Genomic DNA, 144,179 nt, shown 5'->3' with positions numbered 1-144,179 from the left:
CATTGTAGGAGTATGTAAAAATGTTACTGTTTTATATAACCTGTCCTATGTTCATTGTTTTAGCACTATGGTAGAAATGTATCTACTGTTTACTATATTGGTGCTTGCGATCACTTTTGTATGGTAAACAACCTTTACAACGCAACTTTAACAACGCACTACCATTACAACTGAACTTTTACAACGCAACTGGATTTACAGCGCATGCTTTTACAACGCCTGCTTTTACAACGCAAGTACATTTACAACACAAATACCTTTACAACGTAAGTATTATGTTTTCTATTTAATTGTTATTAAAAATATTATATATATTATTAAATTATATTTCTGAATTATTATAATTATTGTATTAAATTTGTTTTTAATTTACTGAAGTTGTTTTATAAATATTTAAAATTATTAAATGGTAAAAAAACTTCAGTATTGAGAAATAATACTTTAGTATTAATAATTAAAAAAATAGTATTAATATTTTTAATATTAATATTGACAAGTCAATTTAAAGTGTTATTAATGAAAAAATAGTATTAAAAGTGAGGAAATATATAAAAAATAATGTTTTAGAAAAAAAGGAAATAAATATCATTATATAGATTTTTTTTGAAAAAATTCTTGAACAAACTAAAAAATTTGGGAATTAATATTCTAGTATTTTTTTAAAATGATATATAGAGTACATTTTGAAATTTATTTTAAATGTGAGAATAATTATTTAATATATTTTAAGAGAAAAAAAGTAGTGTAAATGTAATATTTTAATACTTAGGAATTAAAATAAATATTTAAAAAAAAGGAAGAAAAAAATGTAAAATAATTGTTAAAATGTATTAAAAGAGAAATGTTAAATATATATATTTTTTTCATGAAATAATTAGTTGTAAAATTATTTGAAACTATGAATAAAGAAAAGGTCCCACGCTTTTGCATTGTTTTCAATGGGAAAAATTGTCCTTCATTTATTTCCATATATGAAGTTGTTTCTCGCGCGGAACTGAAAAGGAAGGTGTGAAAACCAAGAAAGGGTATCTTTGGAAAGGAAATGGAATAAGCATCCAGGTAAGGATAACATTACTATATTTTACAATTAATAACATATAAATAAGATGTATAGATTAAATAAATAGATTAATAAAAATAACGTTCACATAGTTTCGTAAATTTTTTTTTTATTTAAAAAATATAGAAAGAAAGCATTTTTTCTATTTTAATTTTCACATATTTTCACATATTTTTAAAAGTAATATATTATTTAATTAAATTAAAAAAGTAATTCCAAAAATTATATAAATAAATAGTCCGTTAACAATCTTTGCAGCTTAAGATGACGTAAGCACGTAAACGTGAACGTAAGCGGGCATTTTGAAGAGCATCGATGGAGGAAGCAGCCGGGAGCTGATCTACGTTCAGGTAGGAAACAATTTAAACTTTATTTATACAAGTAAAGTTAAAAAAGGATACATATATTGAAAAGAAAGGATAAGGAGAGGTTGCGGTTTAAGAATGTAATGTTAAACTGTTAAAAAAGCATGTCGCCGATCGTGTTAATAGAGTATGCCTATGTCGGGTCTCAAAAAGTTAAAGTTAAAGGTTATTTGTGTGTCGAATTTGTTGCCAAAAAAAAAAAATAGTTGTTATATAAATGTTTTCAACAACGTATTTGTTTATGAAAAGCTGAGTTTAAAAATGTTTAACTTTTTTTGCGTTGTTTTGTAAAAGTATTATGGTAGACATAGTGAGAGTATGGTTTGGTAGGAGGAAGTAATTGTTTAATTTTGAATTGGTTGGTCAGAAGAAATACGAAAGTTTGTCATGTGTAAAAAAGGAAAATAGCAGAGGTAGACATAGGGAGAATATGTTTTATTAGGAGGTAGATTTGGATATATTTTTAAATAATGGAAGCACATTTATGCATCAAATTGGTAAATAGCAAGGGTGACATAGTGAGAAAATGTTTTGCTAGGAGTTAGTAATTTTAAAAGGATGTTATTATAGTACTGTCATATTTTTGCAATTTGTTTTTAAAAAAAGAAGAAGATGGATCTACATATTCAATCAACAAGGAGTGGAAAAGATTTAGATTTTTCGTTATCTTGGACTTCACTTGGATGCTTATGGACAATGATTTTTTTGGATTTTACAAAAAAAGATATATGGAAATTTTGGATTTTTAAAAAGAATATTTTTTGGAAATAAAATACTAATTAGGAAAATATTTCCAATTAGAAAATGTATTTAACAACTCCGTAAGGAGAAGAAAACGTTTAAGGAGTGAGTCAAAAAAGGATAGAAAAAAGATATGGTATATTTGATTTTAACAAATATACCAATAATCTTTTTAGAAAATATCTGTTTAGATATTTTAGCAATTAAAAGAAGTTTACCTTTTGAAAGATTTTTGGGCCTTATAACCAAAAATCGTAAGAAATATACATGGATATTTAAAGAAGTTTTTTTAAGATTAATTTTAATAACAAAGACTAGAATATAATATTGTAAAAATAAAAAGGCATTTAAAGGAAAAATAATATGCTTTCTCATGGTAGCAAGATTGGAATGGATATTCACTTTTAGAAAAATAGAAACAATTTTTATCTCCTTTATACTTTGGAATGATTGGGGTTTTTGCATGTTGCAAAAATTGGATTTATTATGGTGGAAAAAGGAGAAGAAAAAGAAAGAAGGCAACAAAAGGTAGGCAGACCCGACGTCTATTTTGGAAAAATGTTTTGCAAAAATGTTATTGCCAATTGTAATTAGTGTTTGATTAAATTTAGGGCAAAGCAGGAAAGTAAGGTGAAAAAGTGATTTAGAAGTTTAGAATGTTAGCAAGATTTTCAAGGTAGTCTAGAGCCACACACAACGGAAACTGTTGTATAATACCCAATAGTCTCTGAGACATTTCCTTGGTTTTTTGGTTAACTCGTGGGTTTAGACTACCAGTTAATGTTTGTGAAAGTCTCATTTCCTGAAAACTTTGCTCCTTCTTCAAAGTATCCAAAAAAGAGTAGAAATTAGGGTGTGGTTTGCCAATTGTATGGTTGAAGGAGTTATGCCATCCCTCAATGGCATTATTTGTTTTTGCTTCTCCCTCTAAACAGCTCGTGTAACAGTTCCACCACTCCACATGGAAACGTGGCTTCCTCCTGCGACCCGATCTGCTTAGATACCCAATCCATGTGTCTTCAAAATAATTTAGGATGGGTGCCAATTTGTCTTCATTAGCATTGTAATAATCTGATTCTGTAATGGCAGTGTAGTACTCGTCTACATTTACGGGAGGAACAAAACAAATTGTAGTTTGCTATCTGTTGAGTATTCTGCAACCAGGGATGTTTTTTGTAACTTACGCCAGAATGCCTGGGAAAAATGGAAAAAACAGCCCTGAATTTGGGTATCTGTGTACGTTTTACTGATAACATTGATCATGCTCAATTCAAAATCGACAATTATTTTCCTAGGACTTTTGGATGTTTTATTTTTAATAACTGATGAAAGTTCAGTGTAGGTTGCAGAAGTTTTATCAGGCAGCAAACTATATACTAAGGGGATCACATTATGGTTAATTTTAGCGTGTATAGTGTAAATTTGAGTGAAAGGATGGGGTGTACTTTTAAACGTACCATCCATCATCCAAATTTTACTATTTTCTAACTTAACAAGGTTGCAGGGTGTACTAAAAATTAGAATACGTTTTTGAGGGTTTTTGTTGTCAAGGAGAAGGAAGGGTTCATTAGCAAAAGAAATAGTAAGTTCTTGTGGAATAACAATGTCAGAAAAGGTATGAGGTGTTGTGGTTTGTGTGTTACTTGCCTGCTTTTGTCTTTGTATAATTCGTCTCAAATTAGGAATTATAGGCATATTACTAGCAACATGACTGGGGAGATGCTGTGCAACCGCTCTTAAAATGGATCCAGTAGAATCATTGGAGGTGCTTGCAAGTTGTTTCATTTCATTTAAGGTTTCCCTTACATCAATCTCCATTGCAGAGGCAGAGTGGTTATGATCTGTTGTTTTAATAAAGATATCATCATGTGTAACCGCTCTTCCGCTGCAATGGGATGAGTAGTATTGCACACACCTCCAATGATTTCTTGGAAAACTTATCCTTTCTTTACAATATATGTATCCAGCATGCTTAAGTAATCGGTTTCCTTTTCTGGATTTTATGTAGGAAGCGGTTTCTTGAGTAGACATTATCTGTGAAGAAAAAATGTTTAATTTTACTATGTGGAATAAAAAGACAAATAAGAGAGAACAATATCATACATTCTCACTAATGCTACACTTTCCTTGAGTTAGAATAGTAAATAATGCCCTTACACTATACTCCACTTTCCATATTGTTCCATATCCTTTGAGCTAGAATAGTAAATCCTGCACATACACTATCCCACACTTTTTCTATTGCTTTACCTTCCTGGAGTTTGAATAGTAATTGTTATCCCTACACTATCCCACACTTTCCTTACTGCTGCATCTTACTGGAGTTACAATAGTAATTGGTTCCCTCTACACCATCTCACACTTTCCCTGCTGTTGCACCTTTCTGGAGTTAGAATAGTAATTGATACCTCTTTACCATCCTACACTTTTCCTACTGCTGCACCTACCTGGAGTTAGAAGAATAATTTTAACCCCTACACTATCCCACACTTTCTGTATTGTTTCAGCTTTCTTGAATATTTTTTTTCCAGTTTTGCCAATTGAATGGTTTTCTAGTTTGGAGTGTTCATTTAAAATACCTTTTGATTTAGGTGTTTTCTTTTTGATCGGGTTTCTGGTTTGGTTTCTCGTTTCTTGCTGGTTTTTCTTGTTGTCTCGTCTTGTGGGATTCAACTTTTGATTTGGTGTTGAGAAGATTTATGTGAGTGTCTGAGAAAATGAGAAAGCAATGGAAATTTATTTTTTTAATGCAATGTTTGTGATACAGTCAAAAATGTAAACTTTTCTGGGCATAAGTGACATTTTACTTTATTGTACATACATACTATACTACACTTTTCCTACTGCTGCACCAATCTGGACTTAGAATAGTAATTGTTACCCCAACACTATCCCACACTTTACTTACTGCTGCACCTTCCAGGAGTTAGAATAGAAATTGTTACCCCTACAGTATCCCATACATTCCCTACTGCTGCACCTTCCTGGAGTTCGAATAGTATTTAGTACCCCTACACTATCCAATACTTTCCCTACTGCTACACCTTCCTGGAGTTGGAATAGTAATTGTTACCCCTACACTATCCCACACTTTTCTTACTGCTGCACCTTACTGGAGTTACAATAGTAATTGGTTCCCTCTACACCATCCCACACTTTCTCTGCTGTTGCACCTTTCTGGAGTTAGATTAGTAATTGATACCTCTTTACCATCCTACACTTTTTCTACTGCTGCACCTACCTGGAGTTAGAATAATAATTGTAACCCCTACACTATCCCACACTATTTGTATTGTTGCAGCTTTCTTGAACATGTTTTTTCAGTTTTGCCAATTGAATGGTTTTCTAGTTTGGAGTGTTCATTTAAAATACCTTTTGATTTAGGTGTTATCTTCTTGTTCGGGTTTCTGGTTTGGTTTTTCGTTTCTTGGGTGGGTTTTTTTGTTGTCTGGTCTTGTGGGATTCAACTTTTGATTTGGTCTTGAGAAGATTTATGTGAGTATCTGAGAAAATGAGAAAGCAATGTAAATTTATTTTTTGAATGCAATGTTTGTGATACAGTCAAAAAGGTAAACATTTCTGTGCATAAGTGACATATTACTTTATTGTACATACATACTATACTACACTTTTCCTACTGCTGCACCAATCTGGACTTAGAATAGTAATTGTTACCCCAACACTATCCCACACTTTACTTACTGCTGCACCTTCCAGGAGTTAGAATAGAAATTGTTACCCCTACAGTATCCCATACATTCCCTACTGCTGCACCTTCCTGGAGTTCGAATAGTATTTAGTACCCCTACACTATCCAATACTTTCCCTACTGCTACACCTTCCTGGAGTTGGAATAGTAATTGTTACCCCTACACTATCCCACACTTTTCTTACTGCTGCACCTTACTGGAGTTACAATAGTAATTGGTTCCCTCTACACCATCCCACACTTTCTCTGCTGTTGCACCTTTCTGGAGTTAGATTAGTAATTGATACCTCTTTACCATCCTACACTTTTTCTACTGCTGCACCTACCTGGAGTTAGAATAATAATTGTAACCCCTACACTATCCCACACTATTTGTATTGTTGCAGCTTTCTTGAACATGTTTTTTCAGTTTTGCCAATTGAATGGTTTTCTAGTTTGGAGTGTTCATTTAAAATACCTTTTGATTTAGGTGTTATCTTCTTGTTCGGGTTTCTGGTTTGGTTTTTCGTTTCTTGGGTGGGTTTTTTTGTTGTCTGGTCTTGTGGGATTCAACTTTTGATTTGGTCTTGAGAAGATTTATGTGAGTATCTGAGAAAATGAGAAAGCAATGTAAATTTATTTTTTGAATGCAATGTTTGTGATACAGTCAAAAATGTAAACATTTCTGTGCATAAGTGACATATTACTTTATTGTACCTACATACTATACTAGACTTTTCCTACTGCTGCACCAATCTGGAGTTAGCATAGTAATTGTTACCCCAACACTATCCCACACTTTACTTACTGCTGCACCTTCCAGGAGTTAGAATAGAAATTGTTACCCCTACAGTATCCCACACATTCCCTACTGCTGCACCTTCCTGGAGTTAGAATAGTATTAGGTACCCCTACACTATCTAATACTTTCCCTAGTGCTACACCTTCCTGGAGTTAGAATAGTAATTGTTACCTCTACAGTATGCCACACTTTCCCTGCTGTTGCAGCTTCCTGGAGTTAGAATAGTAATTGATACCCCTACACCATCCCACACTTTCTCTACTGCTGCAACTTTCTGGAGTTAGAATAGTAATTGTTACCCCTAGAGTATCCTACACTTTCAATGCTGCTGCACCTTCCTGGAGTAAGAATAGTAATTGTTACCCTTACATCATGTAACAATTTCTCTACTGCTGCACCTTCCTGGAGTTACCTGAATTATTTTAACCTCTACACTCTCTTACAGTTTCACAATCTTTTTTTTATTAATGAAGACAGAAAAAAGCAGTTATTTTATGTTTAAAAAATATTTACCTTATTTAAAACTCGACGTTTGAATTTTCAAAGATGAAAGTATTTAATTATTTTTCGTTATTGAATTTCTGTGTGAAAAACAGATTAAATATGTGTGGATTAGAAATTTTTTTTCCGTTTTACTAATTTAGAATTGTGTTTATAAAAATTTAGAAAAATGCCTTCTAATTATTCTTGATGAGGAGTGTGGCTCCTTTTGCAAAACGCTATTTTTTTAAAGTTGTATTTTTCGTCACACTTTATAGAAGTTTTATATTATAAAAAAAAGACTCATTTTGTGATGTTTGAAAAATAATATATATTTTCATTTATTTGACAATCCTTTTCTTAAATAAACAATTTACTTTATATTTTAGTCAGCTTAAAATAATTTGTGTTTTTTTTTAATGAAATATGTTTCCATCACTATAGTAATAGATTGGTGTTATTTTTTTAATTAAAAATGCAACCTCAAACTTATTAGGTGCAGCGTTTTAAAAAGTTTAAAGTAAACATTTCTGAGATTCGTTATAGAAACTTACTTGTATTTCGACAAATAATGCTTCTTTCATGGATTCGTGTCTTATCTCGGTGAAGAGGTCAGAGGGTCAGCCTTTGGCGTGTGGTCACTCTGGGAGTTGATATTCAACTGAGTTTAAAATGGTGTGTTGCTCCTATTTATAAGTTTTAGGTAGTGGCATTGTTAAATTTAAGAAATACATCGTTGGTTATATTTTTTAAAAATCTTTTAATTACTGTGGAAACTTATCATTTTAAAAAGCATGTTAAGATGTGTTATTTTCACTTTTTAGTTCCGTTTTGGCATCCATTTTGAAAGGAGTGTTGTGGTATTACTTTCATGGAAAGTGTTGTAGGACAATTTTTGGAACTACAATGTTGATAATGGCGACTATGTGTATGTTAAATGTTTATTTTTACGAATACTTATTTAGTGAAATAGTAATATATTGTAAGTTTTTTATATTTAATAAATTGTTGGCTGTGTAAAAGTTTCAAAAACGAAAAAAATGAGTATTTTTTAATACTCGAGTACTAATTTTAATACTTGAGTATTAATTTTAATAAATGCTTTGCATTTAATTAAATAAATGTTCTGTTTTTCACGACATTTTAAAACACTTCCCCACCCTAAAACCCCGAATTTCCCAGCATCCCGTGCCAGGTTTTATTTTACAAAAAATATGTGCGTTGTAAAGGTATGCATTATATTTGAAGTCGTTGTAATAGCACTTTTCAACTAATAACACTATATCGCGTTGTAACAGTATTCGTTGTAAAAACATGCGTTGTAACGGTATTTGCGTTGTTAAAAATGCGTTGTAAAGGCATGCGTTGTAATAGTATGCGTTGTAACATCATACATCCCTTTTGTATGCTCCTGTCTTCTGATTGTCGCAGCAAACATGTTTTACACGAGACTGATTCTTGACCAATAAATACTTATTGAAAATGTCCCAATCGTCATTCTGTGCGTCTTCTGAGAAAAAGTAAGCATGAGTGACGGAGCGAAAAGTACTGTACTGTTTTCCACGATCCCTGAGGAATCAGGGTTGTCATGTTCAGTGGTTACCAGAAACTACCTACACTACTGTAGGATACAGGGGGGGTGGTAGTGGCACTGTAGAGCTAGCTGGTCTAAAGGCTGACATATCCTGTGGGAGTGTCCAGAGCCTGTTTGCACACCAAGCCCTAAGTTTAGTTTATCCAAAACGTGCAGGTCCTGGGGAATCCTAGGAACTACACAACATCACCAGTATGGTTTCTCTGATGCTTCAACAGCGTACCCTTCACAGTAAAGCTTTTCTCGCTTTCTGTACACTGATAGGGTTTCTCACCATTATGGATTCTCTGATGGCTCAACAGCGTACCCTTAACAGTAAAGCTTTTCTAGCTTTCTGTACACTGATAGGGTTTCTCACCGGTATGGATTCTCTGATCGTTCAACAGCGTACTCGTGTCACTGAAGCTTTTCCCGCATTGTATACACTGATAGGGTTTCTCACCAGTGTGAATTCTGTGATGTTCCAACAAATTGCTTTTCACAGTAAAGCTTTTTTTCTTTCTGTACACTGATAGGATTTAATTACAAGACCTGAGGCTACATTATGCAATAACTTTTATTGCTGCCCAAGACATGCAGCCCTTTAAAGTGTAACAAAAACATCATAGATAAAACATTCCAAATAACAATAACAATGCGCCATGGCAACCAACTATCTTCCTCTTTTATTCGCTGCTGCAGGACAGTTAAGTACAACTTCTTCCTTTCTCCTATGCTTGATATCTTTTAATGTAATTATATAAACTAAACTACGTTTTCTTCACAGATTCTTTAGGAATGGTAAGTAAGCCTATCGACGTAGGCTACACTTTTAGATATTATCTTTATCTGGTAAGTTTAACTTCCTGTTTCTCTGACACCCTTCCAATTTATGGTTGGGTTCCTTTCTTTTTTCCTTTATTTTTGCCAATACTTATTCACCCTTCGAACACTTCCTTTTAGCCCTTTTTGCTTAAACCAATGCGTCCACACTGAGGACAGCTTTCGCGCAACATTAGCGGACGGTAGACATGCTTTAACATAACCGTGTCTGCCTCCGCTTTGAGTCATCAAACAGAGACTACCTCCGAACACCTAGCTATTTCCCCAAGCGGCTTAATTTAAAAGACTCAAGTTACCTTGTCGCGTCGACACGGGCTGCTCCCTTTCCCGAGTGCGGCTTTTGAGAAAGTGACCCGTACTTCCGGGCTTTTCCGGCTTCCCCAGAGACCCACTTGTAAAAATTGAGTTTCTCCTTGAAAATTGTGACCCGAAAGGCACAAATTAGGGGATTTCAATCCCACTTGTGACTCACGCTGTGCGTCTCTATGGAGACGCACGGCGCTAGGCCAATGGATGAAAAACAGCTGATCTTTCTACCGGCACGATCGCTAGTTTGCCCAATAAGATTCTTTTTGAGAAAACTATTTTAAAGGTGAAAAGGAGACCTTATTGAAACAACATCTGGACTTCTATTATAAAAAATAAAAAAGAGGGGGATTAAAAGACATTATGTCTCAAGGCGATTCTCAACCGACTAATGAGACTCCACTCACTGAGAACTCATTGATGAACCTCTTTGAGAGGCAACTAAAGTCATCCCTAATGGAAGCTGTAGAGGTAGCACTTGCATAAAGAAAAAGGATTACTCCTAGCAAAGAGCCAGCACTGCTCTTCTGAAGAAAAGCTGGACTCTCTCTCCCCAAAAAGCGGGAAGGTCCTAAAAAAATCTAAGCACATTGAGCCTCATGGTAACCCATGTACTACCAACGACAGGGTTTTATCTATTGGTAGCCTGTGGGCTACAAAGGAACTAGGTTCTGTTGTGTGCAGATTTAGATTCCGTATATAGATTTCCCGATTTCTGCCCTTATATAGGTACAATTCACATTGCCCTTATTTGGACATAGAAATTCGGCCCTTATTTAGACATTGTCCATACAAACCAAATATAGGCATGGCCACCTACATCCGTCCATCCACGTCACAACGAATTCTTGGAAAACCAGACCCATAAGCCTTTAGGAATTTACCTCAGCTTGATTATTGATTTCTCCAAGAACTCATTAAGTATGCATGAACTTCTATTCCTTAGGGAAACAAATATACAGAAAGGTAGTAGTGTTCCCAAAATGGGGATGGACCGCACCTCAAACAAATGTCAAAAGGACCAAGTAAAAGGCGTATATTATGATAGATATTTATATGTCTAAAGGGGTGCTTTACTGTTGGCACCGACTTGGAGACATGGTTTAATTTATCTATTTTTCTAGTCTACAGTGAGAGATCCAATCTTTCTGAAGTGTGGCGCCTAACTGGATTTGGGGCGTTTTGCGTGTTTTTTTTTTATCCTTTAGACTCAGTCACCTCGTGTTGTGCCTTTTCTTCTTTACGTGATCTCCTGCTGATTTGGCTCCAGGGGGTGAGTCGCTGTGCTCCATCTATATTTTGTCATTTATTGGCAGAGTTGCGTCATAATATTAGTGGAACGCATTCAGGCACTTTCAATGATTCAATTTAAATGCTATATATTTTTTTATTTTCAGATTTAGAGCAAGCTATATGCATCATTTTTTATCGTTCTTGCTCATCAACCTTTATTAGTCACGCTTTGGCAATTCATTATAATGAACGGATTCAATTTACACACGGTTAGTGCCACTATCTTCTTATTTTTATACTATAGTTACATATAGTTTATGGCACCTATTCCATGTAATCATTATGTATAGATACATGTTTTTTTCGTTTTTTATTATACTAGTGTGACAAGCTTCTTTTTCTCTTTCCATCTTGGGGCATACGGTGCCTCTATTTAAGAGCCCTTCTATCCTTGCAACTTTCTAGTTAGGAGGGCTGTTTTCAAGTGTTTATGGCCAACAGCTCTATACATGTGCAGGATCGCCATTTACATTGCTTTGCAGTCATTTACATGTAAATCTCTAGACTGATGTATATAATAGTTTGTTGAGCCTTTATACTTTCTTAATATCTTAGGACCTATAGTTACACTACATTTGGGTGCACTATTTGATATATATTTGCCTTATATTTATATTCTAGATTAGAATTGCTCATACGGATGATTTTTTATCAATTGGATACGCTTTCGTGGATTTTGAACTGAGCTACGTTACTGACTGAAAAACTTTTTCTCAAAGCATCCTGTATGCTTATTGGTATGTCATACATGTGTTTCTCTTTTTTATTTAAAGCATCTATCTATTTAGTTTCCTTTTCAACGAGTGATCTCGAGTACTTCTCTGGCAAGGGACATATTCTTCTATGTCCTTACATTTCACTATCCTGTTACGTGTCACTTCGATATTAACATTATGGGTTTGTCTTCTTTTTCTATTTCTTCTCTTAATTGAGCTGTTTCACCTGCTTCTTTGACTCCTTTCTACTTCATGGATCGGGTTGTATTCTTGGTTTTAAATTTCTTAATTACATCTTATCATTTATCATATTCTAACACATATCGCTATTTTTCTGTTGTGCTGAAGTTCTTCTCTTTTTATTTATTTTCTTTGTATCTTTTCCTTCTTGGTACTCGGGATCACACATGTTCCTATTTCTTCTTTCTTCTTTCTTGGAATTTGGTTACATTTCTTGCTACAGCGATAAATCTTTATATGTGACATCATTTTGTAGAAATATAATCATGCAACCATTTTGGGATATGTCATTATCATTGGACTGTACATACCATTTGTCTTATGTGATCTCATTATTCTTTAAAGTCTGTATTCCAATTGTTTTTTTCTTTCATATTTCACTCCATCACAGCCTTGAAAAAGTAATTGTACTGAACATGTACAGACGAAACACGTGTTGGCTGTAATCCTTATGCAACATGTACTGAAGAACATTAAAATCTACAGCATACTCAGGAGCTTGGTGGATTCTCATTTCATCATTTGAAAACTGTTTGGATATCCTGACAATAATTCAAAAACTTTATCGACAATAGTTACTATACTATTATTGGTCTATGATATTTGCCTAGTACCTATGACTTAATTCTACACTTATGGGATGTGCTGTTCAAGCCAATCTTCTTTCAATCTTTCTTTCATTGCTTAAAAACCGTCTAAACTTTCATGCCATCACGGGTATGTTCCGGAGGGGTTCCTGACCTCCCCCAATTGTCAATGTTTCCGGTCTTCTGCTCGGGGCCGATTCTTTCAGCTGCTGTTTCAAGGCCTAAATTCGACACTAAGGTGAGGAGCAATAAGGGTTTTCTTTTAAACGCAAGGTCCTTAATTAAAAACAATCTCGCCTTTAAGGATTTTGTACTGACTAGAGTCCCGGACTGGGTTTTTATAACTGAAACCTGGGCAAAGGATTCCTCAGGTCCGGATCTTGTGGAGGCAGTCCCGGAAGGCTACACCTTAGTGAGGATGGATAGAGTGGGTCGGATGGGGGGAGGGATTGGCATTCTTCATAGGGACCATCTGTCCTGCCATATTATTCCCTTAGAGGATCTCCAGGAGTCATTTCAGGCTCTCCAATTCTCCATTAATGGAGCATACGGAGTGCCGTTCAAGGGCCTTCTTATTTACAGACCCCCGGGACCAAAACTGACTTTGGCCGGCAGGTGCTTAAGATCTTAGAGTCACATTTTGGTTGCGACCACTTCACTGTTCTGGGGGATGTAAACTTTCATCTGGAGAATTTGGATTTAACTGAAACTCAATCTCTTCTAGATATCTTCTCTGGGTGTGGGTTGATACAGCTAGTTAAAGGCCCCACCCACACGGCTGGCCATACGCTTGATGGGGTATTCTCCAACGACACTCGGTTGGCCACTGAAATGCCTTTTCCTCTCTCATGGTCCGACCACTATGCGATCCCTCTGGTTTTAACGACCACCTTGGCTAGCAATAAGTCTAGCAAGTTGGAACTGAGACGCAATTTAAAAAATCTAACGAACAACATGCTCGCCCCTAGACTTACAGGGTTATTGATCTCCCCTGGGGAGGATGTAACCTCGGCAGTGGAGAGGTTGGAGAACGGTTTCAAAATAGCTCTTGATGAACTGGCACCGGCCACTCTGTGCTATTCTGCTAGAAGAACCCCCTCGGCTCCCTGGTTCTCTGAATCATTAAGACTGCTCAGGCAGGGATTACGGAGACAGGAACGTCTTTGGAGGTCTAGCTGGGACTTGCGCGAGAGGGACGGACAAAGTCCTTCTGAAGAAATATAAGAAGGAGGTAATAAGAATTAAACAAGAATATTTCACCTCTCTCACCTCCTCTCTTTCTTCACCGAAAGACCTTTTTAAAATCGTAGACACGCTCATCTCACTAAAGATGCCAGACCCGGTGGTCAGCTCACAACAGCTCTGTAACGATATTGCACTATTCTTTAATTCTAAGATTGTGGATATTCACTCAGCGTTAGAGCTACAAAAGGTGATTCTATCTACCTCCACATGTTCTCCTGTTACCCCGTTACCATTACCCGAGGAGGTGTCCCCGGGATGTTTGTCCAGTTTTCCATCCCTTTCCTTATCGGAACTTGAAGTCCTCCTGTCTAAGATTAGGTCGGGGTCCCCTTTAGACCCCTGCCCTCTGAAACTTCTTAAACAGTGTAAGGACTGTCTTCTGCCTCCCTTATTGGGTATTATGAACGAGGCAATGAAGGAAGGGACCTTTCCCCCTCAATGGAAGAAAGCGGTGGTCAAACCTCTTTTAAAAAAATCCACACTTGATCCGGGCGTGCTTAAAAACTTTCGCCCCATCTCGCTGCTCCCAGCTCCCGCCAAGATGCTGGAAATTCACCTAAATCAGCATCTTGTCGACTTTCTGGAAACTTTTGATCGGTTAGATCATTCGCAGCACGGATTTAGGAGAGAACATAGTACCGAATCTGCCCTCACCATTGTGCTTGACACCATCCGCACCAGTGTAGATAAGGGACAGACTACTCTACTTATCCTGTTGGATCTTTCGGCTGCGTTTGATACCCTGTCTCCCTCAGTCCTAACATCGAGGCTGAGAGAGATAGGGGTGGAAGGGCCGGCACTTAGTTTGCTGGCATTTTTCCTGAATCAGAGGGAACAGAGAGTAAAGCTGGGGGAGTTTTTGTCTCCATCCCTTCCTGTGCATTGTGGGGTTCCTCAAGAGTCGGCATTAAGTCCGACCCTTTTTAACATCTATGTGACCCCACTTGCCAGGCTCATTAGATCTTTTGGGATGGAGGTAATCTCATATGCCGATGATACACAGATACTGCTGTCTTTTGCCCAACCTGTCATCTCTGCTGCCTCCAATTTTAAAAACTGTATGAAGGCAGTCGCTCAATGGATGGTCTGTAATTCATTGAAGCTTAATGGGGAAAAGACAGAGATTCTGGTGTTTGGTGGAAAGGAGGATTTTTGGTCGGCTGACTGGTGGCCTTCCACTATGGGCGTGTGCCCGACACCGACGACCCTGGCCAAAAACTTAGGAGTCTTGATTGACCCCCTCTTGAGGATGGACCAACAGGTAAAGAGGACCATTTCCACCTGTTGGGGCCTTATAAGCATCCTACGGAAGATCAGGCACTATTTGTCCTTTCAGGCCAGGAAACAAATTGTCTTGGCACTGATAGGTTCCAGACTCGACTATTGTAATGCTCTTTATTTAGGCATTAACAAGGGCCTGTTAACCCGTCTCCAAATGGTGCAGAATGCTGCTGCCAAACTGGTTTTGGACCTGCCCAAACGGGCCTCTGCCCACACTGCTAGAAGGACCTTACACTGGCTTCCAATCGAGGCCAGGATATCCTTTAAGTCCCTGTCTTTGATCTACAGGGCTCTGGCCACTAATAGGTCCGGAGGCTTGAGGGACCTGCTGGTCCCTTATACACCTTCTAGAACCCTCCGGTCGGCCAATAAATCCTTGCTATTAGTTCCCCGGATCCGTAAAGCCAAGTGGGGTGGCAGAGCTTTCTCAACTCTGGCCCCTAAGCTGTGGAACACTCTGCCTTTGGAGATCAAATCTCTTCCCTCCGTGCATGCGTTTAGGAAGGCCCTTAAGACGTGGCTATTTGCCAATGCCTACACTTAGACTTGATTTTTGCCTTTCTTTTGAATTGCTTTTGATTAGGCGCCTTGATGCCTTCGGGCTAAGTAGCGCGTTTACAAATTTCCTTTCGTTCATTCATAACTTTCTGGCATTTTGTGGTTTCAATTTGCTTATGGCACTTTTGGGTAGTAAATGTCTCGGCTTATCAAGCACCCCTTTAGACATATAAATAGCTATCATAATAAACGCCTGTTACTTGATCCTTTTGGCATTTGTTTGAGGTGCGGTCCATCCCCATTTTGGGAACACTACTACCTTTCTGTATATTTGTTTATTTAGTGGGTACCGGCACTCAATTTTTCTGGAGGCGTGATCAGACTAATAAATTATTCTGATCTGACTATTTCATTATATAAAGTACTACATCATGGCAGGATTTGATGATGAAAGAGATAACATTTTCAATGACATCTTCTCAGGACATGGTGTACAGTCCACTAGTACTGCTTCAAAGGAAGCCAAACCTCAAGGACTTAAACAACTTTTTATCAAATTGGAGAGCCTACGTAAGTCCGAACTCTCCAGATGGTGGGACCTTACCACCCTGAAAAAATACATAGAAATTAAACAGGTACCTAGAGGATTACGTGTTATTATTTTCCCAACATTTGAAGATTTAGATCCTGACCTACTACAGGAATGGGAAAATGTGATTTCATCCTCATCATTTGGTATGATGGACCTTCTCATCCGCCATGCAGAGAGGAAGAGATCTAAACTATTGGCAGAAATCGAACTTGTAGAAGAAGAAATCAAAAAGCTTGATCTAAAAGAAACTACTGAAAAAAAAGTCAAAATTTTAAGAGAAGTATTGAGTGCACATCAGAACTATAATCGTGACAAAAAAAATTGCAAACTAAAAAGGGATGAGAATGACTATAAAAATGGTCGCATCTTTACGTTTGCGAAGAAGTTTGATGAGTTTAGACCAAGAGCTGGTGTCAGGGACCTTGAAACTACAAGAAGAGATGTTGAAGCTACTATCAGCGAATCTGACCTCTCTAGTATCAGCAGCGATATTAGTGAAACCAGAAGTGACATGACACCTACCACAACAACAAGCAATGCTGCCCCAGGTACCTCTTCTTCTTCTTTTTTATCCGAACTGGAAAAATACAGGAAAGGTACCAGATTGGGATTCAACAATCAGAAACCAAAGGGAAAAAAAGAACTAGACGGGGGGGAGGGAACAACAGAGCTAGAAGAAAGCAAAAGGATAACAAGATCAGTATCGCGGATACAGAAACATTGAGTGCCGGTATGGTCTTCTTCGATGATGCTGTTTCAATTTGTGACAACTCAATTGCTTTAAATAATGATGATGATGTTCCAACTGAAACAACGGCGGGCCCTTCTTGCCGCACCTCACACCAGTTCTTGAGATAAATGTAATGATTGTCGTGCAATCCACCCCAAACGCCAGCCGCTGAATGGCGCTACTGTGCTCCAGATCAAACGTCAATAGAAAATGAGAAATGGGGGTGCACGAATGAGAAAGTCCAATGAGTCAAAAATTCTTTAAACTAAGTGTCCACTTTAATTTTCATTTAAATTTTGTAGGTAACAAGATTGGTCAGCCAACGCGTTTCATTCCCTCAAGGGGAACTTCATCAGGGCTTAAATCAGTATGTATTTTCCTGTGAAAGGACAAGTCTTATCATTTCCACGAAGTCAAGTACTTCAAGTTTCGGCAATAGCCTGGACAGAGTAATAGATACGACGGCGTGTTCGGAACAGAGCTACTTGACGGACAAGGAACCACAGCAGAATCCCGAACCTTAACCACTCTATTGAGGTTCCACCAATGTCCCCCGTCAACCATAACGGCATTACCAAGAATTTTGATGACTTTAACAGGACGACTAAATTTGCTGTCACCCTTCTTAGCATGAATACCGCTTTTGATTTTAACAGTATCTCCTACTTCTAGAGAAGTCACTTTAACACCCTTGCGGGAATCAAACCAAACTTTTTGTTTGGATTGTGAAGCAGACAAATTCTCACTCACCATAGATAGTAAATGAGCAACATCTGATTCAGACCTAACCCATTTATTCATCCAAGCAGGTCTGAAACTGGAGTTGGGTTTACGTCCTCTTAACACCTCAAAGGGTGATATTTTTGTAGCAGAATGGGGCGTGGTTCTGTAAAACCAAACCATGGCATTAAGTGCTTTGCAAACATCATGTCCACCAGCTCTAGCCCATTTAACACATTCTCCTACTACTCGATTCATCCTCTCCACCAAACCATTGCTCTGTGGGTGATAGAGTGAGCTTTTATGATGTTTTATCCCACAGTCTTTTAGAAAAGACTCAAATTCAGTACTGATAAATTGCTTCCCGTTGTCTGAAATTAATATTTCTGGAAACCCCTCTCTCAACCACACATCCTTAAGAAAATCTATGACCGCCATTGAGTTGGCATCTTTCACCAATTTAATCTCAGGCCATTTGGAAGTGTAATCCATAAGGACAAGTATAAAACGAGAACCTCCCGGGAGGACCTCATAAGGACCCATCACATCAATTCCCAATTTGGACCACGGGTTTTTTGGGCATTCAATGGGCATTAACGGAGGAACAGCCACTTTCAAACTCTTGTCAGCAGAGCCACAAACACAACAGTTGGCCACCATAGAATCGATTTCAGAATCCATCCCTGGCCACCAATACACATCCCGGAAGCGCCGCTTTGTAAGCGTTGAACCCAGATGGCCCTCATGAGCTCTTTCAATAACAGTTTTGCGAAAGCAAGTAGGAGGAACAAATTTGTCATTCCTAAGTAATAAACCATCTTCGATGGAAAGTTCATCCTCAACCTTCCAGAAAGGTTGCAGGGCAGGAGAGAGTGCCTTTTCTCTTGGCCACCCATTCTTGACAAAATGAGTTACTTCAGATAATACATTATCAGACCCCATTGCTTGTTTCCAAGAATCCTCTGAACCAAGATTTAAATCAGGTAAATCAAGTACAGCAACCAAACAATCATCACAATCCTCATTAACAAATTCCTCCAGACTCACATCGTCCATCTCACTGTGCTTGATGGGAAAACGGGATAGGAAATCCGCCCTCCCATTCTTCCCACCAGGAATATGCTGTACTGAAAACTGATACTGAAGAAGTTTAGTGACCATGCGCATAATTCTGGGAGAACAGCACTTGCTCATACTTCCACCCAAGATATTTACCAATGGCTTGTGATCTGTCAAAAGCATAAACCTTTTCCCCCAAACATACGGTCTAAACTTTTCAATGGCCCATGTACAGGCAAGTAACTCCTTTTCAATAACCGAATACTGAAGTTCAGGAGTCCTCAGGACCCTTGACGCAAAACAAATAGTGTGTTCAACATTATTTCCCATTTGAGTCAATGTCGCACCCAAACCCACCTGACTTGCATCAACAGTGACGCAGCATGGCAAACTCGGGTCAAACGGTTTGAGTACCGGACCCTCACTCAAAGTAGTTTTCACAAACTTAATAGCCACAGAACAATCATGACACCAATCAAACTTGACCCCTTTTTTTAAGAGATTGCTTATAGGCCGGACAATAGTGGCAAAATTTGGAATAAATTGAGAGTAATACTCACACAGACCCAATAGTGACTTAACTCCTGCTTTATCTATTGGATCCGGCGCCTCCACAATAGCTTGGAGTAGACCCGGTCGTGGACTGACTCCTTCATGGGAAATAACATGTCCCAAATACTCTACTTTAGAACACAGGAATTTACACTTGGATTCTTTAACAATCACACCACGTTTTTTGAAGAGGGTCAACACTTTATCTAAAGCAAGATCGTGAGACGAAATATCTTTACCAAAAATCAGAACATCATCCTGAAATACAAGGACACCATCAAGATCTCTAAGCATGTTCCCCATTATCCTCTGAAAGACGGACGCTGCAGACGCTAGTCCAAAAGGCATGCGACAGTAGCGAAACGTACCTAAAGGCGAAACAAACGCAGTTAGATGTCGTGATTCAGGATCCAGTTCTACCTGATGGTATGCACTGGCCAAGTCTAATTTAGAAAAATACCGTGCACCTTTTGTTGAAGCAAATAAATCACTGATTTTGGGTAAGGGGTGGGAATCTACCCAAATCTCTTTATTTAGGGACCTCAAGTCAACACAGACACGAAGATCCCCCCCCCCCCTTTTTCTCGCGACGACTAATGGAGAAAGCCATAACGAAGAGTCTGTAGGCTCGATAATTCCTTTGGCACACAAATCTTTTAACTCCTTTTCCAAATCGTCCCTAACACTAAAAGGAACACCTCTTAGTTTGTGTTTAATGGGGAGAGCACCTTCTTTTACAATAATTTTGTGTCTAAAACCCTTAATCTTCCCCAATCTACTACTGAAAACCTCAGGATACTTTTCTTTCCATTGAGAACTAGTGTCTTCACAACCCACAACTAACACTTGTTCTTTTTCACCTGGTCTCAATATTATTCGAAAAAGGCCTTGGTGAAACCACCCTAGTATATTGAGGCCTTTTACAGCAACGTAAATTTTCCCTTGAATCCTCCTGCCTCTGAACTGCAATTCGTCTTCAAAATATCCCAAAAGATCTATTTTACGTCCTTCATAGGAGACAGGAGAACGATCAGGAGGACATAACGGTTGAGAACCCTGCCATGTTTCTTCAAACAATTTTTGAGTGATCATAGTGATCTTTGCCCCAGAATCAACCAACAACTTCACAGTGCGTTCTCCAATCATGATATCAACAATGGGGTCAATGCATGAAGAAGGATCGCCAGTGACAACATTTGGGGAGCATTTGGATTTGACTGAATCAGACTCATTCTCACTCCACACAACAGAGACAACTTCCAAATCTGACTCTCCGTCAGACTCCACACTACAAACAGCAGGTTTACTTGTATTTTTCTTTTTTAAACAAACTTTCGCAAAATGCCCCATCCTTTTGCAGTAATTGCACATAACATTGTTTGCAGGACACCGCGAGCCTTTACTATGTGGAGGATTCCCACATCTGATGCACATATTTTTAAAAGAAGTTTTGGTTGAATTTTTAAGATCTGGGTTAGACTTTGAAGATTGCTGAACTAGTTGTGCAGGTTTGCCACGATGTTTGGAATTACTATTAGTGCTAACAGCATTAATGGTATCTTGTGGTTTGTCATCAAGCTCTTTAATAGAAACCATAGAGATTTCTATGCTTTTGGCAATTTTTATGATTTCATCTAGAGATGGATCCCCCAAGGTTAACAATTTTTGACGAATGTTTTTATCTTTGCATTGGCACACAAACTGATCCCTAATTAATTGATCAGTGAAATTTTCAAATTTGCACTCAGCTGCCAATCTGCGTAAAACCGAAATGTAACCATCAACATCCTCCCCTTCCATTTGTTTTCTTTTGAAAAACTTATGCCGCAATACCATAAGGCTAGGCTGCTTATCAAATCTTGTTTTTAATTTGATAACCGCCTCTTGATACTCATCAATACCATTTAATTCTTCCTCAGAAAGAGATGGTAAATGTTTATGAATTGACCTTCCTTCAAACCCTAAGGAGTGCAGGAGAAGACATTTTCTCCTCTCTGCACTAAAACGTAGCGCACCAATGGCTCCTAGATATGTTTGGAAGGCGTCATGCCAGATTTCCCATCTGACAGGAGGATCGCCTGGTGATTCGAGAAATGACGGCGGAGGGTTAACAGATTGCATGGTGCACAATTCTACTAAGGATGGAACACTTGGGAGAGAAATGGTGTCTAATTAAAAAAAATGTAAAATCAAATCGGGTATCAGAAGTTTGCATTAATACATTAGTAACCCTGAAAAACTGAACAATTTTACTAAGTATTGTCACCGATAAAACGACACACATGTAGTGGCAAAAAGTATGGTGTGCGTGTCACCGAATGTCAGTAACACGCAAAAGTATGGTGTGCGTGTCACCGAATGTCAGTAACACGCAAATGTTTCTCCCTTATTGTTCTCCTCTGCAACGAACAGTTCGTTCTGAAATGGTGTGCGTATCACCGAAAATTAAAATTGAAATCCGATGTTGTGAACAAGGAAGGTGTGCGTGTCACCGCAAAGCTGAGACACGCGTTGCCAAGGAGACAACAAACAACTTGTGAACAAGGAAGGTGTGCGTGTCACCGCAAAGCCAAGACACGCGTTGCCAAGGAGACAACAAACAACACTTTCCTCCAATCACCGGGTTCGTCAGTGATGACGTTACACGTTCAGCACGTTGACCAGGAAGAAGAATAATGCTGGCATGGATCTTCGAAACTGGAACACGGTGAGCGCGTTGCTGTAAAGCGCGAGGGCTCAGAATGGCGTTTATTAAAAAGTAGACAAAGTTGAGCGCGAGCAAGTAAAGAAAGCAGCTGACGTTGGTTAAGCTGTTTCTTTAAAGAAATAAACGCAGAAACTTGCAAGCAGTATACAAAGTAGACACAATAAAGCTGCTGACTCCCATGAAAGCGCAACACCCAGCATCAATAACAGGGAAAGCAAACTGTCATCCAAGCTCCCCGTAACAGTCAGCATTGACTACGAGGAAACTCGCTCTGTGTTCCTTTAAAATGTCTTAGTATTCCTTTAACTGTCTCTCCAAGAAAATAACAAGGCAGCGCAGCTTAAGAGAAAAGGTACCTTTAGTCAGCAAGCGTTCTTCTTCAATTGAAACAGATTCTTGATAGTTGAAAGAGATTCTTGATAATTTCTGAATAAAAGGTTCTCAAATGACTGCATGGGTTCTTGTATGTAGCTAAGATCGTCGCCAATATTTTGTAGTAATGAAGCCAATCCAAGTAGTGTTGAGTTGGTAGTTTATTAGCTACATACAGAGCAGAGAGACAGGACCCACTCTGCCAACAGCTCCAGCCTGAATGTAATCACACATTCCCTGGTAACCATGTAAACATTCTAGAATACTAATACATCAGAGTGCAGGTAAGATGCAGTATTAACAAATTACACATGTTACAATACAACAGCTTTATACATTGCCTCCGGGATAAGCCTGACTGCTCGTGCCAAGTTACCAAGGGGGTGAGCAGGGGTTATCTTTGGTGTGTAACTTCCTTGCCCTAACTAGAGTGGTGGTTTCTGCCTGGCTTTGGCGCACGCCTTAGCCAGCCAGAAATCCCATTTCTAACACCCAAATAACAGTTCGTCCTGACACACCTGTCTACAACGAAGTAACAAGTGATCACCTGGTTCGAGCAATTTCATCAAATGCGGATGCAATTCCAACCATTGACAGAACTGCTTTTGGCTATTTCATGAACTTTGATACGTTTTCTGAGGATCCCAGCGAGCCTGAAACAACGCCAGTACAAAGAACTTTCAAAGAACAAGCAACAGACTTTTTTCATCTACTGGAAAAAACTTATCTGGTTTCACCATGGATTGAACTATGGATTGTTTTGGGAATATTCTTCTTTTTACTTTGGTTAGCTCTGGTAATAACTCCGGGTATGCTGATTAATGGAAGATATATTCATATGGACACAGCAAGTAAAAGAGTGAACATACTTCTCCATCCACACAAATCATCCCATCGTGAAGCAAGAGACTTGTCAGCAGTGAACATCACAGCGATTCCTATACCAGATGGTATAGTTTGGGACAAAACCGAATATGACATTTTTGGTCCGTCGGAGATTTTGAAAATTCCACATTCATTTAAAATTTCATTAAGTGACTTTATTGCCTCCAGTACCTTTTCTGATGATTGGGACTTCGAGACTGTTAATAATATGATGTCTGATCTAGAGATGTCATCTGCATTTACTAATAATGAATATTTACAAGGTTCATCAGACTATGAACAACTGTATTGTTATAACCACTATGGTCATCATTTCATGCATAAGAAATGTATTAATGTATAACCAATGGGAACATTGTCCTATGCCACCAAAGGGTAGCTTGAAAACTTTTGCAATGAAATTTCCATATTGTTCAGGGTTTAATAACTCTAATGCAGAGACATTTTACTTTAAGAATGTCAATAAGACAGGAATGAAAACTATGTTAACGAATGCCAAACAGATTTATTTTACAGCCTTTATTGCCCAACTGTCGAGACAGGGTTATGACTTTTGGAAAGACAACATTGAGACAAAAACTGTCTGGGGTACTAAAGATTGTCAAGTACAAGCAATAGAAGCTTTGTTTAGAGCCTGTGTCATCTCTGAGCAAATTATGTTTTTGAACGACACTGTCCAACAGACATCATGCCTTGGAATAGCTAAGATAAGACATGAACTCTCCGTCTATACCTGCACCTACAAGTGAAAGCACTACACAGGGGGAGGTCGCCGTACATAATATTTTGCATCACAACAGATCAGATCCTGAATGGAAAAAATGGTTGCTCTGGCCCTTAGACACAAACAACTGTCAAGATAGATTTCTGAACAAGACACAAGGTTTTACCTTTCATAGGCCAGACCCACGTTATGTTCAAAGACAGCATCCGGGGTAGTAACAAGTTACAGTGTAGGGAAACTTTGCCTTGATTGGCTACAGAAAGCTACACTAGAGGATGTAAAACAACACGCAGACTTTAAGGAATTCTTCCTAGGACCAAAATAAAGGCATCAAAAACATTTCATATATGCCGGTATCTACGCTGCTTATAATGAAGCATGGAAGGTCACCCAAGCAGAGACTGCAGAACGAATATGAGAAATTGATCGTATTAATTTAGAGAAATCTCTCTCTGTAGTAGACAATGGGTTAACGACTCTTTCGTCCAGGATATATTCTTTGGACAGCATTGTATCCTTTGTCATAGACATCATGGAACAAGACTTGGTCATGTTGCAACATGGTCAGTCACAGCTACGTTCTATCATGCTATTAGGCTGGACACTTCAAAACCTGCGTTCTGGCTATGTGCCTTAGCGTTTAATCAATACTACGTCACTGTTTGCAGAGTTCAATCTCCCTGATAGACAGATCAAACTGGCACAAAGGGGAGCAGACTATACGGTGCTGAGCATTGAAAAACTGGAGAAATTACCATTACCAGTGGCAGAAAAAACAGCTACTGAGTGGATCATACATGGTAAGATTACTCTGCCTGTTCCGACTTTCCATTTTCAGTATTGCCTAAAAAATATACCAGGAGGCAAATATGAAAGGTTGGGTAAAGAATACATCAAGACATCCTGGGATTTACCTTACACACACAGAAGTTGGAGTGGGGGACGTGAAGTGTTTCTTAGCGGTGAAAACTGTGAACACGCACTAAGCGGTTCTCTCCTTTGTCAGGGTATTAACTTACACGGGGCCTGTGACGGTTCCACTACAAACTTATCCTGCCACCTGCACGGTTCACCGGCAGCAGTGCTTAATCAAATCTTTGGTCAACTTTCAAATGGGAGTTACATTATGTTGAATGATCACGGCTGCTGTGGCATGCTGCCAGGTATCCCATATCTAGTAACGGTTACATCCAGGGTCACTTGCTGTATGCAAGTCTTGTTTCCCCAAATATATATAGTCAGGGAGTCGCCTTTATGGCCTTCACTGAATATCTCTTCTATACGAATTGATACTCTAAGCAAAATGAAAGCCATTCTTTTACAAAAAACTGTGCCTTTGACCTCTGCCAAAGAAACCTATGATCTCCAAGTCGCAAGGACTTCTGCGGAGATACATACCCTTTTGTATACAAACTGCCCTGTGCATTTCTCAGAAATGTTAGGTCGTATCTTAAACATGTCTGATACGAGCGGTATTGTACATGTATTTAAGAACATGTGTGCAGGACTGTTAGCACCTTTTCAAGCAGTCCTCGGAATTTTTCCAAACTTCGTGCACTCTGTGTTTGGCGGACTGCCGCTCCTTTTAGTACTCGTTGCAGGGATACTATTTTTGCTCCTACTGCTACGATATGGCAAGTCAAATCACCAGCGACACCCAGTTCACCATGTAAAGAACTCTATTGGAGATGAAGTGTTGGTTCAGACCAATTTGTCAAGATTGCATCTTACCTGTTCTACGCTACCTGCTATGCGGTGAAGAATGCGTGCTGGACATTTGTCTGACACTCCCATCAGTCCTGCCTACGGATATCAATACTCTGCTGGACCCTATAACGACCCATGCTATGTGTTGTCCCCAGCGGCTACCAATCCTGATGGCGTCATTCATTGAGATCTCACAGACGCAACATGCTACTGCTGAGGTACAGAAGGAAACACCAGGCGCGCAGGTAACATCCAATCCGGACATTGCTAATGCTTTCAATGCTGAAGGCGATAGTTCGCATCTATGTTCTGTTGATCTTCTACATGAGGTATTTCAACTCTCACCCACAACAGTAGACGACTTGTCTACAGGATTAGAACATGTTATGTTTTCTCCATCCCAACACACTGACTTTTGATTCAGGCACACAGTGTTCCGGAGAGACTCTGAATTTGGCCTTCATTCTTATTCAAACGTAATACTGACTTTGGAACGTTTTTTAATGATTATATATATTTTTTTTTCATCCCAAAATTGTATTTGTTCATTTTTTTGGCACAGTAATCTGCTTATAGTAGAACTATTCATAGAGAACAGAATTCTTTGATAACACTTCCAGGGACAGTATGCCCCCTTGTCATGAATAACAATTTGACTTATGTAACCTGATATGAAATGGTTTTGGCCCCTTTTTTGTTCTGTATTTATGAGCCATTTCATCACATGTATATATTTTGGTTCATTCATTTAGCGTTCCAATGTGATCCTATGCTTAGAATGAAACATTGCCTTTAATATGTACAACACTTTATGCATGGCAACGGTTTTGTAATGTATTTTTAGAACATATGTTTTAGATATGTTTTTAGCTTATTTTAGCAAACCCATGCGATACTCTGTTTTAAGATATGTTTAGAACGCTTAGGATTTAGTAACGTTGTTCATACAAAACTGGAGTTGGTGCTGTGTGCAGATTTAGATTCCGTATATAGGTTTCCCGATTAAGCTATTCCTTAGGGGTTCATTCATGACATTCCTCTGCCCAACTTTACGTCTATACTGGCATTCCTAGACACCTTCAAGGTATAAATATACCAGCACTTGCCCTGGCAAATTGCGGTTCCCGGAGGATTTGATCCAACCCAGACTACGCGGTTCGCCACGGCAAGTTCGGAAGGAGATCGAGTTCCAGCCTGATGCACTGACCTGATGCTGCCATCCTCCTCGCAGAGAATCCAGCTCCAGTGCTCTCTGACTTCCCTTGCGGGGGTTAGACTATCGAGTCCAGAAAAGAGATTCCAACCTCTCTCATTCTCAGGTATGGAGCTGACTAGAACTTAGAGAAACTTTTGTCAACTCTTGGCTAAACTAAAATATAGCTAGCTATACTTTAGAAATGGCACCTACTTCAAAACTCGTACTGCACTTAGGTTAGGTACACTGGGGTAGAACAATTTTGAAGCATCAGCTGAGTATCACATTTTAGCTTATGTTATTTATGTATGTATTTTGATTAATATATGTCATAGCTACAAACCATGATATTGCAGTATTATTTTATCTTACTGCTAACCTCATACATATTGTACTTTGCAGTCTGTCTTACGATTGTAGCAATTCATATCTCTTGCATGAGAAATAAGACTGTTCAATAAACCCTTTTATTGAAACGCCCGTCTCTCTATTTCTGTGCAACTCTGTAGAAACGAAGCATGCACGATTGACTGAGTGAAACTGTTATCTATTGTTTCCACGATTCTGAGACTGTTCCGATTCTAAAGGGAAACAAATTTGTCATGTTTATGCGGTTGTCAGAGACTAGTCCCTTCTTGTATATTCGAGAAGTTTCTAGTGACCGCTGAGTTAGCTGGCACACACAAGTAATTAAGCTTAATATACTCTATAGAGACATACTGACCTTAGTCCTATGTCAAATCTATAGTGTATGTTATTCCAATGCGCAGAGCCTATCTGGGATATAGGAACTACACTACAGTGACCCGAGCAGCACAAAAAGAATGAGCAACCTTGATGGCGCAAAAAGCACAGGTGCCCTTCGTGGAGCACAGAGACCAGGTGCCCATTGCGACACAATAGACTTCATCGAAGATGGCGATGATTACCTGTCCCCACTCAATATTGATGATGAGGCCGACGAATATGTTTTTGATCACCAGAAAAGTTTGATTATGACCTCCTTGATGAGGATCTGGGGCAATCTAACAACAACTCTGACTCTATTAAAGACCCATCAGGGTCTGAGATGTTTAACCCCTCAAAGATCACCCACCGTAGAGGTTCCGAGTGTTGGCCCTTAGATCATATATCCAAATTTATCAGGGCATGGATAAGGAAACCCCTTGAAAAAAATTCACGCAACCTCATGAAGTCCGAGTGTCCAAGACCATTTTTGGACAACAAGGCAGGCATGACTCCCAACCTTGACCCTGAACTTCTGACTTTTCTTTTCAAAACCGGTAGAGATCCTCGTAAGGGACTGGAACGCTGCCTTTAGCAGTGCCAGGATAAGCTACTAGACACGCTTGGCCCTCTTGCGGGGATCCTGGATCTAGCTGAGGAGTCCTCAATAAATGGCATCCCTGTTGACACCGAACCCCTACGGGGGTGGAGTGAACGTGCCCTTTGCCTTCTTGGAAATGCCAACGTCAATCTAACCTCCGAAAGATGAAGGGCCATACTAATGCGTATGAACCCCAAGTTGGGGGACCTTGCTAACAAAGATGTTCAAGGAGACCCAAACGGTCTACTCTTTGGGGAGACCTTCATTAAGACTCTTGCAAAATACGTGTCCACATTCTCTGCCTTTAACAAAGCCCAAACAAACATGAGACGTATGTTTAGAGGCAGAGTTTTTGGAAGGGCTGACAGGGCAGGACCGCTGTCAGCTGGGGATACAACAGGTCCTTTTACCAACAGAACCAACACGGTTATTCAGGATACTACCGGGGGAATAATAACTTCTTTCCTCAGAGGGGTCGCAACAGTCGAACACAAGGCGGAAACAATCGAGGAAGATTCCATGGTCGAGGACAACAAGGTAAGCTACCCTCCTCCTGCTTCTTCCCCCCCAAAGGTAGGGGGAAGGCTCTCCCTTTTCAGTCACAATTGGTCGCCCATAACAAACGATTCCTGGGTCTTGGAGACTGTAAAAGGTTTCAAAATAGACTTTATTTCTACTCCTTAACAAACCAAACAGCCCAGAGGACTTTTCCTAGACCAGGAACAATCCAGTCTAGTAGATACGGAAGTGAGTCAGATGCTAGGCAAAGGGGCGAATTGCATTGTTTCAAACATTGGTCCGGGTTTTGTGAGCACAATCTTTCTCGTGAAGAAGAAAGAAAAGGGCTGGCGCCCTGTAATAAATCTAAAGGACTTAAACACCTTCCTTGTGTACAGACACTTCCAAATGGAGGGTATACATCTTCTAAGATATATTCTCCAAGTGGGAGATTGGCTCATAAAACTAGACCTCAAGGACGCATATTTTACAATCCCTATGGATCCAAACTCTCAGAAATACCTAAGGTTTGTATGGAGAGATATAACCTACCAATTTCGCTGTCTCCCCTTCGGCCTATCCTCAGCTCCGTGGTGTTTCACCAAGGTCCTGAGACCAGTGGTCGCCTCCCTAAGGAGAAGAGGAGTTTGTTTGATTATCTACCTAGACGACATCTTACTGATGTCTCAAAGCCAGGAGGAACTTCTGACTCACATGGAATGGACTGTGGATCTCTTAGAAAGTAAAAATAAAGAAAGAAGTTTTATATGTTTTTTCCAAAGACACAGTGAGCCTGAGGGAACTAGCGAGGGTAGTAGGGCTCTTATCTTCATCCATTCAAGCAATTTCCCCAGGCCCCCTTCACTACAGGGCCTTGCAGAGACTAAAATCTTCAGGACTAAAGAAAGGTCTTTGGTACTCGGACATCATTACCCTGTCTCTGGAAGTTCAAGAGGATATCCTATGGTGGCGCAACAACTTAGACGGTTGGAATGGGAAAGCAATATTCGGGTATGGAGAGATATAACCTACCAATTTTGCGGTCTCTTCTTCGGCCTATCCTCAGTTCCGTGGTATTTCACCAAGGTTCTGAGACCAGTGGTCGCCTCCCTAAGGAGAAGAGGAGTTGGTTTGATTATCTACCTAGACGACATCTTACTGATGTCTCAAAGCCAGGAGGAACTTCTGACTCACATGGAATGGACTGTGGATCTCTTAGAAAGTCTAGGCTTCATCATCAATGTAGAGAAATCCATTATGATCCCTTCATGAAACCTAGAGTTTCTAGGTTTTCAGGTGAACACACCTCTAGCTCAATTACAACTTCCCACGAAGAAATTATCAAAAATAAAGAAAGAAGTTTCTTATGTTTTATACAAAGACACAGTGAGCCTGAGGGAACTAGCAAGGGTAGAAGGGCTCTTATCTTCATCCATTCAAGCAATTTCCCCAGGACCCCTTCACTACAGGGCCTTACAGAGACTAAAATCTTCAGGTCTGAAGAAAGGTCTTTGGTACTCGGACCTCGTTCCCCTATCTCCGGAAGCTCGAGAGGATCTTCTATGGTGGCGCAACAATCAAGACAGTTGGAATGGGAAAGCAATATTCTGGAATACTCCGGATCACACATTGGAATCCGATGCGAGCAACCTAGGCTGGGGTGCCAGACTAGGAAAGATAGAAACGGGGGGGAAATGGTCCCCAGAGTAACTCACCCTACACATAAATTGCCTGGAGATGTTAGCCAGCCTGAACGCACTAATGAACTTCAAGTCTACCCTGAAAAACAGTGTAGTTCTAATCAAATTAGACAGCTTCACAGCAGTTTCCTACATCAATCGATTGGGGGGGCAAGGTCAAAGATTCTAGCAGATCTAGCTAAGAAGATTTGGTATTTCTGTTGGAATTCATCCCAGTCCATCTAATCACAAGAGCAGATTGGAACTCAAGGTTCCTAAGAGACTCCAGCGACTGGAAATGGATTCCTTCGGTTTTCCAGAGAGATCAGGATCTATGGGAGCCCTTTGAGATAGATCTCTTTGCCAGCAGGCTGACCTTTCAGATAAATAATTTCTATAGTTGTAGACCAGATCCACTGGCAACTGCAGTGGACACCTCTCCAACCTTGGGACATACTAAATTGTTATGCCTTCCCTCACTTCGCACTAATCCAGAGAGTTCTCTTCAAAGTTCGAAGGGAGCGTTGCCGCATTGTTCTAATTACTCTTTTTTGGAATTCTCAAATATGGTTCCAAGGCTTGATGGAATTGGCAGTAGAAATTCCACGCCTTACCCCAGGGAGTTTGGACCTCCTTCAGGGCCCATATGGAGAGGTACATCCTCTTCTCTTAGAAGATGTGATGAACCTTCTTGCCTGGAAGATTTCAGGGGTTCAAGAAGATACTCGGGCCTTTCAGGAGAGGCTAAAATCCTATTGGATGAGTCATGGTCTCCGGGAAGAAGGAGAAGATACATCGGTACATGGAAAAAATGGTGTAGTTGGTGCCTGGAACGGGATATGGATCCCGTGGACGCACCTGTTGTAGAAGTAGCAAACTACTTAGCAGACCTTTTTAAATCAGAACTTTCCTATAGAACAGTAAATTGTTACAGATCAGCAATTTCTGCAGGGCATTCCTTGGTAAATGACTTCTCTATCGGTACTGACCCCCTAGTTCATAGAGTGATGAAAGGAATAAGACAAACATCCTCCTAAAGCCAAATATGATTAATTATGGAATGTTAATCTTATCTTTGACCTTTTTACATCCTGGCCTGATAACCTTTTCCTTGCAAGGAAACAACTTTCCATTAAGTTGGCTACACTACTTTGTTTAATATCTTTTAGACGAGTTTCTGACGTTAAAGCATTAGAAATTTCTAATAGGTTTTATTCCTCTGATGGTGTGTTATTTGAAAAATGGAAAAGGACCAAAACAATGTCAGAAAACATTTTCTACCCTTTCTTTTTTGACTGTCCCAAACTTTGTGTGGTAAGTGGCATTAAAGTGTATGAACAGAAAATGAGTTTTTAGACCTATGAATGAAAATCAACTACGGATTTCTTTTGTTAAACCCTACAAGGCAATCTCTTCTGCTACTATCTCTAGATGGGTTAGAACGGTGATGTTGGAAGCAGGTATTGACTTATCCAAATTTGGCACTCATTCTTCCTGAAGGGTTGTGGCCAGTAAGGTTTTCTGGAGCGGAGGTTCAATTTCAGATATCTTCAAAGCAGCAGATTGGTCAAATGCTACCACTTTTGTTAAATTTTATCTTAAACCTGTAGAACATGTAAGCAACGTAGCATTGCAAAGCTTTACACTTCGGTCTTGTAATGAAATGACGATTCTCCAATTATCATACAGAGAGAATCTTGATTTCATTAAAGACTACAGAGGCTGAAATTATCCCTCCCGCCACTCCCTGGCGGATGTTTTACAATGTTATTTACACAAAATTATTTAGCTGTTGCCATAATATTCCTTTTATTTTTACGTCGGAATAGTTTTCTGCCAATTTTCCTTTTCTATTTCAGACACTACTTCTTTATAAAGAAGTCATTTTTTTTTTCTTTTCCTTTAAGTCCTCATTTCACCATCTGCAACAGCAAAATTAACAGTAAGACCCCATTTCAACCTAGGCGCCCTGGGCTCATGTTATTGCCTATGCATTAGGCCGACCAGGCCTGCATCTTTTGTTCGAGGCTTGGTGTAATCATTGGACCTATGAAGCTTTAAATCAGCCTCATTTCCTTGCCCCAAAGGATCAATGGTGACCAGATGTTATTATCCTCATTGTCCAACATGCCCTGATCCAATCTTGCTGTGCCCAGTGCTACCCCCAACCAGCTCTCATAAGACGGAGGTCTAGGATCCTTCCACAGCCTACAGATCTCTCTACGCGCTATCAAAATCAAACAAAAACATAAACCCACCTGCATCGTAGAGAGCTGCCTTATAAGGTCATTATCTAATCCAAAGATTACTCGAACCAAGTTAATATGGAGCTTAAATTTAAAAACACCTTCCATAGCGGACTCCAAATTACGCCAAAAATCTCCCATGTGTATACAATCATAGAAGATATGCATATTATCATCCTCAACCAGGTTGCATCTGGGACACCTAGGAGATGGACAAGAAACAAATTTTGCAATCTTCTTAGGTGTATAATATAGTCTGGTAATCACGTAGAAATGTTTTTTTTAAGAGAGGCTGGCTTTACAAACGTATATAAAATTTGGAGAGACAAAGTATATAAACCAGCTGATGCATCTCCCACTATAGTGGGTCTCCAAACCAAATGAGAGGGGGGAAGCTCTTCATCCGCAGCATCTAATAGGCTCCTATCCCAAAATCCGACCTCCTTTTTTCTTGAGTTTACATTCTGAAGTATAGTCTCTATCTCCCAATTTCCACCTATGAGCTCCTTCTCTGCTGAAAACCAGGAACATAATTGCAGATATTTGAATCTAGAAAAGGAGTCACCTATTCTTGATCTTAACACCTCCCAGGGAAGAACTCCATCGGACGAAATGAGGTCTGACCAAATCCTGATTCCTGTCGTTCTGATTGGGGAAGCCAAACTGTCTTTCAGACATACAGGTAGTCCCGGGGAGTCCCAAATTGGAGCAAAGTCCGAGTAGTATCTTATCCCCCACTTCGTCTTGATTTTATACCACACATTAAGTGCGGATTTTAAAACCTTTAAGCGGACCTTCTTGAAAAACCTTGGCGCCCCAAATTTATACAGGAATCCGATGTCCCCACCCTCTAAATTAGCCATAGCCCCCAAAATCCTCCCCCAATTAGTATCTGCAGGGCTATAGAGAAGGCAACGTATATTTTTAAACTGGAAGGCAAAGGAATACAAGAGCACATCTGGAAGGGCTAATCCACCCTTTAGCAATCTTCGTTTTAGCTTCTTCCAAGATAATCTGGAGTTTTTATTAGCCCATATAAAGCTGCCTATATTACTTTGGATTTTTCCTAAGAGTTTTCCTGGGAACTCGAGAGGGATAATGCTAAATAAATACGTCAGTTTAGGCGGGATTACCATTTTAACCAAATTTACACGGCCATAGATGGTAAGAGGTAAATTCTGCCATCTAGAAAAAAGATGGTCAATTTCCTTAGCCACTTTCCTCAAGTTAATCAGTGGAATACTGCATAAGTCCTGCACTATAGTTATCCCCAAATACCTAAATTCCTTACTGCTATTTTCAGGCCAATTATCAACACCCCAACACATTACCTCAGTCTTGGAGGAGTTAACCATATACCCAGAGTACAGACCAAATTCCTTCAGGGTAGCTTCTACCCTGGGAAGCACCTCCGCTGGGTTGTTGGTGTAAACCAACAAATCATCCGCGTAGAGGGCTAATTTGCACTTATAATCTAAAACTTGAAAGGGGGTGATTTGCATATCTAGTCTCAATGCTTGTGCAAGGGGTTCGATATAGATATCGAACAATAGGGGTGAAATGGGGCACCCCTGTCGGGTACCTCTTTTTATACTAAAACTGGTTGTCAATAGACCATTTAAGAGAATGACTGCAGAGGCGCCCTCATAGCACTTAATGAGGGTTTGTATGAATATTACACCAAATCCCATCATTTTTAAGGTTTCCCATAGGAAGGCCCAATTAACACGGTCAAACGCCTTGGCTGCATCGTATGCAGCCACAGCCAAGGGCTCTGATAGTGCCAATGCCAAATCAATGCTTCCTATCCGCTGTAGAGTTTGCTCCTGGATGAACCTGCCCGGGATAAACCCCTTTTGGTCGACATTTATCAACCGTGGGACTATCCTGACCAACCTCCCTGCCAAAATGCTGGTAAAGATCTTATAATCCGCATTAAGCAGGGAGATTGGCCTGTAAGAGTCTGCCTTAGGAGGGTCCTTTCCCGGCTTCAGGACAAGTACTATTGTTGCCTCTTTCCACGAGGGGGGAACCCTGCCATCTGAACCATAGATGTAATTAAAAAGTTAATGTAGCCTAGGAACTAAAACCTCCTGGAGTACCGTATAGACTTCCCCCGGTAGAGCGTCCGTCCCAGCAGCTTTATTATTCTTGATCTTCTTAATATAAAGTTTAATTTCCTCTTCTGTGATGGGATAGTCTAACATATCACGCCCTTCTGCTGTCAATATTGGTAAGGCCTTATTTTTTAACCATTCTCGAATATTATTGGGACTCGAAGATGTCTCCTCTCCATAAAGATTAGAAAACACAGAAAGGAGGCACCTTTGCATATCCTCTTGATTACAAGAGGTTTCCCCGTCTCGTTTATAATCAACTTATTGATGTTATTTTTTACCCGATCCGCCTTGACTTTCCTTGCCAGGGTAGCTCCAGCTTTTTCTCCATATTCATAATTTTCCATATTATGAACCGACCATTGTGCTTTAACTTTTTGATCTAACTTTCCTCTATACTCTAATCGCAGTTGCTCCAGGTCTCTAAGAGTTTGTGCCATGCTATCAGCTTGACAACTCATCCTTACGCTTTCCAAATTGGATATCTCTTTTTCCAATTTATGGAATACCGACGCCTCTTCTCTATTCTTAGCACATATCAGACTATGTAACAGACCACGGATATGGGCCTTAAACGCGTCCCATACATAATCTAATGACGTTGAGCCCATATTGTCTAAAAAATAGTTAGTAGTAGATGTTTTAATGGCACAAATTATTTCCTGGTTGGATAACATTACCCTTTTTAATGTCCACCTAAGGGTGAAGTTGGTCTTTGGCTTATTTCCTAGATATGAGAAAGCTATAGGGGCATGATCAGATAGAATGCCTGGGAGAGTTACCATATCCTCCAGATTCTCCAACCCCAATCTATCCATAAGGATGTAATCAATTCTAGAGGAGTGCCCATGTTTTTTACTAAAAAAGGTGAAACCTGGTTCTATTCCCTTCTTGGCCCTCCATGCATCTACCAATCCCAGGTCACAGATCATATTGGTCATTGCCCGGCGCGTACGCGGGGCCGCCAGATAGTAACTACAATTCGACCTATCCTGAACTGGATTAAGAAGAACATTAAAATCCCCTCCAATTATAACTGGAATAGTAATATTTACCAATTTGGTCTGTACTCTGAGCAAACATGCCGGGTCGTCAACATTTGGGCCGTAATAAGATGTTATAGCAATCTCGATACCCCGGATATCTGCCAGCACCAAAATCCATCTGCCAGATTGATCTGTTAGTACGGACTTTATGGAGCCACCAGCTCCTACTCTAAATAGAACAGCTACACCCTTATTATGTGTTGTTTGCTCAGAACAACAAAAAAATTCAACCCATCTATATTTTCCAAAGACAACCTTACACTCAAGATTACTCAAGTGGGTCTCTTGTAAGAGGCACACTTGAGCTGAAGATTGTTCCAAAAAAGTCATAATCAACCTTTGTCTTCGCGGACATCGTAGCCCATTAACGTTCCATGATATGAACCCTATCCTAGAGGTCATTATGTCTGAGTCTTCTCTTCACCCCCCCTTTAACTAAGCACCCCCTAAGGAACTTACTCTCTAAAAAATGAGAGAAGATGGAAAGAGGACTTACTTTTTGTTTTTGTTTTCCCCCGCTGCTACCCAACCCGTGCTTCGCTTTCACCCCACCCATCCCCTCCACCCTCGTGCCTCCCACAATCCTTCAACCCCCTGGGGAACCCTCCCTATTCTCTGGGCTTGCGCCCTTTGGCAGGGTCCACCCGACGTGTGGCTAAACAAAATTACAGGTTAAATATATGTTAATCCGGCCAGAGCGGCGGCGATACTCATACTAAACTGTAGATTTCTCCTTTATCTTTTCACATTCTTCTTTGCCTTTCCTCCCTTTTTTTTTTCTCTCTTCTCTTTCCTCTCTACTAATTTATTAGTTAAATTAGAATTTCTACATCGAAAAGCTTTGGTCCTCACTTTTCACTCTCACTACAACTCCCACCTTCTTTTCCAATCTTATCTAATAGGATATCAACTTCCTCAATTTGATTTAGGTTATACATATGATTGTTCCACATGATCCGCAGGGAAGCAGGGAATCTTAACTGTGTCTTAGCTCCTAATGAATTCAAAGTCGCCATCCTCTTGTCCAATTCCCACTGCTTTGCGGCAGTGATTCGGGAAACATCAGAGCGAATAAGGAATGAAAATGGACTGGACAAGGAAGCGCACTTCACATTACCAGCCTTCAGGGCCAAAGACAATATTTTCTCCTTAATGGCATACGTGAGAAAGTTCACCAAGATCTTCCTTGGACGCTCTTTTCCAGGTTTCCGCCTATATGGGTCCCAATGGACCCTTTGAATATCAGCCATCAAATCCAGATTTTCCTCTGACAGATCTTTTAGAATTGTGGTTTTTAATAGGGAGACTACAAAGATCTTAATATCGCCCCTTCCAGATCCTCGGGGACATTTAAAATCTTCAGGTTATTTTTTCTAGAATGGTTTTCAAGACGCTCTATATCGTCCTTCAGCTCCCTGTTGTGCTGAACCCACTTATCCATCACTGCGGAAGAAGATAAGGCTTCCTTGATCTTAGGGATTTCTGCCTCAAGGACATCTGTCCTTTGTGAGACCTCCTCCACTTTCTGTGCCAGTAATTCGCAGGAGGCCTGAATAGCTACCCAATTGGTCTCAGAAATTGTGAATCTCCTATCGATGTCTTCTTTAAGACCTAACAGGATTCCTGCTAGAGTCTCTGGCACCGATGATGTCGGAGGGGTAAAGGGGGTGGGTGATTGGGGGTCTGGTACAATGGATTTGGGAGCCTCTTCTCTCTTCACCGATAAATTTCCACAGTCCTCTCCACCAGCTTCATCCTGATTCACCCCCTGATCTTCTAATACCGAAAAGCTATTTATTAACTCCACTGAAGGGTGTACGATTGTCCGCTGATCTTGTAATGCGCCCTCCCCTACCTCTGCATTGCTAGAAGAACTCAAACAGAGCTGATCAGCAATACTGGGGAGGACAGCTATAGGGACGGTGGGAGCGGTAGCCATATCCTGGTCCGATGTAGTAGTAGAAAGGACCTTATAGTAGGACTTCAATGAAGGAGTTATCCTAACACCAGTCCCCCCTCAGACCTTTTTTCTACCTCTTCCTTTCCCAGGGGGAGTAATATCCGCTTTTCTTTCTAGAAGCGGCCTTTATTTTTGTTATTGGAGGTGAAATTATAGGGGGTTTAGATAAAGCTGAAAGAATGTTCGAATCTCTATTACGTAGGGTGTATCTGCTAACCGCCAGCTCAGGAATGAATACCACACTGCCACAGTCACTGCTCAGACCCCCACTGGCTTGCTTCTCCATGCAGCTCACTTGCATTAGGCTGTACTCATTAGTCCCGGTCACTGTTACATCAACCTCAGCACACTCTCCTAGGGATACTCGAACCTCGTCTCCTAGACCCCTCACCCGCTTCTGGGCTGTCTATACCACCCCACGATTCAAAACAAAATCTAGGTTTCCTGGGCTGCACGAAGCCCCCAAAGTAAGCTTTCCGGTCTCACCTTCACCTTCAAATATGTTGATTCCCGATCCAAGGGGGCCCCTCAGCTGACAGAAAACTAATTCCCTCGAAGAGGGCTGCCCAGACCTCCGCCACAGACTTCTCCGCCTCCACTGCCTGGCGGCTCCAAGGACGCGGAACCACGGAGGCTCAGACACTGCTCCTGCCGTGGCGTCACAGACCGTTGAGTCGACTGTACCAGAATGCCCCGGAGAGTGAAAGGGAAAGAAAAAAAGAGAAGAAACCTCGGAGGCAGGTATTCAAAATAAACAGAATATCCTTAAGATATTATTTAAGACATGAAAGCTGTAAAAATTATGCAGATTATACAGGGAGAATGCTTAAGAATTACACCGCCCGCTTGCCGCTGATAACGGCACACATCGGGAGCTCCGCCATGGCTGTTAGCTTCCGACCGCCATGTTCCCCAACTCACTTCTCAACCCTACCTTGTTGTTGTACAGGATTACTGGTAATAAAGAAGTCAAATTGACGTTTATCTTGGAAGAAGTTGTTTATTCTTTCGCAGCTCCAGGAGGAAGATAGTTGGTTGCCATGGCGCATTGTTATTGTTATTTGGAATGTTTTATCTATGATGCTTTTGTTACCCTTTTAGCATTCTGCACATGGATAGGGTTTCTCACCGGTATGGATTCTCTGATGGTTCAATAGCGTACTCGTGTCACTAAAGCTTTTCCCTTATTGTGTACACTGATAGGGTTTCTCACCAGTGTGGATTCTGTGATGTTTCAAGAAATTGCTTTTCACAGTAAAGCTTTTTTTGCATTCTGTACACGGATAGGATATCTCACCAGTATGGATTCTCTGTTGCCTCAACAGTGTACCTTTCTGAGTAGAGCTTTTCCCGCATTCTGTACACTGATAGGGTTTCTCACCAGTATGGATTATCTAATGCCTCAACAGTGTACCCTTCCGAGGGAACCTTCTTCCACATTCTGTGCAGTGGAAGGATTTCTCTCCAGTAAGGGCTTTCTTGTGTTTAAAAAAAACTATATCTTAATGAAGCTTTTCCTACATTCTGTATACTGATAGGGTTTCTCGACGAAATGGCTTGTCTGATGCATCATCAGTGTGCCGTTTTCACAGGAGCATTTCCTAAATTCTGTATGGTGATAGGGTTTCTAAACAGTATTGGTACTGTGATAAATGTACTATATCCTATTCCAAGTGAAGTTTCTCACATTTGGTACACTGATAGGGTTCCTCACCAGTATACATTATCTTATGTTTCACCAGTGTGCCTTTACCAGTGAATCTTTTGCCACTTTCTGTACAGTCACTTGGTTTCTAACCAGTATGGGCTATTTGACAACAGTATTTTGTCCTCAGCGAAGTTTTTCCCACATTCGTTTCTCATGAACACAGATTATCTGTTGCTTCACCAGTGTGCCACTCAGTGTAGCTAATCCCATATTCTGTACATTATAGCGCTCATCACCTGTATGGACTCTCTAGTATCTGAACAGCTTCTTTGGTTCAATGGAGCTTTTCCCACATTCCGTACACTGGTATGACCTATCCTCTGAATGAACTATTTGATACCTGTGCAGAGAAGAACCCTCAGGGCAGGTTTAGCCACATTCCATATACAGCTTGATTTTCTCTCCTGTAAGCATTCTCTGATATTTAAACAGAAATATTCTGGGGTCACACTTTTCTCACACTCCTTACACTGTTATGACCTATCCTCAGTACATTCAGGTTAACTGCTCTAATTTTGCATTAGAATTTCAATTGTGGGAGTCATGAGTGAAGCAAAGGTTTTCACACTCGATATACTCAAAGAGATGATCTCTGGTGTGCATCTTTTAAAAGTGTCCATAAATATGAGCTCTGTATGAGCTTTTTCATACACTAGGGCTTTGTTTCTCCCCTGAACGTATATATCGCAGGGTGTGTATCCAGGTCCAACCTCCAGATGAGGGTTATCTCAGACTTTACACACTGATAGGGTTGATCATCTGGTGATACTGACAAAGTCTTTTCTGGTGCTGGGGTGCTACAGGTCTTTTCATTAGGTTCTTTGATTCTGTGAATGAGAAACAAATCTCCATGAGGATGGGAATTAAATCAAAGGGACTATAAAAAACGGACTAGAAAAGACAGAAACTGGATGAGGAAGGAATGATTTTGAAGAGGAAAGGCAGAGAAGGAGGGAGGAGAAAAGCAACAGGGCCTGCACTCAAGATATCTAGGTTTAAAGTCACAGTTAGAGCATACACTTTTCTGATTGCAAGTGGTGAACTAGTCGATCCAGTTGGTGCCTCAACAGATAAGATCAGAACTGTTCAGATTTGAAAAAACGTGTCCCCCTTAACATGCAAAATAACTGGTTGCTAGCCCAGCACTAGTACTCCCAAGAATGACCAGTAACTTCCAGGACTACTAGTGTGTGAATGGTCCCTCCACTGACTCAGACTCTAAATACAAGGTCCCTTGAAGCGCCACTGGAACCGCCTTGGAATCTTATTGACTATGTGAAGTAAACTTCCAAGATGCAAGTAATATTGGATTACTTTCCTGAGCAAATTAGCAGTATTTCAAATCCAAGAAGCTGTTTCATAACATTGCAGACCTACAATGTCCTAAGGCAAGTTCTTTTCTCCCAGAAAGCAGCAATGTGAGGACGTGTCATGCCATTTAAAAAATCCATACAGAGATTTTGCAGTAGAATCTTTCTCCGCTTGCACTCATTGACTCGAACTGGGTAAGGAAGCATAAAAACAACCAACAGAGAATAGACACAGACAAGTGGTCTTCAGAGGAGCATATTCTATATTTAGTAACACACTACTAGTAAAAGACAAATATCAGTGAATCATAATTCTTGGTTTGTATTCCTATGCATGCTTGCATACTTTTTTTATGATCCCAACACAGGATGCGCAACCTCGCAGAGCACATGTAGGATCCCAGATAGCCAAGGTCTGGTACTGTGAGAAAGGGCAGACATCATCCTTCTCTCGTCGCCAGATAAGAATCCAGGACCATGAGATCCCCCCGCCCCCGCCTTACAAAATAAGTTATACCCCTTAGGAAGCCAACTCACAGCCACCAACAATCTTCTGCGGGAGGTGTTCCCCCACCATAACGCCATGCTGTTCCAACAGAATTGCAGATAGGGTAAGAGGTGTGATAAAGGTTCAGGGGGATCTGCAAGGGTGACACTCACCTCTGTCAGGAACCACTGAGTATGCTCACCATAGGACAAAGAGTCACCTCCCTAAGACTGAGCATGACAGGGGGTGTCTGACCACCTCCCTTATGCATGGTCTAAAATGTGTTACCTTAGTAGAAAGGGGAATTTTGAGACGCAAAATAGAGCCCCGTTCCAGAAAACACAACTACTGGACTCAGACTAACCCCAGACAACCTTTCATTCATGCATTTTCTACACAACCTTTTTGGCACAAAGTCTCTCACTCTTTATGCACAAACTCCCAAAAGACCAATAATTTGTTACCAGCTCTCTATGCATAACACACATATCAAGGGAGGAACATGAACATTCAACAGTTAACAGTCCACAGAGAAAAAGGTATTTTCCAGAGAGAGCTCAGATCTACAACCATCTAGAGTCTGACATGACATGTGCCCTGAGGTGCAAGGGCAGAAATCATCACCCTTCTCAGCACACCAAATGTGCAAAGAAATCCGGCTTGGCAGAGGGATGGCGAGCAGCCAGGATTACGTCTGCCACTTTAGCTGCAAATCAAGAGTGCTCACGTATCCTTGCTCAGTCTCAAACCACTAAGGTGGAGAAATGTTTTTTTTCAGTTTGAATTTCTTTAACCCACATCAGGCCTTTTCTGATCTCAAGGCGCTTTATTAGACAATACAATTTAAAGTGAACTCTAGATGTGCAAAGGATTACAGAGGTACCTTCCAGTGTGAGAGAAAGAACACTGAATGCATATAGTGATTACAAAGGTACAATAGAGGATCAGTATAGTGTACCCACTAGTCTGCAATGACTAATCACATTCCTAATCAAAGTCCTAACTCCATTCTCAGTGATGCCTCATTTTTCTCCTCAGTAATATCCAGCCACAATCCCATGTGGGGTCGGTGCCCAATCGATCAGTGGTGCTCTAGCTCTCTCATTACCCAAGGAAACACTCCAAAGTCATCCCTCTTTTGAAAAAACCTTTGCTTGGCACAGTTCGGCCAGAAAACTACTGACCAATCTCTCTCCTACCATTCCTGACAAAGGTAGTGGAGAAACATGCGAACAATCTTCTGACGGCCTTCTTAGAGAAGAATCAATTACTAGACTCTTTGCAGAATGGGTTTAGTTCCTTTTTTTTCTATTTAAATAGAAGCACAGCACGTTGTTTTAGGATTTGACGGTATACAGCATGTACATTCACATAGGCACAAGAAGTTGGTATGTGGCAGTCATCGTGCACCCTTCGATTAACCAGTTCTTACATAGTAGTGCAATACAATGAAGAGTGTTCGTTAATACATCACATTTGTTTCAATGCACTTTCCCCAGTCCTCCATCACCCCGGGGCTGGTGCTAACACCACTGGTCTAACACCATTATTAATCTTAAAAAGGTTGGTACAATACACCCTCCCATCATGTCCGTACATTTTTTTAGTATTTAGGTTGACATCAGGTAGTCTTGTATGTGCTTAGTCTGGCTGAATGTGCAGGTATAGAATGGGTTTAGATCCTTACACAGTGCGGAGTCTGATCATTTCACAGTGACAGAGGCTCAGGGTCTAGCTGCAGATAAAGGTGGCTCAACCGCCCTCCTTCTTTTAGACTTATCACAACCTTTGATATGGAGACTCATGAGCTAAGGCGACTTCATGAGATTGGGGTGAGAGGTAAAGCTTGGGGGAAGCAGGACGTCACTCAAGGCTCGGCCTCAAGTCCCACAATCTTTAACATCTATATTAGCCCGCTGACGACTGTGGTGAGCTCATTTGGGTTGTCTTTGGTATCCTATGGTGATGACAATTAACTCATCGTCTTTCTGTCAGCGGGGTCGACGGAGGGAGTTGTCAACTTTCCAAAGTGTATGATTGCAGTCATTGAAAGGATGTATTCTAATTATCTGAAGCTGAATCCTAATAAAATGGAGATTCTCCTCCTGGGGAGGCACTCACAGGTCTGTGGAGATCACTGGTGGCCGAGGGTGTTAGGATCTCCTCGAAAGCCAAAATCTGTTCTAAAGAACGTGGGTGTCTGGCTCAATGATATACTTTAGGGCAAGCTACAAGTCAAGGCAATAACGGTAACGTATTTTAGTACTCTTAAAAGCCTTATATTCAATAATTGGCTTTTTCCATCCACAGAATTGGCAAATGATTGTAGAGTCACTAATAATCTTGTGACAAGACTAGTGCAACATTCTTTAACTGGCAACCATCTGGTCGGTAACCAACAGGCTGCAGATTGTTCAGAATGAAGCTACTAGATTACTTTTCCATCTGCCTAAATTCAGCTTTGTCTCTAAACTGCTCAGCAATCTTAATTGGTTTCAGATTGAGAAACGCTTCCAGTTTAAGGCCTGGTGTGTGGCTCATTGAATTATGAGCAAGCAGGGAGCACCTAGTTTGGCTTCCCTGGTGCCGAAGTACATACCTACCAGGGTCTTCAGCTCTGCCGACCTCTACTTGCCTCTAATACCTCATAATAAAAGAGTTAGATTGAGAGGTCGCTCCTTCAGATCGATGGCTCTGGATTAATGGAATAACTTACTTTTACAATTACATAAGACTCCAAATCAACAGTGTTTTAGAAAGCACCTGATGACCAGGCTCATTGTAGCATAGGCCCTTTCTATGTTAACACTGTGTACTGCCACCATGGTAGTAAGCTAGAGCTGGGAAGACCTGTTCCGGAGCATCTATGTGCTTAAGAAGTCTTTATATTATAACATGTCTCATAACATACCACTCAAGTGATTTCCTGTACTGACCTTCACAAATGGCCTGACTCACTCACCTCCCCTGTGCATCAACGCCCTCAACCATTACCCCACTCCTTGAAACCCACACACTCTCAATCAGTTTCCAGTGTGTCCTACAGTACTGATGGAAACGCCAGTGCCAAAAACACTGAGGCTGCCTTGGGAGAATGGAGGGAGCTTAGAGGTGCACGGAGGCTGCAAGGGGCTCAGAGGAGCACAGAGGCTGCAAGGGGCTCGGAGGAGCACAGAGGCTGCAAGGGGCTCGGAGGAGCACAGAGGCTGCAAGGGGCTCAGTGGAGCACAGAGGCTGCAAGGGGCTCGGAGGAGCACAGAGGCTGCAAGGGGCTCGGAGGTGCACAGAGGCTGCAAGGGGCTCGGAGGAGCACAGAGGCTGCAAGGGGCTCGGAGGAGCACAGAGGCTGCAAGGGGCTCGGAGGAGCACAGAGGCTGCAAGGGGCTCGGAGGAGCACAGAGGCTGCAAGGGGCTCGGAGGAGCACAGAGGCTGCAAGGGGCTCGGAGGAGCACAGAGGCTGCAAGGGGCTCAGAGGAGCACAGAGGCTGCAAAGGGGCTCAGAGGAGCACAGAGGCTGCAAGGGGCTCAGAGGAGCACAGAGGCTGAAGGGGCTCAGAGGAGCACAGAGGCCGCAGGGGCTCAGAGGAGCACAGAGGCTGCAAGGGGCACAGAGGCTGCAGGGACCTCAGAGGGGCACAGAGGCTGCAGGGACCTCAGAGGGGCACAGAGGCTGCAGGGACCTCAGAGGGGCACAGAGGCTGGAGGGACCTCAGAGGGGCACAGAGGCTGCAGGGACCTCAGAGGGGCACAGAGGCTGCAGGGACCTCAGAGGGGCACAGAGGCTGCAGGGACCTCAGAGGGGCACAGAGGCTGGAGGGACCTCAGAGGGGCACAGAGGCTGCAGGGACCTCAGAGGGGCACAGAGGCTGCAGGGAACTCAGAGGGGCACAGAGGCTACAGGGACCTCAGAGGGGCACAGAGGCTGCAGGGGCCTCAGAGGGGACACAGAGGCTGCAGGGACCTCAGAAGGGCACAGAGGCTGCAGGGACCTCAGAGGGGCACAGAGGCTTCAGGGACCTCAGAGGGGCACAGAGGCTTCAGGGACCTCAGAGGGGCACAGAGGCTGCAGGAGGTTCAGAGGAGCACTGAGGGTGCAGGGAGCTCAGAGGAGTATTGAGGCTGAGGGGTCAGAGGAGTATTGAGGCTGAGGGGTCAAAGGAGCACTGAGGCTGCAGGGGGTCAGAAGAGGACCAAGGTTGCAGGGGTCTCAGAGAGGCACCGGGGCAACAGGTGTCAGAGGAGAACAGAGGCTGCAGGGAACTCAGAGGTTGCAGGGAGTAGAGATGAATACTAAGGCTGCAGGAGGCTAAAACAGCAGAGCATTGAGGCTACATGGACCTTAGAGGAGCACTGGAGATGCAGGGGTTCAGGGGAGCACGGAGGCTGCAGGGAGCTCGGATGAGCACTGAGTCTGCAGGAAGTTCAGAGAAGCATTGTGGCTGCAGGGTGCTCAGAGGAGCAATGAGGCTGTAGGGAGCTCAAAAGAGAACTGAGGCTGCAGCTGTTCAGGGGAGCACCGAATCCGCAGCGAGTGCAGAGGAGCACTGAGGCTGCTGGGACCTCAGAGGAGCACTGGAACTGCAAAGAGCTGAGAGGACTACAGAGGGTAAAGGGAGCTCAGAGGAAGACCGACGCCGCAGAGGACTCAGAGTAGCACAAAGACCGCAGAGGAGCACCAAGGCCACAGAGGACAACTGAGGCTGCAGGGAGTTCAAAGGAGCACAGAGGCTGCAGGCAGCTCAGAGGCTGCATTGAGCGCAGAGGAGCACGGAGGTTGCAGGGAGTTCAGAACGGAGGCCGCACAGGGCTCAGAGGAGCATGGGGGCTGCAGGGAGCTCAAATGAGCACAGAGGCTGCAGGGAGCACAGAGGAGCACTGAGGTTGTAAGGGTGTCAGAGGAGCACTGAGGCTGCAGTGTGCTCAGAGAGGCACTGATGCTGCTGGTGGATCAAAGGAATGCAGAGGCTGTAGGGGCCTCAGAGAACCTCAGAGGCTGCAGGGAACTCAGAAGAGGACCGAGGCTCTAGGTGTACAGAGAGCACTGAGGCTGCAAGGGCTTAGAAGAGCACTGGGCTGAAGGAGGTCAGAGGAGTATGGAGACTGCTGAGGCACAGAGGAGCACTGAGGCTGCCGGGTGCTAAGAGGAGCACTGAGGCTGCAGGGGGCTCAGATGAGAACTGAGGCTGCAGGGGGCTCAGATGAGAACTGAGGCTGCAGGGAGCTCAAAGGAGAACTGAGGTCACAGGGAGCTCAGATGAGCACTGAGGCTGCAAGGGGCTCAAAGGAGGACAGAGGCTGCGGGGGGGGGGGAGCTCAGAGGAGCACCAAAGCAGCAGAGGGCTCACAGTAGCACTGAAGGGAGCTCAGAGAGCAATGAGGCTGCAGGAAGCTCAGAGGTGCACTGAGGCTGGAAGGGGCTTGGAGGAGCACAAAGGATGCAGTGAATTCAGAGGAGCACTATGCCTGCAGGGGGGTCAGAGGAGCACTGATGATACAAGGGGCTCAGAGGAGCACTGAATCTGCAGAAGCTTAGAGGAGCAATGAGGTTGCAGGGAGCTCATAGGAGCAAGAAAGCCGCAGGGAGCTTAGAGGAGCACTGAGGCCGTCGAGAGCTCAGAGGAGCACTGAGGCTCCAGGTAGCTCAGAGGAACACTTAAGCCGTAGTGGGTTTAGAGGAGTAGCAAGGCTGCAGGAGTAGCACTGAGGCTGCATGGAACTCAGAGGAACACTGAGGCTGCAGGGGGCCCAGAGGAGCACTGCTGGGGCTTCAGGGGATTCAAAGGAGCACTGAAACTGCAGGAGCTCACACATGCACTGAGGACCACTGAGGCTGCAGTGGTTCAGATGAGCACTAAGCCTGCATAGATTCAGAGAAGAATTGAGGCTGCAGGGATTCAGAGGAGCACTGAGGCTGCAGGGATTCAGACGAACACTGAGGCTGTATGGAGCTCAGAGGAGCACTAAGGCTTCAGGAGGCTCAGAGGGGCTCTGAGGCTACAGTGGGCCCAGAGGAGCACTGCAGGAATTTAGAGGAGCACTGAGGCTGCAGTAATTCAGAGGAGCACTGAGGCTGCAGTGATTCAGAGGAGCACTGAAGCTGCAGGGATACAGAGGAGCACTGAGGCTGCAGGTAGCTCAGCGGAACACTGAAGTTGCAGGGGATTCAGAGGAAAAGCAAGGCTGCAGGCATACAGAGGAGCACCGAGGCTGCATGAATCTCAGAGGAACACTGAGGCTGTATGGAGCTCAGAGGAGCACTGAGGCTGCAGGAGGCTCTTGGTGGACGTAGGCTGCAGGGCCTCAGAAGAGCACGGAGGTTGCAGGAAGCTCAGAGGAACACAGGGTGCAGAGGGCTCAGAGGAGCAGAGGCTGCAGGTGGTTCAGAGAAGCAACGAGGCTACAGTGGTGAGCAGAGCACTGTGGCTGCAGGCAGCTCACAGGAGTAATGAGACTGAAGAGGTCAAAGAAGCACTAAGGTTGCAGGGAGATCTCAAGACCACTTAGGCCAAAGGGACCTTAGAGATGCAATGAGGCTGCAGGGAGCTCAGAGGAGGACTGAGTCTGCAGGAAGCTCAGAGAAGCATTGTTGCTGCACGGTGCTCAGAGGAGCAATGATGCTGCAGGGAGCACAAAAGTGCACTGAGTCTGCAGCGTTTCAGGGGAGCACTGAATCTGCAGCAAATGCAGAGGAGCATAGAGGTAAAAGGTGACTCAGAGGAGCACTGAGGCTGCCGGGACCTCAGAGGAGGTTCACTGGAGCAGTGGGGGGCTCCGAGGAGCACTGAGGCTGCAAAAAGATGAGAGGACTACCGAGGGTAGAGGGAGCTCAGAGGAAGACCGACACCACACAGTAGCACAAAGACCGCAGAGGGCTAAGACGAACACAAAGGCCACAGAGGGCTTAGAGGTGCACAAAGGCTACAGAAGAGCACTGAGCCTGCAGGGAGTTCAAAAGGAGCACAGAGGCTGCAGGGAGCTCAGAGGCTGCATTGAGCGCAGAGGAGCACAGAGGTTGCAGGGAATTCAGAGGAGAACTGAGGCTGCACAGGGCTCAGAGGAGCATGGAGGCTGCACAGGGCTCAGAGGAGCATGGAGGCCGCACAGGGCTCAGAGGAGCATGGAGGCTGCCGGGAGCTCAAAATCGCATGGAGGCTGCAGGGAGCTCAGAGGAGCACTGAGGTTGTAGGGGTGTCAGAGGAGCACTGATGCTGCAGTGGGCTCAGAGGGGCACTGAGGCTGCAGGGATTCAGAGGAGCACTGAGGCTGCAGGGATTCAGAGGAGCACTGAGGCTGCAGGGATTCAGAGGAGCACTGAGGCTGCGGGGATTCAGAGAAGCACTGAGGCTGCAGGGATTCAGAGGACCACTGAGGCTGCAGGGATTCAGAGGAGCACAGAGGCTGCGGGGATTCAGAGAAGCACTGAGGCTGCAGGGATTCAGAGGACCACTGAGGCTGAAGGGATTCAGAGGAGAACTGAGGCTGCAGGGGGCTCAGAGGGGCACTGAGGCTGCAGGGATTCAGAGGAGCACTGAGGCTGCATGGATTCAGAGGAGCACTGAGGCTGCAGGGATTCAGAGGAGCACAGAGGCTGCGGGGATTCAGAGAAGCATTGAGGCTGCAGGGATTCAGAGGACCACTGAGGCTGAAGGGATTCAGAGGAGCACTGAGGCTGCAGGGATTCAGAGGACCACTGAGGCTGAAGGGATTCAGAGGAGCACTGAGGCTGCAGGGAGCTCAGAGGAGCACTGAGGCTGCAGGGATTCAGAGAAGCACTGAGGCTGCAGGGATTCAGAGGAGCACTGAGGCTGCAGGGGGCCCAGAGGAGCACTGCTGGGGCTGCAGGGAGCTCAAAGGAGCACTGAAACTGCAGGAGCTCAAACAAGTACAGAGGCTGTGGGGGCTCCAAGGACCACTGAGGCTGCAGTGGTTCAGATGAGCACTGAGGCTTCATTGATTCAGAGAATAATTGAGGCTGCAGGGATTCATTTTTATTTTTATTATTCCATACTATAGATTACAATGTGAATAACTTCATTTCCCGGACAAAGACCCCCCCCCCTACCCAAGTCCTGAAACAATTGTCAAATGTTACAAGCAGTGGAAAACAGAATAATGGAGAATCAACTGAGCAAATTGATTATCAGTTAGGCAAATATCTAAGCAAAAATAATAAGAAAAAAAAGAGTCCTGCATAAAGAAAAACCGTGATATCAAAAGAGATACAAAAAAACGAAAAAACAATAGATGAGAAGTCAGATGGGAGAAGAGAAAGAAGGGGAGTCCGGACAGGTGGGGGAAAGCGGGCACGGAAAGGAGGGCAGGGAGAAGCAGGAGACGGAAGGCAGAGAGAGGTAAATAAAAAGAAAACATTACAATGCTTCCTGTACGTTCAATGTGCTAAGCCACCTAGTTAGAGGATGCCAAATCTCTAGCCCCTTTTTTTTGCAACCCTGCCTTTTCTGGCATATATAGCCTTTTCAAGTTTATAAGTGGCAAGCAATCGAGCCTGCCATTGAGCAAACGAGGGAGGGTTCGGGTCCTTCCAATATGAGGCAATACATATCAGGATAGTCATAGCCACAAACGGAAGTGCTCCCCGTTTTCAAATTAATCATGTCATTTAATCCTAACATTACAGTAGCAGGTGTCAATTGGATGTTTTGTAAAAAAAACTCCACTAATAAACCGCTGCACCTTTTTGTGTAGTGGTCCAGTTTTGAGCACATGGCGAACATGTGTGCTGAGTCTGCACTGTACTCAGCATATCTCGGGCAGGTTGTTCCACTACCAGCACCCCATTTAGCCACTCTGCTTGGTGTTATGTGAAAAAAAATCCTGTTTTGAAAAATTGAGCTTAGATGACAGTAAGTGGGTTTGTGCCAAGCTTAGGGCATGACAAAAAGTGTTAGGTGGCACGTTCAATTTCAGCTGCCACTTTTCATCCATTTTGCTTATGTCGTCAGGCCTCCGTTCATTTAGCATTGTATAAATATTTCCGATTCGTGGTATATTGGGCTCTAAAATTTTATCTATAGGTCTATCTTAGCGAACCTTGCAGGACCGCCGCTCTTGTTTGTTAGATATCCTATGATAGCATTATACTGAAATAGCCGACTATTGCCCAAATTATACAGAGTTTTCAGAGCACTAAAAGGCCAAATGCCTTCCGAAGTTATCACATATCCCAATTTGGAAAAAACGGCTTTATACCACTGTTGAAGGTATGTATTTTGAAAGATGAGTGGCAAGTTATTATTATTCCTGATGGGGTGTAATAGTTTAATTTGGCAAGTCCGAATAATTTACGTATATTAAAGAATACTCTATAAGCATTCATCAAAGTCTTAAATCTGACCCTTTGGTAGCAACAATATTCCAACTGACGCCAAAGACCTCCCCTTACACTTTCCCCTAGTAGTATTGTATAGGGGGACGGCAGACCTGAAGGGTTTCAACTGGAAAATCATGCAATAGCTCGGAACTATATTGCAGAACGGTAGCCCAAATATATAGTTTTATATAAGGTAGAGCCCACCCTCTTCTCTCTCTGGGTAATGAGAGAAATTTAAAAGCTCTTCTTGGCTGTGCATAAGCCCAGATGAATTGAGAGAAAATTTGTTCGAATGTGTGCAGCATCGTGTTGTTAAATTCTAACAGAATTGTCCTAAAAAAATATAGTAATTTGGGAAAAAAGGCCATCTTTAAAACATTGCATCTCCCTACTATTGTCAAGTGTAAATTGTTAATTCTTTTAAGTGACTTTTTCATATCAACTGCTAGCGGGGTCAAATTTTCTTTAACAATTAAATCCAAGTTGGAAACTATATTTCGTTGTCCCAATTTATATTCTCGTTTAAGACAATCTGAGTTTTTGTTTTATTGAGGGCATAGCCGGATATCTTCCCAAATTCTTGGGCCTCTTGTTCCATAGCCTTAATGGCCCTTTTAGGTTCTGGAGTTATTAAAGCGAGATCATCAGCATGGGCCATGATCTTCGTATCAGTGCCAAACCTACTCACTGCTACTATTTCAGGATTAAGCTCAATTTTTTTAATCAAAGGATCGATATACAAAGCAAACAGCAGCAGGGAGCAAGGACACCCTTGTCTCGTTCCACGTGGTATCCCTATCTGCTCTGTCAGGTGTCCGTTGATTGAAATTCTGGCAGTAGGGTCCGGATATAAAGCCTGCAATGCCGACAGAATCCTGGGGCCGAAACCATTCCGCCGCATGACCTCCCCCATAAGTATTGCCAGGAGACCCGATCAAACGCTTTTTCAGCGTCAAAGAGTATTAATGCGATCGGGTCTCCTGTTACCTTAGTGGCATCAAATAGGGTAATGGTCCGACGGACATGTTCCGTGGTGCCCTTTTTTGGAATAAATCCATGCTGCCAGTTGGAAACAAGGGGCTCAATATTTGAAGATAATCTGGACGCGATAATTTTAGAGAATATTTTAGAGTCGGTGTTGATGAGAGTTATTGGTCTATATGAAGACATTTCCAGAGAAGGTTTATATTTTTTGAGGATTACTACGATTTTTGCCAAGGACCAAGAACTACCATTATAATCAATTGATTTTCTAAAAGCTGCAGCTTCAATAACGTTGTTCTACATTTTCTTAAGCCCATTTGCCTCAACATCGGTTTTAAAAAGATTTTCCTGGGACGTGTATAAAATTTACAAAATAAGACACTGTTGACAGCGTTGTTTGAATAGAAATATCACACGGGCATAAGAGTACATTTCTTGACTAATCATTAACATTTGGGAAGGTAATCATTCTGTGGAAAACCCCAAAGCGAAAACGGGTTAGGAGCATACAACTAAAACATCCCTGGATCTGCAGCAAATAAGGTTGTATACCCCGACAAATAGTCATTAGTTGGTTCCGCATAACAGTTTTTTTATCATTCTCTGTAAGCCAGCACTTATTCTCCAGATAAGTCAGGTAAATAGTTTCAAATTTTTTCTAGAGATTGTTTCCATGATCTCTGGCGTATCAGAATATTCAGGGTGGCCGATGTCGGTCACCATTTTTTTAATATAACTGAACCATGAAATTTTAGCCACCTTCTCTAGTTTAAGATAATCTACAATTACATCCCGATTAAAACCCGTCTCAGTTGATGCCCATACCTTATGCCAGAGTAAAAAAGGATTCAAATGAATAATATCAGCAATGAAAGGGAGACCAAGTTCCATATGGCAATTAAAAGTAGCAGTGGAGCTAGGAACCGCCAGGAGGTAACGGATAAAAGTGTTTTCACAACGTTGAATATGTTCAGCATCTACAGTTCCCCAAATGCCTGCCCCATACATCGCTGTGGATATACATTTAGCTTCATAAATAGCTAATAGCTCAGGGACAGGTCTACATCCTAGTTTCCTTGAGAAATTAATAACTGAGCCAATAGCTCTAGTGAACATTCATTTTCTTGCCTGCATAGCCGCAGTCCAGGACCCAGTCCGATCAAGAGTGCTACCCAGATAGGAAAACATATCAGTACTTTCAGCAATGGTGTTAATAAAAATATCACATTTTGTTCCTGGTTTTTCCCCACAGCTCTTAGTAAAAGTTTTACTGATGTTAACTTTTAAACCCCTGTCTTGCATAAAGTTAACAAAGTTGGTAACTGTTCGTTGTAACCCCATTTGAAACCGCGCCATGATGACTGCGTCGTCCGCATAGAGTAAAATGGGAGCTGGGGTATTCTTGATAATCAGGTAGTCCTGTCGATGCTCAAACAAATATTGGCCCAGGCTGTTTATATATAAGGAGAAGAGGAAAGGGACAAGTATACGATGTTTAGTAATAAATACACATATTTTATATTTCAAGAGAAATGGAAGGTGCACTCATTGCGTAGTCAATCAAGTAAGCAAAGGTTTTTTGTTCCCAAATTTACTTCTTTTATTCAGTCAATCTTTAAAATTGGCATACACCCAACGTGTTTTGTTCCCGATTTTGCCAGAGGGAAGTTCATCAGGGTTCTTGTATATCCAGCTGGTCAGACACACTGAGAAGTGTGTATGATGGATTAGGACCTCAGGGGGCACAATCAGCCCCAAACGTGATATATGTAACAGAATCTAGCACCCAAAAGCTGTAGAGTTTTTCAAATATCTTGAACAATATGTTAGGAACAAAGCATGATAACCCAGCCCTGCCGGTTATCATGCTGTGATACGAGATTACGCTGTTCTAAAGAATATAGACCGGGACCCTCTAGTATACAATTGGTGACTTGGAACTTGCCTTGTTCCTAACATATTGTTCAAGATATTTGAAAAATTCTGTTAATATATTTTATATATCTCTTGTGTGGTTCTCCTTTCATTTGGTCATTCAGGAGGTTCTGATCTGGTAAAACAAGCTGCTTTACTGACTTAGCCTGAAGGCTGCTCTCCACAGCTACAACTAGGATAGCTTTCTATAAAGGTTGTCTTTAACCTAATCATTTTTTATTTATTTAGAGAGTTTCATATAGCGCTGGCAAGACCCGAGGGTATCAGAGCGCTTTACAAGTACACAAATAAATAAGAGAGGGTAGACCGACAAAGCAAAAAGGAGATGATCATCAATAAGGGTTGTTTGGACTGGTACAAGGTGCCCACTTTAATTAGTGGTCAGCCAATTTCTCACAGCACCGAGGCTGCAAGGGGCTAAGAGTAGCACTGAGAGATGGGCCGGTAGTTTTTCAGGTCAGTTGGGTCGGCCGTTGGTCTCTTGAGGAGGGGTTTCACCTCTGCATGCTTTCAGTCGTCTGGGCAGATGCCAGATCAGAGGGCGGAGTTGATTGTCCGTCCTCATTCGGGTGTGATGACAGTGGTGGCCCTGTGGAAGATGTGAGGGGGGCAGGGGTCCGTTGGGGCTCCTGAGTGCATCTTCTTCATGGTTGAGGTGATGAGTTTGACGGATGCAGGGGCCCAGGAGGGGAAGTTCGGCTTCTCGGTGGTGGTGTGGTACTGTCTTTTGCTGGCTTGCTGAAGTTGTCGTAGATGGCCTTGATCTTCAGGTGGAAGTAGGAGCTGAGTTTGTCTCATAGTTCCTGGGAGGGTGTGATATCCGTGGCTTCACAGGTGGGTTTTTCCGAACTGCTGAATGACGTTGAACAGTTCCTTGACATTGGATGCGTTGGTCTTGACTTTGTCTCTGATGAAGGTCCTTTTGGTGTCCCTTATACACCGCTAGTAGTCCTTCACGGCGCTCGTGGTTGTTCCGTGCTTCTGTGGTCTTCTGGTTCCACCAGGTTTTCTCCAAGTGTCTGCAGGAGCGTCTGGCTACTTTAAGGTTTGGTGGTGAACCAAGCGGCCTTCAGCGGACGTGGTTTGGCGGTGCAGCAGAGAGGTGCCAGCTTGTCGGCGCAGCGGAAGACCCAGCGGTGGAATTCCCTGGCTGCGGAGATGGTGTTGGACGTGGCGTGGGGTTGGGGGGGGTCTTGGAGGAGGGCGGGGCGGGCTTGGGTGCAGCAGTGGTGTTGAATGTGAAATGGACGCAGTGGTGGTCCGTCCAGAGGGGCTGGGTGGTGTGTCTGAGTTTAGAGTAGAACCGAGGATACAGGGATATCTGAGGAGCACAGAGGCTGTAGAGGGCTCAAACGAACAACGAAGCTCCAGATAACTAAGAGGAGCAATGAGGTTGCAGGGAGCTCAGAGGAGCACTGAGGCTGAAAGCGGCTCAGAGGAGCACTGAGGCTGAAAGGGCTCAGAGGAGCACAAAGAATGCAGGAGCCCAGAGGAGAACTGAGGCTGCAGTAGCTCAGAGGAGCACTGTGGGCGTAAGGAGCTCAGAGCTGCAGTGAGACTGAAAGGGGCTTAGAGGAGAAACTAGGCTGTAACGGAGATCAGAGGAGCACTGAGGCCGAGGGGTTGCTCCTGGGGGCTTGGAGGAACACTGAGGTTGCAGGGGTTCAGATGAGCACAAAGACTGCATGGCATTCAGTGGAGAACAGAGGCAGCAGGGTGCTTAGAGGAGCGCTAAGGCAACAGGCAGCACAGAGGCAGGAAGAGCTCAGAGGAGCCTTAGGCTGGGGGGAGCTCAGAGGAACACTGAAGTTGAAGTGAGCTCAAAGGAGAACTGAGGCATCAAGAGGCTCAGAGGAGAACTGAGGCCACAGGGGGCTCAGAGGAGCATCGGGCCGAATCAAGCTCTGACGAACACTGAAGGTGCTCCGAGGAATGAGGAGGCTTCAGGGTGTCAGAAGAGCACTGAGGCTGCAGGGAGCTCAGAGTAGTATTGAGAATGTGGGAGCTTAGAGAAGTACTGAGGCTGCAGGGTCCTCAGAAGAGCACTAAAGCTGAACGGGGTCCAGAGGAGCACCAAGGCTGGAGGTATTCAGAGGAGCACCGAGGCTGCATGGAGCTCAAATGAGCACTGAGACTGCAGGGTGCTCAAAGGAGCGTTGAGGCCTCTGGGCAACTCACAGGAGCATGGAGGATGTAGAGAGGTCAGAGGAGCACGGAGGCTGCGGGGGACTCAGAGGAGCAGTGAGTCAGAAGGAGTTGAGGTGAGCATATTGGCAACAGGGAGCTCAAAGGAGCACTGAGGCTGCAAGGGTTAGTGGAGCACTGAGACTGCAAGGGTCAGCGGAGCACCGAGATTGTAGGAAGCTTAGAGGAGAACTGAAGCTGCAGGAAGCTCAGAGGAGAAATGAGGCGGCAGGGAGCTCAGAGGAGCACTGAGGCTCCAGGGCACTCAGAGGATTGCTGAGGTTGCAGGGGCCTCAGAAGAGCACTGAGGCGGCAGGGGGCACAGAGGAGCACCAAGGCTACAGGTGTCAGTAGCACTGAGGATGCAGGGAGCTCAGAGGAGAACTGAGTCTGCAGGGAGTTCAAAGGAGCACTGAGGCTGCAGGGGCTCAGCGGAGCACTAAGGATGCAAGGAGCTCAGAGGATCACTGAGGCTTCATGAGGCTCAAAGGAGTACTGAGGCTGCAGAAGCTCAGAGGATCACTGAGGTCACAGGGAGCTCAGGGGAGCATTGAGTCTGTGGACAGCTCACAGGATCACTGAGACTGTGAGGGTCAGAGGAGCACTGAGGCAGCAGGGATCTCTGAGGTGCACTGAGGCTGCAAGGGGTTAGAGGAGCACTGAGACTGCACAGGGCTCAGAGGAGTTCCGAGGCTACAGAGGTCAGTGGAGCAATGAGGCTATAGGGAGCTCATAGGAGCACCGAGTCTGCCGGGTGCTAAGAGGAGCACTGAGGCTGCAAAGGCTCAGAGGAGCACTGAGGTGACTGGGGTTCACAGAGTAGCACTGAAGGTGAAAGTAGCTCAAAGGGGCACAGAGGCTGTGGGTGAGCTACCAGGGGGAGGTGCACTGAGCTGCAGGTTTCAGAGGAGCAATGAGGGTTTAGAGAGCTCAGAGGAGCACTGAGGCTGCATGGAGCTCACAGGAGTACGGAGGATGCAGGGAGCTCATAGGAGTACTGAGAATGCAGGGAGCTCACAGGAGTACTGAGGATGCAGGGAGCTCACAGGAGTACTGAGGATGCAGAGGGCTGAGGAGCACTGGGGCTGCAGGGAGCTCAGAGGAGCACTGAGGCTTCAGGGAGCTCAGAGGAGCACTGAGGGTGCACGGGGGTCAGAGGAGCACTGAGGTTTCAGGGAGCTCAGAGGAGCAATGAGGCTGCAGTACCTTCAGAAGAGCACTGAAGCTACATTGGGTTCAGAAGAGCACCAAGGCTGCTGGCATTCAGAGGAGCACCAAGGATGCATGGAGCTCAAAGGAACACTGAGTCTGCAGGGAGCTCAGAAGGGCAACACTGAGGCTGCAAGGGGCACAGAAGAGCACTGAGGCTACTGGGACTTCAGAGGACAACTGAGCCTGCAGGGGCCTCAGAAGAGCACTGAAGTCGCAGGGAGCTTTGCGGAGCACTGAGGATGTTTTAGGCTCTGATGAGCACTGAGGCGGCAGGGGGTACAGAGGAGCACTGACTCTGCAGATGAGTCAGAGGAGCACCAAGGCTACAGGTGTCAGTAGCACTGAGGATGCAGGGAGCTCAGAGGAGAATCGAGTGTGCAGGGAGTTCAAAAGGAGCACTAAGGATACAAGGAGCTCAGAGGATCACTGAGGCTGCATGAGGCTCAGAGGAGTTCTAAGGATTCAAAGGGCTCAGAAGAGCACTGAGGCTTCATGAGGCTGAGAGCGGTACAGAGGCTGCAGAAGCTCAGAGGATCACTGAGGTCGCAGGGAGCTCAGGGGAGCATGGAGGCTGAACGGGGCTCAAAGGAGCACCAAGGCTGCAGGAGACTCATAGGAGTTCAGAGGCTGCATGGAGATCAGAGAATCACTGAGGCTGCAGGGAGCTAGGAGGAGCACTAAGGATACAAGTAGCTCAGAGGATCACTGAGGCTGCATGAGGCTCAGAGGAGCACTAAGGATACAAGGAGCTCAGAGAAGCACTGAGGCTGTAGGGGCTCAAAGGAGCACAGAGGCTGCAGGGGGCTCAAAGGAGCAATGAGGCTACAGGAGGCTCAAAGGAGCAATGAGGCTACAGGGGGCCCAGAGGAGCAATGAGGCTGAAGGGGCCTCTGGGGAGCAGTGAGGCTGCAGGCATCTCAGAGGAGGACAAAGGCTGCAGGGGCCTCGGAGAAGCAATGCAATTGCAGGGGCCCGAGAGGATCTCTGAGGCTGCACAGGCTCAGAGGAGCACGATGGCCTAAGGGTGCTTAGAGGCTGCAGGGAGCTAAGAAGCTGCATGGAGCGAGGAGGAGCACTGAGGCTGCAGATAACACAGAGTAACACTAAGTCTACTGTGGAGTCATAGGAGCACTGAGGCTGCACAGAGCCAGGTGAACACAGAATTACAGGGAGCTTAGAGGAGCACTGAGGCTGCAGAGAGCTCAGAGGAGCCTGAGGCAACAGGGGGCTCAGAGGAGCTCAGAGGCAGCAGGGGGCTCAGAGGCAGCAGGGGGCTCAGAGGAGCTCAGAGGCAGCAGGGGGGGTCAGAGGAGCACAAAGGCAGCAGGGGGGTCAGAGGAGCACAGAGGCAGCAGGGGGGGGTCAGAGGAGCACAGAGGCAGCAGGGGGGTTAGAGGAGCTCGGAGGCTGCAGGGGCCTCAGAGGAGCAATGAGGCTGGGGGGGCTCAAAAGAACACTTAGGCTGCAGGGGTCCAGGGAGAACTACGTCCGAAGATAGTCAGGTGAACACAGAGACCACAGGGAGCTCAGAGGAGCATGGAGGGTGTAGAGGGCTCAGAGGAGCACTGAGGCTGCAGGGAGTTCAGAAGAGAACTAGGGCTGAACTGTGTGAGGTAAACAGAGTCCTCAGGGGGGTTGAGAGAAGCACCGAGGTTGTAGGGGGCTCAAAGGAGCATGGAGGGTGCGTTGGCTCAGAGGACCACCCAGGCTGCAGGGGGCTCAGAGGACCACCAAGGCTGCAGGGGGATCAGAGGACCACCAAGGCTGCAGGGGGCTCAGAGGAGTACCGGGGATGCAGGGGGCTCAGAGGAGCAGCGAGGCTGCAAGGGGCTCATAGGTGCACTGAGCTGGAAGGGGCTTGGAGGAGCACTGAGGCTGCAGGGACTCAGGAGCACCAAGGGTTCCGTGAGTTCAGAGAAGCACCAAGGCTGTAGGGGGCTCAAAGGAGCATGGAGGGTGCAGTGGCTCAGAGGACCACCGAGGCTGCAGGGGGCTCAGAGGAGTACTGAGGATGCAGGGGGATCAGAGGAGCAGCGAGGCTGCAGGGGGCTCAGAGGAGCAGTGAGGTTGGAAGGGGCTAGGAGGAGCAAAGAGGTTGCAGGGAGCTCATAGGTGCACTGAGCTGGAAGGGGCTTGGAGGAGCACCAAGAGTTCTGTGAGTTCAGAGAAGCACAGAGGCTGTAGGGAGCTCAAAGGAGCACCGAGACTGCAGGGAGTTCAGAGAAGCATTGAGGCTGCAGGGAGTTCAGAGGAGCACTGAGGCTGCAGGGAACTCATGGGTGCATTCAAGATGCAGGGGGTCGGAGGTGCATGGAGGGTGCAGGGGGATAAGAGCACAGAGGCTGCAGGGAGTTCAGAGGAGCACCGAGGTTGCAGGGGGCTCAGGGGAGCACAGAGGCTGCAAGGGGCTCAGAATCGCTCTGTGGCTGAAGGAAGCTCAGAGGGGCACTGAGGCTGCAGGTGCACAGAAGAATTCTGAGTCAGCAGTGGGCTCAAAGGAGCCATGAGTCTGCCGGGAGCTCGGAGGAGCACTGAGGCAGCGGCAGCTAAGAGGAGTACTGAAGCTGCAGGGGCTCAGAAGAGCACAGAGGCTGCCTGGGCTCAGGGGAGCAATGAGGTTTCAGGGAGCCCAGATTAGCGCCGAGGCTGCAGTGAGCCCAGAGTAGAGCTGAGGGTGCAAGAATCTCCGAGGAGCACTGAGGCTGCATGGGGCTCAGAGGAGCAGTGACGCAGCAGGGTCCTCAGAGGAGCAGTGACGTGGCAGGGTCCTCAGAGGAGCTCGGAAACTGCAGGGGCTTAGAAGAGCACTGAGGCTGCAGGGGGTTGATAGGAGCATGAAGGCCGAAGGGGGCTCAAAGGAGCACTGAAGCTCCAGGAAGCTTAGAGGAGCTCAGAGGCTGCAAGGAGCTCAGAGGCTGAAAAGTAACACTACGGCTGCAGGGGCGGTCAGAGGAGCATTGAGGCGGCAGGAGCCTCAGAGGATCTATGAGGATGCAGAGGCTCAGAGGAGCATGGAGGCCAAAGGGGGATCAAAGGAGCACTGAAGCTCCAGGAAGCTTAGAGGAGCTCAGAGGCTGCAAGGAGCTCAGAGGCTGCAGAGTAACACTACGGCTGCAGTGGGGTCAGAGGAGCATTGAGACTACAGGGAGCTCAGAGAACTGAGGCTGCCGAGAGTCAGGTGATCACAGAGGAAACCGGGGGCTCCGAGGAGCACTGAGGCTGCAGGGGGCTCCGAGGAGCACTGAGGCTGCAGGGGGCTCTGAGGAGCACTGAGGCTGCAGGGGGCTCAGAGGAGCACCGAGGCTGCAGGGGGCTCAGAGGAGCCCCGAGGCTGCAGGGGGCTCAGAGGAGCACCGAGGCTGCAGGGGGCTCAAAGGAACAATGAGGCTGCAGGGGGCTCAAAGGAGCACCGAGGCTGCAGGGGGCTCAAAGGAGCACCGTGGCTGCAGGGGGCTCAAAGGAGCACCGTGGCTGCAGGGGGCTCAAAGGAGCACTGTGGCTGCAGGGGGCTCAAAGGAGCACCGTGGCTGCAGGGGGCTCAAAGGAGCACCGTGGCTGCAGGGGGCTCAAAGGAGCACCGTGGCTGTAGGGGCTGAGACTCTTAGGAGCACTGTGACTGCAGGGGGATCAGAGGAGCACTGTAGCTGCAGGAAGCGCAGAGGAAAACTGAGGCTGCAGGGGCTCAGGTGGAGACTGGGCAGGTTTGGGTGGAGGACCGTCCCCTGCTGCTGTGACAGATGATCCTCCTGAAGAGGCAGTCTGAGCGGAGGATTGATGGCCATGTGTAAGAGTTCAGGATACCAGCCTCTCCGTACCCAATCCGGAGCGACAGAGATGACCCGGGCCTGGTCGCGCTTGGTCTTCTTCAGCACTCTGGGCAGATGTATTATAGGCGGAAAGGCGTATAGAAGACTGCAACTCCACTCACGATTAAAAGCATCGCCTTGGAAATTTTAACGTGCAGAACTGCTGATGTTGTGTGCTCTCTTCGTGGTAAATAGATCCAACCAAGGTTCTCCCCACTGCTAAAAGCGACCTTGCACCACCTCCGAGTGAAGATGCCATTCGTGATCCATCATGCATCGGCGGCAGAGTTAGTTCACTCAGGCGTTCAGAGAACCTGCCAGGTGTTAAACTACCAGGGACATGCCCTGATTTTCCAGCCTTGCCAAAGGCAAAGGGCTTCTTGGCATTAGTTCTACGACCCAACCCGCCCTGTTTGTTGCAGTACCACATAGCAGTGGAGTTGTCCGTGAACACCTGCACTACTCGCCGGACAGAGGAAAGGAATGCCTTTAGTGCGAGATGAATCACTTGGAGCTCCAGAAGGTTGATGTGGAGCCCGTACCCTGCCGGAAACCAGAGGCCTCTGATCTCCGCCTCCCCGTGTGGCCGCCCCACCCCAGAAGTGATGCATCCATCACCACTGTGAACTCTGGTTGGGGAAGGGAGAGGGATCTGCCGCTGACCCAATCATGGTTTGTTACCCACCACTGCAATTGGTGTGCAGTGCCCTCCGAGATCTGAACGCAATCTGAAAGATTCATCTGATGCAGTGCCCACTGGAACTTCAGGTCCCACTGCAGAGCCCACATATGCCACCTGGCATAGTCCACCAACAGGATGCAGGAGGCCATGGGGCCCAGTAGCCAGGATGCAGGAGGTTGGCCGTAGTCTGGAGGTGAGAGACGGCAGCCTGGGGCGAGCCCGCCTTCAACAGCCAGTTGTCGAGATTGGGCAAGACTGGAACTCTTGATCTGCACAGATGGCTGCAACCACCGCCATCACTTTCGTGAACACCGGAGGGGCGCTGGTGAGGCCAAAGGGGAGCATGGTGAACTGGAAGTGCTCATGGCCTACCGTGAACCGCAGGTGGGAAGGCAAGATGAGGATGTGAAAATAAGCATCCTGCAAGTACAACGCTACCATCCAGTCTCGAGGGCAGACAGGACCTGAGCCAATGTCAACATTTTGAACTTCTCATTCCAGAGCAAGTGGTTGACGTTCCTGAGATTCAAGATAGGACGCAGGCCTTTGTCCTTCTTTGGTACCAGAAAGTAGTGGGAATAACAACCACAACTTACTTCAGGGGCAGAAACTCCCTTGATAGCTCCCTTGGTCAAGAGCCGTAACTTCCTGGCAGAGAAGGGCCAAGTGATCCTACAACATACAATGGAGTTGTGGTGGCATGGATGGAGGGTTAGTCTCGAAGGGGAAGAAGTAGCCCGTTTGTACTATCTGCAAAACCCACCTGTCTGACGTGATGTTGAGCCAGTGGGGGAGATGATTGTGAATCCTGCCGCCCACTGACAACTGGTGGCCCGGAAAGGTCAGACTAGGAGGGCTTGGAGGCTGCTGCAGAGGGGGCGCTGATGGACTGGCCCACCTTCTGGCCTCCAGACCCACGATGCTGGGTCCCACGTCCCCGGTCACTCAGAGGCTGGACAGTTTGCACAGGGCTGTGGCTCGGGATGGAACGTGGCAGGGCACCCCTTCCATAGCCATGAAAGGGGCAAAAAGTAGACTGCACGAGGTGTGAGGTGGTAGCGAGACTCAAGGATCTGGCCGTAGCCCTAGAATCCTTAAAGCGCACAAGCACGTTGTCCGCTTTGTTGCCAAACAAGCGACAGCCATCAAAGGGCATGTCCAAAAGAGTTGACTGGACATCACCCGTGGACCTCAGCCAGGCGTAGCGTCGCAGGGCTACAGACATTGAAATTGTTCTGCCTAGCGAGTCGGCGGTGTCCAGCCCACACCTAATGGCGGACTTCGCTGCATCTCTGCCATCAGCGACATCACGGAAGAGAGTGGCCCGGGGCCTCCTCTGGACACTTGCAGCACCTGCGCAACCGTATCTCACACAGATTTGGAATAACAGCCCAAAAAACATGCGGTGTTCACAGACTGCAGTCACAAGCTGGCGGAAGAGAACATCATCTTCTTAAGATGATCCAGCTTTTTGGATTCCCTATCTAGGGGAGCAGTAAGGTGCGCCCTTAGAAGGAGAGGCTTGGACCACCAAGCCCTCAGGGGTAGGGTGTTGGGAGAGGAAAAGTGGGTCGCCCGGAGCCGTGCGGGGTCATCAGGCAATCATCCTGTCCACAGGAGCCCCGGTGCTGGGCTTGGACCAAGTGGCCAGTAGGATGTCCATATGGGCTTTATTGAAAGGCAGCAAGGGCTCCAAAAATGCCGCTGCCAGTTGAAGCACCTCAGTCAGGAGGTTGGTCCTAACCGCCACCGTAGGAAGCTCAAGGTTCAAGGCATTAGCCACCCTACGCAACACCACTGCATATGAGGCTCCCTCCTCCGTGGCCACGGTAGGTGGAGAAAGCATACCAAGGTCTGGTGAGGTATCCAGGACACTGGCATCACTCAACTACTCTCTCTAGTCCGGTTCACTCAACTGGTCAGTTAAAGGATCACCAGACCCCTCCCTGTCCTCCTCGTCTTCTTCTGGCTGCTACTCAGGAAGATAGGGAACGCCAGGATAGAACACCGGTACAAAAGTCCCGCTCGGCGCCGGATCTGGCTTCGTGTCCAAGTCAGGATGGAGGCCGGGGTCAACACCGGCTGGGGACACACATGGCGTATTAAGGGACAGTGGTGTCGTCAGTGGATTCAACGCCGGAGGTGTCGTAAGGTGAACCGGTGCCAATCCGGATCCAGGCCTGGATCCCTGCTGCGCAGAGGCCAAAGCTGCCGGGTTTGAAGACCTAGAACCCCCAGCTGAGTCTGCATCGCGCCGGTGCATGGGGCTGCCCACAGATCGAGTGGAGGGCTTTGTAAAAACTACAAAGTTGGGCAAGGGTCGCTCTGGCTTCCAGAAGGCTCAGAGTTGTCCCAACAGGCTCCGCAGGCGGAGCCAGACGACTACCTTCCGCGACCCACGTTAAGTCTGCCGACGGATGGGGAGAAAGCAAAGAGTGATGATGTTTCTTCGCCTTCTATTTGTGCTTCAACTTCGCCGAAGACTTAGACGATAAGTGGTGGTGATGGCTCCGCAACCAGTCCTGCGACCTCCCTCTCGACCAGGACCTTGAGCGGAGCGGACTGCCAGGCATCAAGAAGCTTTCGGGACCGCACCCACAAAGATTTTGGGTTCATGGCCTGGCAGTCGGAGCACAACTTCGGCTCGTGGTCACACTGTAAAACACCAAAAGGCACACCAGGTGCGGGCCCGTAACCAACATCAGTTTGCGACAGGAGTCACAAGCCTTGAAGCCGGTTTGAGTATGGGACAACCCTACATCCACCAGGAGTCAAACGACTCGAAAAGAAGTCGACAAGTAAAAAAAATAGTAGACAAAAAGTGACTAGAGCCACCGCTCTCTCTGGATCTGTGCTGGCTAGCACAGAAAAAGAAAGAACTGACGTCAGTGCGCAGGGACGGCATCTAAGTAGATACTGCGATGTCTTTCCGGTGATCACGACGCCAACGATGAACGCAGAGTAAACCAACGCCACCTACCGACACGCAGGGGTACTGCTGAAGAAAAATTCTCCGGATCCAGTCTGACGCCTGGGGGTAATTCTAAGGTAAGGAATCCATAACTAATAGTCTCTTTCAGATTTGTATTTATTTTGGAGTCATTATATTTATTCAATTTCATTCTCCTAAGGGTGTGGGATTTTTCCTGTGTTTGTCTACTTGATTACTATTTGTGTGCTGCATAAATTCCCAACACAGGGCCTCTAAGTTAAACCTGACTGCTTTTGTGCCATGTTACCGGAGGGTTAAGCACTGGAAAACTTTGTGACTTTTTGTGGTTCACCTGACAAGGATTGTGGTTGTAGCTTGAGAAGGGTTACCAACCCCTCACCCAAAAAACAGTTTCTTACATTCGGCATCTAGATATCTGAGAGTGCACAATTCTTCCCACTCCCAACATGGCTGGTCCCTTTTCTTGTTGTGTGGAACTCTCTACCTGTGAGACCGGCCTCACGGCGTTGCCCTCCCAATCATCCAGCCAACCTGCAACCACCCTCAAGACACGACATCTCCGACTCCGGCCACCCCAGCCACCCAGATCCGAGGGCCGACCAGAGCCCTGACAGACTCGACACCCTACCACGCATGTCCGACCGAGGGAGCGGGAACCCTCGAGCCAGACCCAAAGGCGCCAGCCCAGTCACACCTCGGGTCGCCTTCCCCGGGAAGACTCGATCGGCCACCAGGCCCCTGGGGAGCAGGCGCCTCCCCTGCCGAGCGTCTGGGGTCCCTCCCAGACCCTCCTGAAAAGACCAAAGAAGTGAGCGGCAGGAAATCCCGCCGAACCCCCTCCGTCACCCCAGTCCCCCCTCTGCGAGGACCCCGGACTTCAAAGAGCAAGCGGAGTATAACGAGGGGTGCCGGAGAAACGAAGGCAGAGAAGACCTGGAACCATCCGAGCCTGCTGACGCTGTCGCGGCTCTTGAAACGCTGAAATCACCTGGGCCTGCTGAGTGACTCGCGGCCTCTTGCTATTGAACCATCTGAGCCCTGCTGACGAGGTCGCGGCTCCCGAGCACTGAACCACCTGGGCCTGCTGAGTGACTCGCGGCCTCTTGCTATTGAACCATCTGAGCCCTGCTGACGAGGTTGCGGCTCACGAGCACTGAACCACCTGGGCCTGCTGAGTGACTCACGGCCCCCCAGCTATTGAACCATCTGAGCCTTGCTGACGGAATCGCGGCTCCCGAACTCCAACCACCTGTGCCTGCTGAGAGACTCGCGGCGCTCCCCTTGAGGACGACTCGGTAAGAGATCGCCCAGAGAACCGACACCCTCCAGCTCGAGGATTGTGAGCTATCCGCAGGGTATTTCGCAGAGACACTATCTTGAAAGACTGTCCCGCTACCCCCATTCCCCACGACCGATTTGTGGTACTTTGTGCCACTGCTATACTACTTGCATCTTGGATCATAAAGATCCCTTGAAAATCATCGATAAAAGAACCTATCGTCCTACAAAGAATACGTGTGGTGTCACTCTGTTCGTAGTGTATATCAGGGTGTGCGCGCCTAGTTCGGCCTACGTGGGAGAGGTGGGTCAAAGGGGTGGGCAAGACGGGCATCGAACCCCCCTCCGGCGAACGCCTTTCCAACACTACCCGTCTCGTAGGTGTGGCTACTTGGGGGCTACACTCCTTTGAAAAAAACTGTTTGATAACAGCTTTTACCCCTGTGCCCAAAAAAACAGCGTGTCTGCCTAAACAAAAGAACAGCTCCTTCCATATGTAACTACCAATTGGCCTTCAAAGGTGGCTTGCCCTTTCAATCTCGCCTTCTGGGATCACACTCCCTCTGTCCATCCTGCCAGAAGATCACACCTCTTCCCATGGGCAGGTCCTTTATTTCTCTTCCTGAGAGTTATTCTCACCTCTTCCCAGGAGGGCAGCAGGCTGTCTTGGGACAGCAGTTATCTGCAACCAAAGATGGTTACTGGAAAGTTTTGAGCAAATAAGTGACAACTTTCTAAATATTGCCATTTATAAAATAGTTACATTAAACAACTTTGGCATCAAGTTGGATTGAATGCAATGATTCTTTTGACGCCTTAAAGTTTCAAGTTTAGTAGTCCCATTTGGAAGCTAGCCATACTGAGTGGTCAGTGTGTAACTCCTTACTAACCAATGGGGCTACTAGTCTTAATATAGTGAAAACTAAAATGCAGGTTTATTACCGTCAGGACAAGAACATAACTGATATCCTTCTCTTTAATATAATGCACCCTGCCTTTGAGGCTCTTTAGACATATCTTAGGTGTGACTTACAAATATTAAAAAGGAAGGATTTGATTTGCCACACGTTGGAATGGCACAGTCGAGTTAGCAGTTTAAAACTGCTTTGCTGGTGTGGGAGAGATGTTACACCTTATAACATTTGTGGTGGCATAGTAAGTGCTGCAGTCTATGAGGGACACTTATCGTAAAGACCTTGGTACATCGGGTGTCATAAATTAGGAAATAATGTATTAATAATCGTATGCCAATTGGAGATAAGCCAATTAAACATAGACTTTTAAGGATCAGAGTAAATGCACCAATGCATGGTCTGAAGGGCCCAGAGGCACTACAGTCATTACAGAGCACTAAATATAGCAATAGTAGGGCACAAAGAGTAGGGGGAGCCTGCAAAAAAGGCCTCTCATCACACTCATTTACATAATTCAGAATTGCTTTTGTCTTGTTACTATAGATAAGCCAACAATATAGCATTTCATTTACTCATAAAAATATAAAAAAATGTTAAACAACAAAAACTAATGAGAATAAACAGCATATTACGTTACGGGCCTTCTTAATCATGATGTTTTCTGAGATGTTTTTATAAATATTTTTTCAACTCCGTTACATTGCATTGAGGCTTTAACATGGAATTTTGTCACAGTAAGAATTGTGCGACTATTGCTTTGTTTTTCCAAATCACGTGTTATTGGTGCACATTTATTTTCAAAAGTGTGAGTCTTAATGTGTGCTTATAAATTCATGATAAAAGTAGTATTTTATAAAGGCACAGGCAGATGTCAAGGCGGGGAATGTTAGATAGTGAGTGAATGGGGTAATAACGAGTTACAAAAAGCTCTTCGTCTGACACCATGGTGATGATGATCTTTACCTTTATACTTTCAACAATTACGCACACAATTATATTTACCAGTAACGTATCCCTGTGCAGGGCAAGATGGCAAGGTTAATAATATGAAGAAATTGTCAAACAATAGAATAAGTAAGGTGAAAGAGGACTCTTATTGTATTTTGGATCTCACTTCTGGATTCGCTTTTGTATCCATTTTATCTCCCAAATGTTGATATATTTCAAGTCCCCTTGCTTCACCAGTATGACACATTCTAGGCTACGAGTTTACTACACTGAACGGATTCTTTGATTATTTTAGAATATCTGCATTCTTGTAAAGCTTTACCGATGTTTGCCACAATGAGTTGCCTTTAATGAGGGAATCTGAGTGGAGCGAATCCTTCTCAGTAAAACTTCTCTTCTCTTACAAATTCTCTACAGTTATAGGGTTTCTCACCAATGTGGATTTTCTGATGTTTCAACAATACCCTTTTCACAGTAAAGCTTTTCCCACATTCTGTACAGTGATAGGGTTTCTCACCAGTGTGGATTCTCTGATGACTCAACAACGTACCCTTCTCAGCAAAGCGTTTCCCGCATTCTGTACACTGATACGGTTTCTCGCCAGTGTGGATTCTCTGATGCTTCAACAATGAGCTTTTCACAGTAAAACTTTTCCCGCATTCTGTACACTGATACGGTTTCTCGCCACTGTGGATTCTCTGATGTTTCAACAATGCACCTTTCACAATAAAACTATTCCCACATTCTGTACAGTGATAGGGTTTCTCACCAGTGTGGATTCTCTGATGACTCAACAACGTACCCTTCTCAGTGAAGCGTTTCCCGCATTCTGTACAATGATAGGGTTTCTCATCAGTATGGATTCTCTGATGCTCCGCCAGGCTGCTCTTCAAACTGAAGCTTTTCCCACATTCTGTGCACTGATAGGGTTTTTCACCAGTATGGATTCTCAGATGTTTTACCAGGGTGCCTTTCTCACTGAATCTTTTCCCACATTCTGTGCATTGGAAGGGTTTCTCACCAGTATGCACTCTGTGATGTTTCAACAATGCATTCTTATGAGTGACATTTTTTCCACATTCTATGCACTGATAGGGTTTCTCACCAGTGTGGACTCTCTGATGTTTTAACAGTGTGACCTTCTGAGTGAACCTTTTTCCACATTCTGTGCAGTGGAAGGGTTGCTCACCAGTATGGATTCTCTGATGTTTCAGCAGAGTGACCTTCTGAGTGAACCTTTTTTCACATTCTGTGCAGCGGAATGTTTTTTCTCCACTATGGACTCTCTGGTGTTTCAACAAACTGTATGTTTTAATGATGCTTTTCCCACATTCTGTACACTGATAGGGTTTCTCACCATTATGGAGTCTCTGATGTACTAACATTTTGCCCTTTGCAGCGAAGCATTTGTCACACTGATAGGGTTTATCACCAGAATGGGTTGTGCGATGTGTCACCAGTGTGCCATTCCCACTGAAGCATTTCTTACAATCTGTACACTGACAGGGTTCCTCACAAGTATGGGTACTCTGATGAATGTACTCTATGCTACTCCAAGTGAAGCTTTTCTCACTTTCGGTACACTGACAGGGTTCCTCATCAGTATTCATTATCTTATGCTTTACCAGTGTGCCCTTCTCAGTGAATCTTTTTGAACTTTCTGTACAGTCGTAAGGTTTCTAACCAGTATGGACTATATTAAAACAGTGATTTGTTCTCAGTGAACGTTTTCCCACATTGATTACATTGAAAGGGTTTCTCACCAGCACAGATTATCTGTTGCTTTACCGGTATGTCATTCTCCGTGAGGCTTTTCCCACATTCTGCACAATTATAGCGTTCATCACCTGTATGAACTCTCTGGTCTCTCAACAGCTTCATTGGTTCAGTGGAGCTTTTCCCACATTCCGTACACTGGTATGACCCATCCTCAGAAGGAACTATTTGATGCCTGCGCAGCGAAGAGCGGGTCATTGCAGGTTTATCCACATTCCATATACAGTTAAATTTTCTCCCCTGTATGCCTGCTCTGATTTTTCAACAGAATGGTTCTGGGAGTCACGCTCTTCTCACACTCCTTGCACTGGTATGCTTTATCCTCAGGATTTTCAGATTAACTGCACTAATTTCACCATAGAATTAAACTGTGGGAGTGGAGTGAAGCATTTCTCCCATTCTGCACTAGTTTGATTTCTCACTGGAACAGAACATCTGAGGTAACTATCTGAGTTACAGAATCAGAACAAAGATTTTTCCACTCTATATACTCAGAGATGATCTCTGGTGTACAGCTTTTTAAAAACTGTCCTTAAAGATGAGCTCTGCATGAGCTTTATCATACACTAAGCCTGTGTTTTTCTCCTGAACGTTTATCGTAGGGTGTGTATCCATGTCCAACCTCCAGCTGTGGGTTTTCTCAGAATCTGCACACTGATACGGTTGATAATCTGGTGATGCTGCCAAAGGCTTTTCTGATGCTGGAGTGCTGCAGGTTTCTTCTTCAGGTTATTTGATTCTGTGAATGAGAAACATCTGTGAGGATGGGAACGAAATCGGGTACCTGCTTTTATTAAAGGGGCCATAAAAGATAGAGAAATTAGATAAGGAGGAGTGATTTTTAAGGAGAGAGGCACAGAAAGAATGAGGTGAAAAGCAATGGGGGGTGCACTTGAGATATTAAGGTTTAATGTCACAGATAAAGCATAACTCTAAAGTGCAGTTTTCCGATTGCAACTGGTGAACTGGTGCCTCCGCCAATCTGATCAGAACTGTTCAGTTTAAAAAACACTTGGTCCCCTTAACCATGACACTTAACTGGTTGCTAGCCCAACTACAGCAGCAAATCCACACAGATTCTGCAGTAGCATCTTTCTCCTCTTGTGCTCATTGACTAACTCGGTAAGGAAGCACAAATCAACCAACAGAGAATAGACACAGATAACTGGTTTCTGAAGGAACATAATCTATATTTAGAAACCAACTACTAGTAAAAGACATACACCAGTGAATCATAAATCACACAAGCATACATGGGAGTATAAATCCAAGAATCATTTACGATCCCAACACAGGAAGCCCTACCTCACACAGCACATGCGGAATCCAAGACAGCCGAGGCCTGGTACTGTGAGGAAGGGCAGGCAACATCCTTCTCTCGCCAGAAAAGAATCCAGGACCATGAGAGCCTCCCCATCCTTGCAAAGTAAGTTATACCCCAGAGGATGCCAACTCAAACTCATCTTTTCCTGAAGGCGTTCCACCACCATAACACCATGCTGTTCCAAGGAAATAGGGGATGGGGGGGGGGGGGGAGAGGTATGATAAAGGTTCTGAGGGACCTAAAAGGGCGACACCCACCTCTGCCAGGAACTACTGAGCATGCTCATCATAGAACTCACTGCTTGGCAAAGAGTCACCTCCCTAAGACTGAGCATGACAGGAAGTGTCAGAACACTTCCCTCCTTTATTGCCTCCATTTCGTTACCTCAGTAGAAATGGGATTTGCAGTCGCAAAATGGATACCTGGTCCTCCTAAACAAGGAACAAGTCCCAGACTAACCACAAACATGCTTTCATTCATAAATTTTCTACAAAACCATTTTGCCACTGAGTCTCTCACTCTTTATGCACACACTCCCAAAACACAAATAATACTTTCCTAGCGCTATATGCATTCTACACATACCAGAGGAGAAACATGGACATTCCAAAGTTGATAGTCCACAGAGAAAAGCACATTTTGCAGAGTGAGCTCAGAACTACAACCATGTAGGGTCTGACATGACATGTGCCCTGAGGTGTAGGTCCGTCGGCAGAAATCATCATCCTCTTCAGCACACCAAGAAACACAATGTGCCTAGTAATCCGCCTTGGGAGACGGATAGCGATAGCTAGGATGAGGTCTGTCAAGTTAACAGGAAATCAAGAGTGCTCGCCTATCCTTGCTCAGTCTCAAAACCACCAAGGTGGAAAAATTATTTTTCCAGGTTGTATTTCTTTAACCCCCACCAGGCCTATTCTGACATCGAGGGACTTTAAAATCCGATTCAATTTAAAGTGAACACTAGATGTGCAAGTGATTTCAAAAAGGTACCTTCCAGTATGAGAGGGTTTGAAAAATACCACTGAATACAAATAGAAATTACAAAGGTACATTACGGGATCAGTTCAGCGTACGCACTAGCATGTGACAAATTACAATTTTTGTATAAGTGAGACATTCAGCAATGACTAACTGCATTCCCAATCAGAGACGTCGCCCCATTCCCAGTGATGCCTCATCTTTCTCTTAAGTAATATCTAGCCACAATCCCACGTGGGGTCGGTGCCCCATTGATCAGTGATGCCCTAGCTCTTTCATGAACCATGGAAACACGCCAAAGTTGCCCTCTTTTGAAATAACCATTGGCGCACGCAGCACGGCCAGGAAAATATTAACCAATCTCTCTCAAAGAGTTTGTATTTGTTCAGTGTTCCTCTGAGGCTGCAGGGAGCTCAGAGGAGCACTGAGGCTGGAGGAGCTATGTGGTACACGGACACTGCAGGGAGCCCAGGGGAGCACTGCGGGTGCAGGGGGCTCAGCGGAGCACTGGGTCAGAAGGTAGGCTCAAAGGAGCACTGAGACTGCTGTAATGTGTCCCAGTTAGGCCCAGAAGGAAACGTTGTGATTTTATATGAATATGGGTTCTTCCTAAAATTACCCTCACTTTTTCACATCGTCTTTTGGCACACATTTGCAACAGCTTGGATTAGTTTCTTGGAAACGCCAACCTTGTTTACTTGAGTCAACCTCGCAAGTATTGCCCTGACATTGCGTACAAGGCCTACACAAACGTGCAAATGAACTTGTTATTTTCATACATATCGTGAAACAGCTATTTATAGCACATAAACAATGGCAGCCTACTTATAATCTCAGCCCAAGGCAAGGATGCCTTTTGTTATAAATAAACATCTTTTTCCAAGTGCTGGTAGAGGTGCGCTACTGCTGTCATCGAGAGGTCTCTACATGCTGATGCTTTCGCTCAGCAGCTGACCGATATCTATGTGAGGGGTGTACAGCTTGCGACCAAGACAGGGTCCTACACTCTTCCCCTACAGGTAATGGGGTTGCATCATCCAGCACGGGGATTTTCGGCAGAACATACACATACACCCTAGACATATAGGTGTGGGGACGCATAGTAGGAGTACATCAGATTGATATACTGTTTCATATGCCTGCATATACAAGTTGTTTCAGCAAGATGGTGTTACTTTTTGTTTTATTCACTGTCATGATACTTCTAATAACTCTTCTGCTTCTGTCTATTGATCATTGCAGGCACTATATTCTATACAACAATCATGTTGGTTCAATAAAATATTGAAAACGTCCCTCTGTGCATTCTTTGTAGACTTATCTGAGCAAAAGAGCAAGAGTGTCCGAGTAAAAGGGTTCTAGATCTGTCACTGCAATTCCTGAGGGAGCAGGGTTGTCATGTTCAGTGGTTGCCAGAACTATTTGCTCCCTGTCTGGTTTCGGGGGGGCTTATGGTGGTACTGAGGAAATATGAGTTTTGTGATCAGTTATGTCCCCTATCGTAGACCCCAACGGCTCCATGTGCATGCTATAAGTACATGTATGTTCCCTCCAGTTCCAGTTTTGAAGACGCAAATACATGTGCGTCCACCGTCAACATGTCCTCTTTCAGATCCGCCATGAATGGGTCAAATATTCCATTCCTAAGTATGAAAGGCCACCGACTTTATGTGGTTCACTTTCCACATTTTACAGATTCAGGCGAGTAGGCCCAGAATTCTGTCATCAAGTCTTTTCCTGCCTTCTGCCTCTGAAAGCTCCAGTCTGAGCCTACATCTGTATCCATGAACTTTGTCCTACTCCCTGCGCGGCTAACGGTGCCTGATCCAGCCTGTTGCCTGCCAAAAACTGTATTTCACCTTCAAGATTATCTACTCCGCTCCTCATCCGATGCATTCCTGTCTAGTAGTTTAGGTAAACATTCCTCCAGCTACCGTGCAAAGGGCCAGGCCTCGCTGTCCACATGCAAGTAATTCATAGCCCCCGTTACCATGGAATATTCCTACCCCCTCGCATTTCATGTAGACATTTAGACGTTTGTACACGTACTAACAGTCAGTATAGAATAGATTCTATCCTAGAGACCTTTCCTTTTGGATAACACAGTTCTTTAAACATAGGATATTAGATATGATTTGGGATTAGGTTGACATGACCCCCAGACTTCTGTCTCCACATGTAGAGCTAAATGTCAAGTCCCCTTCACCCTCTAGTTGCACGTCAATCACACGTCATGCGGCTGCGCGCACATCTCTGCCAAATATTTCTGCTGACATTGCAGGATTCTTTTATGGATCCACCCACTTGTGACATCATGTATAATGACGTTTATTAAATTACGCCCATATGTCCGCCTCTATTAGTTACGTATGCACAGTTTATCTGTATTATCAGCTGTTACGCCTCTTGCATCTGTTTCACTGTAATGCATTTTCCTATAAAACTGATTATCTGTCAATAATGTATGCCCTTCCTTCCTGAACTTTCGTGGTGATGGAATAGAAGCCTGCAATTCGAATTGTATTCCTTTGTATAGGAATAAAGCCTTTTAAAAACCTCTAATACCACGGATTCTGCCTCTTATATTTACTGAGTTATTCTTACTAGACTTTACCGCATAAAAATAGTACCGGTAATGAAATATTTACCACATAAATTGGCGCCCGAATAGGGACACTTTCTCATCTCACGCGCCGGAGGTGCGTTGCAGGACCGGTCTCCTGCCACGGCTGAACGGACAAAAACGCGTACCTGCAGGATTTCCTGTATCTCCCTCCGGCCAAGCGGGGGCGACTGAGGCTGCGATCAACACCCAGACGAGGCGGTGAGAAGTGCGAAGTATCCCGACCAGAGCCTAGCTGAGAGAGCAAGATCCGAGGTATACAGAGGCCCACCAGGTTCCGAAGTTCCGAGTCCAGTCGAGTCGAGTCCAGTCCGGTCCAGTTTCAGTTCCGTTCCGAGGCCTTCCGTTCCGAGCTACCCGGTGAGTACCATTACCGGGGAGGCATTTAACGTGCACATAGTCTGTGCCGGTCAAGACGGGTTTGGGTACACAAATCCGGTCTGCACTGTTTCAGCAGTGTATCTGTACTGTTTAGCAGTATATATAATATGTCTTGCATATCAACAAGTATTATCTAGTGTCAGTATTATGTCAGTAACTAGTTTTCTATTAGTTATCATCGTTCGTTAAACTGTTAAGTGTTAAATGTTTTAATACGTTTTATATATTGTGGTGTGAATGACTGTTCATTATTGTGTTCATTGTATAAAGTGTGTTCTAGTAATAAGGTCCAAAAATGCCGCTCTTCTCGAAACTAAGACAGATCAAAACCAGAAAAGGGGTACTCGAAGAAGCTGTTCCCATCCCACCTAGGGACACTCCCGGGTATTTTATGTATCATAAGCATGGCCTAGATGCCGTATTATTTCTTGATTTATGGGTGGACTACACCAAGGATTTGCCAGAAAATCAGAGATGGCCCGCAGCGGGGACCTGGGATGCAGATTGCATCATGAGAGTAGAAGAAGAATTATGGAAAAAGAAAGCCAGACAGTCACAGAAAGATGCCATTGAATTATGGCGTAAAGAATCTTATAGACGTACAGAAAAAGCGCTCAGACAGGAAGAGAAAGGTAGAGAGAATTTAAATAAAACCCGAGAAAATCTATTAATTGAGGAAGGCACCCGAGTAAAATCAGAACAAGTAGATAGACAAAGAAACATCTTATGAATGGTATGTATCCTCTTCTGGCCGAAGGGTTACCTAAGGCTATCCCGGAAATACCAAAAGACTTAACTCCTCCATTGCTCCCGATAAAAGCGCATCCCAAAACACATCCCAAAACAGCAAAGGACGTTTTCCTTTCCTCCTATTTAGATGACGTAGCTCCCGAGTATGCTAATGCCATGCCACCCACACCGCTTGCCGATGGTGTTCAACACCAAGAGCATCCGTCTGTATCCCCGCAACTACAACCTCCTACACAAGTTCCCACAGGTCCGTCTGTGTCTACAGTTTTTCCCACATCTACAATCTCTATCCTACATCCAACAAATCCTTTCGTGCCTAGCACCTCAGATGGTGCTACAGGAGGTACGACAGATATGTTTGCCACCCCGCCGCGAAATAAACAGACCCTTAGAGATTTAGCACTCCAACGTACACCCCAATTAGCGACATCCGACATGTTTAAAGAACAGCTTGTGGATTGTAGATACAATCCAGTGCCAGGTAGACAGGACAAACTGCTCATATCATCACTACGTATACGACGAGCTACATTATATTTAATAACGATACCAGGAATGGTTGAACACCTAGACAATATATATCGCTTTGTCCAAACAGGGCGAGGTTCAGAAAGTATTAACGAAGCTATGGAATACCAGAAAGTGGATGTACAAAGACAACTACTACGTTTTTTCATAAATTGTGTAATTAGGAATCAAGACAGGCCCGGGGCAGATCATGATACCATGCAAAAACTTGCCAAATGGGGTCAGAACATATCAGAAGAGAAACATGATAGACAGGCGTGTATAATCGCCATGTGTCGAAAGATCCGCAAGGAAGTAGAACGAATACATAAAGAAAGACGAGAAACAGACAGAGTAGAATCAGAAGAAGAGGAGGAGCAAGAATCAGAACAATTAGAAACGATAGCTTATGTAGGTAGAGGAAGACCCCATAATAATACTAGAGGCTTTAATGACCCGATACGTCCAATACGTCCAGAATATAATAGGCATTTTACAAATCCTATGTTAAATACAAGATCCCCTGAACACCTATTCCAAGCCGTTGATAAATTACTCCGAGATCGAAGGGGGTATCATATGCTCGATTCCATGGACGAACAAGAATTAGCCAGGTCAGCAGTACAATGGGCTGATAGTCCCAGCGAATACAATGATGGTGCACTAGCACACACGTTTCTGAATCTTGACCCCGACGAACAGCGTTTAGCTAGTATATACATGATTCAACACCTCCTTATATTATATAAAAGCCTACACTCCGATCCAGGACCCTTACCTGACATATTGACAGAACTACTCACGAATAAATGGAGAGGGTCAGGCACTGATTTAATTAATGAAATTCTAGAATTTCGAAACCAGTATATAGCTTTCGTATGCCCAGAACACGTTCCAGTTCCCATTATGGGAAGAAAAATGTATCACATAGATAGACAGAACCCGTTACGCGAAGTACACCCAATCAGAGGTGACGGTAATAACTTTACACGCGTGTTTGTGTACACGCCTATAACTAAACTGGAATTATTAGAAATGAAGAAAGTAGTACCCAGCCATGACAAGGACCCAGCAGGTTTCCACCGCGAGATAAAAGACATGTTACTCATGGGAGAGTATACCTACCCCGACATTATGAAAATATTAAAAGTCCTATTACCCGCCGGTGTTTACGAGAAACTCAAAGAAAAGGAATGGGAGGTGGGAGATCAAAAGATAGATTGGACAGCATTAGAAAACGAAGAAAGGGCCCGAGCTGCAGGAGCAGGACTTGGGGAAAAGACTACAGCACTAGCAGGACTACTAGTACAGGTACTGCCACGTTTATTAACTACGAAAAAGGAAGACTGGGGTGCAATATCAGCCTGTAAACAAAAGCCAGATGAAGACACTAGTGATTTCTATTCTCGATTTGAAAAATGTTTTGGTATAAATAGTGGCATAAAAGCCAGTAGTGAGTCATATCCACATCTGTTTGTGACAAAATTAGTTGAAAATTCTCTGCTACAAGTCAAGAATAGAGTATTGAAATTCGAAAGTACCTGGCAAGGTAATACCCCATCACAGATGTTACAGATGTTACAATATCACCACAATAGAATTAGAGAAGAACAAGAACACGAACAAAGACGTATGAAAGATACAAAAATGAAAATGCTTGTTGCTCAGTCAGTCCCAGTTGATGGTCATCAAAAGGGTGATTCCGCAGGTCCTACGAAAGGGACATGCAACTATTGTAAACAACAAGGTCATTATATACACGATTGTCCAGTCCTGAAACATAATATTGCTACAGGTAGAACCCAGGAGAGACCACGTCCACCTAGACAGGATCAGAATCAACAACAAATCCCTCAGCATGCACAACCTAGGTTAGCTCCGCAACAACTAGCCCCGCAACAGGCAGCTCCTCAACAGACCGTAGCACCACCACAAACGCAGCCTATTGCTGCAACACAAGCAACGACACAACAGATGTATCAGTATGCACAAGCAGATTATCCCGATTATCAGCGATATACATGAAATAGCCTAGAGAGGGAAGTTGGCTTACCCCTTATTGAGGTTCCTGTAGACCAGGAGGGACCTTATGTACATAGTGAACTATTAGGGGAAGACAGAAAGTTTTTACTTGATACAGGGGCAAGCAGAACAACTATAAGACGCAGTGAAGTTCCAGGGGCACCCCTCTCAGGCTCACAGAATATTTCCCTTGGATTCTCAGGAAAACCCATAATTAATGACGTAACACAACCTCTTCCACTCACGATTGGTCCATTGACACGTACTACAGATTTATTGCTTACTAAATCATGTCCAGAAAACTTGTTAGGTATAAAAACATTGAAAGCTCTAGGAGCTATAATATGTTGTTCTCCGGAAGGAGTACGACTATTTCTACGTGACTTCAAAGGTCACTACGTGTCAAGAGATATGGATCACCGATTACAGAATTTACCTACACATTTATGGGCACAAGGCCCCACTGATGTTGGTTGCATGAACATTACACCATATCGAGTTACACTAAAAACAGGAGTAGTACTACCACGAATGCGACAATACAAGTTACCACCAGATGCTGTTGTGGCTTTGCTGCAAATCATTGACGAGCTCATTGCACAAGGAGTGGTTGTCGAAACCGACTCCAATGTATGTAATTCCCCGATAATTCCGATTCTTAAAAGAACGGATCCAAAAGCACCACCAGTATATCGATTAGTTATTGATCTGCGCGAATTAAATAAATGTATTGTACCACAATACCCTGTGGTCCCAGATATCTCTTCATTACTAACAGCTATTGACTCGGAAGCAACGTTCTTCACTGTAATTGATCTCAAGAATGCCTTTTTTAGCGTCCCAATAGATCCGGAAAGTCAATATCTGTTCGGATTCAGTTTAAATGGACGAAGTTTTAAATTCACACGCGCACCTCAAGGATTTACAGAAAGCCCCAGCATCTATAGCCAAGCACTGAAACGAGAACTTGACAGTATCCACATGCCCGTTAACACTGTCTTGCTTCAATATGTCGATGATCTGCTGATCACCGCCCGAAGTGAACATGAATGTGAAAAAGCGTCACTGACGGTTTTGAAATTTCTGGCCGACAAGGGGCACAAGGTGTCCCCTTCTAAGCTGCAATTCTGTGTCCAGCGAGTTGTTTACCTTGGGCACTCACTGTCCAAGGAGGGAAGGCAGCTTACACCCGACCGCATCCAGTTAATTGCTAACATGTCAGCACCCAAGACACAAAAGGAGGTGCGGGCTTTTATAGGCCTCACTTCATACTGTAGGCTAGGCAGTGGATCCCTCAATATGCATTTCTAGCAAAACCACTCATCCAGTTGACAACACAGGAGGTAGCCACATCGACTGTCCTCCCTTGGACTCAAGAACACACACACGCCTTTGAAAGCTTAAAGAAAGCTTTATGCCGAGCACCTGTTTTAGCAACACCATGTTACAGTAAACAGTTTACACTCTTTGTTACAGAACGCGAAGGTACTGCCTTGTCAGTACTCACTCAGGAACAAGCAGGATCACACAAACCATGTGCTTATTTCTCTAGTACATTAGATCCAGTAGCTCAGGCTCTTCCTGCGTGCCTGAAATCGGTGGCAGCAACAGCTTTAGCAATCAGACAAAGCGATGCCATAGTGTTAGGACACCAATTGACAGTACAAGTACCACACGCAGTAGAGGTTCTCTTGAACCGCACACAAACACAACACTTGACTATAGCGAGACTTACCGGTTACGAATTGACATTATTTCAGCCACACATAGAAATCAGACGTTGTAATACGTTAAATCCTGCCACACTGTTACCAGTGGGCGGAACAGATCCATTGGCACATGATTGTGTCGAAGTCATTGCTATCACGACGAAACCCAGACAAGACTTGACAGATATCCCTTTGTCGGATCCAGACTTGACATTGTATGTAGATGGGTCATGTATGAGAACAAGTACAGGAGAGTTAGTGGCCGCTTACGCAGTCACAACAGACACTGAAGTCATTGAAACAAATTGTATTAACACTTTGTCAGCTCAAGCAGCAGAGCTCATCGCTCTGACACAAGCCTGTATTCAAGCCAATAATAAGAAAGTCAACATATACACAGATTCACGTTATGCATTCGGAGTCGTCCATGACTTCGGCGTACTGTGGCGAGAGAGAGGGTATTTAACTTCTCACGGTGCCCACATCCAACACGGACCCCTCATTCAAGCCCTATTAGACGCGATTCATCTACCTACTGCAATATCGATTATGAAATGCAAGGCCCACACACAAGTTACCGACATCATTTCTCAGGGTAATGACCTAGCTGACAGAACAGCTAAACAGACTGCTCAGAATCAGACTCACACAACTGACATGACAAAGACAATAGTTCCGACACCAACACATTGCATGACAGTTAAGGATCCCGCCCTTGATGTGATTGACATACAGACACATGCTACACCAGAAGAAATAAAGAAATGGACTGAATTAGGAGGGATCCAAACGGATCAAGGATGGATGACGAAGGAAAAATCTATATGGTTTCTTCCCGACTCCATGGTTCAAGTCATCATTAATACAATACATAGTCCAGCGCACCTAGGAGAAAAAGCTATGCTAGACAGCATTCAACACATTTGGTTCAACAAACACTTGCGAGCAGCAGCTAAACAAAAAGTTCGTACCTGTATGATATGTTGTCAGTTTAATCCAGGTAAAAGCATCCCCGTAGAGCAGGGTGGATTTCAACCTCCCGATCATGCTTTTGAAGTTCTCCAGATGGATTATATCCAGATGGAACGATGTCGAGGATTCAAATATGTTCTCGTAGTTGTCTGTGCTCTTTCCCGTTGGACGGAAGCCTACCCGGTTTCAGATTACACTGCCCCGACTACTGCCAAACAGTTAGTTCGAGAATTCTTCCCACGGTACGGTTTACCACGTGTTGTCTACTCAGATAACGGCCTGCCGTTCTCATCCGAACTAATGAAACACGTTTCCCTTTTGTTAGGTTACCAATGGAAATTTCACTGTGTCCGACATCCCGAGGCAGCAGGTCTCGTGGAACGCCATAATCAAACTCTGAAAATTAGATTGTCCAAAATATGTAGAGAAAAAGGTGTCGATTGGATAGTAGCCTTACCAGTTGCGCTCTTTTACATGAGAATGGTAGCACATTCTCGAACAGGGCTATCCCCGTACGAGGTGATCTTCGGTAGACCACCAAATATGTGGGGGACGCCTATACCTCGCAAAATCACTGATGTTGACTGTAATATGCTGACAGATTACCTGGCTTCCTTGATGTCTGCACTACAATCTTGTCGTTCACAGGTAGCCGCAGCTTTTCCCGATAATACTGAGGGGAAGCCCCATGACGTGGTTCCTGGTGACCTGGTTCTGGTCCGGAATTTTGACCGGAAGACCCAACTGGAGCCTAGGTGGAAGTCGCCGAAGCTAGTTCTACTAACTACAAGGACAGCCGTGAAGATCGAGGGACGTAAAGGGTGGTTGCACTCGAGTCATATCAAGAAATTTTATGGACTACCATCCAGTGTGAATACTCAACCTTGTATTCCCTCACAGACAGACTCAAAGCTCCCCTTGGTTGAGCAGCCAAAACCAGAACTTTACAAACTAAAATTAAGGTCTAGCAAGTCAGACAATTTGATTGTTTAAGTCCTCTCCAAGGTGAATCGGTTGAATTTGTCTCTGACATGTATCCTCTAGACCGGAATAGAGAAAGAAATCAACAGATGCAGCTTAAAAAGCATGCGTATTGTAAATCACTTCGTAGTCACTGCACAGTAACATTATTAATTTTGTTTTTTCTAAGTCTTCTGATCATCTTTTCCAGCATACTATTGCACATGTATTACCCTATTCTTAAGCGTGCTTACAATGTAACTGCAGAACATTCTTTTAGCGAATTACCTTCGCATGAGTTGTCCTATAGATTTGCGCTGCGCAACAACACATTCATTAGTATGTTACATCATTCCCATCAGACCAGCAATGCCACAAATTGTTGGATATGTGGCCGACTCCCTCCCTATCAGAACTATAAGGGAGTTTTGCCCCTCTTTCCCTATCCGTTCACACACAATGGCTCCTGTGGAGCATGGTTTAGTTTGATTAATTCCCTAGATTCAAATTCCGCAGTTTATCAAGACAACTGGGTATGGGGAAACCTGAACCTAGTTTTGCTTAAAGTCTGCTACCCTAACAAGGAGGGACTTCCCAAGAGAACAGGAACTGATCTAGAAAATGAAGTATATGGATTAGGTAATTTTACACTTAACCTCATGATCCTGAACGTTGAATCCGAAGCTACACCAATCTTGCCCGCCATGTCAGTATTCCCAGTAAAAGGGGAATTAAGTGTAAGAAAGAATGGTTCCATACACATGGGCCATAGTAAATGCACCACTGTAATACAATTCAGTGATCAAGGCAAGTCTACATTTAGAGCTTCCCATCATTCCTACTTCATATGTGGCCAGACCGCATATATATGTCTACCTTTAGATTGGGATGGTACCTGTTACATAGCATTCCTTCTACCACCTGTTTTCCTAGCTCCTCCTGATTATCACAGAAATACCCATTTAGTACACAATAGACAACAGAGAGATCTCCCAATTGTCGATTACACTGAAACAGCATGGGAAAAATACACAGATTTCAATAAAGGGTTCTTTCCCTATATAGGTACAGTCACTAATAGTAAGCTGATACGTAGATTAACCAGAACCCTTGAAGCAGTAGTGAACGAGACTATTTCCGCCTTAGGCAAATTAACAGAAGAGCAGTCTGCTATGCGGATTGTTGTGCTTCAAAATCGTCTTGTCCTTGACGTCATCCTGGCCGATAGGGGCGGAGCTTGTAGGGTCATCGGATCAAGTTGCTGCATTTTCATACCAGAAAATTCGCCGTCGGTATATAAAGCCATAACCCGCCTTCATAAGATTATAAGCCAGATACACCAGAGTCCAGGCACCTGGACTTGGTCCGGTTGGTTTTGGAGCGTGTTGTCAGCCTGGGGATGGAGAATGCTATCCTTCCTAGGTATTGGCTTTCTCATACTATTCAGTTGCTGCTTATGTCTACAATGTGGGCCAGCGATTTGTGGTCTGTGTGCCACATCGTGTATCCCACATCCAAGTTTTCGTTCAAGATCCCGGAAGAAGAAAGAAGAACAAATGATGCTATATGAACAGATCGATGGATTAATGAAGATCGATATCTTCTGAGGGTCCGTAGGGGACAAGGAGGGAATGAGGAAATATGAGTTTTGTGATCAGTTATGTCCCCTATCGTAGACCCCAACGGCTCCATGTGCATGCTATAAGTACATGTATGTTCCCTCCAGTTCCAGTTTTGAAGACGCAAATACATGTGCGTCCACCGTCAACATGTCCTCTTTCAGATCCGCCATGAATGGGTCAAATATTCCATTCCTAAGTTTGAAAGGCCACCGACTTTATGTGGTTCACTTTCCACATTTTACAGATTCAGGCGAGTAGGCCCAGAATTCTGTCATCAAGTCTTTTCCTGCCTTCTGCCTCTGAAAGCTCCAGTCTGAGCCTACATCTGTATCCATGAACTTTGTCCTACTCCCTGCGCGGCTAACGGTGCCTGATCCAGCCTGTTGCCTGCCAAAAACTGTATTTCACCTTCAAGATTATCTACTCCGCTCCTCATCCGATGCATTCCTGTCTAGTAGTTTAGGTAAACATTCCTCCAGCTACCGTGCAAAGGGCCAGGCCTCGCTGTCCACATGCAAGTAATTCATAGCCCCCGTTACCATGGAATATTCCTACCCCCTCGCATTTCATGTAGACATTTAGACGTTTGTACACGTACTAACAGTCAGTATAGAATAGATTCTATCCTAGAGACCTTTCCTTTTGGATAACACAGTTCTTTAAACATAGGATATTAGATATGATTTGGGATTAGGTTGACATGACCCCCAGACTTCTGTCTCCACATGTAGAGCTAAATGTCAAGTCCCCTTCACCCTCTAGTTGCACGTCAATCACACGTCATGCGGCTGCGCGCACATCTCTGCCAAATATTTCTGCTGACATTGCAGGATTCTTTTATGGATCCACCCACTTGTGACATCATGTATAATGACGTTTATTAAATTACGCCCATATGTCCGCCTCTATTAGTTACGTATGCACAGTTTATCTGTATTATCAGCTGTTACGCCTCTTGCATCTGTTTCACTGTAATGCATTTTCCTATAAAACTGATTATCTGTCAATAATGTATGCCCTTCCTTCCTGAACTTTCGTGGTGATGGAATAGAAGCCTGCAATTCGAATTGTATTCCTTTGTATAGGAATAAAGCCTTTTAAAAACCTCTAATACCACGGATTCTGCCTCTTATATTTACTGAGTTATTCTTACTAGACTTTACCGCATAAAAATAGTACCGGTAATGAAATATTTACCACAGTACTGTGAACAAGCTGGTCCATTAGACACCATATACTGAGGGGATGCACTGAATCAGTCTGGTATCATCCCAAAGTTTATGCCGTTCACAAACGTGCAGTTCCTACTGATTACTGGAAACTACACTACATGAATACCAATGTTGGTTGGGTTCTTATTATGCATGATCAAGTGAGTTGTTCAATTGTGCCTTCTCAGAGACCCCTACACACCTTTTAACCAGAGATGTCTGTGGTGGTTGGGAATATCCTCCTCAGCTGAGTGGGTATACTCTATGTATTGCCAGTTGGTAGTTCCAGCTTAATAGGGTCTAATTCCCAGTGGCTCTACCTACATTTCGCATATATGGCACAAACATCGCTGAGAAATGCAGGTATGCAATTACTCAGAAACCACTACAACATGGTCTCACACTAGAAGGTGGGGATGTTACCTTTGTGGTTGCAGTACACGAAGCATATAGGACAGAGGTGTTCTATTTGTGGGTTACATTCACAGCTGCAGACGATGTAACACGATTATTTCACACCTACACGGAGGACGAAATACCAGACAATGCTCCTTATGAAAATATGGAGATATCATTAATTTACCAAGAACACATCAATTAGTTTGAAGGTGCTCTCCCATACACAATAGCAAACGTGAGACTGGGCCCACTCAGCAATGAGGGGGCGACATGGACAGTCCTAGCCGGATACACATCGCATTCTGGTATCAACAATCAGTCCGCAGCTCAGATGCAGGGATTATACGCTAATCTAGTAACAATATACAGATGTCGTTCGTGGTGAGAACACAAACTCTTATTCCAGCATGGGCTGTTCAAGCTGAACCACCACAATTTGTTTCACCGTGCATGAGCCCACAAACACTGAATGCAGTTATGGGAAAGGCTCCTGCAAAGAGGGAAGAAATTCAGTCTTGGGTTGCACAAAAAACAAATCAGGTTGAAGCAATATTTCCCCATATGTGCCAGAAGAAAAAACTGAATATTATCTATTTGCTTGCCAATGGGGATGGCTCCCTCTGTGGAAGACTGCTCCAGTTTGGGTAGGTATTTGCTGCATTATAAGCCAGAACACATGGTACCCCTTCTCTGGCTGCTCTGCCTGAAGTGCTGAAATACATTCAGAATGAGTACAGGGCAGCACCGGTCCTAGACCTGGGGATGAAACTGAAGGGCAACTTTGCAGCAGCATCTTCCCAGAATGTTGAGCAACATTAGAGGAGAAGCAGCAGAATTAGCTATAAGCCAACGCCTGAGGGATTTGACTCCTGCACAGCAGGAGCGCGAATTACCTAAAATTATCTAAGAAACCTATGCTGTGCTTGATAGAGATAATTTGAGAACCAGGCCTGGGAACCCACCATTATAGAGTAATTCTGGAAAGGATAACTAAGCAAGCAACTGACTCTTCCACAAAGAAGAAGTGGTATAACAAGGAAAATAAAGACAAAACAAAATCACAAGGTGGGTCTCCTAAACAGGAATCCACTAAGAAACATTATAACTTGCAAAACTGTAATAATGTTAGATCGCCTGTCAGGTATCAGGATACTGATACACGTTTGTCTTGTTCCTTTCAGGAATCATCTGACAAACATTCGGAGAGAGGAGGACAGTCAGAGCTGAAGATTGGAGGAGCACGAGAAACCGAAGAAGGACTCGCAACGAACTCCAACTACATTATGAAACAAGATCAGGCATTCCTCGGATATTGAGGAGTCTGCTTCCGGCCAGGGAATGGACAGTGACAATGCTGGACGGCATGGCAGAAGTCACAATAGTTTGCCAGAACCTGATTGCCCGGTGGGAGTAGCACTGAGTGAGTGCATCACAGTGGAAAACCAGATACCAGGAAGAGTGTTCCACATCATCTATACGAAGTCCAAATAAAGTTCATTAATGTCCTATTTTGGGAGGACCTCACTCAAGGTTACAATATTCTTCTGTCTGAAAAAGATTGGCCACCTTATTTCGTAATGAATTGCTCAAATGGGGAAACAGTAATCTTACCAAATTTCTTTGACCTCGTCCCAGAATCAGGTAAACATTCATACCTCAAGGAGTGGGCACTAGCTCCTGCGTTATACCGCAACCATGTTGGGGTGGGATAATGGTTCCCCTTATCTTCCATTGCAGACAACCCTACAACCTCAAAGAAAGTATTCAATAAAAATGAAGCTAAACAACAAGTTAGGGAAATCCTAGAACAACTTTAATACCAAGGCATGATAGAAAGGTGCAACTCCTCCATGAATAATTCTTTGTTTCACATCATGAAACCAGATCATTCATATAATCTAGTATTAGTTAACAGACATTTAAACACAGCTGCTCAGACATTTGCAGAACAAAATGCACACAGTACAGCACTAATGAATAACATTGTGCAGCAGAAATACAAAACAACAATGTGCAATACTCCAACCTCCAGTGACTTTGAAGAGATTAGTAATCCATATTGGAAGGACATACATTCCAGATTACGCAGAACGGGTAAAACTGTTCTACTATTTGATGTGTCCTGAATTTTCAAGCACACACTGGACACAGGAACATACAGAAAATCTATGTTCTGCACAAGCGGACATGATATCTTCCAAAAAATCTCCACAAACGTGTAAACACGACAAGACAAACTTGGTGAACTGCGTCATCCGGGGTAGATCAGGATACACTAATGTCTCATTTAATGAAGGCAACAGTACAGATTGCATACAATTAGCATTTACATACCAATGCTTAAATGGGTTTTGCACCTAGAGAAAAAATACTAACGGCAGTACAGACTGCTGTGGTGAAACAGCGAGCCCTGGCTCAAGGGAAACACATAATTGTTGTGACCCCGGTACCAATTTTAAAGGCGGTCACCAGAGCAAGTGTTCCGAATGCTAAAGCTCTACATCCACAATGGATACAATGGGCCAACTCCCACCCGCAACAGAGGCAGATTACAGATTTGATTCTGCACTACAAATACGAGCCTTCCTGCAGTACGTACAAGAATATCCTCCGACTAATTAAATAATGCCTCTAGATTGCTACAATTATATCATTTACACAGATGGTTCTGCTCAGCTTTCTGTAGAAACAAAGCGCCAATACTCAGCAGCATGCACAATGGTGAAAGGGCATATGCATAATGGAGGATTCCATCCTGAGAAGACCTACATGCAGTCACTAGTTAACAGCATAGCACTGCTGCCAGAATTAAATGCTCTAGTACTGGCACGTTGCTTGGCCTGACCCAAAGAGTGACTGGTCCGACTCACGATGCTGGTCACATTAGATCTTATTTTTGCTAACATAAACAACCTAGCTTGTAGCCCTCCAGAGCCGCTTACATGGTCAGACCATGCGATGGTTAGTTTTGCTGTCTAGTTGTGCTGCCCTAAGCCTACTGCCCCTAGCCTGGCAAAGAAACAATTAATGCTCAGATCTTGGCGTAATCTCACAGTTGAACGCTTTGAGGAGGTCTTTCACCAAGAGAAAGGAAAAATGGAGATGGGAAATGAGTTAACGTTAGAGGATTTCAACAAGGCGTTGTCTACTGCCTTGGATGCAGTCATTCCCAAAAAGAACATGACTCTGCGGTTAAACCGCCCGTCAGCCCCCTGGTACACCGCTGAGCTCAGGATGGAAAAGTCTAAATGTAAAAGATTAGAAAGAGTTTGGCGTGTCAGCAAAGAAGTCCAAGATAGAAGGCTGTATAAACTTTCCTTGACCTCTTATCTTAACCTAAAACGGGCAAGACGCCAATTCATCCTCAATCAAAATGAAGGGGCGGCGAATACCCCCAAGGTGCTCTTTAGTATAGATAAAAATAATTTGTATCTCCTCAGGCCAGCAGTCAATCCCCTGTGGTAACACAGGACTTTTGTAACCAGTTAGCCAGTTATTTTCAAGACAAGATTGCCAAAATCTATGCAAACTTTCCATCTCAAAATGTGCCCCACCCTGATGTTCTTGGTTGTAGGGAGCTGGAAAAAAGGACAGGCAGCACTTTGGAGAGTTTCGCTCCAATTACTCTTGAGGAAGTCTCCAATGCACTCACCTCAGCTAAATCTGGCTCACCAACTGATCTCTGCCTTCCCAAAACGATGGCTCTGTTAGCAGCCAGTTGTGCGCCAGTTATTCTCCAACTAAATAACCTATCTATTCAATCGGGGAATATTCCAAGAACATGGAAGGAGGCATATCTGCGTCCCATCCTGAAGAAACCTAAGGCAGACCCGCAAGAACTTGGTAATTACCGCCCAATCTCTCTTTTACCTTTATTGGGGAAAGCACTGGAAGGCATGGTAAATAAACAACTAAGCCAATATTTAGAACTAAATGAAATATTGGACCCATCACAATCTGGGTTCCGACCGGGCTACAGCACCGAGACTGCAATTGTGGCAGTCACGGATTCGCTTAGGCTACAAATGGATGTAGGGGGCTCGGCAATATTGATTCTGCTGGATCTCTCCGCAGCCTTCGATACCATCTCCCACAAAATGCTAGCCGAGACATTGGAATCCTGTGGTATCCAGGGTAGAGCCTTAAATTGGCTACGTAACTTTATGACAGGAAGATCTCAGACAATCATGCTCGGGCCACACTTGTCAGATTCAATCCCTCTAGATAAAGGCGTACCCCAGGGGTCGAGCCTAAGTCCGACCCTATTTAATATCTATATGTCCCCGTTAGCCGGGATAGCGGAAAAATCGGGCTTTGAAATCATCTCTTATGCTGATGATACTCAGCTCATCTTCCCGGTTGGCTTGGACCCAGTAGCAGAGAAAGCTCGATTTGCCAGAGGAATGCTTGAAATCTCAAATTGGATGTCTCGGAACTGTCTCCAGTGGAACCCCGGCAAAACTAAGCTAATGCTGATAGGTAAAGCAACTGTCAGCTGGTCAGATGACTGGTGGCCGGCCAAATTGGGAGTTGCCCCTACTCCGACTCGATGTGTTAAAAATCTGGGGCTAAAATTAGATCAGTCTATCTATGAGGGACCATATAGCTGCGACAACGAGCTCTTGCTATTACAACCTGCGTCTGTTGGGTAAAATTCTTCCTTTTCTGCCCACAATCCATCGTAAAACCTTGGTTCAGGCAATGGTCATCAGTTGCCTGGACTATGGCAATGCCCTACTGGCCGGGGCAGGAGAGACCTTGTTGAGTAAACTCCAGTTCATCCAAAATACGGCAGCTAGGATGGTTATGAACCGTCCATCAGGTTCCGCATCGGTCCCCTTGCTGCGAGAACTCCACTGGCTATCAGTGAGGAAAAGAGCGTTTTTTAAGATCTGCTGCCTTACGTATTCGGCACTCAGCGGTAGAGGCCCCAGATATCTCCAAAAGAGACTTGTTAAGTATGCTCCTATCAGAAATTTGCGGTCCGGTGCGCGGGCTCTTCTACAAGTGCCACGTATCAGGTTATGCCGTTCTGGAGGAACGTCCTTTTCATACTTGGTACCTAGATCCTGGAATGAGCTTCCAGACTTTCTTCGCAGAATTACAGTGTATACCACTTTTAGGAAACCGCTAAAAGCCTTCCTTTTTAAAAAAAACAGTGTCCTGTTCCTTCCAGTCTTGGGATAACTTTAGCAAGCGCCGAAATGCCCCCGGATGAGTCGTGCTCTATAGAAGTTCATCTAACATAACATAACATAACACTACAAAATACTGATGCTATATTCCCCACACTTATAGTGTGCAATCCGTATTATTGTGTGCAGTCACAAAAGGAATATGTACATTTCTGGAGCCAGAATGGATTCAGAGACTCAAAGGGTTGCAAAGCAAAGCACATGCTGCTTTTGGAACAAGTGGCAAAGCTGAAAGAATTTTTGCAGCGGGCTCTTGCCAGACATACACAGAGCCATCAACATGTTGCTGTTCACATCGCAGGGTATTCCATGGCTGATGAAGCCGCAACAGCTTGCACTGCTTTGGTTGCTGCAATCACTCGGTCTAGTACGAGATAACATGATGGACGTCAAAGCTGCTCGTTCCGACACACACCTGCTGAAAGGCTTTCCACTCAAGTACTCCTACAAGTTAGATGCACAGAACATACCGTATGCTCAGATTCCAGGAGTGGGTGATAGTGTAATACCAAACGGTAATAGACTGGGGTTAATTCTAGCAGCACCAGAGTCTGGCTTCTGCACATGCAGAGTGGCTGCTAAATTTCATAACTGTAGCAATACTATTGGTGGCCAGGTCTTTACAGACCAAGGACTTGTCCTCAGATGTGACATCTGCCAGCAAATGAAGGGTTCATACATGGCACATATGCCACAGACGTCTCTACTAATTTCAAATGAGCCATTGGCTTGTGTTTACTTAGACCATTGGGGCACCGTATCATCAGACCTGACTTACAAGTATACATTGGTAACAGTGGATTTCTACGCTCGATTCTTTTGGGTGTGGCCACAGTGATCGGCTGATGCCAGAACTGTTAAAAAGGATCCGTGAGTCTTTATCACAACAGACGCAGTTGGCACATTACATCCTGACCAGGGTCTGGCATTTAGCTCTAGGGGTTACAGAGAGGTCATGGGAAGGGTGGGTGTTACCCTGCGTTTCTCGTCTCCATACCATCCCAAGAGAAATGCAGTTCTGGAGAGGAAACACCATGAATAAAAGCAGTTTTTAACAGCAAGGGTCCTAGGCTCAGGTCGCAGTTGGGTCTATCACCTATATGGGATCCACAGAGCTTTAAATAACATGCCAAGAAAATCTCTAGGTGTTCGGACTCCCTATGGAATCTTGTTTGGGGTTACGATGTGGGTCCCAGATGTTTACAATGCCAGAACAGTGGTGGTGGAAACCCCATTTGACAGCAATGAATGTTTGGCTGTTTTATAGGAAATGAATGATTTCTGGGTCGAACAAAGCAATGTCCAAGTAAAACGCACTACCACTGGAGAAGGTAAGGTAGTTCCAGCAAGGCCTGGCTGGATCCCGAAGGTTGGGGGATCTGGTCAGATAAAAGAATGTGGAGAAGAAAGAGTTTGGGCCATCCTACAGAGTGCCTTTATCTGCCCTGGCTGTTGAAGGTATGAGAACTGCACTCCTTCTGCCCCTTACCTGTCAAGGACAAAAGGTTTGTCTCCATTGATCTGATCAAACCACACTAGGTGGCAGATTCTCAACAGTAAGCCATGTGGGTTCTTGGGTGGCTACCAGTCTCCTCTCGCTACCGTGCAGGAAGTTCAGATGGAAACTCATTATAAATTAAGCCTGCTCTCTCCAACTAGAGACAACACTAAACAACAATGAAGTATGTCTTCTACCTGTTGCAACAACTATGACAACTGTACAGTCAACAAGTACAAAAACACAAATTTTAATTTGAAATCTTGAAAAGAACATGGTGTACCTCAACATACCACAGATCGAGTTTATCAAGTATGAAACAACTTGCTGAGCTACCAAAGATAGCCCGGATAGCTTCTGGCTAATTAATTCATTATGAGGACTTCTACTCTGAAGCATCTGAAGAACTACCACCTTCACCACCTCTACCTTTCTGACTAAAGGTGGGTGTTTTCTGTGTTTGGCTGAAAAGAACATACTTCGTTTCTCCGTGGTTACACCTTTGGATTACAATTGCATTACTTTTCCTGGTCCTTTTGATTGGTTTGTGACAGTGTTCTTTCTGCTTCTGAATGGACAAGAACACTCAGCAGTACAAATGGTGAACTTGGTTCTGAAACTACACGCATCATTAAACTGTGAACAAAGAGACCTTTCCCTGGGGAACATTTCAGCTGCTCCAGGTCCAGATGAGATTGTATGGGATATGGCAGTGGTTCCCAAACTGTGCGCAGTGGCTCCCTGGGGAGCCCTCAAACCCAGCCAGAGTAGCTGCACACCAAGCACTTTAATGCTTTTAATATTGAATGGTCTGTTTGCTTCAGTTAAACTTATTAGACTTAAAAGCATGATGTAGATGATTTGTAAGTGACATGCCTAAAGCTGTAAACGTAGTACTTAACTGATGGCAAGTTGCGGGAGAGGACCTCCATATTCCAACACTCCCAAAGGAAGCAGAAGATGCCCGATTAATTTTTTTAGACTAATAGTTTTTTCCAAGTGCATTTTACACCAATGCAAGTTATCAGAAAAGTACATTTGTCCTGTCTATTAAACACACTAAGTATTATTAAGTTTTGACATTTGTAGTTGAATCATAGGTACTTCCAGTACACATTTCTTTCAGTACACACATATTTCCAGATAAGCCTGCTCTCTCCTTGAGCACAGGGAAGTAAAACACCATTTACGGCATAATGCCAACATTTGGAATCAAGAAAGAGGGACGTTTCAAAAAAAATATCAGTGGAATTTATTTTACTTGCATTGATTTGGAGGCAATTCTAGGGAGGAGACATAAAAAATAAAGCTGTATGTGGGTTAAAAAAATCGTGAGTCACCCTGCTGAGACAGGTGTGTTGGTACATATGACCTGGGTAGAAATAGTAGTGCATGCAAATATTCTTCAAGCGCAGAAACACTTTGGCAATGGGGCCTATCTAGCACTTTGAGTGGGATAAAAACGTTTGAGAGGGTACTCTAAAAGGCATGGGCAAAGAAGTGTAACTAGTAATATTTTATTAGAGGAGCCGCCTTAGTAACATGAAACCCACTGCGTATAGGATATAAAACCGTCATCAGCTTCATCCCAATTATTTTCAGGGAGTAAAATGCAAGAAATCCCAAGGCCGAGCTTAAATCCCTCACCGAGCCTCCAAAAAAGTAACAGTGGGGCACCACGGGCAATGGCCAATGGGTCAAGGGAGGCGCGGGTTGAAAACTTTTGGGAACCACTGGGATAGGGTATCATTTGATGTTTATGGTCTCACTGTACTTTTACAAATTTCACATTTGTTTAAAATTTCCATAAATTATAATATCACCCCTAGTACTGTTTCTGATGATTGGGGCGGATACAGTGCATGAAATGCTAGAAGATCTAAAGCATTCTGCTGTGTTTTCTTGTGACGAGTTATATGATGGTATAGCTAACTATGATAAAATGTTTTATTTCCAACATTTTCTACACAAAGCTAGTATTCCTCGTGCAGTTTTTACCTACACACAATGGGAACACTGCCCCACACCACCACAAGGTAGTTCAAAGACATTTGCACAGAGGTTTGATTATTTTTCTGTGTTTTGTTTTAATTCTTAAGCCAGAAATACGCTTCAAAACAAGAGTAACCCCTTTTTTTGGAGCGTATTTCTGTATTAAGAATTAAAAAACACATGATGCTATGAAAAGTAGCTTGGCTCTTGGGAATTATTTTCCGAAACACTTTTATTGATCATAAGGCACAGACCTCCTCCTACTCCTTTATATAGGCTGTTGCACTTTTAGTGATCAGATTTTATCATTTGATAGTCTCATAGTCGAGTTCTGTCCTAGGAGTGGGTCATGTGGCCACATTAGGCCTAGAAGGAAACATTGCCATTTTACATGAACACAGACTCCTCCCAAAATTGCCCTTACTTTTTCATATAGACTTTTGACACACATTTCCATGCGTGACAGCTTGGATTAGTTTCTTGGAAACACCAACCTTGCTTACTCAAGTCAACTTCAGAAGAATACTATTGCTTACTCAAGTCAACTTCAGAAGAACACTATCGAATTGCTTCGACACTGCGTACAAGGCCGGCCTACACATACGTTGTGCATATGCACTTGTTTTTTTTGTGTATATGGCGAAATAACTATCAATCGCACACAAACATTACAATTTCAATCTCAACCCAGGGAAAGAATGCCTTTTGTTATAAATATTTGTATCTGGGTGCTGGTACTTCTGCTGTTATCGAGAGGTCTCTCCACGCTGATGCTTTTGCAAAGCAGTTGACAGATTTCTGAGAGGGGTGTCCAGCTTGTGACCAAGACGGAGTCCTACACTCTTTCCCTACAAGTAATTAGGTTGGCTCATCCAGCACAGGTATTCTTGGCAGAAAATACAGATACACCAAAGACACTTAGGTTAGGGGACGCAATATGGAGAACATTTTTATTTTATTCATTGTCATGATATTTCTAAGAACTTTCATAAGCTTCTGTCTATTGATCACTGCAGCGCATATATTCTATACAAGAATCACGTTGGTTAAATAAATAATGAAAACGTCCCTTTGTATATTATGTGTATATTTCTCTGAGCGAAAGAGAGCACAAGTGTGAGCAAAAGGGTTCAAAATCTGTCACCACAATTGCAGAGGGATCAGGTTTGTCATGCTTAGTGGTTGCCTGAATTATCTGCTCCCTCTCTGGTTTAGGGGGGTTTATGATGGCACTATGAGCTAGCTTGTCAATGGGACAGCATATCCTTAGGGGGAGCACGGTACAGTCCGGTACAATCCCAACATTTATTCAGTCCACAAAACATGCAGTTCCTACTGATAAGTGGAACTACATGACACTGCAGGGGGATCAGAGGAGCACTGAAGTCGCGGGGAGCTAACGGGAGCACTGAGGCTGCAGGAAGCTCAGAAGTGCATCTAGACTGCAGGGGGCTCAGGGAATCACTGAGGATGCAGGGGGCTCGGTTGAGCATTGCGGCTGCAAGGATCTCATAGGAGCACTGAGACTGCAGTGAGCTCAGAGGCTGCAGGCAGCTCATAGGAGCACGGAGGCTGCAGAAGGCTCAGAGGAGCACTGAGGTTGCGGGGGGTTCCGAAGTGCACTGAGGCTGTGGAGGAGGCTCAGAAAAGCACTGTGGCTCTAGGACAGAGGTCTTCAAACTTTTTAATGCCGAGACCCCCTTGTCAAATTATTTTAGGTACAAGGACCCCCTTCTGATAAAACTTTCTAGAACCTGGTACTCCTCATCATCGCCAACTATCAACAATCATAAACGCCCCAAATTCCCACAGCAAATAATTGTTATGGTGGAAAAATAATAGCAAACAGTGTTTAGTAAGTCAAAGGTCAGTGAGCGTGGGAGTGAAGTCAAAGGTGTAGCTAAATACAAAGGGCCTCATTTATGAGGAATTGGCATAGGGCAGCGCTGTAAATCTTCTTGCTGTGCTGCCTTATGGCAGTGTGAAAGAGGTGGAAAGCACTGTATTTATGAAATACAGTGCATTCCTGTCCTTTTGCCTTACGTTGGCACACAAATTGCTGCGTAGCACCAACATAGGCAGGATTGTTTTTGTACAGGAAGGGGCACCTTCCTTCACAAAAACAATCCCAAGAGCTGTTTTCCTCTTTCTATTTAACCCCTTGCATGCTCATGACGGAACCACTCCGTCATGAGCCACGGGCGCCATGTGCTCATGACGGAGTGGTTCCGTCATGCTGCAGCCGTTGGCGGCCGCTCCGCCCACGCGGCGCTGTTTCCCCGCCTGTGCGGGCGATCAGCGCAAGTGGGTGGAGTCATGACAGAATCACGCTGTCATGAGCACAGCTCGCCCGTGACTCATGACGGCGTGGTTCCGTCATGAGCATGGCGGCGCTGCGCTCACCCCAAACCCCCCCAGCGCTGCGGCAGAATTCACGCCGCAGCGAAGGGGTTAAGCTGCAGAATGCAGCACACATAGAAAGAGGAACAAATGAGGAGAAATAAAAGAATTTCTCCCCATGCGCATCTGCTGGGGAAGCGTCTGTATATGGAGTTGCCCCAGGTTTACTTGATTTTTTAAATATGGGGCAGCATCAAAATCCATAGGTGTTGCGTGGGAACCCCAGGCATAGCCCATGGAACACCTCCTGGACGCATAAAAAGGCAACACAATGACTTACGCAGCTATGTCTTACTCCACATCTATAAGGCCATGCAGCGTGACTTTGATTTGCACTGTCTCATAGGGATGGTTGAGATGCTTCCTCTGGCAATGCAAGCCTCTTATAAATAAGCCCCAAAATATTCTGTACGTTTTTACGTCTTTCTCCACCAATAACGGCAGCGTAATGAAAAAATACATTTAAAAAGTTGGTACTTAGTGGGAAATGCACTGAAGGACATTATGAAACCTCTATTTTTTTTGTTTATTTATTAGCATTTTCAAATACGAAACCTCTATTAGTTAATGCACTGCAAAGGTCTATGTGTAACCAGAGAGCCACAGAATTAAATCTTGATTGGTGCAGTGTATAGTGATGTGTATTTTTTTACTGCTATGACGTCACAGCCTTTGACAGAAAGCACTGTGAATAGGTAAGTCATTATTTTATACTTGCATCACACACAGTGTAAGATAGAGTTCTGCAAAATGTGCAAATAGTTTTACAATAAAATAGTTGTTATAATGAAGACCAAAAGCAGGTAAGAAAGGAACTCTTCTCACCACCACAGGTTCCAGTCAGCTGAAGGGCACAGTAGAATGTTGGCAAACACTGGCAGGGAGAAACCAACCGGGAGGAGCGGGAGGGGGGGGGGGGGGGGGGGAAACGGAACGTACCAATGAGATGAGATTACAACACACCTCCCTGCATAAGGCGAAGAAAGACAGGGCTGCTGGAGTGGAGTAAAGGAGAAGGGTAAAGAGAGGATGGAAGGAGAGAAGGGAAGGAAGAAGCAGAAACAGGGGGGAAATGAAGGATGTCATAAACACACAAAATCATTTACCGAGCTTGCTTAAGAAATTGCAGGATAGAACAATGTTATGCAAAAACCCATCACTTAACACAATAGTCTCCAATCCACACTGGTGTGCTTTTGGTTCTCAGAGATCTCCTGGGACCGAGTGCATCTGACTCTCTCTCTCTAGACTCCCACAATTGCCGACGTCACCACCTTGTTTATCAGGAATGATTCTGTCCATGCTCCAGGTTTGACCGTTATCCAGATGAACTACATTTTTCCCCACGCTAGATATTCTGCAAGGATCAGAAAAACCTGGACGCTTCTCTTCTGCATGCTTTGGGCAAGTCCACACGGACCCAATCCCCTTCTTTGAATATTTGGTTTTTGACGTGCTTGGTTTGATCGTAGCTGATCTTGTATTTGACTTGGTGTTCGCCAACTCTTCTTGAAATTTCATTGCAGTTCACCACAGGTGTCATTATTTAACAGTACAGGAGGAGAAAGTTTAGTTTTCGGAATCCTCCTTTGAGAGAGGTGAACGGGGAATAACCAGTCACACTATTGGGAGTGGTGCGATAAGCCCAAATTGTCTCCATCAAAGCAACACTTGCTGGTGTCCCCATTACTTCTGCTCTCTGTAGGCACTCTTTCAACACCCGGTTGATCCGCTCCACTAGCCCATTGGCACGGGGACAATACAAGGCAGATTTGTGATGCCCCTGCGAGAGAGAAACGCTTTCATATTGTCAGAAGTAAACTGCACTCCATTGTCTGTTATGAGTGTGTCTGGTATCCCCTCTTCAAAGAACACTCTTTCTAAGAACTGTGTAAGAACTCGTGTCGATTTGATGAACACATTTGTAGACCACCCAGCGAGTGTGATAGTCCACTAGTACTAAAATAAAGCGTTTATTCAATCTTTTGAGGTTGAGAGGACCTATTATGACCAGAGCTAACTTGGACCATGGTCGATCAGGAACTTCAACAGGAGAAAGCGGAGGCTTGCGGGTTTGGTGAATTTTGTTACTGTGTCTACAGTCCAAACAATTTTTCACTACATTTTCAGTCATTGCATCCATGCCTGGCCACCAGTAGTCCAATCTGATTTTGTTCTTAGTGAGACTGCGCCCTAAATGTCCCAGATGTGCTAATTCCACTATTTTCTCTCTCAAGTTCTCCGGTGGAATCACTTTTTCCCCTCTGCAAACCAAACCTTCTTGTATGTTTAACTCAAGTCTTACTTCCCAGAATTTGCATAAGGTTGTTGGAACGTCACTTTTATTATCAGGCCAAAGATTTCTGATGAATTCTTTGATAGAACTCATTTCTGCATCTGCTTGCTTACCGTGGTCCCATTCCTCCTTATTCAAACAGGTAAGATGCAGAATCACATCATCACAATCACAGCTAACAGAATTACTTTCTTCCACAGAAGGAGACCAGGATAGAAAATCTGAAAACGTGTTTTGAGAACCAGGCATGTACTTTACACTGAAATTGTAGCCTTCAAGTCACAGAATCCACCTGGCAATCCTGGGGGTGGTTTTATTTGCCCCTTTAGTTGTGAATACAAACATTAGTGGTTTGTGGTCGGTTTTTACAGTAAATGGAATACCCCACAAAAAAAACGAAAGTGTTTGATTGCCTAAAAGCAAGCAAGTGCCTCTTTCTCCACCACAGAGTTGTTGAATTCGCACCCTTTAGGGCTCGAGAGGCAAATGGAACAATCTGTTCTTTTCCAGCCACAATTTGGGTAAGACTGGCTCCCAGACCTTTATTGCTTGGGCCTGTGCAAAGGATTGTGGGTTTGCTGGGGTCAAATCTACCCAGGGATGGGGCCGTAATGATGCTTCCTTTGACAGTTTCAAAATAATACTGACAGGCATCGGACCACACAAAAGAAGTTCTGGATTTGAGCAAATTTCGTAAGGGTTCGACAATGGAGGCATAATTTCTGACAAACTTGGAATAATATTCGGAGAGGTCCAAAATGGATTTGAGATCTTGGATGCTTTTGGGGAACGCAGTATTGCGAATTGCCTCCACTATGTCCATTTTGGGTTTGATAACATCTTGAGAAATGGTGTGCCCAAGGTACTCAACCGATCCCACTCCAAAACGACATCTCTTTTTTTTTTTTTAAGAGTGAGACCAGCTTTTCCCAGGTTGGTCAACGCCATTCTGAGAGTAGTATTGTGCTCCTTCAGATCCTTCCCATAGATTAGTATGTCATCTTGAAAACAGAGAGCTGGGAAGGTCTTTCAGAACATGCTGCATGATCCTCTGGAAGGCAGCAGCGGCCGTTGCCAACCCAAAACGCATGCGAAGGAATTGGAATGCCCCCAGGGGTGTCACAAAGGAGGTGAGATGGCGTGAATCAGGCTGAAGCTCTACCTGGTGGTAGGCTGAGGATAAGTCAAGAACGCTGAAACAACTCGCTCCTTTGATAAGGGTATGAACCTCATAAATACGTGGAAGGGGGTGCCGGTCTACCCAGATGTTCTCATTGAGGTCCCTGAGGTCAGCACATAGCCTGATGTCTTTACTTGATGCTTTTGTGGTAAGAACAATGGGGGCCAACCATTGTGAACACTCAATGTGTTCGATCACCCCCAAAGACAATAATCTGTCTAACTCTATGCGCAGGGGAGCATGCATCAAATGAGGTATGGGTCTAGCCTTGTGTGCCACAGGCTTAGCGTTGGCTTTTATCTTAATGGAGTGTTGGTAATCCTTAAATAACTCTAGTTTATCCAAAAACACATTCAGAAAATCGTTGCACACCTCCATCCCCCCAACTGAGAGATCTACCAACAGACCCTGATCTGGACTGTTGGGATCTAACTTGATCCAGAGTTCCCTTTGGTGTTTCCACCTCAACAAATTAGATCCCTTCTGTGTGATTTTTATCTTGCCTACTGTATTCCTTCCTTTAAACCCTATCTCCTTGGTGGTCATGCCCAATAAGGGTATGGGATCCCCGTTGTAACCACCCGGTTGGATGCCCGGGGGGCTGTATGGTACCTTGCCATGAGGGAAAAAGTTGAGAGAATACTTTGGCATCAACAAGGGTGTATGGGGAACATGAATCTGCAAAGACAGTTATCGGTTTATTGTCTAGTGCGACGTTGCAAGAAGGAAATTTGGTCGTATCATTAGTATCTTTAAGTTGGAAGATTAACTTAGACTCAGAAACCGATTCTGGTTCGACAGACAACACAGCTTTGGAGCGCTGATCATTACAAACCCTGGACAAATGTCCCCTATTCCCACATTTGTGGCACATGACAGAATATGCTTGGCATATGGGGTTGTTGGCAAGGTGGGTAGGGCTCCCACACCTATAACACTTGACTTTGGTTCCAGGAGTAAATGCGTTACTCGGCTTATTTTTGTTATCTTTACCTGTATCAGGTTTGCTTATGGCATTGACCTCAGTGGATTTGCCCACTTCTCCTTTCATTGCAAGCATACAATCTGCTGTGTGTTCAATCCCCACTGCTATGTCGTTGGCTTCCTTGCGGTCAGGGTTAGCCAAAAGAAACCTCTCCTGTATCTTGGGATCGTTAGTGCATCTAACCAACTGGTCCCTAATAAGGGACTCTTGAAGAGATTCAAGCTCATGTGTTGGCTAGGTCCTTTAATGCAGCAATGAAAGGTTTAACTTTTTTCCTGTGACCTTGAAAAGAACTTATGCCTCTCTAACACCACATTTATTTTCCTGCTGAAATGTTTTTCTAATTTGTTGACAGCCACCAAATATACAATTCTCATCATCATCATCACTATCACTTCCTCCATCTGCATTGACAGAAATGGCATTGTAAACTTTTACGGCCCTCAATGCCCAAGTTGTGCAAAAGGGTGTGTAGTTTACGTAAGTGAGAACATTTCTCCCCACCTATAGCAATTAGGTAAGACTCTAATAATCCAAACTATTGTTTTCAAGGCAGTAACGGTTCTCCCCCCCTCATTAAGGAAGGGTGGAGGTTGCGACATGTTAGCAGCTGTCATGTATGCATAGTATAACAATAATAGGGTAAGCAGTGGTAGAGAGGTTGATTCAAATGTAGATTCAAAAGCACAGCATACAGTAATGGGTGACCCAGATCTGAAGTAAGTAATACTACCAAATTTCGCCCCTACGTGATATTCGCCGTAATTCTTGTTGAGTACGAAGAAAAACCCACCCAAAGCAACAAGAACAGAGCACACCGCGAAGGGAAATATTGCTGCTGAAGGGTGCCTCACCAGGGGCAACAATAAAACAGTACGGAAAAGTAGAGAAAGAGCATAGAGCTGTGCCCATCAGCGTAAAAATGACAAGCAGATTATGTTGAAAGCTCAGCTGTGCCCATCAGCATGAATAATAAAGAGTAGCAGTGCCCCTTTAATGTGCCTGACAGGCAGGCGAATGAACAAAATTGTTATATGCCCCTAAGTGAGTTAATAAAGCTATGAGGGAATGGGAAGGATTCCCCTTCCAGACGTGTGGATTTCACTGTGCTCCCAAGTGAGGCTCCCCCGTCGTGACACTAGATGAAAGGCTGTGCTCTTTAGGGAACTAAGGGCTGTGTAAATGCAGTTAAAATTAAAAGCAAGCACTTCACAGCCCAGTTGTTAACTATTTGCACTACCACTCAAAAAACAAATCTTTGTCATCACAAAGCTTGGAGTGGTTTGAACAATTAAAGCCAAAACCTGATCAGAAGTACGATAACACTTGCAGATTAACTGATAGGCACATTTGCATTTCATTCGGGCAAGCAGGTACTCTGGCATGCAGGCTTTTCCAGCACTAGTCAGTTGATAAAACTTCAGCCGATAAGGATCTATATTACCTGTCCCAGGACAACTGTCTTTTTCCAAGATGAAAGAAAATGTTTTTGATTACAGTCACAAGTGAAGCTGCAAAATGCATGACCCCCTTCTCAGGACTCCAGGGCCACCCTGGGGCTCACGCCCCACAGATTGAAGACCTCTAGTCTAGGAGCTCAGAGGAGCACCAAGGATGCAGGGAGCACAGAGGAGCACTGTTGCAAAGTCATCCTGTGTCCTGGGCACCCCCATGTTTTGTTTGCAGACTGGTATTGGTGGTAACTGACTGACTTCCCCTGGGCTCTGCCTAACCAGGCTGAGGACCAGTGTTGTGCTGAAAATACTCTTAGAGTACATTTAAAACACCTACAAACACTAGGTTACCCTACTGGTTAGCGTGACCCTATGATTGGCATGATTTCCCCTATAAGGCCCTAGTACATAATAGGCCAGGGGGGTTAAAACTGCCTTTAAGTCCCTAGTATATAATATAGCCTGGCAGTTTTGAGGCCAGCAGCCCTTTCTGCACTTGCATGTATGCACTGCTGAAGCCGGAGGTCAGTTTAAAAGCAGCCATGTATTATAGGACTAAAATGTTAATCATGTCCAAACTAGACTTTGGTGTTTGGGGCACTTAAAAATTGATAAACTACAATATTTTGGCAGATTAGGGGTGGGGGTTAGGAACCTATAAAGAGGACCCTTAAAACATATGTTTTATATGCCCTGGGGTAAATGATATTGCATATTTCACTTAACACATTGTAATAAAGTGCTTCCCAAAATAGACGTTTATGCTAGGAGCACTGTGGAGTGAGGCTCTGCAACATATTCAGAACCCCTAAAGTATCCACCCCAAAGATGTTCCAGGGGTTAGGAGTCCTGTTGATATAAGCAGGGTCCGAATAAAATATGTTTTATAGGCCCTGGTGTAGGAAAAGGAAACATTGCCCAGGTTGTTTTCCCCATTGCAGATCCCCAGCCACATAGGTCAACATGGCAAGAAGTTATGAATTAAAAACTAACGTTAAGGATAACCAAAAAATATCGTTCAGGGATTTAGGAGAATGGTATTGATAGATCCAACATTATGTTATTGTTGGATTTATCCTAAAATGTACAGACAAGAGGACAATCTTGAAGCTTCCAGACCCTTGGAGTAAGTTTTGGACACTTTGGGACTCTCAGAGGAACTTCAGGAAGAAGTTCCAGAAGTTTGGAAAACTTCGGAAAACAGCTACATAGGTGGATACTTGACATGGCTACCCAGGTCAGCGAACTTGCCAGCCATCCAGGTTCATCCCGCTGAAAAGCTCTGGAGGACCGACTTCCAGAGTTAGACCAGTAGCTTGTCAAAACCCAAGCCGGCGAACCCTCACCGAAGCCAGCCTGGTGAAGAACATCGAGTGACCCCTGCGGAAAAAAGTCAGAACGTAGAAACCGGTGACCAGGACCAACCGCTAAGAGTCAAGCCACTGACCTTTGCCGCACGCCGGCCTGGATTTCTGGTTTGTCTTGCAGGAAAGCTGCAGAGGTCTGACTTCCATAGGTTTGAACGGGAGCTCAGAGGAACACCAAGGCTGTTGGGGGCTCAGAGGAGCTCCGAGGATGTGAGGGCACACATGAGCACTTAGGCTGCAGGGGGCTCACGGGAGCACAGAGGGTGCTGAGAGGCTCAAAGGACCACTAAGGCTGCAGGGAGGTCAAAAGAGAGATGAGGCTGCAGGGAGGTCAGATGAGCACTGAGGTTGTAGAGAGCTCATAGGAGCACTGAGGCCACAGGGGGCTAAGAGGAACACAGAGGCTGCAAAGAGCTCAGAGGAGCACTAGGACTGCAGGGAGCTAGAAGGAGCCCCGGGGCTGCAGGGGGCTCAGAGGAGCAGTGAGGCTGTAAGGAGCTCAGAGCAACACCGAGGTTGCAGGGGGTTCTAAGGAGCATCAGAAGGTACAACCTCTCAGAGGGGCACCGGAGGACAGGGTGCTCAGAGGCAGCAGCACCGACTGTCAGACGTGCACTAAGGTACATGGGTGCTCAAAAGTAGCCCTGCCAAGTTCTACGCATGAGGGGTTAGACAAACACATTTTAGTGTGGTGGTCCACATCACCGCACTAAAAATGCATACTCATGCATTATTAGCGCCTTGACTTCACTTGCGAGCTGCAATGCACAGACCAAGACAGTGACGGCGGAGAGGAGCTGCGTTATTAGCAGCGCAGCGAGTGCTGCGAACACTGTGCTACAGAAGACATCCACTCTGCGTGCAGGCCTTAGTCTCGGAGTTTATATTATCAGAAACATACAACATGACACTACAAGTAGTCTGCAATTGAACCCTCACTGCATTACGCAGTGGGCTGGTGAGCAGCTTAGATGGCCGGACCATATCACTTGGTCTTCCTGTTACAGAGTGAACATTTACCCCGACAGCAGTGCCATTACGTCAGAGGTCTTCAAACTGTGGGGCGCCCCACCCTGGGGGTCCGTGACTGCATTACCAGGGGGGCGCAAATGCCTCAGCAAAGAATTGTAAATGAAGATCGCCTGGAAGTGCGACCTACTTTATTTGGCGCATTTCCAGGCCGTTTTAATTTACAAACAGACTTGACGTGTAAAGTATAGAAACCCCGTGCTATGGGGGCTAGGGGCATTGAATGTGGTGGCAGGGTCAAAGAGGTGGCTAGGAAGAACAACCTATTCTGTAAGGATTTTGTCATTTTATATGCAGTTACAAAGGCAATAAAGGAACCCACACACAATGTAATAAAAAATAAATGCAAGTTAAACATCCTGTTTTTCTGGGCAAATCACTTAATCTCCCGTGCCTACAAACGAACGTGACCTTGTGTCATGTAATTTGTGCTCATGTAAAGCGCTGCAACATTTCGGGTCAAATTTGCGCTACATAAAACTACCACAAAAAAAAGTAATCTCATTGTGCCAAATGCGACATCTCAGTTGGTTAATGAGATCACTGTAGATGTCTGTGTGTAGGCGAGACCAGACAGGCACAGAATTGTATCCTAGTTGGCGCAGTGTGGAATACTAACATGTATTTATAGTGCTATTTGGTCCCAGCCTGTGACAGAAAGCACTGTGAATATGTAAGTCATTATTAATTAGTAATGACAGAGGAGAAACACAAAAGGAACAAGATCCATGGGTAGTGACAAAGATATGGCTCAGAAAAAGGGGCACTATGTGGGGGCTCATTTTTTCATTTACAAATGAACAGAGACAACTTCCTCAGAGAGATGCCCCTTAGAAAGGGTGTGGTATAAAGGGGCTTTTTTAAAGGTCCATCACAATCATTAGTGTAACAGGTACAGAGGCAAGGGTGTAAGTGACCCGTGTCCCACAATTAGGTCTTCCTTACTAGGAAAAAGGGGCTGGGGGCCCATTGTCCTTTCTAGCATTAGAGCTCTGGTTACCCTTGCTGCTTTTTTTTCCCCTCACACTCGAAGGCCCCATGGCACGAGGAGCCAAGTAAACCCCAATCATGGCAGTTTTACCACCCTCCTTGGCTTGCATTAGGGCCCAATGCACACTTGTATGTCAGTGTTGCTTTCAGACTCGGAGCAATGGCTCAAGGTAGGGGAAAATTGAAGCAGAGGAGACACCTTAGTTTAGCCTCAGAGATGGCAGGGAGGGGGTGTGGCAAAATGGGAGCCCGGTTTCTAACAAATGGCAGAGGAGATAGCCCGCTTTGCATGGCAGAAGCTATCAGTAGGTTCAGCAGCCCAGGGTTCTGAGGGGCACACTACACATCACAGTTATCACTTTCACTTTAATAAGGCGTCAAGAGGAATTATGGTCATATGTAACATTAGTAGGCCTGGGCGGTAAATTCCGTTCCGTTCGCGGAATTTGCGGAATTTGGGTAATGTCGCGTTCTGCGGAGAACGCGAAATTGCCCAAAATTCCGCTTTCCGCGACTTCGCGAAATTTTTGCTTGTTCGCGTTCTCAAAATGCGTGTTCGCAAGATATTTCTCCCCGAGCACGCAAACAGCGATTGTGAACAGGAAAAAAGCATCGCGAACAAGCAATTCCGCGTGTTCGCGGAATTTCTGCGTGTTTGCGGAGATTTTTTACCGTTTCGCGGAGATTAGCGTAACGGGATTACGCAAATTCCGCCCACCCCTAAACATTAGGGCACCCTTGCAGAAAAAAAAGAGGGCTATCCTGTGGGAGCTTCTGTTTTTTCTTTAAAGGGAGAGAGAGCCTGTTGCAAGCTTGGCATGATGGTTAAGCAAGGTGGGGAAGAAGTCTCGCATTCAGTGTGGACTGTGAACTACAGTACCACTGAAATGATCTCATAAGTCTTGCCCCCTGTGCTGAGCCCGTCGGTACTGCTCCCACAATCCTCTCATAACATTTTGGAGGGGGGCCCCCCCGACTTCAAAACAACTTGCTTAGGGGGGCTCGAAGCAAAAAAGTTTGATGACCTCTGCCTTACGTGAATCTGGCCTGTTTTTCTGGCAACTGGTGCCACTCCACTGGAGTAGTGTGACTGACCTTTACTGGCTGGCATTCATGGGCAAATTAGTTTTATTTTTTCACGGTGTGCGGTGCTCACAGCTAGAGTGGGGATGGCGCCTCTTAAGTCCATACGGCATGGCCCTCAGATGACAGTGCACCACTGTAGCCAGATTCCTGCTGCCTAGACTGAGGAGGGACGGTCTCTCTCTGCAATATTACCAACTGCAGAGCACCATCTGCTTTCCCCCAGCCCTGTCTGCCCAATGAAGACACCCTGGCTGAGCCTGGCAGTGGGACTTGTGACACAGGTGAGCCATAATAGACCGAACTTTATATAAAATTTGGTATTCTTTATTTTTATACTGCTGTTATGTCTTTGTTGAACTATCAGTGAAAGATAATTAAGTCAGCTCTAGAACACATTTTGAAGTCCTTTCTTCTTATGTTTGGTAAGTATGCACTGAGAGGAAAAACAAAATTCGGCTTTAGGTGATTTTCCTTATTTTTGTGCAGGCCAGGACATTAAAATACTGGTGCAGGCTGGTTAAAGGAAAGAAAAAACCCAGCCATGTGACGACTTTGTGGTTTTAGTCGATGTACTTGGTGGTTGAATGGTTTGAGCTGGTGTTTGAACGCACTGGGAAGGGCTGGCTGGTTCGGAATGGGGCTACTGGAGGGAATGGGGCAGTACCACGCTGGCTCTGATGTGAGTGAATGGGGCTAGAATGGACAGGGCACTGCCACACTTGTATTGGTGGATGCGAGTGGGGCTAGAGTGGTTTTGAAATGCCTGGTCTGGCTCCGATGAAGGTAAACAGTTGTGTGAGCTGATTGTGCAGGAGTAGACCTGCTGGATGTGTACAGGGTTTACACACAATGGGTCTGGTCAGCTGTTTCTGACACTGTTGATGGAATCAGGATTGACCGAGTCATCCAAATGAGGAAAAAAAAAGTTGTAATTTTCAGACTTCATTGTGGATCAACTAGGGTTGCCAATTGACTCGTTTATACCAGTATGACCAGTATTTTTATGTCATAACTGTAAAGTTTTCAGGGTGCTTCTGTGTGGCATTTCCATGGTTTCATTGTACTTATGAGTGCAATTCAAGTGCCAACACTTAAAGTGGCTCTTTCACCAAGTTACAGCAAACAATGGCACTGCCACGATAATTGCACTCATGAGTTCAGTGCTCTACTACACTCACCCCTGACACTGTAAGCAACCCCAGCTTTTTTCCGCATAATTAAGGATTTGCCGTAATTGCCTCATAATCCATCAACTGCTGCAAGATCTGAAGATTTTAAACAAAAAATTAAAGTTGTGAGCTCATATGATCAAAGTTACAAAAAACATGGCAATATGTGGCGATATGTATTAACGCATGTTGGAGGACCCTTCTCAAAGGTTAACTGGTCACCTTTCAGTTGCTTATTTATGTATTTGATTTGGTTATAAACCGGTACTAATGAAGTGAAATCTTTGCCCAGACAGTATTATCATGTGTAAAAATTACAACATAGTGAAGTAATACTATCACAAACTGTGCTGCATTATACCGCACATTTTGGTTTTTCTTGCTGCATAATTTGGTACTCCCCTTCCACATAATTCCAGTGGCCTTGATTATAAGTGCTTTCTCAGTTACTCGGAGGCGGACATGGAGACATATAGGTACTCACGTTGTGCTTGTACTTTCACAAAAGTGTGACAATAAGATGGCACCATTCTCCAGGACCTTTGAAAACCCCAAATCTAGGGGAATAACCAAGAAAACAAGACCTATACAGGTGAGAGTTTGGAGAATAAGTACTTCAGAGTAGGCTTCAAAAATGACAGCGAAGGCTGTTTGCATGGAATTCATATTAAAGATCCGCGGAATGTTGAGAAGTACAGAGTTCCTGCATCTATTAGCCTGGACACATTCAGGAAGAGGACCTTGGTAACAAGGTTTGTGTGTTTGACAGGATAGGCTCTAGTGGGTGGTGGCTGACAAGCCTGTGCCACTATAGTGGGGTGTTCGTTTGGAGAAGTCTGGAGAGCGTGCGTCTGAGGCAGAGTGTTTTTTGTGCAGGCTCAGAGAGTCCACGGAAGACAGCAACAATCCCTATGTAATAGATTTTACTGACAACGCTCTCTCTGCTAGTAATTACAGAGACCCAAAAGTCAAAATATGGCAAACTTAGATGATGGAAATCAAGACCATATTTATCTTCTCGCATTCACTGTGCTTCATAATCAGAGGGGTAAAATGTCAGTCTACGTCATTTAACACATTGCTGCTTTTCTTTTTTAAACATGGTATTGGTGTTTACAAACTCCTCTCACTTTGCAATTAGAGAAACAGAAGTAAAGTGAATTAAATGGCAAAGTAAAATTGAAGCAAAGTTTTGGGTAATTTTGAGTGTAAGGGGAAACAGAGATTTCACTAGGATCAATACTATACAAATCAAGACACTTTAATGGTGAGGCACAAATGAAATTCAGTAAAACGCGATGTCCACATACCAATTGTGTGCAATATATTTTTGCTGTAAAACCGTAGGTCTGAGCGAATGTAGTGGTCATTTCAACGGCAAATGTGCTGCTTGTAAATGATAGTGCCCTACCACCAAATGCTTTAGTTACATTGATAAAATCCCCCATCTCATTTCCAATCAAGTTCGGTGAATCGCAAACATTAATCCATCTAAAAAGTGGGGGGTGGTTCTAAAACGTTTGGGAAGCAGTGATCTATATGCAACCCAGTCTTTCTTTAATCCCAAAAGGGCAGGCCAGCCCTTACTCGAACATACCTACCCCTCTAAATGGGAACAAAATAACCTAAAACCTTTCTCTGGCCTGGGTGGTCCTCGTCAGTGTGGCGAATAGGTACAAACGTGTGTATACACCTCTCAGGCAAGGAGAAAGATTTAACACACCAATGCTACATAGACACATGTCACAATAGCACAAGGCTCTTCAGAGCAGGCTCAGAGATAATAGTCATAAAGAGCATTAGTCTTGGAGCAAAGAAGATTGTGTGAGGGTACAGATAAAGACCATTCTGTCTAGCATGAGAAACATCATCAAGTAGAGATGCTGGAGTTATGTGGCCTTGGAGCATTGAGGTGTCGTGCAGTTCATACAAATCTCTATAGGATCTGCATGTTTAGACAACATAAACTAAGGGATTGGTGTCCAGACTGATTCCAGACAAGCCAAAAGGATGTTAGTCTATAGACCAGCTAGTTCAGAGTGGCACTATGAGGCCCTCTTACCAAGGAGCAAATAGTTTCTGGCAACTATTGAACATGACAACTCTGACCCCTCCAGGATCGTGGAAACAGTACAGTATTTTTCGCTCAGCCACTCGTGCCCACTTTGTCTCAGAGAGATACACAGAATAAATGATGGGGATGTCTTCAATAAGTATTTATTGAACCAGCGTCATTCTAGTATAAAATGTGTGCTGCAACAACCATGAGACAGAAACAGATATATACGGTTATAAGCACCAGTAAAGAAAAAGGTAGAATTCTACCTTAGTGCTAAAACAATGAATATATGCAGGCATATGAATACATGACCGTAATAATGCGTCCTCCTACAATGCAACCCTTAACTAGATGTACCCAACCTAGCATGTATGCAAGTGTAAAGCCAAGAATTCCCTTAGGATAGAGCCAACCCCATTAAGTGATGTGGGAGAGCGAAGGACCCCGGTCATGGTCTCGAGATGGACACCCCATGAGGAATGTCAGACCGTTATGTGCTGGATGCAAGAACCCTGAGCGTCTCACGTCAGCATGGAATTCTTTCTCCTCTGGTTTGCCCAGCGAAGATGTAGTGCTTATATACCCGAAAGGTACCCTCAGGGGTACTACCTAAAAGTGTTCTATGGGCATGTTGGGCAAGGATGACGATAGAGGTGACCCTTGTAGAGTTATTATGCAGATGGTAACCCTGCTGTGATACTGAAAATCCTCATGCGTAATACATGAGCCTAGTTTTCAGAGAAAACCACAACGCACTCATGTAGCACTTAACTAGGTAAAAGGTCAGTGTCATACCCGTTATGTATAACAATGGTAGGGCAGATGTAGGTAAAGGGTCGTTTAACGACCTAGCCCTATATTGGGGTACATTGGGGTTCATAACAGAGGACGGTGTACTGTGTTGCTCAAGGAGATTGATGACGGGTACTTGACCCCTAGGGAGACGTGAACCTGGGATTTGGGACAACAAACAAGACTCTTATTTATTCAACCCCGTGAACAACCAATTTAACCGTCCATCTCCTGCACCTGTCCTGCTTTCTCATCCCACAAACCACTGCTTCATAGAACGCTATGACATAGAATGGAACATATATATATATATATATATATATATATATATATATATATATATATATATATATATATATATATAGGTACCAGTTTTTCAAGTACGATGAAAAAACGCCAGGACACTTTGAAATTGCAGAAAGAGAATACTGACTGCGCCAGCAACGCGTTTCAGCTTTCGCCTTGATCACGCTGAGGTAAACGCAGCAACAGTATCTTTTTTATTTTGATTTTTAGTGCAATAAACATAGTGAAAGGACAAGTGCATTGAGGACTACCCATTCACTTAACAATTATTTGGCGGCAATCTTATAGCTATAAATGCCTCATACATACTACTTACAATAATGTGTAAATAAATACTGAAATAAAGCACAGCACCAGAAAACGACTCAAAATTACGCCCCAGTGGGCCAGATGAAAAAATATATATTGAACTAACGGGCCTCGCTTGTTTGTTCAGTAAACATGAAGAAAAGGCCAATACACCAATAGCAATTCCCTTTGCGATTATTGGCGGCCATCTTACAGTGCTTGTAATGCTGATTATAAATATCTATATTTAACTGTAAGAGACCCACTCAACATTCCGTCCCAGTGGGCAAATTGTAACCACACTCTGGTTAACACGTTGAATTCCCTCGTGCTTACGTCCAAAAGTGATTGATCTGATTTTATAATGCACCTCACCTGAAAAATATACAAAAGAAAAAAGATTTTTTATAGTGAAAAAATTATTAAATTACATACAGTACCTATTTGTTAAAAAAGGGCATACTAATACAAAATTCATCACAATAATTCCCAAGATGTCTCTTTCCAAGTTCTTTACAATATATACATCTCACTTAAGTCTGATTTCAGATAGTTCATTTTAAATTGTACACAGATTTGTTAATGTCGTAAATGCACAACTAATTCCTCACTTGAGTTTAATCCCAAAGGAGACAGTCTCCAAATCAATGATGTATCTCGATTCTAGTTGGCGTAATGTTAGTTGTCTGTTTCCACCCCTTACACCAACGGGGACTGCATCAATAACTACCATTCTCAAAAGTTCCTCATTCTGAAAATGATGTGCAAAAAAGTGTCTAGCAACTGGATATTGCCTGTTGTTATGTCGTATAGCTCTGACATGTTCCAACACTCTTTTTTTAGCACAATGAATAGTGCTGCCAATATAAACCCTATTGCAGGGACAAATAAGTGCATAAATGCAAAATGTGGTGTTACAAGTTAAAACTTTCTTAATTATAAATTCCCTTCCACTATTGGCAAACAAAAGTGTCTTACAGTCAAAGCTATTTCTGCATGCTTTGCATTTTTTGCAGCAGCGGAAACCAGGGTTGTTGGTACAGGTCTTCACATCCTTGCTAGTTACATAATTAGGGCACATTTCATCACAAAGTGATTTACTTCTCTGAAAAGTAATTTGTGGACAACTACTTAGATATTTCTGAAGGTTGTTGTCTGTTAATAAGACATGCCAGTTCTTTGAGTATTTGGCGAATGCCTTGTGCTTGTCCTGAGTATGTGGTAATGAATCTCAGTGTTTCAGCATCTGTCTTAGATTTATTGGGATGTAGTAGTTCAGTACGTGTTACCAATTCCACTCGATTACAGGCCTCTGAAATAGTTTTGGTATTATAGCCTCTTTCTTTGAAGCGACAGATCATAATCGCTTTTTCTTCTTCATACAGGCTCACTGAACTACAGTTACGTTTTGCCCGTAACAGTTCCCCATATGGGATACTGTATATTAGTTTACGTGGGGGGGGGGCACTGGCCGCATTCAGAATACTATTCCCTGCAGTGGTCTTGCGGAAGAGTTTCGTTTCAATGACATTATTTACGATCTGAACCTTCACATCCAAAAATTCAATTTCTTTTGCACTTATGTTAGCTGTTAAAGCAATATTGAATTGATTGTCATTCAGCCTACAAATGAACCTCTCGACTGACTCAACATCACCCCTCCATAGGATGAAAATATCATCAATAAACCTCAGCCACAGGGCACAGCAATCAAAATCTGGGATTGATGACACCACCTGCTCCTCCCACCAGCCCATCACCAAATTGGCGTAACTGGGGGCGAAGCAGGTTCCCATCGCTGTCCCTGTGCCTGCCAGTAAATCACATCATCAAACATAAAAAAATTGTTCGTTAAACAGAATTGAATCATTGACAGAATCATCTCAGAGTATGACCATAAGGAGATTGATCGAGTTTTTAGATAATGTCTGATTGCGTGTAAGCCAAAGTCATGATTGATGCACGTATATAAATTGCATACATCTAGGGTCACAAGAATGTAATTAGGTTCCCAGTGAATGCCATCAATGATTAAGAAGTGGGTAGTGTCCCTCAACTATGCTGGTAAACTGACCACAAATGGTCTTAAGTAGTGGTCAATAAAGCGGGAAGTATTTTCTAGTAAGGATCCAATTGAGGAGACAATAGGTCTTCCTGGAGGATTCAGTGGATCCTTATGTAGTTTCGGCAGAAGGTAGAGTATGGGGATACCAGGAAATTGGCATCTGAGGTAATTATATTCTTCCCACTCCAATAATCCTCGTTCCCTCCAATCTACAAGCAATTCTCCATATTCCAGATTTGAATCAGTTATCGCTTTTTTATCCGAAACATTGTAACAGGTTTTATTTGTTAACTGTCTATGCCCTTCCAGTAAGTAAGCTTGTTTGTCTAGTACAACGACATTGCCTCCTTTATCGGACTGGCGTATTGTTATAGTCCTATCTTGTTTTAAGTCCTCCAATGCCCTGATTTGTTCTTCACGTAAGTTTTTTTGGAAATGTGGAAGCTTTTTATATCGTATCTTTTTCAGATCAGCTAGCACACCTCTTTCAAATACATCAATGGCATCACATTCAATTTGTGGCAAAAAAACGATTTAGGTTTAAAGCCGCTCCCTGGGTTACTATTTATGTCAATCTCCAACTCTTGAGCAAAATGGGGTATATCAGTATTTGCACTTTGTACCTGTTGGGAAGTCAAAATGTTTAGAAGAAGTTCGACATCAACTGTATTCAGATTACTTAAAACCTCTATATCATTTCCAACCTCACTGGACATGCACTTAGTATCGAACCATTTATTTAGCTTAAGTTTACGTGAAAAGTAAAACAAGTCAATTCTAGTTTGGGCAAAGTTTAAGTTCAAGGTAGGGCAAAAAGACAAACCTAGTCCCAGAAGTCGACTTTCCTCCGCCGACAATATCCGTGATGAAAGGTTCACTACCGTCATTTTGTTGCCTGCTTGCCCCTTGTTGTCATTCCCACTGGGGTTGTTGGGTCTAGTCTTCCTCCGTTGTTTGGCCTTCTTGTTCCTCTGGTTCTTCCTTTGCCTCCTCGTCCTCTCCCTCTCGGTACATTTGGCTCGTAATTCTGTTCTGTCCTTCCCTGGTTCATCATTTGGAACTGTACTAAAAAATTTGGTTTCTTTTGTTGGACTTGATTCAAAACTGCCACTGGTGCATCTGATAGACTTCCGTCAGAAATGTCGCTTTCTGTTACCTCCGTGCTTCTAGGTGGCATATTGGGAATGGTTGGTATATTACCTTCTTTGTCAAATAAATGATCATACTTTCTATGAAAAGTTAGGGTCCGACCTGCTTGGTAATCCTTGTAATCCCTCAGGAATTTACGCTGTTTTCTAGCTGTAATTTCTGTTTCTAATTTCTCCATCTCGGTTGCTAGATTTTTCGTAAATATTTCTATTGCCTCCTGAGTTGTTACTGTAGCTAGTGTCAGGAATAGTGAATCTATCTCTTCCAACAGCTTGCTACGGTCTTTCAACGCATATTTAACCAAGATGCGCAGCATGGTTAGTGAGCAGGCATTTGAATTATTGGACCATTCCTCCAACATGTCTGGATCAGGATCTTCATATGTGGGTATTGTAAAAATACGTAAGCCTCGAGGTACACGTGATACTTCTATGTATCGCTGAAGAGACTCCGCCTCCCACCATTTGGCAAGTTCTTTGCGATGTAGTTTTTCCAATTGATCAAATAAAGCTTGTATCTTGATCTCTTCCGTTATTGTGATGGGTGTATTAGAGTTATTTTCCCCGCCATCTGAAGTTGTAAAAAACAGTTTATCTGCTGTATTTTTACGTTTAGCCTCCAAAGCTGCAGCCATTTTTGTGGTCCAAAAGCAAATCTCCCAAATATCAATCCTCTCGTTTATTCAACTGTGGCTTTGATACTGTTGGTGAAAGAGAACCCCACTGTATACTCAACCTTATGGAATTCACCAAGAGTTCTTATATCTGCTTGCTTAACAGTGGTTTTAGTTCATTTCATATTACAGGTTGTCACTCGAGCACTGTCACCAGTCACTTCACCTTCCGTACAGGACGTTATTAAGGGTACACTTATTACTTTCCAATCGTTGCGGTGTAGTTCTTTTTGCAAATATAATTCAAGCGTTCTCTCAGATTTCCTCACTTGACATGAGTGGGTCTCTTACAGTTAAATATAGATATTTGTAATCAGCATTACAAGCACTGTAAGATGGCCGCCAATAATCGCAAAGGGAATTGCTATTGGTGTATTGGCCTTTTCTTCATGTTTACTGAACAAACAAGCGAGGCCCGTTAGGTCAATATATATTTTTTCATCTGGCCCACTGGGGCGTAATTTTGAGTCGTTTTCTGGTGCTGTGCTTTATTTCAGTATTTATTTACACATTATTGTAAGTAGTATATATGAGGCATTTATAGCTATAAGATGGCCGCCAAATAATTGTTAAGTGAATGGGTATTCCTCAATGCACTTGTCCTTTCACTATGTTTATTGCACTAAAAATCAAAATAAAAAAAGATACTGTTGCTGCGTTTACCTCAGCGTGATCAAGGCGAAAGCTGAAACGCGTTGCTGGTGCAGTCAGTATTATCTTTCTGCAATTTCAAAGTGTCCTGGCGTTTTTTCATCGCATTTGAAAAACTGGTACCTATATTACAGGGTGCGATACCCTGTGCGAGGACCGCCCCACAAAGACAGCCTCTACGCAAGTATCGAAATCGATGTTGGTGTATATATATATATATTCACTGAAAAAACCATAAGTTTCAGGGGTGTTCTAGTTAGCTGGACATTTCCCTCGTACAAAACCCTAGAAATTCCCGTTATAGTTAGTTCAGCTAACTATAACTCGCGCCCCCGCAATGCACTGCTGATGACGTCACATATTACATCACTCATGACATGGTCAGTGACATCACTGATGACATCACTGATGACATCTCAAATGACATCAGTGATGACATCATCCATTGAGTATGTGTTTACTGAACAGTTTTATTATGTTTAATATATATAGGGAAAGGCCTGTTGAAAACTAAGTGGGTGTACAAATGTGTGAATGGATGATTTTCTAGCTGCGTAACTGAGTCTATAAGTGAGTCATTAAATGTATCTTACTGCAGACTAGTGACTAAACTGTGTGAATGTCTGTATGTGCCTGTGTGTTGGTGTATAAGTGGCTGCATGGTTTTGTGAATAGCTATACGAGTGTCTATATAGGTTATTGATTGGTTGTCTGAGTATCTGTATGGGTGCCTGAGTGTTTGTGTGGGTAGGGTGTGTGTGACTCTGTGACTAGATGTGGGAGTGGGTGATTCAGTGGGTGCATGTTTTTAAGAGTGCATCTGTGATGGACTGTATGGTTGGGTGAGTATGTATGGGTGTGTGATTGAATGTATATCTCAGTTGTACATGTGTCAGTAACTACATATGTGAAACGCAGTGTGTGTGTGTGTAAGAGTATATAACTATCTATATGTGAGAGTGTGATTTTGGGAGCGGGTGTATGCGCCATAGTGCAAGGATATCTGGGTCATGTGCTGTTTGTTTTTCTGCAGGAAGACACAGAATTTGTTAGTATTTTTAGGAGTAAGTGAACTTGAGTGTTTTTAACTGTATAGGTGAGTAAATTTTACTGTGATTAATTATTTGCATGACTGACTAGATGTGTCAGTACCTCAATGGACGATTGGCGGCGTGTGAGTGTCTATATAGGTGTATAAATGCACAGAGTGACTAAGTATGAGTGACTGTACAGGTGAGTGAGTGGAGATGTAAGTAGACCTAAAAGTCAATGAGTGGGTGAGTAGGTATTGGAGTATCTATGGTTGTCAAAATGGCTGTCTGAAATTTTGAGTCGGTGTATCAAAGGTTATATTAGGGTGTGAGAAGATGCACTAATTTATCACATGGATGACGTCATCAGTGATGTCACTGACCATGTCATGAGTGATGTAATATGTGACGTTATCAGCAGTGCATTGTGGGGGCGCGAGTTATATTTAGCTGAACTAACTATAACAGGGGAATTTCTAGGGTTTTGTACGAGGGAACTGTCCAGCCAACTACAACACCCCTGAAACCTATGGTTTTTTCAGTGAATTTCAAAGGTTTTTTAAATGCCAATTCCTAACTATAACGTGCATGAAACCTATGGTTTTTTCAGTGAATTTCAAAGGTTTTTTAAATGCTAATTCCTATCTATAACTTATCTCTGAAGATATCATGAAAAGCATTCTTTTTTAAAAATAGGGTGCACATTAGTTTTGTGGAAAAGCATCTTTGTGATTGGTTAAGAAAAAGCAGTTTCAACGTGGAGTACATATCATAGGATAAAATTTGCTCAGCTCAACCACACCTGCTACTTGCATTTGGAAGGCACTGTTCGAACTTAAAACAATCGTCAACTTTTAACCTGCACGTGTCGTTAAATGTTCAAGAAAATGTTACAAAAAAATATTGTAAAGTTTTAAAAAATGTAACCTGCACATATTGTAGAATGTTCTAAAAAGTGTGTTGATAGAATACGTTGCACTTCTGACTTCTATGTGTTGTTGAATATTAAAAAAAACAGTTCATATGGAAAATTAAAAAGAAACCAATAGAGAAGTTTTGAAACATAAAAGAATCAAGGAACTATTCTAATTTATTCTTTACATGTATTTATGTGTGCAGCAACAAAATTATAGACACAACAGCACTAGGAAGAGGAAGAAGCAGGGAGTGGGGGGAGGGGGAAGAGATGGGCAGAATGGCACACATGCATAATTAAGTACAACACACATATAGACTAACAATGGCCAAAATGAAACACACCAACAAGGAGCACAAGTCACACAACCTGCCAACATCACACCACTGAACGAGCATAGAAGTGAAAACCACGCTGCATTCATACAGGATGTGTACAAAGGCCAGTCGTTGGTGTTGTGGGATGTCTGCGACCGTGGTCATCATGGATGAGATGCCCAGCATGTGGCACATGGTCGAGTTCACTGTGTGTTATGTTGCCAAATGGCTGCTCCTCCCTCCCACGAGCCCCCACACTTTTGTACAGTGAGCTGTTGTATCTCGTGCGCTCGTACGGCACGCCATTGTAATGCCTATTTGCGCATGTCCTGCTACATTCCAACTACAACATCACAGTGCCGTTTGGAGGTGGTGCATGCCAGTTTACAACATCAACTGCTGCGGCTCTTGTAACAGGCCACACCAGAACACAGAGACACACTTACCGCACTTTCTGTACACGGTCATGTCCGAGACACCCCGTTCCCCTTGCCGGATAGGCACACCCCTGCACTGACCTGTGAACGACAGACCAGCACACGCCAGTTGTGCATGCAGGAGGATGCGTACGTAGCTACACATCCAGGCTCACTGCCAACGCTGAGGTGACAGCACACTGTGATGTTGCAGGGCTCGTGCCTATCATGCTAAGACAATGACCACAGGGGCACACTTACTAAGATGTGGGTTTGGTGGGCATTGGCGGTCCTGGAGTTGTTGAGATGAGTCTTCTGGCCCTCATGGGTATCCCTGTATCATGCTCATTGACTCTATGGCACCTGTGGGAGTTCTGGTGTTGCTCTTGGCTGTGTTCCCTTTCATGGTGCAGGTAGTTGTCCTGCTTAACACCAGCAGAAAGCAGGTGTAAAATCCCCGTTGCTAACGTGTCTTATCGCCAGAATTTGTTTCGCATTGCAATTGGTGTGAAAGTTGTGATGTGATTTTTTTCGTGTGCACAACAATATACGAACTGAGCAGTGTATCTCGTCAAGATCCAGCACCTGACGCACTATTCCCAATCAATATAAATACAATGAGATTTCTTAATAGATTTTGGGTGTACACTGTAAGTGCAGCCAATACAATACAGGATTTTAGTATTTAGAATAAATCGCAAAGGTGCACCTCGTGTCTTTTTGCACAGGAACGGCTACTCTCCATTTCATTATCAGCACTTTATCGGAAGTAAAGTTGAGATAAATCTAACACACTATTCAGAAGTTGGTGCAAACTGCAGATATCACCAGTATTCCAGCGATAAGTGCCCCAAAATGTAACACCATGGTGGACTCCATCAAATAACAGTAATAAGAACAAGAAAGAGTCACACAGCAGTTAAGAGAACAACCAAAAATATTATTAATTTTTTTTACAAACTTTATTTTTTATAATAATAAATATATAAACGATAAACTATTTTAAAACTTTATTTTTTTATTAACATAAATATAAACAACAAAATGTAACAACAATAATACAAAACAACAAGGCGGAACACTCCTGTGGGAACCACGGATGTCGACGACAGACCTGGAAAATCAGAAAGATTGTTAAAAAAAAAAAAAAACATGGTATTCTCAACAAAATACCACAAGAAACAAATCTTCAGATATATAAAATGCATACAGCTAACAACATTTTATAAGTTTAATTTACAAAAACTGTAAATGTTGCCGCTTTAAAATATTTACCGAATCTGAGGAAATTTTTTTGCAGAAGGCACCACGCGCACAACTTTTTTCTTCAGTGGTGAAGACATTTTTAACTTTTTCCAAGGGGCAAACAAAGACCAATGCCACCTTCATTCGCAAGATTTGCCAAAGAGTTCTGTTACGAGGGGATCCTAACAAAAAATACTCGTGCGGCACAGCAAGTATGATGAAACACCCAAGGACCCTTCATCCAAACAATCTTGCACGAGAAGAGTGCAAACAGATGAGAAACACTCCTGTTCTGTATCTGTAAAAAAGAATCACAAATAAATGTATATTAATAACTTTCAAATGTATACTATTCCATTACTGTACAAACACATTTTATATAAAAACTGACTAAGAAACTATAGCCCTGAACCACAAGTGTGATGATCGTTAAAACACTACATGCATAGTGCATACTAATTTGAAGCAGTTCATACCCTAAAGCCTACCTCACTAAAAGACTACATGCTAACTGACTAAATTATTACAGTACTAAAAGGAGACACACTGGGTGAGTGACAGGGTGTTTGCTAGAAGAGTATGAATACGAACTAGGGAATTGAAGGTGTGAAACACAACTATGTAGGTGATTAGAGGACTGCATACATACTGCATAGGCATTTAAAGCAGTCCATGTGCTAAGGCCTGGCTCACTGCATGACTACTTGGGTACTGACTGAATGATTAGAGTACTGCAAGGAGAGTGCCTGGGTGAATTTATAAGTGCTAGGCTTTTCGCACAGGGAATGGATTAGTACTTGGTACTGAATGGGTCACTAGAGGAGTGCAAAGGCAGTCACAAGTGCTGGACTGTATGGATACTGACTAGGAAATTGAAAGTGTGAAAGACAAGTGTCTAGGTGGTTAGAAGACTGCATGCATAGTGCATAGGGGTTTGAAGCAGTCCATGTGCTAAGGCCTGGCTCAGTGTATGAATACTTAGGCACTGACTGAATGATTAGAGTACTGCAAAGATAGTATCTTGGTGAATTTATAAGTGTGTGGGTTTTAGCACAGTGAATGGATTAGTACATGGTGCTGAATGGGTCACTAAAGGACTGCAAACTGAGTGGCAGGGTATTTCCTGGAAGTGTATGGATACTGACTAGGGAATTGAAGGTGAGAAAGACAATTGTGTAGGTGGTTAGAGGACTGCATGCATAGTGGACAAGGGTTTGAAGCAGTCCATATACTAAGGCCTGGGTCACTGGATGAGTACTTGGATACTGACTGAATTATTAGAGTACTGCAAGGAGAGTGCCTGGGTGAATTTATTAGGGTTTGGCGCAGTGAATGGATTAGTACATGATGCTGAATGGGTCACTAGAGGAGTGCAAATGGAGTGACAGGGTGTTTGCTGGAAGTGAACGGATACTGACTGGGGAATTGAAGGTGTGAAAGACAAGTGTGTAGGTGCTTAGAGGACTGCATGCATAGTGGATAGGGGTTTGAAGAAGTCCATGTGCTAAGACCTGGCTCAGTGCATGAATACTTAGGCAGTGACTGAATCATTAGAATACTGGAAAGAGAGTGTCTTGGTGAATTTATAAGTGTTTGGGTTTGCACAGTGAATGGATTAGTACATGCTGTTGAATGGGTCTCTAGATGACTGCAAAGGAAGTGACAGGATGTTTCCTGGAAGTGTATGGATACGGACTAGGGAATTGAAGGTGTAAAAGACAAGTGTATAGTATGTTAGAACACTACATGCATACTACATAGACATTTGAAGCAGTCTATTTGGTACTTAGAAACTAACTAAATAATCAGACTACTTCTAGTACAGTGCTTAGGTAAAACTTTTAAATGTTCAGTTCTGCCACAGTGAACAGAATAGTACATGGTACTGCACCTTAGTGTCAAACCCTGACTCATTTTATCAATGCATAAGCAAAGACTAGCTTCTAATGCTACTAAAACTTGACATGAGAAGTTTTAGATTAGTTATCTCTCAGCAAATACACGATCTTACCAAATGCTTCTCTCACAGTGGTTCTCAAATGCACACAGACTCACAGTGTGATTCTAGACAACAACCACTATACCTAGGAGTTTACCAAAAATCATTCACTACTGTGGAAGTAGTAAGCAAACTGCACACAATCTTCATATTTCAGGACTGCACTTTTATGTCAAAGCCTGACTCATATAATCAAAGCATAAGCAAAGACTGGCTTCTAATGCTACTAAAACTTCACAACATGACCATTTTTAAAACAGGTATAGGTCATCAAATACACGAGGTTACCAAATGCTTCTCTCACAATCCTTACCCAAATGCACACAGACTCACAGTGGGATTTTAGACAAGCAACACTATCCTAGGAGTTTACCAAAACTCATTCACTACAGTGGAAGGGGTAAGGGGACTGCACACAATCTACATATTTAAGTACAGCACATCAGTGTCAAAGCAGGACTCATTTAATCAACATATAAGCAAAGACTGGATTCTAATGCTACTAAAAGTTCACAACATGACTTATCTGTCAGCAAATACATGATGTTACCAAATGATTCTCTCACACTGATCCCAAATACACACTAACTCACAGTGTGATTCTAGACAAGCACCACTATCCCTAGGAGTTTACCAAAACTCATTCACTACAGTGGAAGTGGTAAAGGAACTGCACACAATCTACATATTTCACGACTACACTTTAATGTCAATGCCTGACTAATTTAATCAACGCATAAGCAAAGACTGGCTTCTAATGCTACTAAAACTTCACAACATGACAAGTTAAAACAGTTATCTGTCAAAAAATACACGATGTTACCAAATGCTTCTCTCACAGTGGCTCCCAAATGCACACAGACTCACTGTGTGATTCTAGACAAACACCACTATCCCTTGCACTATACCAAAACATATTTCTTCATCTAGAAGTAGTACTACATTTTAGTATAGAAACATAACTCATTTCACAAATTCATAAACAATGACTGGTTTCTAATTCTACCAAAATATAAAAACTGCACAGTTATCCGTTTACAAACACATGAAAAACACAAATGCTTATCACAGAATGGTTTCTACATGCATACACATTGTAGAGGAAAAAATGTACTCCCTACACTTTAGCAGGGAAAATACATTAGTCTGATTAAAATCAAAATAGTCTACATACATCCCCTCACAATTAACTCATCTTTCAAGTTCTTTTGTAGATTAAGAAGTATATCAATCACTCACCATATTTTCTTTTACAGAATCTCTGCACTGTGCACCTCTCAGCAAAAGCAAAGAATGAAAAAGTTTCCCTTTCATTTTCCACACATATACATGAAAACATCAAATCACAATCCTTCGCACATAAACTCAAAAGCAAACACACATTTCTATTGGTTAAACATTTCAACCCTTTCCAACTGAAATACATTTCAACCCTTCCCCCAATCTGCCTTCTGCCCGTTACCATAGAAACAGGTCATGGAACAATGCACTGACCTCACAGATCACAAGTTCAGCACACAATGTTCCTACACAAGACAGTTCAGGAGTGACATATCAGCTTATCATATATAATGTTCCTTACAATCTGTTTTTGTTAACCAATAACAATCATACCTTTAAAAAAACAGAAATATACACCCTACCTTTCAGTGTAGAAAGTTGTCATACAAGCAATGATTTCTTGTCGTTTTTCAAAAAACGTTGCCGTGGATCCGCGCACCCACCGTGGGAGAATCCGTGCATCCAACGCGATAGGATGCGTGCACCGTGCGCGTATTTCCCCGTGTTTTTTTTAAAAGGGGGCCCCAGGGGGTCCTTCTGGGACCCCCTAAGCACCTCTAGAGGGTCAGAGTATTTCCACTCTGCCCCCTTTATATGTTTTACACACTTATTCCCCTTCCATCTTCTGCCTCGCTTCTACCGAGGCAGAAAATGGCCGCCAACAGTTCCTGGTTTCGAATGTAGAGGGACACTCGACAGCCAATTAGCATTCAGCGCGCGATCGGGAAGGTGCGCGCTCGGTTCGGGGAGGGTGCGCTTATGGTGCGGGTAGGGTCGGCGGATCCTCCCCGGCCATAGATATATCTATCTTTTTAACTCTCATTTTCTCAGGAACTACTGAACAGATTCACACCATATATGCAAAAGGCACGAGTCCGAACTGAGGACTCCCTCTTTGCCAAATTTGGTGTCATTCCGTTCAGCGGTTCGGGCTGTAGCTGCGACAACAGATCCTATGGGAAATTGCATGGGGAAAAAGCATTTTGGGACCCCCCCTGTTTTCTCGGCCCCTGCTTGACGGATCACCGCAAAACTTTTAGGGTAGGAGCGGAGCAGAGCTGGCCAAAAGTTTTGAAAATTTCGCGAAGATTCATCAACCGGCGCCAAAGATATTCCCAATAGAATGTTGCGGATTTCCTATGGAAAATAGGTCCTAACTATAACTATCTACTGGCGACCGCCAGTAGATAATATATATATATCCAAAACAAGGTTGCTCACAAAGGAGATGTCGCTCAGAGAAGAGTTACTGCACACATATCCCCGGCGGTGACAAAATCGCTGCTCTCGCTCATTCCCCTCGATTCACCAAACGCGTTTCGGGCGGTAAGCCCTTGATCACTGGTGCAAACTGAGACACGAAGGCAGCGTCCGTGTAAGGAAACCATTTTATTTGGATTGAGGTCCCGCCCCAATGGGCGCCATCAGGCATTGCATTATGGTAGATGCAGTCAATATGCTTGGAAAAACCCCAGGTTATCCAAAGTACACCCAAGTGGGCGTCGTTGCCCCTGTTGCAAGTACGGAAATGTGCTGGATACAGTTCCTTTGGCACCAATATCCCCCGAAGATATAGCCTCTTCAATTCCACACGGCGCTGTATTAGAACAGCAGGATCCGCTATGATTAGCGGCGGGACATCTCCGCGACCGGACCAGCCACATATCATCAAAAACAAGGTTGCCCACAAAGTAGATGTCACTCAGAGAAGAGTTACCGCACTCGCATCCCTGGCGGTGACAAAGTCGCTGCTCTCGCTCATTCCCCTCGATTCACCAAACGCGTTTTACTTCTACTCACCCATTGTGGAAAATATTGTGCATGGAGAAAAGCAGCACCCACTTGGTGATTGATGGGACTACAAGTTCGGCATACATATTTTTTGGGGACTATTAGAACCACAATGCAATGTAATGAACGCCCACTGGGGCGGGACATGTTACTGAATAAAGCGGGTGTCCCAAACTGCTTGCTCTCTTCGTTATTGTAAGATGCAAAAGCCAGTGATCAAGGAGAATTCCGAAACGCGTTTGGCTGCATATCAGAAGGCGAGAGGTAGCGGCAACACTGCAACCGCCTGTGGCATCGTGTGTTAATCCCCTCAGTGTGTGGCATCTTCAAGGGGGCAACCTGTTGTTTTTTTGATTGAGAGATAGAGATATATAGTTATATATATATATATATATATATATATATATATATATATATATATATATATTTCAACTCCTGCAACTTACAGCCTCCAGGCAGCGAAGAAGGAGACGCAGACCCCACAGTTTTTCAGGCAAGATGTTTAATTTCATTAAAATCTCCAACCCACGCACGACGCGTTTCGGGCTTCAAGAGCCCTTGTTCACATGCAGGTTTACAGATCGCCATTACATTTTTAAAGTGTTTACTTGGTATCCACCCACCTCCACCCCTCCGTGTCACATGATTACTGCCATAGAAGAAAGACTCACATTTTGAACCGCTTCTTTAAGGTGCAGTACATTTGTTCATTGTCTTTACTGGATATTATAAAAAACAGTTAAAACCGCAAATCAAAACAAACTTATTGTATAAATACAAGATATCAAATATCACATAGCAAATATTAAAAAATATAATCTTTGTGCAAAAATGATTTTCTTATGGGATAATCCCTATAGATAAAATGCATGCGATGCGAAAGCAATTGAAATTGGTCCTCATCAGAAGAAAAACTCATTTCTGGATAAATCCAGTAAGACATCGGAGTAAAGTGCATATGTGTTTTAGCAGCCAAAAAAAATTATTATTGATGTGCAAAATGGTGCAAATGTGCAAAGAATATAAAGTGCAATAGAGTATATGTCTAAAAACAATTCTTAGTATAATTAAAATGCATATCTTTTAAAAAAAACTATAATAGTAAAATCCAATAATGGAAAATACCATTAAAAAGCATATAAATAAAATGTGTTGCAAAAAGTTCATTATACTAAAAAAGTTTGACTTGGGGAAAACATCTTCTTCTTGGCAGCAGCTACTACAATTTGTATACACACACAGTTCTTGTTGCCATTAATTCCCATCATTATACTTTTCATGGTTTCTTATTTTAGCCCAGTAAACAGTGGGTAACAAAGAGGATTCAGTTTTACAAATCTTATTTGACAACTCCGGAAAACCAATAACATCTTTCACTATATGTTTAAAGGCAATTGTACAGGTCTTCTGTGTTGTTTAACCCATTAGGCCACTTACTGTCGAATTCCAAAATAATTTTAGTTTCTAATTGTCTAAGTTGGCGTTCCCTATTGCCTCCCCTTCGTGGTTTTGGGATAGCATTAATAACATAATAGGTAAGACAATTAACATCATTAGCATGGATTCTTTTGAAGTGCCTTGCTGCTGGGTCGCTGTGAAGAATGGCTCGCTCTTATATGCTGTAATATTCTGACATGCACCTGTAGCTTTGTACTCTCAATGTAGTTAAGACCACAGGTGCATGTCAGAACATAAACCGCATATTCTGTTTTACAGTTGTAAATTACCATAGGTAGGGATTAGGGAATCACTAAAAGGGGTAGAATAATGTGTCTTATTGCAGCCAAATTTACACGCTCTACAGGAAGAACATTTCTTAAAACCTCGTGCTGGTTGCAACCAGTTAGCAGCTTTTCTGGTCTCCGGAGAGTTTTTATTAAGAACAGACCCCATTGTCTTTGCTCTTCTAAAAGTGATCATAGGGGTTTTTACTATTCTGTTGCGAAACACACTATCCATTAACACAATGGACCAATGTTTTTTGATGATAGATCTAATTTTGCGTTCTTCGTTGCAGTATGTGATGATCAGTCTAGGAGTATCCACCTTACTTAGCCTAGGTGCTGTTCCTTGTTCTTGCTCATGAGAGTCCGTGTTATCCCTCTTAAATAGACTATGTCTAGGTCATATGCTAGCCTTTTTCATAGCTTCACCGATGATTTTTTTCGCTATATTCTCTAGCTTTCAGTCTATCAGACATATCATGTAAGCACTCAAAATCTGCATCATCACTGCAAATGCGCTTAAGTCTTAATATTTCTCCATAGGGTATACTTGCAATTAAATGTCTGGGATCTGCGCTATTCGCATGTAACGCGATGTTCCCAGATGTCGGCGTTCTATACAAAGTAGTTTCAAGTCTACCCTCTTTGATGCGAAGCCTCACATCGAGAAATTCAATTTGGGTTTTGTGGATGTGAGACGTGAAAGCTAGGTTCATGGAATGGTCATTAATGACTAACACATTGTTGGGCTTCTACCTCACTGCCTTTCCACAAGATGAAAACTTCATCAATGTTATCTGAGATAGCTAAGAACATGCGACTCAAATGATGCATGATGTGTCTTCTTGAGAACCTGTTCCTCCCACCAGCCAACATGGAAGCATGCGTAGCTGGGGGAGAAACAGGCTCCCATAGCTACTCCTCTCTGTTTAAAAACATCCTTACTGAAAAGGAAAACATTGTTGTTGAGGCACCATGAGATGAGCTCAAGAATTACCTTGTTGTGTTGATAAAATTCACACGTTCTTGTGTCTAAAAAGTGTTTGACTGCTCTCAGACCTAAGCTATGGTCTATGCTAGTATAAAGTGACTATGTCCAGCGTGATTAAATGTAAGTCATCCGTCCACACTAGCCCCTCAACTTTCATTAAAAAGTCACCGGTGTCTCTGACATAACTCGGCAAATCCTTGACCAAGTCCTGTAAGAAATAGTCAATATATTGACCTATTTTCTCTCCTACACAGTTAATGGCCAAAATAATGGGCCTACCCGAAACGGGCAAAACATTTTAATGTATTTTTGGGATCAAATATAACACAGGTAACACTGGGAATTTGTTATACATAAACTTGTACTCTTCAGTCGATACAAGACCTTCCCTTCTCCACTGTTCTAACAGTTTCTGTAATGTGTCCTTAGCTGTATTGTATTCCTTCATACTAGTTTTTTTATAGCATACTTCATCACTTGTCTCTGTGCTTCTTGTACATAATCATTTTTTGGCCAAATTACCAGATTACCACCTTTATCTGATTGAATGAATGTATTACTATATCATGATTCTCACCCAACTTTTTCATTATTCGGTCATATTCTCGTTTCTTGTAATGTAAGTTTTTCTGTGTTCTATTATTGTTTACATTATGAATCAACTTTTTTAGATCATCAATGGCCATATCATTATATGTATCAACAGCGTCTTTTGGCATAGGTTTGAAAGGACGGATCCCAGCCCCTTTCTGCACTAAATTGATTTTCCTCAATCTTACTTGTGTGGCCACATCAGTTTCAATGTAAGAGGATTGCAGGTCAGTCTGTTCATTTAAATCGTGCATTGTGAGCAAAGCTGGAATATATATACACATCTACATAAACACATTTCCGGTATTATTTTAATTATTAATAAGTATGCAATTGTAACATACATGCAATTAAAAAAACAAAGTAGCAATAAAATATGAACAGCTAATATATGGACTTGCAACAGAACCCACGAAAATAAAATACAAAATATAATTTGTGGTTTATATTACGGTAATACACAACCTTCAGGCATTCCTCTGCTGACACTCCAGACCCCTCGTCCCCTGCAAATGATTACTGACCTCAGTAAATACAGGAAAATTACATCCTTCTTTTCCCTATTATCTTGCAATGCAACTCAAATGCCACAACCTACCATCACTTAAGTGTACTGAATATGCCACACCCTACTGTCACGCATACTGAATTCCTCAGACACTCTACCACCTTTGATGGTTCAGAGAAAGAACTTTGACGCTTTGGAACTCTGCCCGCCTTCTTAACACAAACCCATTCCCCTTCAGACTAAGCCATGTCAGTACAAGCATGCTTGTCATTATAATAATACTTATAAACTTGTTACGCCTTTATTATGCTATTCCTCACTTCCTTTGCAGACCAGTCCACCTTTCTAGACTCACTCATCCAACCCATGTTGTCCTTAGTATAAGGTACCCACTTCTCATTAATTCAAAAGGACTATATCCAGTAACGGAAGGGGACCCATAAACCCAAATCATTTTCTTTACTTCAACCAACCAGTCCTTATGCCCCATTCCTGCCAATTGAATTGTGACCTTGCCAACTCTGTTGAATCCCTCAACGGTACTGTTACCAGCTGGATGACACACTGATGTAACCCATTCCTTTGTAAGTACTCCTTAGCCGTGTCAGACTTAAACTGGGCACCATTGTCACTCATCAGCGTTTCCTCCTCCAGGGCGGTGAAGCGCCCCCCGCCTGCTGCGTGTGCAGCAGTAAATGAACAACAAATGCATTATTAAAATGATCTCCCTCATTACCATTTCTAGGATGTGCTTGGTACCGGCGAGTGAGGGGGGGCGGGGCCCGGGTGATTCCTGCTTATTGACACCAGTGGGATGACAAGAAAAGTGCAGGGTTCGCAAGTTGGACTGCCCGGCTGTCTTGCAATGTCCAGTCCGGCATGCACTCTTCTACCCACAACAATCCAGCAACGGTATAACAGTTAGGGGATTGCAGCCACAGGCCTGCAGTCACAAAAGGAACGCTAGGTTGGCCTGCTCCATCCAATCCTGGTGCTTCTCATGCTGAAAACAGCATTAGAACATGTGCAGGATTGGTTAGGTTCACGTTAGAGTGACCAGAAAGGAGACTCGGAGCACATGCTTTTGCTGTGGACCTCCCTTTGTGAAAAGTTCAACTATTTTTACACGCAGCCTGTAAATCTCTGGTTGTGGTGAGAGAACCGTCCCTCACCTTCCAGTGGGACGAGACTACATATTCTCGCCTCACAAGAATGGAGTAGATACAGTAACTGGACAACTCTTAGGGGGGGGGTTTCACTCTATTTCAAATGAATGATCGCTGTCGCCTCGCGCAGTGACTCTCCATGCGATGCCGCTGGGTCTCCAATCACCACACCCTCATTAACAAAGACCTTCAGAGCGGAGGCATGTTGTGATTTAGGTGACATCAATAGCGCTATTTGCACGATGAGCTACGTAACCACAGATACAATTCCAATCCTGCTCTCATTTTATTTGCTCCAGTTCCAAATAGCTCCTTATAAATGTCAGGGAAAGGATTTTGCACTTGAAAGGCGGCCAGCTTGCGCACCCATTTTGGAAAGCCCACACGTGCACATACTCGCATGGTTCAAATATGCTCGAGCAAAGACACATGCGCACACTTACATTTTAATTAATGAGAACAAAATCATTTGTCCCCTCATAAGTGCTTTAATGTGTATTCATTGCGGAGCCGTGCTATCTGTGCAGGGCCTTGCATTAATGCAATTTCAGCTGGTGTCTGCGTTCCGATTAAGAAAGAAAACAGAGAGAGGACATGAGCTACAGAAAGGAAACTAGCATTTACAATGCAACAGGTCTCACATTTGCTAGAGTTTGAGCTATTGGCATTGTAAATGCCAATGCCTTTTATATACGTGTTGTTTTTAAAACCTCTAAATAAACTGCACTGTCATTTACAATAACAATAGCTTAAACTCTCACAAATGCGAGACCTATTGCATTGCAAATGCATGCTATTAAAATACAAAAACACTGATCGATTTCTGAACAATGATTGTAAAAAAACTTTAAGGTAACCCATGTGGTTCTTGCTTATATTACATAGGCTTTCTTAATCTTGCATTCCCTATGAGTGTTTGCTTCTTCCCAGAGGGTTAACTTTTTTTTTTTTTTTACTTCCCTCAGGCAGCTTATTACTATTGTCCAGTACATAATTTAAATTGGGTCACAGCCATAAAAAGATTTAAAAAAAACAAAAAAACAATTGGGTCACAGCCAACTGTTTTTAAAGGGGCACAATTGAGTTGTGGTTCAAGGTAGTGGAGTTTCTCAGTGCCTAACAGGGGCATAAAGGTGTTCAGAATACTTGGTTGTTCAATCCTTGGCCTCTCAGCAAATCAACTGAGCATGGCCACTTTATGCCAGTTGCAAATGTGTGGGTATAGTGTATATGTTTAAACCACGTCCTTAATTATATAGGCCTCACCCCTTTCAGGGACTCCCAGCCCTGTGCATATCTCACTAGTGCCTAGAAATACCAGATTCCGAGAGGCGCACAGTCAGTCACTCAGTTGCTATCAGTGGTTTGAAAGGCACCTTTGAAAGAAGAAATGCTTGCTGCAGCCCACCGAGTATGAAGCCGTCTTGCGCCCCGCCTTTTACTGGCAGCGTTGAAATTATGTTTGTTTGACCCAATGTCCTGTTCCTGCGTGACGAATCCGGGCTTCAAATGTGCTCTTGGCAGCAAAGGGAGCGAGAGACCTCCGTCAAGAAGCAGGGAGGCTGCGGTGTAAAGAGCAGGGTTCATTCTCCGCCTTTCTTCTTACAGCCTCTGGCTGTGAAGGTGACTTGGACACCGAGGCCGGTTTTCATATTTTTATTTGGGTTTATATGCACTCTGCGTGCCATATATAAATACTCACTCCATCAGCAGATAGATTTCAAACAGCATTACTCGTTGTTTAAATCTACACACAATTATGAAAACTCCTGCGTGAAAATCAATGTTTTAATGCTCCTGAAACAGTGTCTGTTCTCCTGTTTTTACTTTTTTAATGTCCCTCGTAGTAAAACGGAGAACAGAGGACCCACGCTTAACTCTTTACAATAGGGCCCCACTGAGCTCTGCAACTCCACGTTATCTATGTGCCAGTCCCCAGTCTAAACCGTAGCAAGCCGGAGGAAGCCAGGCTCTTACCTGAAACATCGGGGCAGCCGGGTCTCTCCCTCTCCAACTTGTCTCGCCCCCTCACCGGTTTCTTCCAGCAATCTGCTCAGCTCGCCATGCCAGGGAGAAATGCAAATGATACGCTGTCACACAACTAAAAGTTAAAGTCCGCCACTGTGCCACCGCCAGCTGTTTTAAAAGTGAAAGCGCGCACGGCGCACTGAATGTAACCACAGCATGTCGCTGTGCCTAATCTAGGAGAAACTCAATGACGAAAATAGTACACTGTGTAATAACTAAGTAAAGGGGCCAGTAGACATGGGAGGATACAAATGACGACATGGCTGTACTAAAGAGGGACTAACAAGCCTCATAATTAATCAGAATACAGCATTTACAAAGGAGAAACACACAAGCCAATGAAAGATAAGGGGGGGGGGGGGGGGAAGTGGGCGAAGCTTTTCTCTGTAATGAACTACCACAGCTCTTCGCAGAGCAGGGCTTGCGCGCTGGCTCACGCTCGACCTAAAAAGAACAAACAAGCATTTGCAATGCAATAGGTCTCGGCTTTACAAGAGTTTGAGCTATTGGCATTGTAAAGGAAAATGCCTTTTATGTATTTGTTCTTTTTAAAAGAGATAAATAAAAGGCTTGTCATTTACAATGCCAATAGCTTAAACTCTCGGAAAGGCTGGACCTATTGCATTACAAATGCGTGCTACAATTAATTTTTTGAAAAGCCTTAGGAGAAAATAGTGCTCTGGGGCTGTAATTAAAGCCTACCAAGTAACTACACACGTAACAGGGGGTGTTGCCATGGGAGGTTACAAAATTAGACATGGCGGTACTATGGAGCATGGGTACTCAAACTTTCTCTCACGGGCCAAATTTAGTGTGGTTTATGGCCGAGGGCTGCATCGGTGGGGGCGGGGGCAGTAGGGTGAGGGGGCGGGGCTAGAGCAAAAAAAATAACTATGCCCATGAGGTTGAACGCAGGCCCCTGCAGCAGACGACTTCGTCCACTGAGCCACCAGACCCGGCATACACATCTCTCTCTCTCTCTCTCCCTCCCTCTCTCCCTCTCTTTGTCTCCCTATGTCTCACTCACTCTGCTTGCCCCCCTCTCTCTGTCTCCCTCCCTCCCTCTATCTCACTCACTCACTCTGCTCGTCTCCCTCTCGCTCTCCCTCCCTCTGTTTCTCGGTCTCCCCCGTCTCTCGGTCTCCCCCCCCCCGTCTCTCGGTCTCCCCCCCATCTCTCGGTCTCCCCCCCCGTCTCTCGGTCTCCCCCCCTGTCTCTCGGTCTCCCCCCCTGTCTCTCGGTCTCCCCCCCCCCGTCTCTCGGTCTCCCCCCCCCCGTCTCTCGGTCTCCCCCCCCCGTCTCTCGGTCTCCCCCCCCCGTCTCTCGGTCTCCCCCCCCCCCCCCCCGTCTCTCGGTCTCCCCCCCGTCTCTCGGTCTCCCCCCCCCCATCTCTCGGTCTCCCCCCCGTCTCTCGGTCTCCCCCCGTTGTTGCAGGGATTCTGCTTATACACAGAACTATGCGTAGAACCCCAGGACCTCAGTGAATTGTGGTGTACCAGAAACTCACCTCAGAACCCAGAACCCAGTATCCGGCTAGCATAAGTGTCCCATTCGTTATCCGAGATTTGGCTCGGCGATCCCAATGAAAAGACAACCCAGAACAAGCGACTCAGTGTACTCTCAGGAATGGTGGGAATCGGAAATACCTGTTCGTATATTATTCTCACATCAGTCCACAACAAAAATAAAACAGAGACACGGTGAAAATAAAAAGAGTTTATTTTTATAGACCACGTGTCCTCAGATGCAGTACTTTGGCTAATACAAGCAGACAAATGATTATAATTAAAACCCATCAGCATCGTTACAATACCATAGAATATAAAAGGAGTGATCATGTTATAAATGACAGTGGATACTACCACCTTCCCTTTACTAAGAAGCTAATATTATTATTATGCTAATAAAAGGTCTCTTAGGCTTGAATAGGGGACCCCATACCTCAAAGATCAGCTTAGTGAATTCACATCACAGGAGCATCAGGAGTCTTCTCGCAGGAAGGCTCGTCTTCGGTCTGAATATTAAACATGATGTCTGCAATATTAAAAGCACCAGCTTTCAGGTATTCGCAGCTGCCTGTGTGTTATGGCTAAATAGTGGGTCGATCAACCTAGAGTGGAAAACATGCATTGTCTAACAACCCAGACTGTTTGTCACACCATGTACAGACCAAGGTCGCTGCGCAGAGCTCGGGATGGTAACAACAGATTGTTCTCATGTGAGGCAAAGCTCGAGTCAGCGGTTTGTTTAATCAATAACATGTAAACGCAGTGTCGTGCGCAAAAGCAGCAAGATGGCTTTCTAACATCTAACGTGGTTATGCTAACTTAACAATGCATGTACGTATTAAGGGATTCCTTACTACACCGTCTCTCGGTCTCCCTCCGTCTCTCGGTCTCCCTCCGTCTCTCGGTCTACCTCCGTCTCTCGGTCTCCCTCCGTCTCTCGGTCTCCCTCTGGCTCTGTCTCCCTCCCTCTGGCTCTCTGTCTCCCTCCCTCTGGCTCTCTGTCTCCCTCCCTCTGGCTCTCTGTCTCCCTCCCTCTGGCTCTCTGTCTCCCTCCCTCTGGCTCTCTGTCTCCCTCCCTCTGGCTCTCTGTCTCCCTCCCTCTGGCTCTCTGTCTCCCTCCCTCGATCTCGGTCTCCCTCCGTCAGTCTGTCGCCCTCATCTCACTCTCTCTCCCTCTCTCCGTCAGTCTGTCGCCCTCCTCTCACTCTCTCTCTCCCTCCCTCCCTCCGTCAGTCTCCCTCCCCTCACTCTCTCTCCCTCCCTCCGTCAGTCTCCCTCCCCTCACTCGCTCTCCCTCCCTCCGTCAGTCCCCCTCCCTCTGTCAGTCCCCCTTCCTCTGTCAGTCCCCCTCCCTCTGTCAGTCCCCCTCCCTCTGTCAGTCCCCCTCCCTCTGTCAGTCCCCCTCTGTCTCCCTCCCTCTGTCCGTCCCCCTCTGTGTCTCCCTCTGTGTCCCTGTCTCCCTCCGCCTGTCTCTGTCTCCCTCTCTGTCTCTGTCTCCCTCTCTCTGTCCCCATCTGTCTCCCTCTGTCACCTCACCCGCTGCTGTCACTCCCTGCTGCCCTCCATCACCTCACCCGCTGCTCTCACACCCTGCTGTCCTCCTCACCCTCTGTCACCTCACCCCCGCAGGTGTGTCACCCTGGGCTGAGATGCTTCCCGGGCACACAAAGCCGCACCCGAGTACTTCACAGGTCTTTTAAAGACCATTCACTTGTTATTGAGGCTTTGTTGTATTTCACCTCTTCTTAGCGCCCCTGCATCTCCACTCAATCAGAGGGGAGATGCAGGGGCGCTAAGAAGAGGTGAAATACAACAAAGCCTCAATAACAAGTGAATGGTCTTTAAAAGGATCGCCCGGCCCCCATAGCTCCGCGCTGCTGCAACCGGCGGTGTTTGCTGACAAGCACATGTATGATGTCTGCAAGGTCCGCGGGCCGCCAAGGCTGGCTTGCCGGGCCGCTGGCGGCCCGTACTATGAGTACCCGTGCTATGGAGGAACTACTAAGCCTTTTGACCAATGAAAGCCACAGTTTAAAGTGAACAATCACACAAGCATATGAGCGGAGCATCAATTCCCTACCTGAATACAGCATGCTTCGCAGAGCAGTGCATGCGCTGCCCAGGCTCGACCTAATGAATGTCCTTGTGTAACGCAACTGGTGCTCTTGTAAAGTGCTCTGATACCCGAGGGTCAAGTTTGCACTATATAAAACTTTGGAGGAAAAAAAGCATGCCATATACGTAGCTATAAACATACTCGCAACAGCATTTCTCAGCATGATGCAAACAAAACACAGCAAAAGCCAAAAGAACAATTTGGACAGAACTTCTAACATACACATAATACAATCCAGAAGGACCATATATTTTGCCATCACTGTAACCAAAAAACAGAGCAACACACACCACTACATCTCTGGGCATGTCGGTCGACCAACTTAGAAGAGACATGAAAGATTCGCTGTCTTCCATTTTTAACACTAATACACCAAACTCATACACCAACAGGTCAATTAATAAGCCATTCCCTTCCTTAATTGAAACTATCACCTTAACAATACACGTACAACCATCACAAGCTGAATTAGACATCTGTGTAATGGTAACCTGTGAAATATACACAAAAAAATCACAGACTACTATGATAGGTAGTAGGTAACACCAATGGTAGAATGTATGCTATACACATCCAAATAACAGAATGTAGTTCTGCCGATGGAAATAGCCAACTGAATATTTGGATTAACTAGTGCAATATTGCGATTGTTCAATCAATCAATCAATCAATCAATACATTTGTAGAGCGCGCTACTCACCCGTGAGGGTCTCAAGGCGCTGAGGGAGGGGGGTGCTGCTACTGCTCGAATAGCCAGGTCTTGAGGTGTTTCCTGAAGGTGAGATGGTCCCGGGTCAGTCGTAGGTGGGTGGGGAGGGAGTTCCATGTCTTGGCGGCTAGGTAGGAGAATGATCTTCCTCCGGTGGTGGTTCTGCGGATCCGTGGGACGGTGGCGAGGGTGAGGCTGGCGGAGCGTAGCTGGCGGGTAGGAGTGTAGAACGTGAGGCGGTTGTTGAGGTATTCGGGGCCCATGTCATGGAACGCTTTGTGTGCATGGGTGAGGAGCCTGAACGTGATCCTTTTGCTGACGGGGAGCCAGTGCAGGTTTCTCAGGTGGGCGGATATGTGGCTGTGGCGAGGAATGTCGAGGATGAGTCGTGCTGAGGCGTTTTGGATGCGCTGGAGTCTTTTCTGAAGTTTGGCTGTGGTTCCTGCGTATACGGCGTTCCCGTAGTCCAGTCGGCTGGTGACGAGGGCCTGGGTGACCGTCTTTCTTGTTTCGGTGGGGATCCACCGGAAGATTTTTCGGAGCATGCACAGGGTGTTGAAGCATGAGGATGAGATGGCGTTGACTTGCTTGGTCATTGTGAGGGAGGAGTCCAGGATGAATCCCAGGTTCGGCGCGGCGCCCAGCGCTGTGGGCCACCAGGAGTCGTCCAAGGCGGAGGGGGACTGTCCGAGAATGAGGACCTCCGTCTTGTCTGAGTTCAGTTTCAGGCGGCTGAACTTCATCCATTCTGCGACGTTCTTCATTCCTTCCTGGAGGTTGGTTTTGGCGGTGGCTGGGTCATTGGTGAGGGAGAGAATCAGCTGGGTGTTGTCGGCGTAGGAGATTATGTTGAGGTTGTGTTTGCGTGCGATGGCGGCGAGGGGGCTCATGTAGATATTAAAGAGGGTTGGGCTGAGCGAGGAGCCTTGAGGTACGCCGCAGATGATCTTGGTGGCCGTGGAGCGGAAGGGAGGGAGGCAGACTCTCTGGGTTCTGTTGGAGAGGAACAAGGTGATCCAGTCAAGGGCTTTTCCTTGGATCCCAGTGTTGTGGAGGCGGGTTATTAGGGTGCGGTGGCAGACGGTATCAAATGCGGCTGAGAGGTCTAGGAGGATGAGAGCGGTTGTTTCCCCATTGTCAAGCATGGTCCTGATGTCGTCGGTGGCTGCGATGAGGGCGGTCTCGGTGATGCGGTTGGCTCGAAATCCGGACCAGGATGGGTCGAGGGAGTAGTTTGCCTCGCGGAATGCGGTCAGTTGTTTATGGACGCCCTTCTCGATGACTTTTGCAGGGAAGGGAAGAAGAGAGATGGGGCGGAAGTTCTTGAGGTCTTTAGGGTCCGATGTGGGTTTCTTCAGAAGAGCGTTGATCTCTGCGTGCTTCCAGCTCTCTGGGAAGGTGGCGGACGTGAAGGAGTGGTTTATGACGTTCCGGAGGTGGAGTGCGATGATGGTGTCAGCTTTGTTGAAGATGTGGTGAGGACACGGGTCAGAGGGAGAGCCAGAGTGGATGGTGTTCATGACGTGGGTGGTGTCTTCAGTGCTGATGGGGATCCAGGCGCTGATGGTGGTTGTGGGGGGCGTTGGTTTGGTGTCTGGAGGCGGAGTCATGAAAAAGAAGTATTCTGCGTGGGCGCTAACAAGGATACCAATGGATGGGGAGAGTTGCTTGAATCCAGAACATGTATGGTGAAGGGCTCAGGTGATGGTAATTCACTGAAGCTTTATTTGGTGGTGCTGGAGTAGTTTCTAGGGACTTATTGGTGTCTGTCCTATAATGTGAATATTATCCCCCAATAGGCACCGGTGCAAGGAAACAGACTGAGGATTTAAGTAGAATTACTGTTTGTGCAGAGTGTTGCCACAGAACAGAAAGGCTGATATTTTTGTTTGTGCTAGTTGTAGAGCCGAACAGACTTTGAAAGATTGTGAGTGACCCTATACCTGGGGGGCAGTGATCACTCTACTGTGCAACTCAGATGGTCTTCTGATGTTGCGATTTCTATGCAGGACCTCGAATAGTGTATGCAAACAGAATAGGAATGTTGACACTGGGGGAAATGGGTAGCTACATGGACACTAGTGCAGGCTGAATACTGGTGGGAAGGCTTGCCATTTAGGAGGCTCCTGATGGGGAGTGGATGTGGAAGAGATTTTGGTGGATTAGCTAGCTCTAGCATAGCGCATCAAGAATTGCCTGGGCCCATAAATAGCTGATAAGTTCACAGTGGAGTTGGCTCTTACTTTGCTTAGCAATATATGGGGCTGTCTGCATTTGGGATTTCTATAGCGTGGACCTAGCTTAAAGGCAGCAGAGCATGTTACAGGTTCAAGGGCAAACATACAAATCAGTTTTTCTGGTTTGTGTTGGGTTTGCTGGATGAGTGGTATCTTCTGCTGGAGTTACCGTGATTAATGTGTTAGAGAAGCACGATGTGGTACATTGACTAGCAAGGGATGGGTGGATTTGAAAATAAAGGGCTATTTGGGAACATTTGAAAGCATGGCTCCTCCGCGTTTTAAGATGGCATAAGGATTTGGTAGGAAGCTGGCTCTCTATATAGTGAACTAAAATGAAGCACCGCTATTCAGAGAGTCCAGTGGGTCCCCAACTAGTTTGCAGCCGCAAAAGAAAAGAATACTAACGCTCTCTTTTGTGGCAGTACGGATGAGCAGTTTTAGGCTTAGTGGGCAGTGCTAAGCATTTGTTGTACTCACATATGCAATAAATGAGACATACACTCATAGAATAAATCTAAAACCAAATTCAGAAAATAACACTTCTTTTTATACATATTTTAAATTCAAGAACGTCGTATAAAAGGGAAGTACATTTTTCGATTCACAGGTAAGTAAAACGTTCAAATCTATGCGCGTTTATGCAAAATACAATCCTAAGGGAAGAAAAGTCAAAGAAGCATAAAGGTAGATACAGTAGGTTTCAGGGGTTCACCTTCTGGGATCGGAATAAGTAGTGGGCCAAGTACCAAAGTACTACCAGCAGCTCTTCTGAAACAGCCCGGGTTCAACCAGGAGCAGGGTGCTGGTGAGGATGGTAGCTTCATGCAATGGAGAAGGGTAGCCACCTCAATAGAGGCTGCATAGGGAGGACTTGCGGGCAAGTCCAAGGGCTCCAAAGTGGGGGCTGAAGTTGCAAGGGGTCTTGGAGTATGTGGACACAGCAGATTTGTGGGGACTTTGATCTGGCGACTCGGGTGCAGTGTGGTTAGGTCGGCTGGGTGCACAAAGGTGCACCTCCCCGTAAAGGACAAACAGCTGGCAAGGGCAAAATGTGGACCACTCTCGAAGTGTGTCTCAATGATGCGGATGTCCTTTAATGGCTGCTTGGGCCTTGTGCAGTGAGAATCCGGTCTGGACTCTTACTGTTGGTGCAGGGCGTTTGGTACCCCAGGGGTTGGTTCTGCAAGGCTCTGTTGGTCCTGTTGTCTTCACACTCAGTGGGGTGACATATCTGACCTTCCAGAGTACGAGTACATTCTTCCTGTTGTCTGCGGCATCATTCGGGCCAGGGAGCTGCAAGGGGATGGACAGGAGTCTGCTTGTCGGTGCCCGAGGACTGCAGGGGAGTAGCTACTCTACTCCAAGAGAGACTGGATTTTGAAGTGCTGGCAGGCTACCCAAGGCTTTGGTAGTTCTCCAGCTCGCAGAACGAGTCATTATCTTGCGATTGTCAAGTTAGGGCAGAAGACGGCAGGGCTTTGCGACAAAACGCAAAGTTCTGCTGTAGTTCTTGCCAGACACTGACTCTTTTGCACATCCTGCTCGGAAGAGGTGTGAACACCTCTGCCCAGAGCAGGCTTTGTTCCTGACCTCAAAGAGCGAAGGATCTCACCTTCGGAGGTCAGAAACCAGTCTATGGCGGCAGGCTGGTCAAGACCTGTCAGTCAACACACCAGTAGGTGGTGCCCTCTGGGTGTATTTATTAATAAATCCAGCACTGGCACCAGTGTGAGTTTATAAAGATGAGGTGTTTAGTACCAAACACCCTTGGGTATAGTTATGCCATTGTGTAGCTGGGGAACGCGTAATGAGTGCCCAGCCCATGTACTCAGTATGGCTTCCCCGTGCACTGGAAATATCGATGGGTGAACTTGGATATCACCGGGACATATCCACTCTCGCAGATAAGTCCACACATGTTTATAGTGCACCCTGCCTTAAAGCTGTAAGGCTTGCCATAGGGGTGACTTACCTATGCCACATGTAGTGTTGGCAGGCATGGCATCACAGATGTGTGCCATGTCTTAGGTTTTCTCTGTACCAAGACACACAGGCTGCAAAGGCACAATTCATGCTGTAGCTCTTAGCGGCCCTCTTTAGTACAAAGGCCCTAGGTACCAGGGGTCCCACTTACTAGGGGCTAACAGGGATCCTAAAGGGGTGTCAATTGTGGAACAATCATACAGTATAGGGAAAGAACACTGGTACTGGGGACCTGGTTAGCAGGAACCCAGTACAATCTCATTCAAAGTTGCACCAGATACCAGGCACAAAGTAGGAGGTAATGTCAAAAGGGGTACTTTACTACAGGTTGAAACATGGATGACATTCTGGGGGGTGGCTGAGATTTTGGCAGCTGTGGTGTTACTGAGATGAAGCATGGGGACCTGGCTCTGGAGAGGTTTCTGTGCTTGTTGACGTGGAAAAGAGGCAGTTCGGTGTGCCTGCCTTGGAAGTGGTCCTCTGAAAGATATTCTAGAATGCTGAAGTCTAGAGCTGCCTCAACACAGGAAGAGCTGTCAGCTGTTCCCACTGAGTACAGATAAAGATCCTGGGTCTGGAACTGGAAGGAGGGGGTGGCCCAGTTGGGAGGCCTTGCTTTATGATGTTTGGGCCGGGGTTGCAGAAAGGAATGCCTCTTGTGTTTAGTGGTTTAGCCCATGACGTTGCCTAGGTGATAAATAGTGGTAGAGTCACATGTGAGGTTAATAAAGAAACTAACCACGAATTTCCCGTGCGGTCCAATATGCGGTGCCTGTGGGGTAGCGCGTGATGCAACAAGCATAGAAGTCAGCACTCCCGATTTAGGTCTTCGACTTGCAATTTAAAGCAAAACAATGTTAATTCACCCTTTTATCTTAGTTGCGTGTCTCCGTCCAATTCAATAGATGGTCATGCTATCAGGAAATTAACCCCCTGTTTTTGCCTAAATATCACTCTTTGGTTTTCCCAAATGTTGGTATGTACGGATTCGCGATGAGGGGATTCGAATGCAGGCACAGGTGGTTTGCTGGATCTGGAGGAGTGGTAGTGGTGGTAGTTGCTGGGCCCAGGCCTTACCTTTCCCAACGAGCAGAGCAGGCAGGTAGGCAGGTAGGTGCCTACGTTCCTTTGGAACCGTCTATAGCGACATCTCCAACACCCGAAAAGGGAATCTTCGAACAGGAAGTTTCACAGCGACATCTGTGCGGAAATCCTATTATACGCCATCTTTGTTAAGTAAAACAAGCAATGGACACAGAAATAGGATTCGATGTATGCCACAAACTGATCTTTGCAGACTTAGCCAGTGGATAGCAACGAGTAACGCCATTGTGAAGTGAAACCTTTTCTTGTGTTTGGCATCAGAGGCTCCACAGCGAGAGTGAACCACACTTTCACACACATATCAAAATCGTATTCAGTATAAGAGTTTTAATGCACACACAAATAAACTACCCAGTACACAGTTTGTGCTGGGTCAAGTGGTGTTCACACAAAATTACATTTTGGTAATTCATGCCTTGTTTACGTCATGATTTATGGGCATTACTGTCTAAGATGACGGGCGCCACCAGGTTGGTCGCAAGCAAAATAACAGTACTTAGGCTTTTTGTATACCTAGAGATTCTCTCGCTGTTCCCCTGCGCCTTCTTGAGAGCAGAGTGATTATTACAGCATAGAACCTCGAAGCGAAACGTTCAGCATCAAAGTGAAACAAGGGGCCGAAGCGTAACATTGGTAGTACAAAGTAAGTGCAATTAGAGCCAACCAAAAATACCCGTAGTTAGAAAAATATTTGAAACCCATTTTGGCACACCATGGTGCTCTAGAAGGAGGGGAGAGCCAGGAAAACAAGCATTTGCAATGCAATAGGACTGGCATTTACATAGCTGCCAAGGTTTCAGATTGCTATGAGTGACATTTCCATAATTGCAGTGTAATTATAAGTGACATTCAACAACTATGAGTGACACTTTCTCGCGAGCAAAATTAAGAGATGAAGGCAAGGGAAACATATAAATATCAGAAATTACACCCATGCGCCCCTCTAAAGTTAATTAAATGAGTGACACAACTTTGCCGACAGACTAGTGACTGCTGAGTTTGATGTGCCCTTGATCTCTGCCTGACTCGTAGCACTGCAGGCATCAGATCTCAGCCCCGTGTGCAGAAGGCCTTAAACTGTACAGCAGTTATTGCACTGCCTTTTGGAAATAGGCATTACTGTCTGTGCATGTTCGTTCTGTGTGTAGCAGTGTGCATCACAGAGTCTGCATCCGTGTAATGCTGTTTGCGTGCAGAAGGCTTGCATCAGTGTGCACAGTGTAGCTGTGCACGATGCTGGGCTTCCAGCTGTGTGCAGCAGACTTTCTAGATAGCATGCTTCAGGCCTCATCTATCAGACTCGGCCTACATGCGGGTGGATGTCTGTGTGTAGCAAGCTTCAGTCTTCATACAGTGCACCCAGGCCTCAAACTCTGTGTGCTGCAGGATCAGATTTGGCATCAAACACCATGGCTCAGACTCTGCATGCACAACACCCTGTCTGACTGTTAGCTCAAGTTTTAGGCTTTCACTGCTCAGCAGGCCTCCGACTTCAAAGTGACCCTATAGGTATCAGAGCACTTTATATAACACTAGGCACACACTTAATTTAAATTAATATACAGCTGTATTTCCATACACGTGACGCCGACAGCCTCAGTACTTTTTCAATCAATCAGGGGTTTATATAGCACGCCACTCACCCGTGAGGGTCTCAAGGCGCTGGGGGGGAGGGGGACTTTTTAAAGCATTACGAGCACCTTGCTGTCAATAAATATATGTAATCCCGGGCCATCTAGCTATTCAGTATTTCCTGAATCAAAGTGTCTGTCCACGGATCGCATTTTGGTCCAACTTAATTCAAGAAAGCATGCCTCTTAAGATCATATATTCAGCAGTGAGGGGAACAAACCTGAGACCTGCAGTGGACCACTGATCCTGCTTTTTGTTTCTGTACTAATAACTTTTTATGGATGTGCTGGAGCGGGTTATGCAAAATTTTGTATACCCACCCCATTTTGCATGTCATTTTATTAATTAGAAAATTGATTAATTATAATAATACTAATGGTTTGGAGTGATGTGAAAATAACTAACCAACCTTATTAATGACCGAAATACACGTGGGATTTGCATCTGCATGGCCTAATTAATGACGTGAACTAAATTTCGTACGCATACTAATGATAGATAAATAGAACATTGCATGCTTTGGTGATGTAATTGTGATTTGTGCTTTATTTTGTAAGTATAACCAGCAATGAGTGTTGCTTTTGCTAGATAAATACACACACATATGGGTATTAGCAAGGGAATAACATTTAATTAGTCATTTCTATATATTAATTACGTTTTTGTATTGCTTTACTTAAGTTGTCCATTTTGGCCTGCCAAAAGATGGCTGCTTTTGGTGCCTAACCCGACTGCCAACGCTGAACAAGGCTTGGGTGAAGTGCGCCTGCGCTAAAATGAGCAACAATGGCCCTGTCCTGACCCCAGGCAAGCTGTACTTATCAAGGCCATTGGGAATTATGCCAATGCTACAGACAAAAGACTTTATTAAAGAACAGGAATCAGCAAGTATGCTGACATCATGGACTAAACCTTATGGGAACAGAGAGGTTGACCCCTGATCAGCCAATCAGAACAATTTAAAACTAAATTTTGTTACATTTTGTTATTGAAATTGTTATAAAAACCCATAGAATACAGAGGTCGGAAGGTCGCTCCTTCGATTTCCTGATGATATGCTGACGGAGAGGACGGTGACACTGCAGGGCAGTTGTTAGCCAAATCATTGATGGACGGAATTAATGCCCAAATTCCTGATGAACTTAACCTGCTAAATTGATGGGGATAGAATTGCGAGACTACCAGATTTGACATAGAGGACGACTTTAGCCAGAATAGGTAAATATGAATGGCAACTTGATCAAATGAATTATTTGTTATGTGTTATGTTAAAAACATTTCTATAGCGCACAGCTGCCCCAGCCAAGGGGCGTCCCGGCGCTTCCAGAAAGGTCCCAGCACCACAAAGCCATACAAGGGTAGAGGCGCACAGACTAAACTGAAAAAGGAAACAGATACGTTTTGATAGCCCTCCTAAACTGCAAAAGCTCATTCATATCACGAAGATAGAGCGGA

The 144,179-nt window shown here is 44.2% G+C and overlaps 1 protein-coding gene across 3 annotated transcripts; it reads right to left on the bottom strand.

The window, feature by feature from the left end:
* Positions 1-67,549: 67,549 nt before the first annotated feature.
* On the bottom strand, positions 67,550-141,204 carry LOC146830221 (uncharacterized). Of its 3 annotated transcripts, none has more exons than XM_085604430.1 (2): positions 141,066-141,204; positions 67,550-70,082 (listed from the first exon to the last, which is right to left on the bottom strand). In XM_085604430.1, exon 2 carries the CDS (start codon positions 69,175-69,177, stop codon positions 67,948-67,950), a length of 1,230 nt encoding a protein of 409 aa, XP_085460556.1. In that variant the 5' UTR covers positions 69,178-70,082; positions 141,066-141,204; the 3' UTR covers positions 67,550-67,947. The 3 variants fall into 3 exon arrangements, with proteins under 3 accessions (XP_085460556.1, XP_085460555.1, XP_085460557.1); XM_085604429.1 differs by lacking the exon at positions 141,066-141,204 and adding an exon at positions 131,382-131,496; XM_085604431.1 differs by lacking the exon at positions 141,066-141,204 and adding an exon at positions 86,460-86,549.
* Positions 141,205-144,179: the final 2,975 nt, after the last annotated feature.

The sequence above is a fragment of the Triturus cristatus genome, chromosome 5_1, assembly GCF_964204655.1.
Source record: "Triturus cristatus chromosome 5_1, aTriCri1.1, whole genome shotgun sequence".
NCBI classification, from domain to species: Eukaryota; Metazoa; Chordata; class Amphibia; order Caudata; family Salamandridae; genus Triturus; species Triturus cristatus.
The sequence above is the reverse complement of the archived record's forward strand: the minus strand, read 5'-3'. Positions and strand labels throughout refer to the sequence as shown.

Coding starts and splice junctions, on each gene's coding strand:
- LOC146830221 (XM_085604430.1), bottom strand. CDS start 69,177: ATGAATACTGATGAGGAACCCTGTCAGTGTACCGAAAGTGAGAAAAGC.